General features: G+C 45.9%; 2 protein-coding genes and 2 long non-coding RNA genes across 6 annotated transcripts; 2 read left to right on the top strand and 2 right to left on the bottom strand.

Annotated features, from left to right (window-relative positions):
- Positions 1-31,849: 31,849 nt before the first annotated feature.
- On the bottom strand, positions 31,850-56,466 carry LOC122556781 (programmed cell death protein 4-like). 3 transcript variants are annotated; one of them, XM_043703946.2, is made up of 11 exons: positions 56,230-56,465; positions 49,689-49,940; positions 47,346-47,443; positions 45,377-45,490; positions 43,945-44,166; positions 41,790-41,887; positions 40,120-40,231; positions 38,726-38,833; positions 38,198-38,308; positions 36,645-36,784; positions 31,850-32,366 (listed from the first exon to the last, which is right to left on the bottom strand). In XM_043703946.2, exons 1-11 carry the CDS (start codon positions 56,255-56,257, stop codon positions 32,306-32,308), a joined length of 1,344 nt encoding a protein of 447 aa, XP_043559881.2. In that variant the 5' UTR covers positions 56,258-56,465; the 3' UTR covers positions 31,850-32,305. The 3 variants fall into 3 exon arrangements, with proteins under 3 accessions (XP_043559881.2, XP_043559882.2, XP_043559883.2); XM_043703947.2 differs by having other exon boundaries at positions 49,689-49,937; XM_043703948.2 differs by lacking the exon at positions 38,726-38,833 and having other exon boundaries at positions 56,230-56,466.
- A 10,554-nt stretch (positions 56,467-67,020) lies between these two features.
- On the top strand, positions 67,021-69,861 carry LOC148147582 (uncharacterized). The gene is made up of 3 exons (XR_015759681.1): positions 67,021-67,107; positions 68,757-69,052; positions 69,705-69,861. It is a non-coding gene; the product is annotated as an uncharacterized LOC148147582 (long non-coding RNA).
- Positions 69,862-76,018: 6,157 nt separating this feature from the next.
- Positions 76,019-131,772, bottom strand: lman2 (lectin, mannose-binding 2). Its single transcript, XM_043703951.2, has 8 exons — positions 131,434-131,772; positions 109,444-109,562; positions 105,477-105,594; positions 95,758-95,837; positions 91,024-91,185; positions 85,806-85,920; positions 84,477-84,596; positions 76,019-77,854 (listed from the first exon to the last, which is right to left on the bottom strand). Exons 1-8 carry the CDS (start codon positions 131,627-131,629, stop codon positions 77,694-77,696), a joined length of 1,071 nt encoding a protein of 356 aa, XP_043559886.2. The 5' UTR covers positions 131,630-131,772; the 3' UTR covers positions 76,019-77,693.
- Positions 131,773-131,837: 65 nt separating this feature from the next.
- On the top strand, positions 131,838-142,745 carry LOC148147581 (uncharacterized). The gene is made up of 3 exons (XR_015759820.1): positions 131,838-131,967; positions 141,834-142,053; positions 142,529-142,745. It is a non-coding gene; the product is annotated as an uncharacterized LOC148147581 (long non-coding RNA).
- The last annotated feature ends 1,434 nt before the right edge of the window (positions 142,746-144,179 follow it).

Here is a 144,179-nt window from a genome sequence, read left to right as displayed (position 1 = left end):
CCCCAATGCAAACTCTACTCCCTAACCATTCATCTATGCTGCAAACTCTACTCCCTCACCATTCATCCCCCACTGAAAACTCTACTCCCTCACCATTCATCCCCCACTGAAAACCCCACTCCCTTACCCTTGATCTCAACTGAAAAGTCTATCCTTAGCCATTCATCCCCCACTGCAAACTCTACTCCCTAACCATTCATCTATGCTGCAAAGTCTACTCCCTCACCATTCATCCCCCAGTGCAAACTCTACTCCCTCACCATTCATCCCCCAGTGCAAACTCTACTCCCTCACCATTCATCCCCCACTGCAAACTCGACTCCCTTACCATTAATCCCCAATGCAAACTCTACTCCCTAACCCTTGATCTCAAATGAAATCTCTACTCCCTCACCATTCATCCCCCAGTGCAATCTCTACTCCCTCACCATTCATCCCCACTGCAAACTCGACTCCCGAACCATTAATCCCCAATGCAAACTCTACTCCTTAACCCTTGATCTCAACTGAAAACTCTACTCCCTCACCATTCATCCCTCACTGCAAACTCTACTCCCTAATCATTCATCCCCAATGCAAACTCTACTCCATAACCATTCATCCCTCACTGCAAACTCTACTCCCTAATCATTCATCCCCAATGCAAACTCTACTCCATAACCATTGATCCCCACTTCAAACTCCAGTCCCAAAACATTCATCTCCACTGCAAACTCTACTCCCTCACCATTCATCCCCAATGCAAACTCCACTCCCTAACCATTCATGCCCAATGCCAACTCCACTCCCTAACTATTAATCTCCGCTGCAAACTCTGCTCCCTAACCATTCATCCCAACTGTAAACTCTATTCCTCAACCATTGATCTCCACTGCAAACTCCACTCCCTAACCATTGATCCCCACTTCAAACTCTCCTCCCTAACCATTCATCCCTACTGCAAACTCCAGTCCCAAAACATTCATCTCCACTGCAAGCTCCACTCCCTAACCATTGATCCCCACTTCAAACTCTCCTCCCTCATCATTCATCCCCAATGCAAACTCCACTCCCGAACCATTTATCCCCACTGCAAACTCCACTCCCTCACCATTCATACCCAATGCAAACTCCACTCCCTAACCATTCATCCCCAATGCAAACTCCACTCCCTAACCGTTCATCCCCACTGCAAACTCCACTTCCTAACCATTCATCCCCACTGCAAACTCCATTTCCTAACCGTTCATCCCCACTGCAAACTCCACTCCCTCACCATTCATCGCCACTGCAAACTCCACTCCCTCACCATTCATCCCCACTGCAAACCCCACTTCCTAACCATTCATCCCCACTGCAAACTCCACTCCCTAACCATTCATCCCCACTGCAAACTCCACTCCCTAACTATTCATCCCCAATGCAAACTCCACTCCCTAACCATTCATCCCCACTGCAAACTCCACTCCCTAACCATTCATCCCCACTGCAAACTCCACTCCCTAACTATTCATCCCCAATGCAAACTCCACTCCCTAACCATTCAGCCCCAATGCAAACTCCACTCCCTAACAATTCATCCCCAATGCAAACTTCACTCCCTAACCATTCATCCCCAATGCAAACTCCACTCCCTAACCATTCATCCCCAATGCAAACTCCACTCCCTAACCATTCATCCCCAATGCAAACTCCACTCCCTAACCATTCATCCCCAATGCAAACTCCACTTCCTTACCATTCATCCCCAATGCAAACTCTACTCCCTCACCATTCATCCCCAATGCAAACTCTACTCCCTAACCATTCATCCCCAATGCAAACTCCACTCCCTAACCATTCATCCCCAATGCAAACTCCACTCCCTCACCATTCATCGCCACTGCAAACTCCACTCCCTCACCATTCATCCCCAATGCAAACTCCACTCCCTAACCATTCATCCCCAATGCAAACTCCACTCCCTAACCATTCATCCCCAATGCAAACTCCACTCCCTAACCATTCATCCCTACTGCAAACTCCACTCCTTAACCATTCATCCCCAATGCAAACTCCACTCCCTAACCATTCATCCCCAATGCAAACTCCACTCCCTAACCATTCATCCCCAATGCAAACTCCACTCCCTAACCATTCATCCCCAATGCAAACTCCACTCCCTAACCATTCATCCCCACTGCAAACTCCACTCCCTAACCATTCATCCCCAATGCAAACTCCACTCCCTAACCATTCATCCCTACTGCAAACTCCACTCCTTAACCATTCATCCCCAATGCAAACTCCACTCCCTAACCATTCATCCCCAATGCAAACTCCACTCCCTAACCATTCATCCCCAATGCAAACTCCACTCCCTAACCATTCATCCCCAATGCAAACTCCACTCCCTAACCATTCATCCCCACTGCAAACTCCACTCCCTAACCATTCATCCCCAATGCAAACTCCACTCCCTAACCATTCATCCCCACTGCAAACTCCACTCCCTAACCATTCATCCCCAATGCAAACTCCACTCCCTAACCATTCATCCCTACTGCAAACTCCACTCCTTAACCATTCATCCCCAATGCAAACTCCACTCCCTAACCATTCATCCCCAATGCAAACTCCACTCCCTAACCATTCATCCCCAATGCAAACTCTACTCCCTAACCCTTGATCTCAAATGAAATCTCTACTCCCTCACCATTCATCCCCCAGTGCAATCTCTACTCCCTCACCATTCATCCCCACTGCAAACTCGACTCCCGAACCATTAATCCCCAATGCAAACTCTACTCCTTAACCCTTGATCTCAACTGAAAACTCTACTCCCTCACCATTCATCCCTCACTGCAAACTCTACTCCCTAATCATTCATCCCCAATGCAAACTCTACTCCATAACCATTCATCCCTCACTGCAAACTCTACTCCCTAATCATTCATCCCCAATGCAAACTCTACTCCATAACCATTGATCCCCACTTCAAACTCCAGTCCCAAAACATTCATCTCCACTGCAAACTCTACTCCCTCACCATTCATCCCCAATGCAAACTCCACTCCCTAACCATTCATGCCCAATGCCAACTCCACTCCCTAACTATTAATCTCCGCTGCAAACTCTGCTCCCTAACCATTCATCCCAACTGTAAACTCTATTCCTCAACCATTGATCTCCACTGCAAACTCCACTCCCTAACCATTGATCCCCACTTCAAACTCTCCTCCCTAACCATTCATCCCTACTGCAAACTCCAGTCCCAAAACATTCATCTCCACTGCAAGCTCCACTCCCTAACCATTGATCCCCACTTCAAACTCTCCTCCCTCATCATTCATCCCCAATGCAAACTCCACTCCCGAACCATTTATCCCCACTGCAAACTCCACTCCCTCACCATTCATACCCAATGCAAACTCCACTCCCTAACCATTCATCCCCAATGCAAACTCCACTCCCTAACCGTTCATCCCCACTGCAAACTCCACTTCCTAACCATTCATCCCCACTGCAAACTCCATTTCCTAACCGTTCATCCCCACTGCAAACTCCACTCCCTCACCATTCATCGCCACTGCAAACTCCACTCCCTCACCATTCATCCCCACTGCAAACCCCACTTCCTAACCATTCATCCCCACTGCAAACTCCACTCCCTAACCATTCATCCCCACTGCAAACTCCACTCCCTAACTATTCATCCCCAATGCAAACTCCACTCCCTAACCATTCATCCCCACTGCAAACTCCACTCCCTAACCATTCATCCCCACTGCAAACTCCACTCCCTAACTATTCATCCCCAATGCAAACTCCACTCCCTAACCATTCAGCCCCAATGCAAACTCCACTCCCTAACCATTCATCCCCAATGCAAACTTCACTCCCTAACCATTCATCCCCAATGCAAACTCCACTCCCTAACCATTCATCCCCAATGCAAACTCCACTCCCTAACCATTCATCCCCAATGCAAACTCCACTCCCTAACCATTCATCCCCAATGCAAACTCCACTTCCTTACCATTCATCCCCAATGCAAACTCTACTCCCTCACCATTCATCCCCAATGCAAACTCTACTCCCTAACCATTCATCCCCAATGCAAACTCCACTCCCTAACCATTCATCCCCAATGCAAACTCCACTCCCTCACCATTCATCGCCACTGCAAACTCCACTCCCTCACCATTCATCCCCAATGCAAACTCCACTCCCTAACCATTCATCCCCAATGCAAACTCCACTCCCTAACCATTCATCCCCAATGCAAACTCCACTCCCTAACCATTCATCCCTACTGCAAACTCCACTCCTTAACCATTCATCCCCAATGCAAACTCCACTCCCTAACCATTCATCCCCAATGCAAACTCCACTCCCTAACCATTCATCCCCAATGCAAACTCCACTCCCTAACCATTCATCCCCAATGCAAACTCCACTCCCTAACCATCATCCCCACTGCAAACTCCACTCCCTAACCATTCATCCCCAATGCAAACTCCACTCCCTAACCATTCATCCCTACTGCAAACTCCACTCCTTAACCATTCATCCCCAATGCAAACTCCACTCCCTAACCATTCATCCCCAATGCAAACTCCACTCCCTAACCATTCATCCCCAATGCAAACTCCACTCCCTAACCATTCATCCCCAATGCAAACTCCACTCCCTAACCATTCATCCCCACTGCAAACTCCACTCCCTAACCATTCATCCCCAATGCAAACTCCACTCCCTAACCATTCATCCCCAATGCAAACTCCACTCCCTAACCATTCATCCCCACTGCAAACTCTACTCCCTAACCATTCATCCCCACTGCAAACCCCACTCACTAACCCTTGATCTCAGCTGAAAACTCTACTCCCTCACCATTCATCCCCCACTGCAAACTCTACTCCCTAACCATTCATCCCCAATGCAAACTCCACTCCCTAACCATTCATCCCCCACTGCAAACTCTACTCCCTAACCATTCATCCCCACTGCAAACCCCACTCCCTAACCCTTGATCTCAGCTGAAAACTCTACTCCCTCACCATTCATCCCCCACTGCAAACTCTACTCCCTAACCATTCATCCCCACTGCAAACCCCACTCCCTAACCTTTGATCTCAACTGAAAACTCTACTCCATAGCCATTCATCCCCCAATGCAAACTCCAGTCCCAAAAAATTCATCCCCAATGCAAACTCTACTCCTCAACCCTTGATTTCAGCTGAAAACTCTACTCCCTAACCATTCATCTCCACTGCAAATACTACTTCCTCACCATTCATCCCCACTGCAAACTCCACTCCCGAAACATTCATCCCCACTGCAAACTCCACTCCCGAAACATTCATCCCCACTGCAAACTCCACTCTCTAACCATTCATCTCCACTCCAAACACTACTCCCTCACCATTCGTCCCCCACTGCAAACTCTACTCCCTCACCATTCATCCCTCAAAGCTAACTCTACTCCCTCACCATTCATCCTGCACTGCAAACTTTACTCCCTGACCATCGATCCCCACTGCAAACTGCTAACCATTCACACCCCACTGCAAACTGCTCCTTCACCATTCATCCCCACTGCAAACTCCACTCCCTCACCATTCATCCCCACTGCAAACTCCACTCCCTAACCCTTGATCTCAGCTGAAAACTCTACTCCCTCACCATTCATCCCCCACTGCAAACTCTCCTCCCTCACCTTTCTTCCCCGAATGCAAACTCTGCTCCCTAACCATTCATCCCAAAAGCAAATTCTACTCCCTAATCCTTGATCTCAGCTGAAAACTCTACTCCCTAACAATTCATCTCCGCTGCAAACTACTCCATAGCCATTCATCCCCCAATGCAAACTCTACTCCCTCACCATTCATCCCCCAGTGAAAACTCTACTCCCTCACCATTCATCCCCCACTGAAAACCCCACTCCCTTTCCCTTGATCTCAACTGAAAAGTCTACTCCCTCGCCATTCATCCCCCAATGCAAACTCTACTCCCTAATCATTCATCTATGCTGCAAACTCTACTCCCTCACCATTCATCTCCCAATGCAAACTCTACTCCCTGGAGAAAGTGAGGTCTGCAGATGCTGGAGATCAAAGTTGAAACTTTATTGCTGGAACAGCACAGCAGGTCAGGCAGCATCCAGGGAACAGGAGATTCGACGTTTCGGGCACAGGCCCTTCTTCAGGGCTCTACTCCCTCACCATTCATCCCCCACTGCAAACTCGACTCCCTAACCATTAATCCCCAATGCAAACTCTACTCCCTAACCCTTGATCTCAAATGAAATCTCTACTCACGAATCATTCATCCCCACTGCAAACTCTACTCCCTAACCCTTGATCTCAAATGAAATCTCTACTCACGAATCATTCATCCCCACTGCAAACTCTACTCCCTCACCATTCATCCACACTGCAAACTCCACTACCAAACCCTTGATCTCAACTGCAAACTCTACTCCATCACCATTCATCCCTCACTGCAAACTCTACTCCCTAATCATTCATCCCCAATGCAAACTCTACTCCATAACCATCGATCCCCACTTCAAACTCTACTTCCTAACCATTCATCCCCACTGCAAACTCTCCTCCCTAACTATTGATCTCCACTGCAAACTCTACTCAATAACCATTGATCCCCACTGCAAACTCTACTCCCGAACCATTCATCCCCATTGTAAACTCTACTCCCTAACTATTGCTCTCCACATCAAGCTCTACTCCCCAACCCTTGATCTTGACTCAAAACTCCACTCTTTAACCATTCATCCCCACTGCAATCTCTACTCCCTAACCATTCATTCCCACTGCAAACTCTACTCCCTAACCATTGATCCCCCACTGCAAACTCTACTCCCTCACCATTCGTCCCCAATGCAAACTCCACTTCCTAACCATCCATCCCCTCTGCAAACTCCACTCCCTAACCTTTGATCTCAACTGAAAACTCTACTCCGTAGCCATTCATCCCCCAATGCAAACTCTACTCCCTAACCATTGATCCCCATTTCAAACTCTTCTCTCTAACCATTCATCCCCAATGCAAACTCTACTCCCCAACCTTTGAGCTCAGCTGAAAACTCTACTCCCTCACCATTCATCCCCCACTGCAAACTCTACTCCCTAATCATTCATCCCCAATGCAAACTCTACTCCCTAGCCCTTAATATCAACTGAAAACTCTACTCCCTCACCATTCATCCCGCACTGCTAACTCTACTCCCTAACCATTGATCCCCACTGCAAACTCCACTCCCTAACCATTCATCCCCATTGTAAACTCTACTCCCTAACCATTGATCTCCACTTCAAGCCCTACTCCCTAACAATTCATCCCCAATGCAAACTCCACTCCCTAACCATTCATCCCCACTGCAAACTCCACTTCCTAACCATTCATCCCCACTGCAAACTCCACTTCCTAACCATTCATCCCCACTGCAAACTCTACTCCCTAACCATTCATCTATGCTGCAAACTCTACTCCCTCACCATTCATCCCCCAGTGCAAACTCTACTCCCTCACCATTCATCCCCCACTGCAAACTCGACTCCCTAACCATTAATCCCCACTGCAAACTCCACTCCCTAATCCTTGATCTCAACTGAAAACACTACTCCCTAACCGTTCATCCCCACTGCAAACTCCACTTCCTAACCATTCATCCCCACTGCAAATTCCACTCCCTCACCTTTGATCTCGACTGAAAACTCTACTCCATAGCCATTCATCCCCCAATGCAAACTCCAGTCCCAAAACATTCATCCCCGATGCAAACTCTACTCCTCAACCCTTGATTTCAACTGAAAACTCTACTCCCTAACCATTCATCTCCACTGCAAACTCCACTCCCTAAACATTCATCCCCACTGCAAACTCCACTCCCTAACCATTCATCTCCACTCCAAACACTACTCCCTCACCATTCGTCCCCCACTGCAAACTCTACTCCCTCACCATTCATCCCTCAAAGCTAACTCTACTCCCTCATCATTCATCCTGCACTGCAAACTTTACTCCCTGACCATTGATCCCCACTGCAAACTGCTCCTTCACCATTCATACCCAATGCAAACTCCACTCCCTCACCATTCATCCCCACTGCAAACTCTACTCCCTAACCCTTGATCTCAGCTGAAAACTCTACTCCCTCACCATTCATCCCCCACTGCAAACTCTACTCCCTCACCTTTCTTCCCCAATGCAAACTCTACTCCCTAACCATTCATCCCCAATGCAAACTCTACTCCCTAACCATTTATCCCCAATGCAAACTCTACTCCCTAACCCTTGATCTCAGCTGAAAACTCTACACCCCAACAATTCATCTCCGCTGCAAACTACTCCATAGCCATTCATCCCGCAATGCAAACTCTACTCCCTCACCATTCATCCCCCACTGAAAACTCTACTCCCTCACCATTCATCCCCCACTGAAAACCCCACTCCCTTACCCTTGATCTCAACTGAAAAGTCTATCCTTAGCCATTCATCCCCCAATGCAAACTCTACTCCCTCACCATTCATCCCCCAGTGCAAACTCTACTCCCTCATCATTCATCCCCCAGTGCAAACTCTACTCCCTCACCATTCATCCCCCACTGCAAACTCTACTCCCGAACCATTCATCCCCATTGTAAACTCTACTCCCTAACTATTGCTCTCCACATCAAGCTCTACTCCCCAACCCTTGATCTTGACTCAAAACTCCACTCTTTAACCATTCATCCCCACTGCAATCTCTACTCCCTAACCATTCATTCCCACTGCAAACTCTACTCCCTAACCATTGATCCCCCACTGCAAACTCTACTCCCTCACCATTCGTCCCCAATGCAAACTCCACTTCCTAACCATCCATCCCCTCTGCAAACTCCACTCCCTAACCTTTGATCTCAACTGAAAACTCTACTCCGTAGCCATTCATCCCCCAATGCAAACTCTACTCCCTAACCATTGATCCCCATTTCAAACTCTTCTCTCTAACCATTCATCCCCAATGCAAACTCTACTCCCCAACCTTTGAGCTCAGCTGAAAACTCTACTCCCTCACCATTCATCCCCCACTGCAAACTCTACTCCCTAATCATTCATCCCCAATGCAAACTCTACTCCCTAGCCCTTAATATCAACTGAAAACTCTACTCCCTCACCATTCATCCCGCACTGCTAACTCTACTCCCTAACCATTGATCCCCACTGCAAACTCCACTCCCTAACCATTCATCCCCATTGTAAACTCTACTCCCTAACCATTGATCTCCACTTCAAGCCCTACTCCCTAACAATTCATCCCCAATGCAAACTCCACTCCCTAACCATTCATCACCACTGCAAACTCCACTTCCTAACCATTCATCCCCACTGCAAACTCCACTTCCTAACCATTCATCCCCACTGCAAACTCTACTCCCTAACCATTCATCTATGCTGCAAACTCTACTCCCTCACCATTCATCCCCCAGTGCAAACTCTACTCCCTCACCATTCATCCCCCACTGCAAACTCGACTCCCTAACCATTAATCCCCACTGCAAACTCCACTCCCTAATCCTTGATCTCAACTGAAAACACTACTCCCTAACCGTTCATCCCCACTGCAAACTCCACTTCCTAACCATTCATCCCCACTGCAAATTCCACTCCCTCACCTTTGATCTCGACTGAAAACTCTACTCCATAGCCATTCATCCCCCAATGCAAACTCCAGTCCCAAAACATTCATCCCCGATGCAAACTCTACTCCTCAACCCTTGATTTCAACTGAAAACTCTACTCCCTAACCATTCATCTCCACTGCAAACTCCACTCCCTAAACATTCATCCCCACTGCAAACTCCACTCCCTAACCATTCATCTCCACTCCAAACACTACTCCCTCACCATTCGTCCCCCACTGCAAACTCTACTCCCTCACCATTCATCCCTCAAAGCTAACTCTACTCCCTCATCATTCATCCTGCACTGCAAACTTTACTCCCTGACCATTGATCCCCACTGCAAACTGCTCCTTCACCATTCATACCCAATGCAAACTCCACTCCCTCACCATTCATCCCCACTGCAAACTCTACTCCCTAACCCTTGATCTCAGCTGAAAACTCTACTCCCTCACCATTCATCCCCCACTGCAAACTCTACTCCCTCACCTTTCTTCCCCAATGCAAACTCTACTCCCTAACCATTCATCCCCAATGCAAACTCTACTCCCTAACCATTCATCCCCAATGCAAACTCTACTCCCTAACCCTTGATCTCAGCTGAAAACTCTACACCCCAACAATTCATCTCCGCTGCAAACTACTCCATAGCCATTCATCCCGCAATGCAAACTCTACTCCCTCACCATTCATCCCCCACTGAAAACTCTACTCCCTCACCATTCATCCCCCACTGAAAACCCCACTCCCTTACCCTTGATCTCAACTGAAAAGTCTATCCTTAGCCATTCATCCCCCAATGCAAACTCTACTCCCTCACCATTCATCCCCCAGTGCAAACTCTACTCCCTCATCATTCATCCCCCAGTGCAAACTCTACTCCCTCACCATTCATCCCCCACTGCAAACTCTACTCCCGAACCATTCATCCCCATTGTAAACTCTACTCCCTAACTATTGCTCTCCACATCAAGCTCTACTCCCCAACCCTTGATCTTGACTCAAAACTCCACTCTTTAACCATTCATCCCCACTGCAATCTCTACTCCCTAACCATTCATTCCCACTGCAAACTCTACTCCCTAACCATTGATCCCCCACTGCAAACTCTACTCCCTCACCATTCGTCCCCAATGCAAACTCCACTTCCTAACCATCCATCCCCTCTGCAAACTCCACTCCCTAACCTTTGATCTCAACTGAAAACTCTACTCCGTAGCCATTCATCCCCCAATGCAAACTCTACTCCCTAACCATTGATCCCCATTTCAAACTCTTCTCTCTAACCATTCATCCCCAATGCAAACTCTACTCCCCAACCTTTGAGCTCAGCTGAAAACTCTACTCCCTCACCATTCATCCCCCACTGCAAACTCTACTCCCTAATCATTCATCCCCAATGCAAACTCTACTCCCTAGCCCTTAATATCAACTGAAAACTCTACTCCCTCACCATTCATCCCGCACTGCTAACTCTACTCCCTAACCATTGATCCCCACTGCAAACTCCACTCCCTAACCATTCATCCCCATTGTAAACTCTACTCCCTAACCATTGATCTCCACTTCAAGCCCTACTCCCTAACAATTCATCCCCAATGCAAACTCCACTCCCTAACCATTCATCACCACTGCAAACTCCACTTCCTAACCATTCATCCCCACTGCAAACTCCACTTCCTAACCATTCATCCCCACTGCAAACTCTACTCCCTAACCATTCATCTATGCTGCAAACTCTACTCCCTCACCATTCATCCCCCAGTGCAAACTCTACTCCCTCACCATTCATCCCCCACTGCAAACTCGACTCCCTAACCATTAATCCCCACTGCAAACTCCACTCCCTAATCCTTGATCTCAACTGAAAACACTACTCCCTAACCGTTCATCCCCACTGCAAACTCCACTTCCTAACCATTCATCCCCACTGCAAATTCCACTCCCTCACCTTTGATCTCGACTGAAAACTCTACTCCATAGCCATTCATCCCCCAATGCAAACTCCAGTCCCAAAACATTCATCCCCGATGCAAACTCTACTCCTCAACCCTTGATTTCAACTGAAAACTCTACTCCCTAACCATTCATCTCCACTGCAAACTCCACTCCCTAAACATTCATCCCCACTGCAAACTCCACTCCCTAACCATTCATCTCCACTCCAAACACTACTCCCTCACCATTCGTCCCCCACTGCAAACTCTACTCCCTCACCATTCATCCCTCAAAGCTAACTCTACTCCCTCACCATTCATCCTGCACTGCAAACTTTACTCCCTGACCATTGATCCCCACTGCAAACTGCTCCTTCACCATTCATACCCAATGCAAACTCCACTCCCTCACCATTCATCCCCACTGCAAACTCTACTCCCTAACCCTTGATCTCAGCTGAAAACTCTACTCCCTCACCATTCATCCCCCACTGCAAACTCTACTCCCTCACCTTTCTCCCCCAATGCAAACTCTACTCCCTAACCATTCATCCCCAATGCAAACTCTACTCCCTAACCATTCATCCCCAATGCAAACTCTACTCCCTAACCCTTGATCTCAGCTGAAAACTCTACACCCCAACAATTCATCTCCGCTGCAAACTACTCCATAGCCATTCATCCCGCAATGCAAACTCTACTCCCTCACCATTCATCCCCCACTGAAAACTCTACTCCCTCACCATTCATCCCCCACTGAAAACCCCACTCCCTTACCCTTGATCTCAACTGAAAAGTCTATCCTTAGCCATTCATCCCCCAATGCAAACTCTACTCCCTCACCATTCATCCCCCAGTGCAAACTCTACTCCCTCATCATTCATCCCCCAGTGCAAACTCTACTCCCTCACCATTCATCCCCCACTGCAAACTCTACTCCCGAACCATTCATCCCCATTGTAAACTCTACTCCCTAACTATTGCTCTCCACATCAAGCTCTACTCCCCAACCCTTGATCTTGACTCAAAACTCCACTCTTTAACCATTCATCCCCACTGCAATCTCTACTCCCTAACCATTCATTCCCACTGCAAACTCTACTCCCTAACCATTGATCCCCCACTGCAAACTCTACTCCCTCACCATTCGTCCCCAATGCAAACTCCACTTCCTAACCATCCATCCCCTCTGCAAACTCCACTCCCTAACCTTTGATCTCAACTGAAAACTCTACTCCCTAGCCATTCATCCCCCAATGCAAACTCTACTCCCTAACCATTGATCCCCATTTCAAACTCTTCTCTCTAACCATTCATCCCCAATGCAAACTCTACTCCCCAACCTTTGAGCTCAGCTGAAAACTCTACTCCCTCACCATTCATCCCCCACTGCAAACTCTACTCCCTAATCATTCATCCCCAATGCAAACTCTACTCCCTAGCCCTTAATATCAACTGAAAACTCTACTCCCTCACCATTCATCCCGCACTGCTAACTCTACTCCCTAACCATTGATCCCCACTGCAAACTCCACTCCCTAACCATTCATCCCCATTGTAAACTCTACTCCCTAACCATTGATCTCCACTTCAAGCCCTACTCCCTAACAATTCATCCCCAATGCAAACTCCACTCCCTAACCATTCATCACCACTGCAAACTCCACTTCCTAACCATTCATCCCCACTGCAAACTCCACTTCCTAACCATTCATCCCCACTGCAAACTCTACTCCCTAACCATTCATCTATGCTGCAAACTCTACTCCCTCACCATTCATCCCCCAGTGCAAACTCTACTCCCTCACCATTCATCCCCCACTGCAAACTCGACTCCCTAACCATTAATCCCCACTGCAAACTCCACTCCCTAATCCTTGATCTCAACTGAAAACACTACTCCCTAACCGTTCATCCCCACTGCAAACTCCACTTCCTAACCATTCATCCCCACTGCAAATTCCACTCCCTCACCTTTGATCTCGACTGAAAACTCTACTCCATAGCCATTCATCCCCCAATGCAAACTCCAGTCCCAAAACATTCATCCCCGATGCAAACTCTACTCCTCAACCCTTGATTTCAACTGAAAACTCTACTCCCTAACCATTCATCTCCACTGCAAACTCCACTCCCTAAACATTCATCCCCACTGCAAACTCCACTCCCTAACCATTCATCTCCACTCCAAACACTACTCCCTCACCATTCGTCCCCCACTGCAAACTCTACTCCCTCACCATTCATCCCTCAAAGCTAACTCTACTCCCTCATCATTCATCCTGCACTGCAAACTTTACTCCCTGACCATTGATCCCCACTGCAAACTGCTCCTTCACCATTCATACCCAATGCAAACTCCACTCCCTCACCATTCATCCCCACTGCAAACTCTACTCCCTAACCCTTGATCTCAGCTGAAAACTCTACTCCCTCACCATTCATCCCCCACTGCAAACTCTACTCCCTCACCTTTCTTCCCCAATGCAAACTCTACTCCCTAACCATTCATCCCCAATGCAAACTCTACTCCCTAACCATTCATCCCCAATGCAAACTCTACTCCCTAACCCTTGATCTCAGCTGAAAACTCTACACCCCAACAATTCATCTCCGCTGCAAACTACTCCATAGCCATTCATCCCGCAATGCAAACTCTACTCCCTCACCATTCATCCCCCACTGAAAACTCTACTCCCTCACCATTCATCCCCCACTGAAAACCCCACTCCCTTACCCTTGATCTCAACTGAAAAGTCTATCCTTAGCCATTCATCCCCCAATGCAAACTCTACTCCCTCACCATTCATCCCCCAGTGCAAACTCTACTCCCTCATCATTCATCCCCCAGTGCAAACTCTACTCCCTCACCATTCATCCCCCACTGCAAACTCTACTCCCGAACCATTCATCCCCATTGTAAACTCTACTCCCTAACTATTGCTCTCCACATCAAGCTCTACTCCCCAACCCTTGATCTTGACTCAAAACTCCACTCTTTAACCATTCATCCCCACTGCAATCTCTACTCCCTAACCATTCATTCCCACTGCAAACTCTACTCCCTAACCATTGATCCCCCACTGCAAACTCTACTCCCTCACCATTCGTCCCCAATGCAAACTCCACTTCCTAACCATCCATCCCCTCTGCAAACTCCACTCCCTAACCTTTGATCTCAACTGAAAACTCTACTCCGTAGCCATTCATCCCCCAATGCAAACTCTACTCCCTAACCATTGATCCCCATTTCAAACTCTTCTCTCTAACCATTCATCCCCAATGCAAACTCTACTCCCCAACCTTTGAGCTCAGCTGAAAACTCTACTCCCTCACCATTCATCCCCCACTGCAAACTCTACTCCCTAATCATTCATCCCCAATGCAAACTCTACTCCCTAGCCCTTAATATCAACTGAAAACTCTACTCCCTCACCATTCATCCCGCACTGCTAACTCTACTCCCTAACCATTGATCCCCACTGCAAACTCCACTCCCTAACCATTCATCCCCATTGTAAACTCTACTCCCTAACCATTGATCTCCACTTCAAGCCCTACTCCCTAACAATTCATCCCCAATGCAAACTCCACTCCCTAACCATTCATCACCACTGCAAACTCCACTTCCTAACCATTCATCCCCACTGCAAACTCCACTTCCTAACCATTCATCCCCACTGCAAACTCTACTCCCTAACCATTCATCTATGCTGCAAACTCTACTCCCTCACCATTCATCCCCCAGTGCAAACTCTACTCCCTCACCATTCATCCCCCACTGCAAACTCGACTCCCTAACCATTAATCCCCACTGCAAACTCCACTCCCTAATCCTTGATCTCAACTGAAAACACTACTCCCTAACCGTTCATCCCCACTGCAAACTCCACTTCCTAACCATTCATCCCCACTGCAAATTCCACTCCCTCACCTTTGATCTCGACTGAAAACTCTACTCCATAGCCATTCATCCCCCAATGCAAACTCCAGTCCCAAAACATTCATCCCCGATGCAAACTCTACTCCTCAACCCTTGATTTCAACTGAAAACTCTACTCCCTAACCATTCATCTCCACTGCAAACTCCACTCCCTAAACATTCATCCCCACTGCAAACTCCACTCCCTAACCATTCATCTCCACTCCAAACACTACTCCCTCACCATTCGTCCCCCACTGCAAACTCTACTCCCTCACCATTCATCCCTCAAAGCTAACTCTACTCCCTCACCATTCATCCTGCACTGCAAACTTTACTCCCTGACCATTGATCCCCACTGCAAACTGCTCCTTCACCATTCATACCCAATGCAAACTCCACTCCCTCACCATTCATCCCCACTGCAAACTCTACTCCCTAACCCTTGATCTCAGCTGAAAACTCTACTCCCTCACCATTCATCCCCCACTGCAAACTCTACTCCCTCACCTTTCTCCCCCAATGCAAACTCTACTCCCTAACCATTCATCCCCAATGCAAACTCTACTCCCTAACCATTCATCCCCAATGCAAACTCTACTCCCTAACCCTTGATCTCAGCTGAAAACTCTACACCCCAACAATTCATCTCCGCTGCAAACTACTCCATAGCCATTCATCCCGCAATGCAAACTCTACTCCCTCACCATTCATCCCCCACTGAAAACTCTACTCCCTCACCATTCATCCCCCACTGAAAACCTCACTCCCTTACCCTTGATCTCAACTGAAAAGTCTATCCTTAGCCATTCATCCCCCAATGCAAACTCTACTCCCTCACCATTCATCCCCCAGTGCAAACTCTACTCCCTCATCATTCATCCCCCAGTGCAAACTCTACTCCCTAACCATTAATCCCCAACGCAAACTCTACTCCCTAACCCTTGATCTCAACTGAAAACTCTACTCCCTCACCATTCATCCCTCACTGCAAACTCTACTCCCTAATCATTCATCCCCAATCCAAACTCTACTCCATAACCATTGATCCCCACTTCAAACTCTACTTCCTAACCATTCATCCCCACTGCAAACTCTACTCCCTAACTATTGATCTCCACTGCAAACTCTACTCAATAACCATTGATCCCCACTGCAAACTCCACTCCCTAACTATTCATCCCCATTGTAAACTCTACTCCCTAACTAATGCTCTCCACTGCAAACTCTACTCCCTCACCATTGATCCCCAATTCAAGCTCCACTCCCCAACCCTTGATCTTGACTCAAAACTCCACTCTTTAACCATTCATCCCCACTGCAATCTCTACTCCCTAACCATTGATCCCCACTGCAAACTCGACTCCCGAACCATTGATCCCCACTTCAAACTCTACTCCCGAGCCATTCATCCCCACTGCAAACTCAACTCCCTAACCATTCATTCCCACTGCAAACTCCACTCCATAACCATTAATCTCCGCTGCAAACTCTACTCTCTAACCATTCATCCCCCACTGCAAACTCTACTCCCTCACCATTCGTCCCCAATGCAAACTCCACTTCCTAACCATTTAGCCGCACTGCAAACTCCACTCCCTAACCTTTGATCTCAACTGAAAACTCTACTCCGTAGCCATTCATCCCCCAATGCAAACTCTACTCCCTAACCATTGATCCCCATTTCAAACTCTTCTCTCTAACCATTCATCCCCAATGCAAACTCTACTCCCCAACCTTTGAGCTCAGCTGAAAACTCGACTCCCTCACCATTCATCCCCCACTGCAAACTCCACTCTCTAACCATTCATCACCACTGTAAACACTACTCCCCAACCCTTGATCACAACTGAAAACTCCACTCCCTAACCATTCACCCCCACTGCAATCTCTACTCCCTCACCATTCATCCCCCACTGCAAACACTACTCCCTAACCATTCATCCCCCAATGCAAACTCCACTCCCTAACCATTCATCACCCACTGCAAACTCTACTCCCTAAACATTCATCCCACACTGCAAACTGCTCTCTAACCATTCATCCCCACTGCAAACTCTATTCCCTCACCATTGATCACCCACTGCAAACTCTACTCCCTAAACATTCATCCCACGCTGAAAACTTCTCTCTAACCATTCATCCCCCAATGCAAACTCCACTCCCTAACCATTCATCACCCACTGCAAACTCTACTCCCTAAACATTCATCCCACACTGAAAACTTCTCCCTAACCATTCATCCCCCAATGCAAACTCCACTCCCTAACCATTCATCACCCACTGCAAACTCTACTCCCCAAACATTCATCCCACACTGCAAACTGCTCTCTAACCATTCATCCCCACTGCAAACTCTATTCCCTCACCATTGATCACCCACTGCAAACTCTACTCCCTAACCATTCATCCCACACTGAAAACTTCTCTCTAACCATTCATCCCCCACTGCAAACTCTACTCCCTAACCATTCATCCCCACTGCAAACTCTACTCCCCAACCCTTGATCTCGACTGAAAACTTACTCCATAACCATTCATCTCTGCTGCAAACTCTCCTCCCTACCCATTCATCCCCACTGCAAACTCTACTCCCCAACCCTTGATCTCGACTGAAAACTTACTCCATAACCATTCATCTCTGCTGCAAACTCTCCTCCCTACCCATTCATCCCCACTGCAAACTCTACTCCCTCACCATTCATCCCCACTGCAAACTCCACTCCCAACCATTGACCTGCACTGCAAACTCTACAACCTAACCTTTGATCTCCAAGGAAAACTCCACTCCCTAATCCTTGATCTCCATTGCAAACCCTACTCCCCTAACATTTGATGCCAATCGCCCTCCCTGGTCACTGTCTCAGTTTGAAGGAGATCGCTTACACTCACGGTGAAGTTCAGTCATGAGTCGAGCTGCTCCCACATTCTCTGCGTCGCCCACCTCTGCTCTGTAAGGTTGCCCGTTTTTGCCCTGCTCTTAACTGCCGCTGAAGACATCATCTATGCCTTTATCACCTTTCTGTTTGGCAATCCCATTGCTCTCAATGGCATTTCTATCTTGCAATCTCCAGAAATTTGATGTCGTCCCTGTCTCCAATACTCACATCTTAACTCCCACCAAGACCCGCTGACCCATCACCATTACTTTCATGGATCTGCCTCCAAATATTTCCATTTTAGAATGATCATTTTCAAGTCTAACCTTGTCTGTGTTTTGAGTCCTCTCCATCTCTGTACCTCTTCCAGCCTGAAAACATTCTATCCCCCAGGGATTCAGTTAATGTCTGATCCCAGTTTGCAGTGTATTCCTTCCTGCTTGCCTCCACTCCCCCCGTCCCCCGCCGCCCACCCCCCATCATTGGCAACCATGCCATCAACTGTTGAGGGCTTTAACTCTCATGATCTCTCTCTGTGCATACCCTTTCAATGTTTGGTTTTTGTTAACAGGGGGATTGAGTTTAAAAGCCAGGAGGTTATGCTGCAGCTCTATAGAGCCCTTGGTTAGACTACACTTGGAATATTGTGTTCAGTTCTGGTCACCTCATTATAGGAACAATGTGGAAGCTTCAGAGAGGATGCAGAGGAAATTTACCAGAATGGTGCCTGGCCTGGAGGGCATGTCTTATGAAGAAAGATTGAGGGAGCTAGGACTTTTCTAATTGGAGTGAAAAAGGATGAGAGGTGACTTGTTAGAGGTGTACAAGATGATGAGGCATAGATAGTGTGGATAGACAAAAACTGTTTCACAGGGCAGAAATGGCTCCAACAAGGAGCATAATTTCAAACTGATGAGAGAAGCCTAGTAATGGGAGATAAGGAAATAGCTGGAGAACTTAATAAGTACTTTGCATCAGTCTTCACAGTAGAAGACTTAAGTAATATCCCAACAATTAAAGGGAGTCAGGGGGCTGAGTTGAGTATGCCATTACAAAAGAGAAAGTGCTAGAAAACCTAAAAGGTCTTAAAATTGATAAATCTCCTGGCCCCGATGGGCTACATCCTAGAGTTCTGAGGGAGGTGGCTGAGGAAATAGCGGAGGCGTTGGTTGAGACCTTTCAAAAGTCACTGGAGTCAGGGAAAGTCCCAAATGTTTGGAAGATCGCTGTTGTAACCCCATTGTTCAAGAAAGGATCAAGACAAAAGATGGAAAATTATGGGCCAATTAGCCTAACCTCAGTTGTTGGTAAAATTCTAGAATCCATCGTTAAGGATGTTTCTAAATTCTTGGAAGAGCAGGGTCGGATTAGAACAAGTCAACATGGATTTAGTAAGGGGAGGCCGTGCCTGACAAGCCTGTTGGAATTCTTTGAAAAGGTGACAAGTAGGTTAGATGAGGGAAACGCAGTGGATGTGGTCTATCAAAAGGCCTTTGATTAGGTGCTGAGCAAGGTGAGGGCCCATGGTGTTCGAGGTGAGCTACTGGTATGGATTGAGGATTGGCTGTCTGACAGAAGGCAGAGAGTTGGGATAAAAGGTTCTTTTTCGGAATGGCAGCTGGTGACAAGCGGTGTCCGGTAGGGTTCAGTGTTGGGGCCGCAGCTGTTCACTTTATATATTAATGATCTGGATGAAGGGACTGGGGGTATTCTAGCGAAGTTTGCCGATGATACGAAGTTAGATGGACAGGCAGGTAGTACTGAGGAAGTGGGGAGGCTGCAGAAGGATCTAGACAGTTTGGGAGAGTGGTCCAGGAAATGGCTGATGGAATTCAATGTGAGCAAATGCGAGGTCTTGCACTTTGGAAAAAAGAATACAGGCATGGACTACTTTCTAAACGGTGAGAAAATTCATAAAGCCAAAGTACAAAGGGATCTGGGAGTGATAGTCGAGGATTCTCTAAAAGTAAACATGCAGGTTGAGTCCGTGATTAAGAAAGCGAATGCAATGTTGTCATTTATCTCAAGAGGGTTGGAATATAAAAGCAGCGATGTGCTACTGAGACTTTATAAAGCTCTGGTTAGGCCCCATTTGGAGTACTGTGTCCAGTTTTGGTCCCCACACCTCAGGAGGGACATACTAGCACTGGAGCGTGTCCAGCGGAGATTCACACGGATGATCCCTGGAATGGTAGGTCTAACATACGAGGAACGGCTGAGGATCCTGGGATTGTAATCATTGGAGTTTAGAAGATTAAGGGGAGATCTAATAGAAACTTACAAGATAATACATGGCTTGGAAAGGGTGGACGCTAGGAAATTGTTTCCGTTAGATGAGGACACTAGGCCCCGTGGACACAGCCTTAGAATTAGAGGGGGTAAATTCAGAACAGAAATGCGGAGACATTTCTTCAGCCAGAGAGTGGTGGGCCTGTGGAATTCATTGCCGCAGAGTGCAGTGGAGGCTAAATGTCTGCAAGACAGAGATTGATAAATTCTTGATGTCACAAGGAATTAAGGGCTACGGGGAGAATGCGGGTAAGTGGAGTTGAAATGCCCATCAGCCATGAATAAATGGCGGAGTGGACTCGATGGGCCGAATGGCCTTACTTCCACTCCTATGTCTTATGGTCTTATGGTCTTATAATTTTAAGGTGATTGGAGGAAGGTTTAGGGGAGATGTCAGAGGAAGATTCTTCACACAGAGTGGTGGATGCATTGAATGCACTGCCAGCAGTGGTGCTAGAGTCAAATACATTAGGGACATTTAAGCAACTCTTGAACAGGCACTGGCAGATAGTACAATGAAGGTTAGTTTGATCTTAGAGTAGGATAAAAGGTCGGCACAACATGGAGGCCCAAAGGGCCCATACTGTGCTAAAAAAAAGTCCTGTCTTAAAACACAACACTTTGATTAAGCTCTCAGTCACTCAGTCCAAATCCTGCTGTGGCTCAGAGGGTGGTGTTGCTGATTCGGAGTCAGCTGCTCATGTGCTCAATCTGCCTCCAGGAAACATATGACAGCACACACTGTGCTGCTCTGTTGGAGGTGACACCATCCTGGAGGAGATGCTAAATCAAGCGTTCCCCACACAGATGTAAAAGATCCCACTGCATTATTTGAAGAGGAACAGAGAAGTTTCCTGGTGACCTAATAATATTTTAACCAACAATCAGCATCACCGAAACAGATTATCTGGTCAATACCATCTTGCTGATTAGCTGTAAAGTGCTTTGGGATATGTTGAGTTTATAAAAGAATCACAAAATATAAATAGTTAGCCCCTAATGTTAGGTCTTTGTGAAACACACATTTATTGTCACAGAGGTCAAAGCTATCTGATCAACTGCCTCAATTTGTCCCCCCAGACCAACCCCCTACTCTCACCCTGATCTTTTCCTTGCTGGTCACTAATTGAATCTGTGCCCTGTCTCTGAGCTCAACTTGTCCATGACACCAACTGCATGCTCCCCCGACCCTATTCTCACAAAACTGATGACCACATGTTCCTAATATTAGCTGATATTGTTGGCTTCTGTTCTTTGAAAATCATAGAATCCCTACAGCATGGAAGTGGCCACTCGGCCCATCCAGTCCATGCCGACTCACTGACGAGCATCCCACACAGACCCACCCCCTTCCTTATTCCTGTAACCTTGCATTTCCCATGGCTAATCCATCTAGCTTACTCATCCCTGGAAACTGCGGACAATCCACCTAACCCACATATCTTTGGAGGAAACATAACACGGGGAGAATGTACAAACTCCACACAGTCGCCCAAGGATGGAATAGAACCCAGGTCCCTGGTGCTGTGAGGCAGTAGTGCTAACCACTGAACCACACAAAGATTAGCCAATATTGTTAGCTTCTGTCCCCTTTAAATGTAGCATTGGGAATCCAAATCTCACCTGCACAATGTTTGCAAACCACTGGCCTCATCTCCAAGCTCCCTTTCTTCTCCAAAGTCCTCAAACATTGTCACTGTCCAATTTGTCATGACCAGACTCTGCATAAAGTTCTCAAATTCATAGCAGCTTCAGAGGAGATAGCTCAAACTGTTAAACGTCCAAGTGAAGATGATGAAATGCTTCCCTTTTTTTATTCACTCACTGCCTCACTGCAACAAGGTTGATTTAAAAAGGATCCCTTCCCTTCTCCCAGGCTCAATGAACAATTATTTTAAAAGAAACCAACTGAAACAAAATGGGTGAGTTTATTAATTACTAAATATGAGAAATGTTAGTAATACAGCACACATACAAAGCTTAAGATCAGAGTCCAAAAAGTGTGATGCTAGAAAAGCACAGCTGGTCAGGCAGCATCTGAGGAGCAGGAGGGTCGACATTTCGAGCATAAGTTCTTCATTAGGAATTCCTGACAAAGTGCTTATGCTCGAAATGTCGACCCCCCCCTCCTCGGATGCTGCCTGACCGGTTGTGCTTTTCCAGCGCCAAACCTTTTGACACATACATATAGATTAGAGATAAGAGATCAGTCCAAAAGGATAAAAGTTAAATAAACAGACACACGGATCAGTCCTTTTTTTAACAAGGAGTGGATAGTTGAAAGTTGTGGCTGTTGCATTGGAGATTACCAGTAATATTGATGTATGTATCTGAACTGATGGTTTTTGAGATTCCTGATTGAGGTTCCTATGTCCTGATTTAGCTTTTCTTAAAATTGGATTGCAGTACTACAGTGAGTTCAGGTGTTTACCTGCAACATGGGAGTAAATGGAGGATACTTCTTTGACAGTGAACTTTATGGCATACCAATGCTTAAAGCAAGGTTGGTACACGTGAGCATTCAGTCTCACCAGTACACATCAGTATTCAGTATTTTTAACCCCTGCCTTTCAAAAGGGAAAAACGCAAATATGTCAATAGTTTGTGACATAATGCAGAGGGATTGGGTGGCTTGCTGTTAAGTGGAGCTCATCAGCCTCTCATTATCTTCGTAGCCACAACAGAACACAGTCCAATCTGTCTGAGTTTCTTTAACAATTGAGCTGTTACTTTCCATTTACTGTATGTCAGTCCAGCCACTTGATTTTCATCCACAGCCAGATCCATTCTATTTCATTACAAAGAGGTGAATATATGAAACAACAGACATGCACACATATTTATTCTCTTAATGGTGGTCAATATTATCTTTTTAGTTCTAACCATTCTCTTTAATTTCTGTAGAAGGCATCTGCAATTACAAAAGATGAAGTCAAATAGGATCCACGGTGAGCTGGTAAGATGGTTACAGAAGTGGCTTAGTCATTGAGGACCCAAAGTAGTTAGTGGTGAATGGGTATTGTTCTGACTGAAGGGATCTGTGAGTGGGCATCCCACAGGGATCAGTGCTGAGACCCTTGTTGTTTGTAATATATATATGTAAATGATTTGGAGGAAAATGTAGGTGGCCTGATTGGTAAGTTTATGGAGGGCACAAAGATTGGTGGAGGTGTGGACAGTGAGGAGGACTGACAGAGGATACAGCAGGATATACATTGGCTGGAGACTTGGATGGAGAAATGGCAAATGGAGTTTAATCCAGACAAATGCAAGGCGATGCATTTTGGAAGATCTAATGCAGGCAGGAAGTATCCAGTAAATGGTAGAACCCTTAGCAGCATCAACATGCACAGGGATCACGGTTCCCTGCAAGTGGCAACACAAGTGGATGAGGTGGTCAAGAAGTCATATGACACGCTTACCTTCATTGGTCAGACCAGAGAGTATAAAAATCGGCAAGTCACATTGCAGCACTGTAGAACTTTAGCTCGCCCACGTTTGGAATATTGTGGACAGAAATCAGAGTTAACATTTTGGGTTGAGTAATCCTCTGAAGAAGGGTCACTTGACCTGAAACGTTAACTCTGATTTCTCTGCATGGATGTTGTCAGACACATTGAGCTTTTCCAGCAATTTCGGGTTTTGTTTCCAATTTATTGCAGTTTTCATTTGGAATATTGTGTACAGTTCTGGTCACCACAATACCAGAAAGATGTGGAGGCTTTGGAGAGGGTACAGAAACAGTTTACTGTTTACTGGTTTGGAAGGTTTTAGCTATGAGGAGAGATTGGACAAATTTGGTTTGTTTTTACTTGAAAGTTGAAGGATGAGGAGAGACGTGATAGAGATTTACAAAATTATGAGAGGCATGGATAGAATGAATAGTCAGAGTCTTTTTTTCCAGAGTAGACAAGGCATCTGGATGGATATATGAATAGGAAGGGTTTTTGAGGGATATCGACCAAGTGCTGGCAAATGCGACTAGATTAAGTTAGGATATCTGGTTGGCATGGACGAGTTGGACCAAAGGGTCTGTTTCCGTGCTGTACATCTCTATGACTAGGAGATGAAAGTTTAAGGTAAAAGGGGTTACGTTTAAAGGAGATGAGAGGTTTTTCTTAGAGACAGAGGTTGCAAAGTGCCTGGAATGTGCTGCCAGAGAAGGTGGTGTAGGCAGACATTACAGCAATATTCAAGAGGCATCCTGACAGATATACGAACAGGCAGCGAACAGTGTGATACAGACTTGAGCAAAAGGTTTTTAGTTTAGACAGACATCATGTGTCAGCACAGGTTTGGTGGGCCAAAAGGCCTTGTTCCTGTGATTGTTCCCTCCTGTGCCATAAGTCTGTTGTCTACAACACACCCGTCAAGTCCCCTGGGATGTTACCGGTACCAGTTTCCTCTGAGGCTTGTAAAGTTTGACCTGTTCAGGTACCCAGGAGGGAAATATATTGCTCTCTGTGGAACCCAGCCTATCCCTTACGCCTCCCCCCACCCCAGTCCCAGTCACCATCTGCACACATTGCTATCACCCTTGCACTTCTATTGGCCGTGCACACTGGAACAGATTGCGGGGCAAAGTGAGACACACGCCGGATCACAGGGATATACTCTGTCCCTGGGGTTGAATCCACAGAGGGCTGCGGCTCAGTGGGATTTAGCGGCTCACACTAACCTGGGTACTCCTGATCCAGAGACAGGGGAGCTCCAGCTCCGGCTGCTGAGTGGGCTAAAGGAACTGAACCAATAAGGAAGTATAAGGTTAGACTGACAAAAGAAGGGGAGGGGTAACTAAGAGTGTCCGCGAGTAGCAAAGGAAGTGGGATAGGACCCGAGGAATGCAGAGATGGGAAAAAGGAAGAGAGATTATGAGAGTAGCTAACAGAGGGAAGATTAACAGAAAATAGTGAGTTGACAACTTCAAAGAGGCATGTTGAAAGTAATAAGGTGTGACAGGGAGAGCAACAAAGTGAGAGAGGAATAAGAGGAGTTACAAAAGAAGAGTAACTCAAAGTGAGAACTAAAAGGTTGAGGAACAAAGAAAGAGAAATTGAGTAACCAACCTGACTCAAAACGAGAGTAATATGTGGCCGAGTGACAGTCTAAGAACAGCAGAGTATAAGAGTAACAAAACGAGAATAACAAAATTGGTCAAGTGCCAGTAACAAGGCAAAAGTAACAGTGCAGGAAATTATTTATAATATACATTTGGTTCCTTGATAGTTCATTGAATTGTATCCATCAAGAGGATGAGATAATGTACAGGGACTAAGAGTGGATTTATTAACCAACATTTAAAACTAAAGGCTAAACCGCCATAGTTCTACAAGACAATGGGCTGCTGTCTCATTAGAAAGAGACAACTGGTGGTTGTTTAATCCAAGGGCTATCCCACCTCAGGTGCGGGAAGAGGTTGAGAAAGAGAGACCTGCATAATAACCTCAGCCTGTGCAGGAATTGAATCCATGCTGTTGGCAGTTCCTTGCATCATAGACCAGCTCAGCCAAGTGAGCTAACTGACCCCTGATTTAATATATCAATAAAAGAATAGCCATAATTAGAGGGGTTAAACTATTTACATGTCCTAATTAGTCACCCACTGATTTAGGTTGTGCATGGGGCAGCGTGGTGGCTCAGTGGTTAGCGCTGCTGCCTCACAGCACCAGGGACCTGGGTTCAATTCCCACCTCAGGAGTTTGCACATTCTCCCTGAGTCTGGGTGGGTTTCCTCTGGGTGCTCTGGTTTCCTCCCACAATCCAAAGATGTGCAGGCCAGTTGAATTGGCTATGCTAAATTGCCCCTAGTGCTAGGTGCATTAGTCAGGGGTAAATATAGGGTAGGGGTCTGGGTGGGTTACTCTTCAGAGGGTCAGTGTGGACTTGTTGGGCCAAATGGCCTGTTTCCATACTGTAGGACTTGTGCATGTTATCAAGTTAATATTGATAAGCTCAAAAATCACACAAAACTAGGTTATTGCCCAACAGGTTTATTTGAGAGCACTGCTTCTTCATCAGGTGTTAGAGAGGAAGACCCTAGACACAGAATTAATAAGGAAAAGATCAAAAGGGTCATACAATTCATGCAAACGAATTGAACACTTTAAGATGGCTCTTAAATCTTTAATCAGAATGGAGGTGCAGATATTGATTGATTAATCTGCAAATCACAGAACCTTTTTCAAGTCACTGCACTGAGACAACTTAAGGTGTTATTACTATAAAGGAGGAAACCCATTGGTCTGTAACCTGGTGTCATGTGATTTTTGACCTTGTCCAATCTCATTCAACATCATTAGTATGGATTGGCTCAGGATTTCTGGTCACACATTGTAAATGTGTGTGTGAATTGGGCTGGGTTACATTGATTCCATCTACTGCAATAAAAAGGATGGCCACTTAGTACTGAGAGGAGGAGACTGGGCCTCGCTGCCACGGAACGCTCCGAGTAGTTGGACCGTTCCATATCACCTGTCCTTTGTGGAGAAATTTATGAAGAAAAAACACCTTTGACCACAAGTCCATCAGGAAGTGGTCAGCACGTAGTGTCCTTGAGACCCTTCTGGAAATGGAGAGGGCGGATCCTATCGAGCTGTTCCCTGAGCAGACTGTCAAAGCCATTTGGCAGAATGCCTCATCGCCAGAACTTTCCAACAAGCACCAAGACATGGCTTGGCTGGTGGTGAGAAGGGCTCTGCCTGTGAGATCCTTTATGCACGCCCGGACTCTCAGCCGCACCGCGCGCTGCCCTCGAAGCGGCTGCGGGGGGGGACGAGACTGTCACACACCTCCTTCTGGAATGTGCCTACGCAGAAGAAGTCTGGAGAGGAATGCAGTGGTGTTTGTCGAGGTTCTTCCCGAGCAGCGCCGTGACGCGGGACTCCGTGCTCTACGGTCTGTTCCCCGGGATGCACACTGTGACAAACATCAACTGTGCCTGGAGGATCATCAACTCGGTGAAGGACGCTCTCTGGGCGGTCCGAAACCTGTTGATCTTCCAGCTGAAGGAATGGACCCCGACTGAGTGTTGCAGACTGGCACATTCCAAGATCCAGGACTACGTGTTGAGGGACACGCTGAAGCTTGGGGCAGCTGCCGCCAAGGCGCGGTGGGGAAAGACGTCTGCCTGCCAAAGAACAGGGGCCCACCCAGTCATTTGGGCTCCTCTGACGCTTCAGCAGAAGAGCTGGATAGTCAATGTACAAACTTGTATATGGGAAAAATAAATTTCGATGTCTGTATGTACAGCAATGTAATGTGTGCACAAGAATGTCATGACCAATTGTAAAGAGATCCAAATAATTTTATGAATAAGGTTTTTTTAAAAAATAAAAAAAAGTTTCTCCAGTCAGGAGATTGAGGACCTTTGAAATTCTTTGTCCCACTGGCCAGTGAATGTCATTGGTGAATATATATATTTTTTTAATTTTATCTTTTTTATATATAACTGCATAGCAGCTGGTATCCCATCACCCATTATGGGTGGCACGGTGGCACAGTGGTTAGCACTGCTGCCTCACAGTGCTGGAGACCTGGGTTCAATTCCCGCCTCAGGCGACTGACTGTGTGGAGTTTGCACGTTCTCCCCGTGTCTGCGTGGGTTTCCTCCGGGTGCTCCGGTTTCCTCCCACAGTCCAAAGATGTGCAGGTCAGGTGAATTGGCCAGGCTAAATTGCCCGTAGTGTTAGGTGTAGGGGTAAATGTAGGGGTATGGGTGGGTTGCGCTTCGGCGGGTCGGTGTGGACTTGTTGGGCCGAAGGGCCTGTTTCCACACTGTAATGTAATCTAAATAAAGTAATGTGATCTAATCAAGTCACCCTTTATTTATTTGTGCATAGTATTCTGGCTGTAGCCCAGCCATCTCAGGGTCAGTCCCCTGAACTGAGGAGCTAATCATCTCCTGCTTCTATTTGTTTTTTTCCCTTTTTCTTTATCCCCACACTATTGCCTAACTGCGGTGGTGCTTATATTTTCATTTGGTGAATATATTCAAGGCAGCGCTGAATGTAACCATAAAGCATAGGGAATTAAGGAAGGTGGGATGGTGGTAAAGGAGGAACAGGTGTCTTCAAGGGGTCTGCTCCTACTCTTTTTTTTATTACTAATCTTTGAGTTTTACTGCTCAGTGGGTTTGACTGTACTGTAGATGTAAAGAGCTTGTGAGCAGAAAAAATATATCAAACGCTCATTGTCTAAGTTATAAACTGATTGTTAAAGCTTACTGCTAGTTATGGCTAGATCTTTGGAATCAGTCACTTGAATGCTAACGCAGATCTCTTACCATACAATATCTTAATAGAATCCCTACAATGTAGAAAAAGGCCCTTCAGCCCTACAAGACCCTCCAAAGAGTAACCCACCTGGACCCATTCCCCCACCCTGTTACTCAACATTTCCCCCAACTAAATGTGCCTAACCTGCACATCTTTGGATTGTGGGAGGAAACCAGCGCACCTGGAGGAAACCCACGCAGATACGGAGAGAATGTGCAAACTCTACACAGACAGTCGCCAGAGTCCCTGGAACTGTGAGGCAGCAGTGCTAACCACTGAGCCACCATGCCGCATCTTGGCCTGAGAGATCTTGTGATGCAGTAAGTAGCATTTCGCCTCTGACCCAGAAACTCCAGGTTCACAACCATCAGGTCCTGGACTGTGACCGTGCCTTCAAAGATGCAATCAAACAAGTTGAGTATCAGTCTCTAACAAGCCAGGGACAGACAGTAATACTGGCAGTGATTTTAGGTCAACAGTGTATTGGAAAGACAGTTGATGTCTCTACCATTATGATCCATAACTCCGAACAAAATGCCTGTAAAAGAGCAAGTTGCCACAGTAACTCAGACTCAATGAATTGTGGTGACACTACCAACACCATCTAGTCTATGTGTAATCTCCAGGCAACTTGCATGGGGCACAGTGCAAGCAGGCAGACAGAAGTGGTATCCTTGGGGACAATTTCAAACAGGGAGAAGGTGAGGACTGCAGATGCTGGAGATCAGAGTCAAGAGTGTGGCACTGGAAAAGCACAGCAGGTCAGGCAGCATCCAAGGAGCAGGAGAATCGATGTTTCGGACATACCCCTTCATCAGGAATTCCTGTGGCACAAGCCATGCAATCTCACAAGCCTGCTCCATCATTCAATAACATAAACTTCAAAATCTACTTTACTCTCCTGCATTATCCCCATACCCCTTAGAAGCTAGAATGCTATTGATTTTAGCTTTATCTATATACAACAATACAAAGAAAAATCTGTGTTATCAGTGCAGGTGGTGAAAAAAACTGGGGAAACAGTTCAATACAATTTGATTAGATTCTTCTCTTACTTTCCAAGATATTCTGTTCTTCAGTCTCCATTCTCTAGATTCTTTCACTTCTTTGCAGTAGGCACAGGGTGATTGGTACACTAATTACAAAGACTTGTGGTTATTGGTTAAAGGCATCAGCTTATAGCAACTGGTGAGAGGGAAAACAGGCTTTCTGCAGGCTTCTGTCATTTTTCACTACACAGCGATACACACTGAGAACCCTGCTCCTTTCCCCATATTGTTTACATTCACAAGCTGTTCAGCTCCCCAGGAACCAGAGAAACGATGACTTTAGGCATCCACAATTGCACAAACCAATCAGCTACCAATCTCACTCTGTAGATGCACCAATGCTATGCCATCTTGCAAAGCAACAGTGTTAACACAACTCACAATGAGTTCAAATAACTTACTTTTAGAAGTGCAGCAATTGCTCCACAATCCTTGGTCTTAAAGGGGGCCTCTTACAACATGACTTCCCTATCCTAAACAAATAGGCACAGATGAGATCACAAAAAAAAACCTTTTATCTCACCAAGGAGTCACAAAATAGAGAAAGATGGTCCTATGATTAACTGGCATCCAAGGGAAGTTAGACATGGATCATACATCTCTTAAACCAATTAGAAATAAGCCTTGGTTCAACGAGGCCAATCAGAATATAACAACAATGATCACACTGTGTGTTGTGGCTTGGAGAGTTAATATGAAGCAGGTCTCAGTGACCAATGTGTGCACTAAACTGCTGTCCGTTTAGAAACTGAAAACCCCAGATGTATGGGAGAGACACCAAAGGTCAACTCCACACCCTGAGGTAAACTGGAAAACAAAGGCTGTTGTAAAGTCATTGCCCTGCTTTGTTACGTATTACTTTTTAAGTTCAGTAAAGTTTCCTGAGTTGCCTCATCAGACTGCAGGAATAATAAATCTCAAACAAATCGCTGAGAAAGGGATCAGCGTAAACTTTAATCTAAATGATGAATGGATTATTTTGCTTTTTTAAATTAAAAAATGTCAGCATAATTTCTAAGATGCATTCGAAACACTGCAGCAGAAAGTCCCTGATGACACTTTACTGCTGAGTCGAGGGAATGCTGGATTATACAAAGGTGGTGTCTTTCCCATCTTGGGATTCCAACGCATAAGTTTAAAACAAATCATTTATCCTATACCATCATTGTGATTATCTATGCATTATTATTTGACTGTTGAAAGAACTTTACTGAGCAAAACAGATTCCACATTTCCCACAGCATTAACTGTACTCCAAAAATACTTTGTTGACTGTCGAACACTTTAGCATATCCTGAGGTCACAAAAGGCCGTGTGTGTGTTAACCCACCCCGACCATGGGCACAGGGCGTGCGTAAATAACCCACCCCGACCCCGGGCATAGGGCGTGCGTAAATAACCCACCCCGACCCTAACCCACCCCGACCCCGGGCACAGGGCGTGCGTAAATAACCCACCCCGACCCCGGGCACAGGGCGTGCGTAAATAACCCACCCCGACCCTAACCCACCCCAACCATGGGCACAGGGCGTGCGTGTTAACCCACCCCGACCCCGGGCACAGGGCGTGCGTAAATAACCCACCCCGACCCCGGGCACAGGGCGTGCGTAAATAACCCACCCCGACCCCGGGCACAGGGCGTGCGTGTTAACCCACCCCGACCCCGGGCACAGGGCGTGCGTAAATAACCCACCCCGACCCCGGGCACAGGGCGTGCGTGTTAACCCACCCCGACCCCAGGCACAGGGTGTTCCTGCTAACCCACCCTGACCCTGAACACAGCCTCGGTCAGCCTGTGTGTCAATTCACCTTTGGGCCCATGGTTGTTTGGATTATTAAAGATCAAACTTGAGTAGTGAAATGTAACACTTTATTGTCAAGAGGTCATAAAAGATTATAAAATGCCCCAAACTGCAATTACACAGCTGACCTTTGTATATGGCAACATGCTCAAAATAAAACAAAATCCTTAAAAAAAGGTCTAACTTTACATGACGCTCATTCCTGACGGGAAACACTTCAACGTCTCACATTCCACTGACCTCGGTTCTATATTCTGTCCTTGAGTATCGACTGCCCAAGACCTGTGCTCAGATCAGCACAGCCAAGCTCAGAAGCACATTTTTAGCAGGTTTGCCATTATTAAAACAATGAAAGGAAGGCATCCCAATTAACCGGAATCTTTCTGCCTGCTCATTCTTTGCCTTCTCTTTTTATTCTGTGGAACCCAGATGCGACTCTTGCTGCACCTCAGATATAGATACCCTACACTTTGCTGAGGTGCACCCATACTGACTTCTAGGTGCCTCTTACTGGTCAACCTGCATGACACAGTTACTCCCGTCCTCATTCACAGCGGGCTTGGCTTCTCTGGAGGTGGGTGACAGAAAGAAAACCACAATTACCAAACAGAAACACCGGGCATAGAAAATAAACAAACACTCAAGCCGAATCTCTAGATTCTGGAGTGATATTATGATAGGTAGCTAATATCCATAGATAGCAAATATCACACAATATTTAAAAAGAGGCCAAGAAAGAAGTCATGGAATTATGGACCTGACAGCATTACATCAATAGTAGGAAAAAAGGTTAGAATCTATCGTAGAGGATGGAATAAATAAAGACTTTGATGATGATCCGATTGGGCGTGGATTTACAAACGGGAAATCATGTTTGGTGAGTTTGTTTGTAAAGTCTTCAAAAAACTAAGTTGATAAAGGAAAGTCGATGGACTTACTATAGGTACATTTTCAGAAGGTTTTTGATAAAGTCTGTTACAGGAGGATGGTTAGAAAGATTAAAGCACATGGAAGTGGAGATGATATGCTGGCTTGGATTAAAGATTGGCTATCACAGAATACAGAGAAGGAATAAATGAACCATTCTTGGGTTCGCAGATTGTGGGGTACTGCAAGGATCAGCACTCTGGCCCCAGTGGTTCACAATATATATCAATGATTTGCACACGGAAACTAAATATAGGATTTATCAATTTGTAAATGATACAAAGCTAAGAAGGAATGTGTGTTGTGAGGAAGATGCAAAGAAATTTCAGGGGGATTTGAACAGGCTTAATGAATAGGCAAGAATATTAGAGATGGGATATTAACATGAAAAATTAGAATTATCCACTTTGATATGAGAAACAGATGTGCAGAGTATTTCTTAAATGGTATAAAGTCGGAAAGTATAGATGTACAATGGCACCTAGGTTATTGTAGAGACATCACTAAAGGTTAGCATTCAGGTGCAACAATTTATTAGCAAGGCTAATGGAATGTTAGTCTTTATTAAATAGGATTTGACTACAATTGAAGCAATTGTATAGGAGCTTGATTAGACTGCACGTGGAGTACAGTGTGCAGTTTTGGTCCCTTTAATTCAGGAAAGATATTAATCACCAGAGAGGAAGTGCAACAATAGGTTACCAGACTTGTTCTCGGGATGGTGGAACTGTTCAATGATGAGGCATTGAGAAAAGTGGTCTTCCCCTCTCCAGTTACAAAGAATGAGAGGTGATCTCATTGAAACCGAGAAAATACTTAAAAGGGATATCCAGCTAAGATGGTTCCCCCCCATGGTGGAGCTGAGAACTAAGGGCCACGACTTAAAAATCAAGGGGATGCTACTTGAGTGCAAAATAAGGAAAACTTATTTTACTCAGAGGATTGTTAACCTTTAGAATTCTGTACCACAGATGGTTGTGGAGGCTTAGTCTTTGAGTCTGATTAATATAGAGATTGGTACATTTCTGCTTAACAGTGGTGTACATAGTTATAGGGTAAAAGGCATTGTAGCATTCAATCAGCCATGTGAATCGTGGGGCAGGTTCAATGGGCTGAATGGCCTTCCTGTTTCTTTGTTCTAAAATAGTATTCTGCAATAAGAACAACTTTATAGATACTACTTGGAATTCAGAAAGGACCACAGAAATTTAAAATTAAACAAATCAGACATTAGTACTTATCTGGCATCTACTTAAATCGGTTCTATTTGTCTCAATTATACAATGTTTTAGTGAGGTCTACATTCTCACTACTCTCTGGCTAAAGAAATTTCTCCTTAAGTTTTAATTGGACTTATTCACAACTATCTTAAAAGCACAATCTGTAGCATTGAGCTCTCCCACAAATGGATACACCTTCTGTATATTCATCTTAAAAAGTCTGTCAATGTTTTAAGGATCTCTCAACTCAGCCTTTTGTTTTTAAACAGAAAGACTACCAGAGTATTCAACCTCTCCTGACAATCATAATTTGTTAATCTTAGTAATTCTTGTCAAACTTTTTATGGCACTTTGTCCAGATGAACAACAGCAGCTCCAAGTGCAATTCTCTGAACGGTTTCTGCAGGTTTCCATTCCACCACAAGGGGCCACCTCCACAAGTCATGGCTAGAAGGCAGGCAATAAACTGATGGGCAACTTCATAAAAAACATAAAGTCAGAGTTGTATAGTAAAGAAAGGCCCTTTGGCCCATCAATTCTGCACCAGTGAAAAACAACCACTTGTCTTGGATGCTCTGGTTGCTAAAACCCTCGTTCATGATGTTGTCAACAATAGACCAGACTCTCCAGCCCAGCTCCCACTGTCCAATCTTTTGTGAAATTTAGTCCATCCAAATCTCTGCTGCCTACATTCTAACTCACACCAAGTTTCATCCACCTGCCACATCCATGGTCACCGACCTAAACCGGCTCCCAATCTGACAATGTCCCCAAATCATAATTCTCACCTTGGTGTTCAAATCCCTCAGCGGTCACCTAAGTGCTGTCACCTCCTCCAGCCCTCAATCCTTCTTACCTCTGCACCCTCCAATTCTACCTCCTTTTCTCACCAGGTGTCTATACATTGTAGTCCCTGTTCACGCCCTCCACACTCCTTGAACTCCTTTGAGCTTGCTCTTGTCACCAAACCTGATAACTGCTGATTATGAATCCAAGCTGTTGTTTATGCCATAACACATGTTAATATGGAGGACAACGGATTATGAACTGTAAATGTTCAGATCCCAATGTCATTGACAGGAGAGGTGACTACAAAGGTTTGGGATGGAACCCACGATGTTGTCCTTAGCAAACTAACCTTCTGAAGGTACAGTGCCTAGACTTGAATGCATTATCTAAAGCATAACTTCCACCCGTTTGTGTCCAGAGTCAGGAAATTTAAAGGGGAACATATACTATAAGCTCCCCCTTTTCTTTCGGTGTCTGCTCAGGAGTTTCCTGATCCATGCACCAGGCCTCAAAACCTCTTAGTTCCTCATCAGTCCCTGGGTACACCTGCTAGCTCCAACAGTGAAAACAAACAGGTGGACTAGTAAAACTGGCTCATTCTGTTCTTTGTATTACAGAGAGAAGCACTGGAAGAGGGACTGGAAGTTTATTAAGTCAAAAATCAAATAGGAAACTGCTGTTAGTTTTTCTCCACTTGAGCCCTGACTTGCTTAAACCAATTGTACAGTAGTCCCACCGTACCGTGGGGATACATTCCAACACCGAACTCGGAAGCCCAAAACCGCAGATAGTCGTGAACCCATTCATTTCAATGGAAAAACGTATCTTCCAGGCAGTCTCCTGGTCCCTGGTTCTGGAATGTTCCCTGCCATATGTTCGGGCCACAGTAAGCCGAGTGTAACTGAAACTGCGGAAACCGATCCGCGGTAGCATGGTGGTGCAGTGGTCAGCACTGCTGCCTCACAGCGGCAGGGACCCGGGTTCGATTCCAGCCTCGGGCCACTTTCTGTGTGGTGTCTGCACATTCTCCCCGTGTCTGTGTGGGTTTCCTTTGGCTGCTCTGGTTTCCTCCCACAATCCAAAGATGTACAGGCCTGGTGAATTGGCCACACTAAATTGCTCGTAGTGTTCAGGGATGTGTAGGTTAGGTAAATATAGAGTGATGGGTTTGGGTGGGAGACTCTTCGGAGGGTCGGTGTGGACTTGTTGGGCTGAAAGGCCTGTTTCCATACTGTAGGGATTCTAAGGATACTACAGTCGGCCTGTACTAAAGCCAAGTTTAGGATCCTGGAGCTTTTGTTTTATGGAATGTGACCATCCCCAAGTATTTATTTCCCATCCCTAGTTGCCCTTGAGGGGGGGTAGTGGACTCCTCCTTGAACCACTGCACTGCAGTCCATGTACTGTTAGGGAGAGAATTCCAGGATTCTGACCCAGTGACAGTGAAGGAATGGCATATATTTCCAATTTCAGGCTGGTGAGGGGCTTGGAGGAGAACGTGCAGGTCGTGGCATTCCCAGGTAATGTTACCTTTGTTTTTTTTAAATAGTAGGGTTTGTAAGATGCTGTTGAAGGAGCCTCGGTAAACTTCTGCTGTGCATCGTGTAGATGGTACACACTGCAGCTATTGAGCATCAAGGGTGGAGGGAGTGGATGTTTAAGGTGCCAAATAAATGCACTGATCACTCCTGGAGGGTGTCAAGCTTCTTGTGTTGTTAGAACTGCACTCATCCAGGCGGGTGGGGGTATTCCTGATGTCAGCCTTTTAGTTGCTGGACAAATCAGGAGGCGAGTTACTCACTGCAAAGTTTCCACCTTCCACTTTCCTTGGCTCAGACACACCCTGCAATGGTATTACATTTCTGAAGTGCCAGCTTTCTCCTTAACAAGTTCAATGTTTCATATCCTACCGTGTTGGGCACTGATCCTGGAGTGCTTTGGTGATGACCCCTTGTTGGTGACAATGGTTCACAAAACTTTTCAGAGTGCTGTAAGAGTTTGGTGCATCTAGACTGATATCTGGCATAGCAGTAAACACCCGCTTGAATCCCTGTGGAGGGAAAAGGGAGGGGGAGAGAGGCAGATGGCATCTTAGTAAGTCACGGATAAAAAGAGTTGCATTTAAATATATACATCACCTCAGGACATTCCAAAGCACTTTACAGCCACTGAGGTACTTTTTGAAGTCACTGTTGCAACATGAAAAGAACAGCAGACAATTTGTGCAAAGCAAGATCCCACAAGCATGATCCCATTATAATAGTGACCAGATCATCAGTGTTGGGAGTGCTGCTTCAGGGTTAGGTGTCACGCACAGGACACCAAGGAGAACACCCATGCTGCTCTTAGCATTGATGAAAAGGCAGATCTAGCTTTCGTTTAATATTGTATCCAAAAGACAGCATCCCTGAGAAGGAGGCAGTGGGAGCAAGAGGCTGCATCATTCTAAAATGGAATGTTCTTCCTTCTCTACAGAGTTTTATTCCACACACCCCCCCCCACCCTCCCAGTCAGATTAATGAGACGGATCATAACTTTGGGGAAAATGTCACTCAGCTTGTCCAACAATTTAATCTAGCTGAGGTTATCACCTGGGATTACAGACAGGAACACAAAGGATCATAGGGAGAAACTCAAAAAAATTGCTAAAATGATCAATAATTATCCCTCCAACCTCAACATTCCAATGTCTTAACACATGATTGTCAAAATCAGGCTCTGAAAGCCAGCAAATGATTGTTTGAGAGAAAAGACTCCGAATTGTGGAGCACATTTCACACTCTGCTTGTCTTTAGGAATTCTCAGCTGTGCCTCTCGTAATGGTGTGATTAATGTATGAGCAGTATTCAAAGTTCAGAAGAGCTAGCGAGAATCACCATGGACTGACAGAATGGCCGTTGACAGAGAAGGATAAAATGTGATTGTTAAAATAAATAAAAGGGGAGCAGAGGAGGGTTTTTTTTTTATAAATTGTGATGGTTTGGAAGATAAAAAGGATGATGGCAGCAGATTCAGCAGTAATTTTCAAAACTGGACTTATCCAGACTGAACCGAACTTGATAAATACTTGAAAAGGAAAAATTTGCCAAGTTGTGGAGCACTAATTGTAACTCTGGTTCAGTCATGGATAAGGTCATCAGGCCAGCTGTAGCTGTCTGGAGCAAAGAGAATTCAGTTAAAAATCACATAACATCAGGTTATAATCCAACAGGTTTATTCAGAAGTACTAGCTTTCGGAGTGTTGCTCCTTCATCAGGTGGCTACCTGACAAAGCAGTGCTCCACAAGCTTGTTCTTTCAAGTAAACCTGTTGGACTATAATCTGGTGTTGTGTGATTTTTAAAATTTTGTCCAACACCGGCACCTCCACATCAGAGAATTCAGATAATGTTTGAACAGCCCTTTGATTTTTCATTGACTTTGCTTTCAGTGTCCTTCCCCTGTGGCAGATTCAGCAAACTCACCCGGTTCATTTGGTCAAGAGTTACAAAGCCAGACTCCCAGAAACACTTCAAGAGTTTTACGATCAGGTCAGAGACGTTGCTGCTGGTGGACTCAAGAACCATCACTACAGCCTGCAGAGCAGAGTATTAGAGGTTAACAATGTTATGCTGAAGTGGGGACAACGCAGAAGGAGCAGGACTGAGGTGGTGGCATGGAAGGATACAGAGATGTTATTGAAGGGCAGGAATGATACAGAGATACAGGTGGATAACGCCTGGCAGATGACAACATACTGTAGATATGGAAAAATGCTGGAAATGCTCAGCAGGCCAGGCAGAATCTGCAAAGAAAATAAAAAAGAAGAGTATTATTCAGGTCAATGGTCTTTCCACAAGTACTGCCTCAGCTACTGTTTAGTGCATGGCCTCTCTTTATTTCAGATTTCCAGTAATCGCGCACCTTGCTTTTATGGGGACTACAGCAGAGACGGCGGTGAATGTGCATCAGATGAAGAGACAGAGGAGAGTTGATGATCTGGTGAGACATACCTCATAGACGAGCTCGTGGTGAAAGTGGGGAACCTCCAGGTTCTGCAGACAGAGCTCGGCTTCAGCACAGTCTGTGGACAGCAGATATTCCTTCAGTAACAGGGTCATCTGGTGAACAGTATGAAGGATTAATGCTGCTCCAGCTCCTTAACACCAGAGCAGAACTTCCATCAGACACTCCATTCCCCAGCAAAGGAATACTTGCACTTATGTAGCACCTTTCACAACCTCAGCCCAGCAAAGTATTTCATAGTCAATGAAGCACTTCATCTGGCATGTGGTCACTACTGTGACGTTGAGAACATCATTGCCAATTTGTGCACAGCAAGATCCCACAACATCACCTTCACAGCTGGAACATGACAAGTCCTTGTGTGACTCAAGATGCGGCTGTACAGGATGTTGGTGAGGCCACGTTTACAATACCGCATGCAATTCTGGTTGAAAATGTGTTGCTGGAAAAGCGCAGCAGGTCAGGCAGCATCCAAGGAGCAGGAGAGTGGATGTTTCGGGCATGAGCCCTTCTTCAGGAATGAGGAAAGGTGTGCCAAGCAGGCTAAGATAAAAGGGAGGGAGGAGGGACTTGGGGGAGGGGCGTTGGAAATGCGATAGGTGGAAGGAAGTCAAGGTGAGGGTGATAGGCCGGAGTGGGGGTGGGGGCGGAGAGGTCAGGAAGGAGATTGCAGGTTAGGAAGGCGGTGCTGAGTTCGAGGGTTGTGACTGAGACAAGGTGTTTGAGGGAATTCTGGTTGCTCTTCTACGGGAAGGATGATATTAAACTCGAGACGGTGCAGAAAAGATTTACAAAGCTGTTGCTGGGACTGGAGGGTTTGAGCTATAGGGAGAAACTAACTAGGTTGCGGCTCTACTCCCCGGAGCATTGGAGGCTGAGGGGTGACCTTATAGAGGTTTATAAAATCATGACAGGGACCGATAGAGTGAATAGCCAAGGTCTTTTTCCCCTGGGGTGGGGGAGTCCAAAACTAGAGGGCATAGGTTTAGGATGCGAGGGGGAAAATATAAAAAGGACCAGAGGAGTAAGTTTTTAAACGCAGAGGTTGGTGCTTGCATGGACCGAGCTGCCAAAGGAGTTGGTGGAGGCTGGTACAATTACAACAACATTTAAAAGGCATCTGGATGGGTACATGAATAGGAAGAGTTTAGAGGGCCAAGTGCTGGCAAATGGGACGAGGTCAGATTGGGACACCCAGGGCGCGGATGTGTTGGACTGACGGGTCTGTTTCTATGCTGTACATCTCTATAACTAACCCCACACAACACCCAGGCCCAGACCAAATGCCCCGCATCCACTACGGAACTCCATTGACCAACCCCCCCCCCCCCCCCCACCCACCAGCCTCCAGCTCCTGGTCCCTCCATGATCCCTGTCTCACCTCCTTAACAAGCTGCTTGACAGGTCTCAGGCCACCTCCGACCCCCCAGACATTGTCCAGCCGCACTCCTCGGTTCATGCTGAGCAGCACCGTGGCCTTGTCCAGTGACACGCTGAAGAGAAAGAGGAACACAAAAGCTCAGTGGGGTCACTGCTAACCTTCCAATCCACCACAGGTCCCCCACCTCCAGTTTTAGCAGAGACTTGTCACTGTCCACTGGCTTTTCACAATCTGTGCAAATGGATCCCTCAAATACCTTTGTTCCTCAACCATCCCGAAGGAGGACAATGTTAACAAATCGCTGTTAAACTGAACAAATGGAACCAACTCAGTTCTGAACTCCATGTCCTCAACAGGATGCAGAAGCACGGATGGACAGAGAAGGCAAAAAATATATTTGCAATAATGCAACTAGAACAGAGGTACTGTGATAAGCTCAAAAAAAGAGTAGACAGAGGGAAAGTCAAAGGGCTTAACAGAATAGACAGAGAAGGGTGGCACGGTGGCTCAGCGGTTAGCACTGCTGCCTCACAGCACCAGGGACCCGGGTCTGATTCCCACCTCCGGCGACTGTGGAGTTTGCACATTCTCCCAGTGTGTGCGTGGGTTTCCTCCGGGTGCTCCGGTTTCCCCTCACAGTCCAAAGATGTGGCAGTTTAGGTGAATTGGCCATGTTAAATTGCCCATAGTGTTCAGATTAGTGTTCTAAGTTCGATACATTAGTCAGGGAAATGTAGGATAATAGGGAGGATGGGTGAGTTGGCCTCCGGAACATCGGTGTGGACTTGTTTGGCCGAAGGGCTTGTTTCCACACTGTAATGAAAATAAGAGATCGCACATTTAAATCAGTGACAAAGAGAAAATTTTTCTCAAAACACCCCAAGTGTTTAGAATTCTCTTTCATAGACAGCAGTGGAGGCTGGATCAGGAAATCTATTATGCAAATTGATAAGGGATCAAGGATTACTGAATCAGGCAGGAAAGTGGTGTTAAGGTCACTTTAACTCAACCATTATCTTATTGAAGGGTGAGAGCAGGCTGGATAGGCCTAGGTGTACACCTGCTTCTCTTTCTTATGTTTGTCGTTCTAAGTTAATGTTTGAATTGCAGTATAATTCATCAAGGGATATGGGCCAGGCGCTGGCAGGTGGGACTAGACTGGGTTGGGATATCTGGTCGGCATGGATGGGTTGGACCGAAGGGCCTGTTTCCATGCTGTATGTCTCTATGACTCTATGACTCTAATTACCTATGTTCCAGGATATTCTAACTCCTAGAACTGCACCATGAAATTTAAAGTCTGACTTAATTCAATTGGGATGTCACCATGTTAGCAGTCACTCAAGTGTAGGGATGATGTGATTGAACTTTCTACGAGACTCCTCTCCAGATGCAGTAAGGAGAAAGGTTGGCGACTTTTCCAACTCTCAGCTGACTCAAAGTAAATGATCCCGGCCATGGGATTGGGAATGAGACAGTCACTCTGATACAGAAAAGGAGGGAGTGGAGGAGAGGATGGAGAATAACATCTCTATATGTGCTGTACTTAAGCATGCTTCCTCCAGAACAGCACCTTTGGGAAAGACAAGAACAGAAAGAGAGACCCGCTGTCAGCAGATAATTTAGTATCAAGGTCTTGCAGATACATGCACTGGCCTGTCTGTGCTTACCGAGCCTGCTCACAGTCAACCTTCCCCTTGTAGCTGTCCAGGAAACCGGTGGGTAAGACATGGTCAGCCATGGCACGAGCTATAAACTGGCCCAACATCTGCACACAAACACATCAACCAGGAGAGACACAATGAAGGGAAAGCTTCGAAACAGGCCTTGCCATTTGAACTTACACCGATACACAGTCCTAAGTTAGAACCCACTGTGTCACCATGGCTACATACTCATATGAAATTGTGTTCCCCCACCCAGTGTCTTGTCACCATTTTGAGAGGTGACAAGACACCTTACCTACACAATGCCCTTCCTCCGAAGTTGCCTTTGAGGCTGCTTCCAATTGGCAAACAAAGCAAGTTACCCTCAATAATGTCAGCAAAATATGTGCTGCATCAGGATTCGTGTGCCATTTGATTTTAGGCCAGTGTAGTTTCTCTTCCAAAGGTTGGGCACGCACATGGGAGAAACTGAGCAAGATGAAGTCATCCTCACAGGACATCCTCAGCTACCTTCGATCAGAATTTGATAGGGCGCTGTACCTCTCAGAGCATGGTTTTGATCCTAGTGCCAACTGGATTACAAGGAGCACAGACCAGACTTGGTTAAGCCCAGAAGATTTTCAGACCCACCAAATATGTCAATTCCATTTTCATTGGAATGCTTCTGTGACACTAATCAGAAGTTTCACAATCATTAATACGAAAGCCATAAATCAAAGATGCTGGAGATCATCATCTTTTGACTCAAGTACGTTGCTGTCAAACTTCATATGGAATTCAATGTCATTATGGTTACTTTTTCCCAGATGTTTTACTGTGAGATTATGAACTAACCCCACCTCATTATACATACAACTTCTTCCCATTTGGTTACTCAACATATTGTCATGAAAACATTCTACAAACTAATCTACTTTACGATCTTTACTCATGATTAATAAGTTTGCAGATGGCCCAAAGAGTGGTCAGGGGCTTGACAGTGATGGGGAAGATGTAAATGGATTGGTTTGATGGGCAGATCAGTCGCAGATGGAACTTAACCCATATGTGAAGTGATGCACTTTGAAAAATGGAACAAGACAAGGGAACACTCAATGAATGGCAGGCCACTAGGAAGAACAGAAGGACCTTAGGAAGTTTGTCCACGATTCCTGAAGGTGGCAGAGTCAAAAAGTGTGGTGCTGGAAAACCACAGCAGGTCAGGCAGCATCTGAGGAGCAGGAGAATCAATGTTTGAGCATAAGCCCTTCATCAGGAATGGGCAGGACAGGTTAACAGGATGTTCAAGGTGGTGTACAGGACACTTGCTTTTACCAGCTGAGGCACAGATTATAAGAGCAAGGAAATTACATTGGAGAAGTACAGATCTTTAGTTCACCCACAGCTGGAGTACCGTGTGCAGTTCTGGTCACCACACGATACGAAGGACGCGTTTGCAATGGAAGAGGCGCAAAGGATGGAGCAATTCAGCTATGAAGGGAGGCTAGAAAAGCTCAGGCTGATTTCTTTGGAGCAGAGAAGATTGATTGAGGTGTATGGACAGGGTACATAAACGCAGTTGTTCCCAATCACAGGATCAAGCACAAGGGGGGCATAATTCTAAAACGAAAGGCAGGTGGTTTAGAGGAGATGAGAGGAAATGCTTTTTCACCCAGTGGGTGGTGGGAATTTGGAACTCATAGTTGGAGAGGTTTGTACAGGCAGAAACCCTCACAACATTGAGGTAGTATTTAGATATGTACTTGCACTGCCAGAGCTATGAGACAATGCTGGAAAAATTGGTTAAGAATAGTCAGGTTTTAGTTTCAGACTGGTGCAGAGTTCATGGGTTGAAAGATCCTTTTCTATGGACTCAAAGACCTTCTCCCTTTCTACACAGAATTCCTGCTCGCTCTAAAATCCCATTCACTCCAAATTCCTGACTTCAGTACACCATTTATAAAGCACTCATGTTTTATAAATATCCTCCATGTTTCGCCATGGCCAGCAGTCTCCTTCACCGTGTTCCACGGTACAGAGTACAGTGGTAGCACTATCCCTCTAGACAACCCCATGTGTAGAACGTCCACCAATTTGAACCCACAGCTGCATGTGGCAAAGGAGAGTGCACCACGTTCCTTGTGAGGTTAGAGAGAGAGGAACAGTCTTTCCCACGTACCTGCGGAGCCTCAGGTGTGTCGAGGACCAGGTCTGGCAGGTCACCCAGCAGCTGGTCGAAAGCGGAGGCCACGTCTTCGACAGACATCCGCTTGCCCGTCAGGTCGGCCAGGAGGCGAGAGATCAGCTCCCGGTGGCTTGCCTTGCCCTCCAGCGCCATGCTGACGCACAGGAACGGGAGCTTGCTCCTCTTACTGCCAAGGTTCAACTGAGCCAGGAGGGTCTGCAAAACAGCGGAACAGAGGCAGTCAATTCCTCACGTGGACTGATAGCAAACAGGCTGTGCCCATCCCCACAGTGCCACCACGCGCCCATCTGCATTTTTGCCTGTCAGGAGCATGACCTGACTTTATGCAATTTTCTTTAACCTGTGTCCCACTGAAAATGTTAGGTGAGTTATTTGGGAAGGGTGGGGGGGGGGGGGGGGGGGGGGGGTGCAAAGTAGGTGAGAGAGAAAGAAACTGGATGTGTGACTGAATTACCACAACTTGCATTGGTATAATGCTTTTAAAATGCAGTAAAGCATCAAGGCCCTTGTCAGGTGTAACACCAACAAAATTTGACACTAAACCACAGAGGGAGATATTAGGACAGGTAACCGAAGGTTTAGGTTTCAAGGATCAATTTAAAGCAATGAAGAGAGTCAGAGAGGAGAGACTATCAGAGGGAATTCCAGAGCTCAGGGTCTAAGCAAATGAAGGTACGACTTCACAAATTTACTGCCATGAAGGCGTGGCTCTAATTTCCAGACTATGCCCCTTTGTCCTCAGCTCCCCAGTCAGCATAAATTTCTCTTTATCTATCCTTTTTGTATCTTCAAGTATACCTTGACCAAATCGCTTCTCGGCCTTCAAATGTCCCAGGAATAACAATATTGATCTTGTCCCACAAAGGCAATTCTTCAAGTTCAGACATCACTCTGGTAAATAATCACTGCATTCACTCCAAAGCCACAATGTCTGTCAGAAAGTGTAGGGTCTGGCATTGCTCACAGTAACTCTGGAAGTGGTCTGAGTCAGGCTTTGTATAGCCAAAGCGAGGCCTTCAAATTTCACTTTTGAGTTCTGTACATATAAAGGCCAGAATTTTTAGCTTTTGTAATTGGCTTACATCACTTTATTGACCTACATAGCCACCCCAAGCCTTTCTGAAGAGATTCAGTGAACTACCATTGCTAGTTTATATTTTACCATTTAAAAAGGACATTTTTTAAAATAAAAGACCAAAGTTGAGCTCTACATTAAAATCCATTTGCTACTGTGTGTTTGTGAAGAAATAAAAAGAGTGGAGAGGGAAAATAAAAAGAGGGAAGAGACAAACAGCCTGAGAAAAAGAAAAGCGAGGGAGACAAAGAGATAAACGAAAAGATAGGAAGTTAGAAAAAGTAAGACAGGGAGAATAAGATATGGGATAGCGACGGGAATCTTACTTACAGCAACCTCTTTTGTGTCACCATGTTGAAAGTATTCCTGGATAATTGGAGTCACCGCTTTTTCAAACTCACGATCATCCAGTTCAGGAACAACTGTTTGGTAAACAGTCTCACCCTACAACAACACAAACAGTTATTTCCAGACCTGCAGTGCCTCAACTCACTCGCATGCCAAACAGGGAAACTACCTAACAGAAGGAATGTTAAAATAGAAGGAAGATTATTCATCCTTTTCAGCCTTGACCTGCTTGTAAATCATAATTAGGGTTTTCTGTACCTCAATTTCTATTCTCTGATCTTTGCTCTACCATATCTGGTGATACAAACAAAGATCTATTTTGTTCAGTCTTGAATACTTCACTCGGAATCCACAGCCTTTCACAGGCAAGGGTTTTCTGTATATTGAGAGAAAAAGTGCTTTGTGATTCCATTCAGAAATGACCTAGCTCTGATATTAAGACTGCACTCACTTGTTCTGTTCAAGGGCAGGTACACTTAGACTATTAAACAGGATGAGCTAAAATCAAGAATAACATTTATTTAGCACTTCTTAGGCCGGCTGGACACCTTAAAGCATTTCACAGCCAATGAAGCATTTTTTCGGAGAGGGGTCAATGCTGTAATACAGAAACTTGGAGGACAGCAAGATTCCCACTAACAGCCATCAGCAGATTATCTGCACTCCTTCCCAATGTTGATTGACAGATAAATATTGTCCAGGATATTGGGATAACTTGCCAGCTGCTCTTCAAAATATCACTTGAAATACTTTACATCACTCAGATAGTTAGAGAGAGATTCAGGATAACATTTCAGCCAAAAGCAAAGCCCTCCTATTTGTTCTCAAGCTCAGATGTTGGACTTGTAACTCAGGCAAGTGCATGACCAACTGAGTCACAGCCGACAGCAGACATGGGGGTTATATAGCATTATATAATATTAAATTGGATTGTTTGGTGGAATAACTCTAGAAAGATGGGGGATGGCTCAAAGAGACTAGCATTTGTCAAGGTAGATTGTGAAGTAGGAACATTGGTTGCTAGTGGAAATAGAGAAATATTTTTTTACGATAGATTGGAAGAGATAACTATACCAAATAAATACGCAACAAGCAGCAAATGATCTAACTGGTAGTTTATTATCATGTCACGTGTCCTCTGAAATGAAGATAAGCTCAAAGTGCAACTCTTCAATTTACTTTTTCTGAATTTACTGAGAAACCATCCTTGCTTTTCACCTGGAGTAAGACAAATTCCTACCTGAAGACATTACCTCACAGACACTGCATGTAAATAGTCAAACAGTATTTCATTATCCCATTGACTTAGATTAATAAAGTACTAACCAGATATTTTCAATATACCCTTGTTATCAAACTATTACAAACAATTTATGAAATTGTTCCATATCCTTTACCTCTCCTCAGAAGGGCAACAGGCATTTATGAGACATCCCTACAATATTTTCAAACATGGAAATTGGTATAAATAGCAATAATTCTCACAGCACCAGGGACCTGGGTTCATTTCCAGCCTCAGGTGACTATGTAAACTTCACAGACATTCTCCCAGTGTCTGCGTGGATTTCCTCCCAGTACTCCGGTTTCCTCCCACAGTCCAAAGATGTGCAGGTTAGGTGAATTGGCCATGCTAAATTGCCAATAGCGTTCCGGGATGTGTAGGTTCGGGGAAATGTAAAGTAATAGAGTAAGGGAATGGGTCTGGATGGGATACTCTTCGGAGGGTCGGTGTAGACTTGTTGGGCCAAATGGCCTGTTTCCACACTGTAGGGATTCTATGATGATTCTAAGAATATGCCAAATGTAGTGGTGATGTATAACAACATTGACTTTCTGTACAATGTTCTGAAGCCCCCCACCAGAGAAGTGCGTTTCTCAGAATATCTATGCAGTCCTTTTAACATTGTAAAGGCCACTTGACTGTGTAAATTTGAGACCAAACCAAGAATACCTGTTTATCATCATCATAGTTGGGATCATGGATGTCCGGCTGCTCCACATCGTACACCTGAACTGCAGCACCCCAGACACCTTTACCGCCAGCACCTCCTTCAACACACAAAATCTGCATCAGATCAATCCTCATAATCACGGAAAGCAAGCTGTGCCACTGCCTTAATACCGTGAGAATGACAGAGAGTAAGAATATGGCACAGAAATGGGCTCCATGACTCAACCGTGCCTACCTCAGCATTTATGTTCCCTTATTATCCTCCATCTTAAGCTTATATTCCTTTCACCCTCAGACACTTACATTTTTCTTTTGCTTAAATATATTTTTCATAGACTTTACTGAAGATTTTAAAAACATTTCCCTTCATTTGCCAAAATTGTCATCTATTTTATTCTCAGGCCCGCCAATTGACTTTTCTCCAAATTATTAACTCAGATCTTTATCAGTCTCATGTCCTTCTCGATTACTATCCTAATCAACGTTGTGTTATGGTCACTACACCCTAAATTGTTCTCCTTCTTGCACTTCTTATTTGTATTGGTTTGTTCCTATTAACAGATCCAACAGCAAAACACTTCTTGCAGGCTTTCCTAAACACCAGTTAAAGAACAAATTCATTGCCGGGACTCCATCCCCTTAATCCCTTCCAGCCAATTATATTAGGTGTAGTTGAAATCCTCCATGTGCTTTTTAACCATCTCCCTATTTTGCCTTATTCTTCCATCACCTTCCACAGTTCAAATGACCTGTAGACTAGAACAATTAGTGTGATTAATTATTTTGTTATAATTTTGTCTTTATTAACAAAGGATTGTAGTTCTGTCTTGCCAATAGCTGCACCACTTTTTAAATATGACTGGTATCCCCAATAAATACAGCTACTCCAGCCCTCCTCCTCTGCTAGACTGCAATGTTTAATTCGCAATCCTGATTTTTCTGTGGTCATGATTCAGTGACGAGAAAGTAAGGACTGCAGATGCTGGAGATCAGAGTGTGGCGCTGGAAAAGCACAGCAGGTCAGGCAGCATCTGAGGCGCAGGAGAATCGATACTTCGGGCTTAACATTTTCTGATGAAGGCTTTATGCCTGAACCGTTGGTTCTCCTGCTCCTCGGATGCTGCCTGACCTGCTGTGCTTTTCCATGATTCAATGACCCCTGACAGATCTATTTCCTCACAATGTGATATTGCCACCAACTCCTGTTTTATTGCAGGTACGGTGTGTACTTTTGATCACAATAACAACACATTTTTAATAGTAGTTTCTTTCACTTTATTTTTGACCATCTTAATGGCACTGTTGGTCTCCAAGTCTATTTATTTGGTGAAATTCATGTCCTCCATAGGCATCATCCATCCTAATCTAAAAAGTTCACTCCGTCACTATAATTCATCCTGCTTTATGTAAACATTGAGGCTTCAGGAAGGGGAAGAATAGCCCCCTCTGGTGGTTCTCTGAGCAGGTGCACCTGACTGTAAGTAAGTTTGAGGCAGTAATGTTCTTAGGGCTGGGTCAGAGATGCTAATACTCTCCGGCTTAGCCTGGCCTTTCCCAGAACTAAAGACAAACGTTTGTGGGAGAAGGGTGTGTTTGCCTTTCCTATTCCTCTCTGGCCAGTACATTCTTGGGGGTGAGTCTGGACTCTGGGTTCAATGCTAGAAAATGGGAGCAGCATGAATAGATAGTTGTTTTTGACTGGCACAGACTCAATGGGCCAAAAAGTCTTTTTCCATGCTGTACACCTCTATGACCCTGGCACATATCCACTCTAATAAAACCACAGAATGGGCAGAGGAGTTTCTCAGACTCAGTGCATTGCGGCAACCATCAAAAGCAATTGATGCATTGAATGACTGATGGTGGTAGTTTGGGGGCTAGACAATAGGAGGTGTCAGGTCAGGAGGGAAATATCCCGGAAAATTATCCCACCGGAGATGGCAACCCAGGCACTGATGAGACTTGACTTATTGCAGTATGACTCACTGTATTTGGGGAGGGGGGAGACCGAATCAGAATCCGTCACTGCACTGGTTAGAAGGAAGCCAATATTGAAATAGTTACAAATCCCACATTAATATTGGTTACTGACACATGACTTTTGAGGAGAATCCTTTTAAAGGGCCCCTCAAAGCAAGTCCATTCCACCATATGAATCCACGTCCATTATCCTTGTGTCCCCCATTGGGTTCCATACTCCAGCAAGGTCATTGAGGTCTCAGAGAGAATATACCTCAGAGTCTGTCTGATAAGGGGAAATGGAAATCTGAAGACAGACTTACAATCACCCAAGTTTTAACAGCAAGCCGCCTCGCCCAATGCTGCCTGAATTTTCCCACTTACCTTTCTTCGGAAGCCCCCGGCCTTTCCCAGACCGTGATTTCTTGTCTCCCATTTTGCCTTTAGTGCCAGGGGCCTCGATACTGTCGGAGAAGGACTCATGGCTGGAGTCAGAGTCACGTGACGAGCTCTTCCTTAGCTTCCTCTTGGCCTTAGCACTAAGTCGTGCTTTGTGCAACTCCTCCTCCCGGGAGACTAGAACCCCAGCTCTCGCAGCTTCATTCCCATCCTCAGTCTGAATACATTCGGCAGCTGCTGAAAACAACAGTAACTTGCATTTATGTAGCATCTTTAACATGACAAACATGGTGCACTGGAATACTATCAAACAGAGTGGTCGTCAGCCAAAGGAGACATTAGAAGAGGTGACAAATATCTGACCTCAGATGTGTTTGAAGTAATATCTTTAAAAATTACTGTTTTTATCGTAACTTTCACAATCTCAAGATATCTCACTGTGTTTTACGGCAAATTAAGTATTTATAAAGTGTCTAGATTAGAGTGAAGCTGGAAAAGCACAGCAGGTCTGGCAACATCCAAGGAGCAGGAAAATCAACATTTCGGGCAAAAGCCCTTCATACCACACTTTACGTATTTATAAAGTGTGGTTACTGTTATAATCTTAGCAACCAATTTGCACATAGTAAGCTCCCACAACAGCAATACGGTAGTGACCAGAGAATCTGTTCCTGCAACGCTGGTTCAGGCCATCGAAGGTGATACCTAAACTTGTGGATGTAGGTTTGCTCACTGAGCTAGAAAAGCTTCTAGCTCAGTGAGCAAATGTACATCCAGAACCTACAAACCTTGTCAAAACTCGTTAACCTAAACTTGTCTTCACAACATTGCCACAGGATCTTTTACACCTTGAGAAGAAAGTCTCAGATGAACCTCTCACCCAAATGGCAACACCTTTGTCAGTGCAGCATTCCCTCGGTACTGTAGTGGAGCACTGTAGATTTTGTTGCTCGTGTCTCTAGAGTGGGATTTGGGGATTCAGTGGCTGAAGAAGAACTCAAGATTCTGAGGCAACAGATTAAGGTCCCTGACTGACAGATCACAGTGGCAGCAAGTCCCCTTCCTACATCCTGTCATCTCCCCCCTCTGCAGCGCATGTTGAGTTTGCCAATCTCCTGCTGACAGGATCTAAAAAATTGACCTCAGTGTTAATTTAAAATGAGTTGGAAACGCCTCCAGCAGGTACAGTCCAGAGGGACCCCAATCAGCACATTTTAAAGATATACAATTTACGTGACTCTCCTCAGCCAGCACAAAAACAAAAACAAGGTGGATTAGGTCTCTAAGACCATCAAGACTGCTCAGCCACTCAACATAAACTGGCCTGCCTAAACTCTACCTTCATTATCCCCAGATACCTCAATTCACTTTGATTCTTCAACATTATAAATCTCTATACATACAATTCACAGCCATCTGTGACTTAAGTTTTTTTTAAAAAGTGTAATTTAGTAAATAAAGCACCAGTTTGCACACAGCAAACAGCAATAGGATAACGACAGATACTCAGGTTTTAAATAATGTTGAAGAATGAACAATAGTCAGTGCACATGGGAAAATGCCCTGGTCTACTTCTAATGGTGACTGGGGGCCTTTACAATCACCTGGTCAAAAAAGGCGTTTAATATCAGAGTCAAAAGCATTGTAGTACCTCACATTCTATTAGAATCTGTCAGCAATTTCTCACATCTTTGGAGTGGGAACCAGATAAGTTCAAAAAAGTATTCAACATATATCTTGCTCCCACTGTCGGATAAGGAGTGTTTCCATGTGCTTTACAGACAGAGTATAAGACAGGGACTATAACACTGTTCAAGAAGGAATTTGAGGAATTCTTCAAAAGCCTAGAGCAAAAAAGCAAGATTGAGAAGGAGAATTCTACAGGGCTGATGTCAGCCACCAAGTTGAGGTTGAAAACTCCACACTGCAGCACCAGAGAAAGCTGCCTTTCTGGATTAAATTCCCAGGTCAGACAGCTGCAAATTCCCATCCACTCCCCTTCCAGTAGCCAACCCTCTCCTTCCACATCCACACAAGAGCAATTGGCACACTTATCGCACGAGCACCTGACTCTGGCAGATTTGTCAAATCACGAGAACAAAACAAACAGCCATTAACTTTAAAGTCAATGTAATTTGTGCAAAGTGTTGGAGACTGTTTTGATATGATAAATTGCTATCCAAATAATGTTACAGTCCAGAGGAGGGACAGGCGAGGGGGAGGGGTGTGCATTCAATTGAGCTTCAGCCATTTTAACAAGTTTCGGAAACCACTGGGACCAGAGGGCAAAATCTCAGAATACGGAGCCACAATTTAAGATCGAGATGAAGTATTTTTTCTCTTCGACAGTCATGAATCTGTGGAATTCTTCACCACAGAGGGCTGTTGAGGTTGGGTCATTAAGTGTATTCAAAGTTGGGAAAGACAGATTTTTAATGAGTAAGGGAGTCAAAGGTTATGGGGATAAGGCAGGAAAATGGAGTTGAGGATCATCAGATTAGCCATGATCTCAATGAATGATGGAATAAATTTGATTGGCTGAATAGCCTACTTCGGCCCCTATGTCTTATGGTCTTACAAGGTTCCTTCCTCCATTTATTATCAACTGTATTGTCTATCTATTGCAAGAATGAAGTGAGTCTGCGCCTCATTCATAGCATTCCCTAGCTCTAGGTCAGAAGGTGCAAGACCCAAAGCCTCAAGCCTCAATCTAGACAGTCCTGGCAGTGAAGATCAGCGTTCTGGCTTGATTTCTGGATTGGCATCTGGCAGAAGATGTGTCGTTGAAGTCTGGCTACAGCACCCCCACCCGCTGTTCTGAGATTGTGGAGATCTATTAAACCATCTCTTCAACTGCCCTGTTTCCCTCCCTTCTTGGACAGAGGTATGGAGGTTTGACATCATAGTCTGTCAAACAGCCTGCAAATCCTTCCACTGTTCACTGAGGGTGAAGTGAGGGGATACACAACTGATAAAATTGGGGCAAGAACTCTGTGTATTTGGGAAGAGAATGGATCATGTTTGGTTTATCTTCAAAGACTGATAATGGCCCTTTACAAAACAAGAATTTAAACAAATTCTTTTCACCACCAACACCCACACCTCCATATACGTTGTGAAAAACAAAAAGATATGCATTGATATTGTATTGTTCACAACCTTAAAGTCCCACAGCAAAGCATCTAAAGAGGTAGTTTGGCACTGACTTTTCAGAAAAGAGACAGCACTGCTCAACAAAAAAAAAAGGGAGTGATTGGTGAGGGCTGGGTGGTAGATCTTGTTTGTATGGACTTTAGCAAGGCCTTTAACAAGGTCCCTCATGCCAGGCTGACACAAAAAGTGAAGTTGCATGGATGAGCTGTTAAATTGGATACAGAACTGGCTTAGTCATAGAAGACAGAGAGTAGCCCTGCATGGGTGTTTTTCAGACTTGAGATCGAGGTACGGCATCAATTAGTAGGGCCCATAGATTTAAGGTAAAAGAGAGCAAGTTTAAAAGGTGATGTAAAAGCAAGTTTTTTTTAAATACTTGGGGAGGTAAGTGCCTGGAATGTGCTACTGGTGAAGGAGGTGGACACAATAGCAACATTCATGTGATAACTGAGACTGCCTCTTTCCACCTCCAACACATCTCCCTACTACACCCTTCTCAGATCATCCATGCTTTTGTTGTCCAACATGTTCTTTACTGAGTTCCCACATTCCTGTGAACTGGGAATGGGTTTAGCTCAGTTGGCCAGACAGCTGGTTCATGGACAGCATACTGCATTGGTTCAATTCCCACACCGGCTGAGGTTACCACGAAGGACTGTCCTTCACGCCTCAAGGGGAGAGGTTGAGATGACCTTCAGATCAAACCACCACCGGTCATTTCTAATAAGAGAGTAGCCCAATGGCAATTTCACCTGTCCCAAAACTAAGCTGCTTGTCTCTATGGTGCATAATAAATCCCACATGCCTTTCACTCCAGTATTTGCAGGCATATATTGCCTCCTGATGTGTTGATTTTTAAATTCTCAATCCTGTTTCGTGAGCTTGCCCCTCATCTTCAGAATTTCTTCAGGTCTTACAACCCTCTGCAGAATCTATACTGCACCCAAGAAGCCCCTTGGGGAATTTTATTACATTATACATGGTACATAAACATCAGGTGGTGATGGTGGGAGGTTGCAGAGATACAGAGGGGTGACCCCATGCATGAATGGGCACACAGTTGTAAATTTTAAAATCAAGGCATTGGTGACTGGAAGTCAGTGTCAGTTAATGAGTACTGGGTTGCTAGGTGAGCAAGTTAGGACAAACTCAAGTTCATGGTTGACACAATGGTGCTCTCATGATGTGCCCACTGTACACACTGGACAATTACTATGAATCCTATAATGTATGCACAGGGAATAGTAAAGAGGAACTCACATGCAAACTGCAAAATAATCTCTCAATATAAATAACTAAATTGTGATATATGGATAGTGGCTGCATTTAAAATTCACCTCACTGTGAAATCTGCTAGCAGCGATCATTAGGCAAAATGGCTGTTCCTGCTGAGTCACTCATTGGTGTCCACTTCTCTTCAAATACCTCCATTGGTCTAGCATAGAAACAGGCCAGGAGTTTCTTTACTCCAACTCAGGATGTGGGCATTACTGGGGAGGCCAGCATTTGTTGCATGCCCCTAATTTCCCTTGACCTGAGTGGGCCATTTACATGTTGCTGGATTAGTGGTGCTGGAAGAGCACAGCAATTCAGGCAGCATCCGACAAGCAGCAAAATCGACGTTTCGGGCAAAAGCCCTTCATCAGGAATAAAGGCAGAGAGCCTGAAGCATGGAGAGATAAGCTAGAGGAGGGTGGGGGTGGGGAGAGAGTAGCATAGAGTACAATAGGTGAGTCGGGGAGGAGATGAAGGTGATAGGTCAGGGAGGAGAGGGTGGAGTGGATAGGTGGAAAAGGAGCTAGGCAGGTTGGACAAGTCAAGGGGACAGTGCGGAGCTGGAAGTTTGAAACTAGGATGAGGTGGGGGAAGGGGAAAATGAGGAAGCTGTTGAAGTCCACATTGATGCCCTGGGGTTGAAGTGTTCCGAGGCGGAAGATGAGGCGTTCTTCCTCCAGGCGTCTGGTGGTGAGGGAGCGGCGGTGAAGGAGGCCCAGGACCTCCATGTCCTCGGCAGAGTGGGAGGGGGAGTTGAAATGTTGGGCCACGGGGCGGTGTGGTTGATTGGTGCGGGTGTCTCGGAGATGTTCCCTAAAGCGCTCTGCTAGGAGGCGTCCAGTCTCCCCAATGTAGAGGAGACCGCATCGGGAGAAACGGATACAATAAATGCTGAGAGTCTGGAGTCACATGTCGGCCAGACCAGCTGAGGACAGCAGATTTCAGTGAACCAGATGAGGTTTTACAACAATTGAGAATCGATTCATGGTTACCATGCCTGAGATGATCTTCGTAACTTCACTTTTGTTAACTGGTCATGAACAGAGGCTAGCTTTCGATTCCAGACATTTTTTAAAAATCAACTTGTTCAGACATGACACACCTCTGGAGCAGGGTGGGACTTTAATCTGGGGCCCCTGGCTCAGAGGTAGTGGCCCTACCACTGCCAAAGAAGAATCCCTAAAATATTTGCAAAGAGTTTCTAGAATCTTATTACTTTCAGTTAAGTTTCACCAGCTGCTGTGAGCTTGTGTACCCAGATCATTAACCTGGAGCTCGGCACCATCTGAGGGGTCACCATCTCCCCTCTCTGCCAAAAGGGAACCATATACACAGTTATTTGCCAAGCCCCTCGCACTTTACATTATCGATATTCTGAATCAGTAAACACTACTCAAGAGGTGATAATTTGTAACAGATTAACCTCTCTCTCTCTTTCTATGCCGGAAATAACCAGCACTGGTCTGACACACAAATTGACAGGGGAAAGGACAGCCAAGTGTTTGACAGCCGGAGGTGGCAACACTGATCTTAATATTCTCTGTTCCTTTGCTAAAACCATCAGTAACCAAATGACTGAGGCAGGGAATCCCAAATATCCCGTCACCGTTCCAAGGATCCTCCCTCATATACAGCCGAATGAATATCCGTTCAGTACTTACTTTCAAATTACCGGAGTAAATGTCACACCGCGGCTCACGTCTTGACAGAACTGTTGAAGGTTGACGATTTTACACAAACCTTAATATACCTCCGAGCCAGGGGCTCATTGCGCGGTCTGCAGCAACAACACATACTCTCGAAGGCTGCTGTGCCCTCGCTAACTTTCAAGACCCACACCTTTCAACACAAGGACGGAAAGCAGTAGCTCCTCACTGTCAGGAGCTGTAAACACTGAAGCAAGAGACAGACTGAATGAGGAGGGAGAGGAGAGGGGAGGGGGGGAAACAGCATTCTCAACACCCCTCCAACTCAAGCCAAATGCTTACTATTGAAATCCCCAGCGTTTTCTCTGCTTTAGAAACATTCTTCCCTCCCTTTATTTTACCAAATGTACTGCCCACCCCTGAATTTCCATTTCTGCAGAATTCCTTCTTACCCAAATACTGTTTCTCCTCAGACGCCATTGGCTCCTCCAGTCTGCTTTTAAATCCCTGTCTCCAGGCTCCAAATTGCAAAAAAAAAACCAATCAGGAACCACGCTCAGTCTGGTCTCTGCTTTATTTCACTGAATCTTTCCAGTTGGTCACTTTCAGTTCTCCTTTCCGCCTCCACCTAACTTTGTTTTCCTCCCCCTCCCGTCAACTTTCAAAATAGTGGGAGACTCCAAAACCTGTCCCAAACTCTTCCCCAGTAACTTTTCGAATCACATGACCGTCCAAGGTCCGATCCCGATTGGCTCACTTTGTGGGGGCGGGGGCTGAATATTTGAAATCACAAATGTTTGCTTGCTGATTTTTTTTTTAAACATATGGTTTGTATTGCCTGTGCAAACCAGCCCCAAGAGGCGAACAGTAGCGTTCAGGGTGAAACCCGCAGACACAACACTGGGGCTCGGCAGTCAGTTTCCTGCAAGTTTGGAACCAGTGCATGTGTCTCTTTGGAGCAAGTTGCAGAGAATTTTAACAACTCCACACGAGATTTCTTCCCTTCCCTTTACTTCATCTCACCCTTCTCACTTGGAAACTCCGCCTGCATAAAAATGAATACATTGTTGGCTTCAACTGCATCTTGTACCATCCCCATTCTATTGGTAAAGATATTTCTCCTGAGGTCGCTATTGGTGACTTAGATTTGCAGTTAAAAGTCACATAACACCATGTTATTGTCCAACAGGTTTATTTGGAAGCACTAGCTTTCGATTGATTAGATTAGATTCCCTACAGTGTGGAAACAGGCCCTCCGGCCCAACAAGTCCACACCGACCCTCCGAAGAGTAACCCACCCAGACCCATTTCCCTCTGACTAATGCACCTAACGCTATGGGCAATTTAACATGGCCTATTCACCTGACCTGCACATCTTTGGACTGTGGGAAGAAACCGGAGCATCCGGAGGAAACCCATGCAGACACGGGGAGAATATGCAAACTTCACACAGTCGCCCGAGACCAGATGTGAACCTGGGACCCTGGTGCTGTGAGGTGTCACAACCACCTGATGAAGGAGCGTCGCTCCGAAAGCTAGTGCTTCCAATTAAACCTGTTGGACTATAATCTGGTGTTGTGTGATTTTTAACTTTGTACACCCCCGTCCATCTCCAAATCATGACTAGATTTACACTGTTTGTCTTACGCTATTTTATCAGCGAAAGCATTATCTTTAAACCTACCATGAAGTTTAAAAGATCTTATATCAACGCAGCATTTCTGACTCTTTCCTGGAGAAAAAGACTCACAATCTGCTCTGCCTTGTCCTCCTATTTTTGGCATTGTCCTTTCACATCCTTTCCAGAGAGATGGGATGTGGAGGCCAATTTGAGCCGTTTTGACTTTGATGACATGAAGCTCAGTGACCAGCAGAGATAGGTTATTTCCACAAGGTTGGCCTGTGAAAAGCATGGCAGCAAACCACAAATAAACCAGTTAAGTTCAAATACTGAACTGCATTTAGCAGATGCAAATCGCTGAAGGCAAGCAATTGCTTCCTCACTTGCTGTTGAATGTATAACCGTTAGGAACCATAATTATTCATGTTGAGTGAATTAGCTCACTGCTCCATGTTGGAATAAAAATGAAGAATTGTTCACCTCCCTTCCCAGCCCTGAGGTCTCAGATTATCAGTTAAAATGTGTTCATGATCTTTTCATCATCTTTGCACTATCATTGTTTAACTGCCCACCATCCTCCAAGACCAAAATGTCTGTCCTGTTCTGGCCACTTGAACAAGTTAGATTTTAATTGCTCCATTTTAGAGAATCATGCCTTCAGCTGTCAAGGCACAGTTTGTAATACTCTCCATAAAGCATTCAGCGTCTGTCTTCCTGTGTGACAGTCTGGAAACTTAATATCTCCTTATCTGTTTCAGAGGCAAACTTTATACGGAAAATGCTCCTGTGAAGCCCTTTGGGGTGTCATATAAATGCAAGCTGCTGATATTGTTCTGGCTGGTTGCCTGGCTACTGCATTCCATGCACAGAATATTTATCGGCAGATCAAAGCAGTACAGAGAAAAGAGCATAGGAGCAAATTACTCCAGAGTTTTCAGCTGGTAGGCTAGTCTGTAAAAGGCTCAATTGGCTGAATGGCTGGTTTGTGATGCAGGGTGGCACCAACTGTGTGGGTTCACTTCCAACACCGACTGAGGTTACTCTGAGGGGCTCTCCTTCTCCACCTCTCCCCTTGCCTGAGGATCTCACAGTTTAAACCATCACTAATGGTCTCTCTCTCCCTCTCTAATGTGAGCAGCCCCACATACTGGTGGGACTATGGCAACTTTATCTTTTACCTATAAAAATCAAATTTTCAGAAACACTGCAATGGAAACACATCGAGAAATCTGTCAGCAAAGTTTCAGATATACTTATTACCCCTTTTGCTTCAACTACACTCAAAACCATCTAGACCAGGCATGTTGGAGGTGCATTGTGCCAATGATTTCATTGAAAAGGAAAACATTCTTGTCGTGATTTGGAGATGCCGGTGTTGGACTGGGGTGTACAAAGTTAATAATCACACAACACCAGGTTACAGTCCAACAGGTTTAATTGGAACCACTAGCTTTCGGAGCACTGTTTCTCCATCAGGTGGTTGTAGAGTGTAAGATTGTAAGACACAGAATTTATAGCAAAAAATTACAGTGTGATGCAACTGAAATTATATATTGAAAAAGATCTGGTTTACTTGTTAAGTCTGTCATCTTTTAGAATGACTATGTAAATCCCACAACATTTTTTTAAGTTACATTCTCAAGTGAACTTGAACAATAGGTGCATGTTGGCCTAGATAATGCATTGAAGGTGTGAGGTGACCTGAGTGAGGCTGTCTGTGCCCCAATGTTCAGACTGATTATATTTCTAAAAAAGGGATTTACAGAATCTTACATGGATTCATGCAATTTTTGAGTAAAATAAAATGTAATGCTGCAAATACAAATTCACCCCACAAACTTATATCTGTGTGTATGTATGTGGATAGGTGTGTGTGTGTGTGTGCCGGGGATATGAGTATCTGAGAGCGAGTGTGTGTATGTGTGTGACTCCACTGCACTACAAACACACACACACACACGCGATGGAACCGACGAAGTACCAGGCCATGCATTCAGACCATGCGCAGATCAACTGGCAGAGGTCTTCTTGAACATCTTCAACCTCTCCCTGCAGCAGGCCACTGTCCCTGCCTGTTCCAAGAGGGCCAACATCATCCTTGTGCATAAGAAGGCTCATGCTGCGTGTCTCAATGACAACCACCCAGTGGCCCTAACTTCGATGGTCATGAAGTATTTTGAAAGGCTGGTCATGACACTAATCAACTCCAGCCTCCCCATTACCCTTGACCCACTCCAATTTGCCTACCAGACCAACAGATTCACGTCAGATGCCATATCACTTGCCCTTCACTCCTCCCTAGAACATCTTGATACTAAGAACAGCTACGTAAGAATCCTACTCATTGACTACAGTTCAGCCTTCAACATTATTATCCCCTCAAGACTGATTACTAAACTTAGTGATCTCGGACTAAGCCCCACTCTCTGCAACTGGATCCTCAGTTTCCTGACCCACAGGCCACAATCAGTGAAGATTGGGGACAATATTTCGTCCTCACTAACCCTCAACTCTGAAGCCCCTCACGGATGCGTACTCAGCCCACTAGTGTTCTCACTGTATACCCATGACTGCGTTGCCAAATACCAGACGAATGCCATTTACAAGTTTGCTGATGACACCACAATAGTCGGTCAAATCTCAGATGCGACAAAACAGACTACAGACGGGAGGTGAAAGAATGGTGCACTGAGAACAACCTAGCTCTCAATGCCAGCAAAACCAAGGAACTCATTATTGACTTTCAGTGGGATGTTACCCATTCCCCCCTACACATAAACAGCACAGAGGTGAACTGAGTGGAGAGTGTCAAGCTCCTGGGAGTGGTCACCCTCAACAAGCCACCTTGGACTCTTCACGTGGACGCTCAACAATGTCTCTTCTTCCTCAGGCAGCTGAGGAAATTTGGCATGACGGTGAATACCCTTGCCAACTTTTATAGGTGCGCCATCAAGAGCATTCTGTCTGGATGTATCACTACCTGGTATGGCAACTGTACCATTCAAGACCAGAGACGGTTACAAAGAGTGGTGAACTCAGCCTGGACAATCACAAAGGCCAACCTCCCGTCTATAGAATATATCTACCAGGCTCACTGTCAAGGAAAGGCCGCCAGCATTCTCAAAGATCCATCCCACCCTGGCAATGTTTTTCCACAACCTCTACCATCGAGGAGAAGGTACAGAAGCTTGAACACACGCACCAGCCGGTTTCGCAACAGTTTCTACCCTACTGTTGTTAGAATACTGAATGGACTCACAAACTCTAACGTTTGCCAGTACCTGTGTTTTTGTTTTTGCCACTGTTTATCGATTATTTACTTATCAATGCTACTGAACTATGTGATCGGCCCGTATTGCTCACACACACACACACACACACACACACTCTCTCACAGACACTCATGACCCCACCACACACACACACACACACCCACATGCACACACACACAAATAAGTTTGTGGGGTGAATTTGTACTTGCAGAAGTATATTTTGGTTTGCTCAAAAACTGCATGAATCCATGTAAATCTTTTTTTTAGAAATAGAATCAGTCTGAACATAGAAGCACAGACAGCCTCACACAGGGCACCTCACACCTTCAATGTGTTATCTAGGCCGACATGCACCTATTGTAAAGTTCACTTGAGAATGTAACTTTTAAAAAATGTTGTAGGATTTACATAGTCATTCTAAAAGATGAGCAACTTAACAAACAATCCAGATTTTTTTCAATATACAATTTCAGTTGCATCACACTGTAATTTTTTGCTATAAATTCCTATTAGGGTGAAAGGGAAGGCTGGTAGGTATAGGGAATGCTGGATGACTAAAGAAATTGAAGGTTTGGTTAAGAAAAAGAAGGAAGCATATGTCGGGCATAGACAGGATAGATCGAGTGAATCCTTAGAGGAGTAATAACGAAGTAGGAGTATACTTAAGAGGGAAATCAGGAAGGCACAAAGGGGACATGAGATAGTTTTGGCAAATAGAATTAATGAGAATCCAAAGGATTTTTACAAATACATTAAGGGCAAAAGGGTAACTAGGGAGAGAATAGGACCCCTCAAAGATAAGCAAGGCGGCCTTTGTGTGGAGCTACAGAAAATGGGGGAGATACTAAACGAGTATTTTGCAACAGTATTTACTGTGGAAAAGGATATGGCAGATATAGACTGTAGGGAAATAGATGGTGACATCTTGAAAAATGTCCATATTACAGAGGAGGAAGTGCTGGATGTCTTGAAACACATAAAGCTGGATAAATCCCCAGGACCTGATCAGGTGTACCCTAGATCTCTGTGGGAAGCTGGGGAAATGATTGCTGGGCCTCTTGCTGAGATATTTGTATCATCGATAGTCACAGGTGAGGTGCCGGAAGACTGGAGGTTGGCAAATGTGGTGCCGCTGTTTAAGAGGGTGGTAAGGACAAGTCAGGGAACTATAGACCAGTGAGCCTGATGTCAGTGGTGGGCAAGTTGTTGGAGGAAACCATGAGGGACAGGATGTACATGTATTTGGAAAGGTAAGAACTGATTTGCGATAGTCAACATGGCTTTGAGCGTGGGAAATCATGTCTCACAAACTTGATTGAGTTTTTTGAAGAAGTAACAAAGGAGATTGATGAGGGCAGAGCAGTAGATGTGATCTATATGGACTTCAGTAAGGCGTTCGACAAGCTTCCCCGTGGGAGACTGATTAGCAAGGTTAGATCTCATGGAATACAGGGAGAACTAGCCATTTGGATACAGAACTGGCTCAAAGGTAGAAGACAGAGGGTAGTGGTGGAGGGTAGCTTTTCAGACTGGAGGCCTGTGACCAGTGGAGTGCCAAAAGAATTGGTGCTGGGTCCACTCATTTTTGTCATTTATATAAATGATTTGGATGTGAGCATAAGAGGTATAGTTAATAAGTTTGCAGATGACATCAAAATTGGAGGTGTAGTGGACAGTGAAGAAGATTACCTCAGATTACAACAGGATCTTGATCAGATGGGCCAATGGGCTGAGAAGTGGCAGATGGAGTTTAATTCAGATAAATGCAAGGTGCTGCATTTTGGGAAAGCAAATTTTAGCAGGACTTATACACTTAATGGTAAGGTCCTAAGGAGTGTTGCTGAACAAAGAGACCTTGGAGTGCAGATTCATAGCTCCTTGAAAGTGGAGTTGCAGGTAGATAGGATAGTAAAGAAGGCATTTGGTATGCTTTCCTTTATTGGTCAGAGTATTGAGTACAGGAGTTGGGAGGTCATGTTGCAGCTGTACAGGACGTTGGTTAGGCCACTGTTGAAATATTGCCTGCATTTCTGATCTCTTTCCTATCGGAAAGATGTTGAGAAATTTGAAAGGGTTTAGAAGAGATTTATAAGGATGTTGCCAGGGTTGGAGGATTTGAGCTACAGGGAGAGGCTGAACAGGCTGGGGCTGTTTTCCCTGGAGTGTCAGAGGCTGAGAGGTAACCTTATAGAGGATTACAAAATTATGAGGGGCATGGATAGGATATATAGACAAAGTCTTTTCCCTGGGGTGGGGGATCCAGAACTAGAGGGCAAAGGTTTAGAGTGAGAGGGGAAAGATATAAAAGAGACCTAAGGGACAACCTTTCACGCAGAGGGTGGTATGTGTATGGAATGAGCTGCCAGAGGAAGTGGTACATTGCAACATTTAAAAGGCATTTGGATGGGTATATGAATAAGAAGGGTTTGGAGGGATTTGGGCCGGGTGCTAGCAGGTGGGACTAGATTGGGTTGGGAAATCTGGTCAGAATGGACGGGTTGGACCGAAGGGCCTGTCTCTGTGCTGTACGTCTCTCAGACCCTAAGACTCTGTGTCTTACGCTCTTATTCTCCACAACCACCTGATGAAGGAGCAACACTCCAAAAGCTGGTGCTTCCAAATAAACCTTTTGGACTATAACCTGGTGTTGCATGATTTTAAATTTTTTTTTTGAGTGCTCTAATTTTTTGTTCAGAAACATGTCCACTGAACTAATTTTCTGGCATTGTTTTCAACTTGTACAAAACTGACTCTCACAAAGCTAATCAAGCTGCTGCAGCTCCACCCCAAGATTTTAAACTCAACAACTTTTCATCTATCTCCCAAAGTATTTACTGGGCAACGTAAGTCACTATGTGTCAAAGTAAGTCATTGCAAAATATTTAGAACATTTGTAAACTGAGATAAGGCACATGTAATATTAAATCCACAGGAACACTTTTAAATGTGTATTTTCTAATCCAATGTTACAAGTTGAACTATTCAGTATTAAGTAAATGAAGATAGCTTTACAAAGATGCAAACAAATCTGTTGAAAGTAGTATGTTTCCAGGGTTGTGTATCTATTGAATGACTCATCTGCTAAATTTCCAAAGTATTCAATGAATGTAGATAGGAAAAAGTGAGGACTGCAGACACTGGAGATCAGAGTTGAACACTGTGGTGCTGGAAAAGCACAGCCGGTCAGGCAGCATCCAAGGAGCAGGAGAGTCGATATTTCGAGCATAAGCTCATCATTAGGAATGAAGGGGTGGCCCAATGGGGCTAAGAGATAAATGAGAGGGGGTGAATTTGGGGGGCAAGGCAGCTGAGAATGCGATAGGTAGATGAAGGTGGGGGTGGAGCAGATACAGACAGAGTTGCAAAAACAGCCAGGATGAAAAAGTACAATGAGGCTTGCCGAATCAGTTCACTCACTAATGTCCCTGACTGGTTCCAAGGCAGCATCAAGCAGTTCCTTAAAACGATTGCAGTCTGTTGTGGCTGTACAGGACATTGGTTGGGCCACTTTTCAAATACTACATTCAATTTTGGTCTCCCTGCCACAGGAAAGATGTTGTTAAACTTAAAAGGGTTCAGAAAAGATTTACAAAGATGTTGCCAGAGTTGGATGTTTTGAGCTAAAGGGCATGGCTGAATAGGATGGGGGTATTTTCCCTGGAACATCAGAGGCTTACAAGATAGTGAGGGGCATGGTTAGGGTGAATAGCCAATGTCTTTTGCTCAGGGTAGAAGCATAACTAGAGGGCATAGGTTTAAGGTGAGAGGGGAAAGATTTAAAAGGGACCTCAAGGATAACTTTTTCACACAGATGGTGGGTGTATGAAATGAGCTACCAGAGGAAGTGGTAAAGACTGGTACAATTGCAACATTTAAAAGCATCTGAAAGGGTACATGAGTATGAAGGATTTAGAGAGATGTGGGCCAATTGCTGGCAAGTGGGACTAGATTGGGTTAGGATATCTGGTCAGCATGGGCGAGTTGGATCGAAGAGTCTGTTTCCATGCTGTACATCTCTATGACTCTGTCTCAACTATCCCACCCAGGGGACAAATGTTGATCATTCTGTGAAGAATGTGCTGAAATCTGACCCAACCTAAATTTACCTTCCATTAGCTTAAACACTGCATTAAAAAAGCTGAAGATTTTCACTGTTCCTGATAACTGATTTTTGTGATGCCATACTCAAGCTTTGTTCTCCACATCTCCTTCTAATAATTGAATATCCTCCTGATAGCACCGATGAAACCCAGTAAGTGCACACACTCCATTTCTTTTCCCCAGCCATATATAAATTTTCAAGTACATCTCTGTGACTTGTCAACATCTGAAGTCAGGTGAAAAGTGGCTCATGTGATGCACCAGCAGTGATTGGTTGGAGGTTTTGCACTCCTTGATTTTGGGACAGTTTGCAATCCCTACTGCCTGAATTCTCGGAAGTTAGTGCCATATCTTCCCTGAATGCAGCAGTGTTTGCATTGTGTGCTCCCTGACCTCGAGAGTATTGGCACTATGTGGTTCACCTGAATTTTGGCTCAATGGCCAACTCTGCTGCTCTTGTGAAATAAATACTGCCGGAGATCACAGCTGGTCAGGCCGCATCCATGGAGAGAAAGCAAGGTAATGTTTTGACTCGAGCTGACTCTTCATCAGAGCTGACGTGAAATAAGGAGGGGGCTGCATTTATGCAAAGGTTGGGGGGTTGCTGTTGGAGTGCTGGGGGAGAAAGGATGTTGATAGTTCAGATTAAGTGATCGGAATGTGAGAATGGCAGAACAATGGTGTGTCTAACTGCCAGACTGGAAAGGACAGACGGGGAATGGGGGGAGGAGAGAGAGGACACAGTAACAGAGAATGTACAAGCAAAGCTAAAGGAAAGGCAAGGAATGAGTTCACAATCTGAAGGTGTTCCATAACCGTGGTTTCATGCCCACTGTGATTGACAGAGCCCTCAACCACGTCCGACCTATCACCTGTACTTCTGCCCTTGCCCCTTCCCATCATTCACAACAGCATCATCGGGTCTCCATTGTCCTCCCTTTTCATCCCACAACCTCTGCATTCAAAGGAACATTTTCTGCCATTTCAGAGAATTCGAGCAGAAAGCCACCACCAAAGACATCTTCCCCTCACTCTGCATTTCGCAGGAAAGGTTCCCCTCCAGGACACCCTGGTCCATTCCTCGACCACCAACACCACCTACACTGGCCCCCCCACCCACCACCCCTCCTTCCCACAGCGCCTTCCCATGTAACCACAGTAGATGAAACATCTGCCCCTTCACCTCTTCCCTGCTCACCATCCAAGGACCTAAACAGTCTTTCCAGGTGAAGCAGTATTTCACTTGCACCTCCTCTAAATCTTGTGTATTGTGTTCGCTGCACCTGATGTGGCTGACCCTGCATTGAAGACACCAAACGCAGACTGGGTGACCGCTTTGCAGAATATATGTTTTCTCTTTAAATTTTAAAATCCAGTCCATCCAGACCTTCCGTAGCCAGTCATTTTAACAGAACGTCCTGCTCGCATGCCCACATGTCTGTTCTCGGCATGCTGTAATGTCCCAGTGAATCACAGGGAAAACTGGATGAGCAACATCTCATCTTCAGACCGGGCACTTCACAACTTTCTGGGCTCAATATTCAGTTCAATGCCTTCAGATTGTAAACCTATTGCTTTCGGTTTTTTTTAGTTTGCTTGTTACATTCTCTGTCACCATGCCCTCTCTTCCCTCCCTGTTTTACCTTTCCACTCTGGCAGTTTGACACGTAATTGTTGCGCCACTCTCACATTCCGATCACTTAATCTGAACTGTCGACATCCTTTCTCCCCCAACAATCCCAACATCCCACTCCCACTTTTGCACAAATGCTGCTCCCTCCATAATTCACATCAGCTCAGATGAAGTGTCATCTAGACTCGAATCATTAGCTTGCTTTCTCTCCATGAATGCTGCCTGACCTTCTGTGATCTCCAGCATTTTTTATTTTCAGTTCAAATTCCAGCATCTGCAATAATTTGCTTCCACCCCTAATGTTGCTGTTCCTGAGACAGCAATACTTCAAATTCTGAGATAAATCTCTGTTCCCAACAACCAATCCTCCTTCCTCAGTGTTGTTTTTTTTTAATTGTAGGGTTGTGATCTCAAATAGGTAGCCCAAGGTAAGGTTTAAGTCGATGCAAAAAAGTATAAGGATATAAAGGATTTAATTGTCGTGAGTAATAGCTCAATTGACTGAGTGCAAGAGCGGAGTTTATTGACAGGCAGGCTAAAGGTTAACAGTTAGTGACTGTGTGCCTTATGTTTGTAAACTGTCAGCAGACTGAAAAGCAGCAAGACTCAAAACATATTCCTGCCATGTGAGAACTCCCATTTCAGTACGCTAAGACTGCAATCATAATCTCAGAAAAGGAGAAGAAAATCCAGGTTTAAACAGGTATTTAACTGAGGGATTAAAGAGGGGGAGCTTTATTGAGTTGGAGAGGGAGAAATGATTTCTACTGATTTGGTAACAAAAGAATTTAGATTTTAGATAAACAGGATAAGGCCTAGTGGAGAGGTGAGACATATGTCTTTTTAAATGCAGTAAATTGTTAGAATCTGAACTTCATTGTCTGAAAGAAGCTTAATGGTAGTAACTTTCAAAAGGAATTGGATAAAAATTTTAAAAAGAAAATGTGTCAGGTTATAGGGAAAGAGCAGGAGAGTGGATTGATTTTGGTAGCTCATTCAAAAAGTCAGCAGTGGCCTCTGATGGACATGTTTGTGTAGGTCATTCATATCTTGCCCCTCTGAGACCCTTTCTTCTACAGAAGTATGACTTTGACTTGGTGTTACTGATGAAGGGTTCCTGCCCAAAACGTCAATTTTCCTGCTGCTTGGATGCTGCCTGACCTGCTGTGCATTTCCAGCATCACTCTAATCTTGACTTTGATTTGGTGTTGTCTGCTATATGGCCTTTAATAATTAAAGCTGCAGTCATCACAATCTGCAGTGCTTCTGGGACTTTACAAAGCTCTAGTTAGGCCCCATTTAGAATACTGTGTCCAACACCTCAGGAAGGACATCCTGGCACTGGAGCATGTCCAGCGGAGATTCGCATGGATGATCCCTGGAATGGTAGGCCTAACATACAATGAAAGGCTGAGGATCCTGAGATTGTATTCATTAGAGTTTAGAAGGTTGAGGGAGATCTAATAGAAACTTACAAGATAATGCATGGCTTAGAAAGGGTGGACGCTGGGAATTTGTTTCCAGTAGGTGGGGAGACCAGGAACCGTGGACACAGCCTTAGAATTAGAGGGGGTCAATTTAGAACAGAAATGAGGACACATTTCTTCAGCCAGAGTGTGATGGGCCTGTGGAATTCATTGTCACGGAGCACAGTGAGGCCGGGATGTTAAATGTCTTCAAGGCAGAAATTGATAAATTCCTGATCTTTCAAGGAATTAATGACAATGGGGAGAGTGCGGGTAAGTGGAATTGAAATGCCCATCTGCCATGATTAAATGGTGGAATGCACTAGATGGGCCAAATGGCCTTACTTCCACTCCTATGTCTTATGGTCTATCACCCATCTCTGCAAAATAAACACTTAACTGCGCTGCTCCTGCAAACTACCATAAACATCAACACTTTCTTTTCTCTCAAGGACTTAAAATATTTTAAATCATCTAAATTTATTCCCAGAACACTCATCTGTCTCCACAATTTTACAAATATAGCTCCTTAAGTCACAAATCCTATGTGACTGTACTAAAGGGAAGCTATCCCTTCTCATCTTGCTCAACCTATCTGCCAACCTTGAGCAATGCTTCACTATCATGTGATTGGGTGGGATTGCATTCCCCTTGTACACAAAGAGCAATATAGCAGAAGCACAGGCCCTTCAGCCCACCAAGACTGCACCAACACGATGCCTTTATGAACTGAAACCTTTTGCCTGTACGCTGATAGTACCCCTCTATTCAGAACAAGGTGGCGGTGGAGTAAGGACTCCTGAGCTGGAGCTCCTGCACTCCGACAACTTTTCTTTCTTCTTTTCTTTCAGGTTTGTTTTAGTTTTTATTCTCTACTTACCTTCAGGAGGGTGTTCGGTAATGAAGACAGCAGCAGCAGGGGACCCAGAGCAGGGACTTTGGTGGTCGGCCACAAGGTGGTTGGTGTGTCTGGGCAGAAATCTGGCAGTCGGTGGCATTGTGGGAGCGGCTGGGAGCCCAGAGCAGCACTCTGATAGCCTGTGGCGAGGTGGCTAATGAACCCAGATGGCAGTCGATGGCTATACAGCTGCACGGAGGTTCAAGGAATCAACAGATCAAGCCCAGCATGGGACAAAGATCGAGCCATTGTGGGGATAGCCCATCATGGAACTGCAGGCCCATGTAATTTGGAATTTTTAACTTTATTTCTTATTTATTACTTTTCACTGTCATGAACTGTAACGCGAACTTCTATTTATTTATCTTTTTGCCTAAGTTTTGTACCTGGGTACCTTGCACCTAAGATAGCGCCAGAGAATGGCCATGATTTGGAGATGCCGGTGTTGGACTGGGGTGTACAAAGTTAAAAATCACACAACACCAGGTTATGGCCCAACAGGTTTAATTGGAAGCACTAGCTTTCGGAGCGCTGCTCCTTCATCAGGACTCTTCACAACCACCTGATGAAGGAGCGGTGCTCTGAAAGCTAGTGCTTCCAATTAAACCGGAGAATGGTAACACTGTAACTTTTCGCTGTATCCCGGTACTTGAGTACCCTTAATGAGTAAACCAAATTCTAATTCTATTCCTTGCCTATTCATATATCTGTCTAGATACCTCTAAGATGTTGCTATTGTATCCAACTCCACCACCTACTCTGACAGCACATTACAAGCACTTAACCACCCTGTTTAAAAATAAAACCTGCCTCTCACACTTCTCTTAAATGTTGCCCCTTTCACCTTAAACCTATGTCCCTGAGTAATTGACATTTCTACCCTGAGGACAAAGACTTTGACTATCCATTCCTCTCATAATTTTCTAAACTTCTCAGGTTGCCCCTCATCCTTCGATGTTCAAGTGAAAATAAACCTCAGTCCTGATGAAGAGCTTATGCCGGAAACATCGATTCTCCTGCTCCTCAGATCTGCCTGACCTGCTGTGAGCGCCAGACTCTTGACTCTGGAAACAAAGTTTGTCCAATATCTCAATTATATTTGTCAGTTATAATTTTTGTTGATTTAATTATAGCCAAGGGATGAATGCAATTGCATCGCCTCTTATCTCTGCACAGTTACCTCTAGTGGTCCCCTATTTCTCATTTATACACTGCCTCTAAGTGACATCACCCAAAAATACAGAATTAGGGATGACACATGGCTCTATCTCATGAATGATTGTCTTGAACCTTCTGCTGCTCCTAAATTCTTAAACTGCTTGTCCAACATTCAGTACTGGATAAGCATAAATTTCAATTATATGTCAGAAGACCAAAGTTACTGACAATGGTCTCTACCACAAATGGCATCCCTCAATCACCAATTCTAATTATTGAAAGCTGAACCAGATTGTGCACTTATTAAGACGGAGTAAGTGAGGTCTGCAGATGCTGGAGATCAGAGCTGGAAATGTGTTGCTGGAAAAGCGCAGCAGGTCAGGCAGCATCCAGGGAACAGGAGAATCGACGTTTCGGGCATAAGCCCTTCTTCAGGAATGAGGAAAGTTTGTCCAGCAGGCTAAGATAAAAGGTAGGGAGGAGGGACTTGGGGGAGGGGCGTCGGAAATGTGATAGGTGGAAAGAGGTCAAGGTGAGGGTGATAGGTCAGACTGGGGTGGGGGCGGAGAGGTCGGGAAGAAGATTGCAGGTTAGGAAGGCGGTGCTGAATTCGATGGGTTTGACTGAGACAGGGTGGGGGGAGGGGAAATGAGGAAACTGGTGAAATCCGAGTTCATCCCTTGTGGTTGGAGGGTTCCTAGGCGGAAGATGAGGCGTTCTTCCTCCAACCGTCGTTTTGTTGTGGTCTGACGATGGAGGAGTCCAAAGACCTGCATATCCTTGGTGGAGTGGGAGGGGGAATTGAAATGTTGAGCTACAGGGTGGTTGGGTTGGTTGGTCCGGGTGTCCCAGAGGTGTTCTCTGAAACGCTCCGCAAGTAGCCGGCCTGTCTCCCCAATATAGAGGAGGCCACATCGGGTGCAGAGGATGCAATAGATGATGTGTGTGGAGGTGCAGGTGAATCTGTGGCGGATATGGAAGTTTCCTTTGGGGCCTTGGAGGGAGGTGTGGGCGCAAGTCTTGCACCTCCTGCGGTTGCAGGGGAAGATGCCGGGAGTGGAGGTTGGGTTGGTGGGGGGTGTGGATCTGACGAGGGAGTCACGGAGGGAGTGGTCTTTACGGAATGCTGATAGGGGAGGGGAGGGAAATATATCCTTGGTGGTGGGGTCCGTTTGGAGGTAGCGGAAATGACGGCGGATGATGCGCTGTACATGGAGATTGGTGGGGTGGTAGGTGAGGACCAGTGGGGTTCTGTCCTGGTGGCGGTTGGAGGGGCGGGGTTCAAGGGCGGAGGAGCGGGAAGTGGAAGAGATGCGGTGGAGGGCATCGTCGACCACGTCGGGGGGGAAATTGCGGTCCTTGAAGAAGGAGGCCATCTGGGTTGTGCGTTTTTGGAACTGGTCCTCCTGGGAGCAGATGCGGCGGAGTCGAAGGAATTGGGAGAATGGGATGGCGTTTTTACAGGGGGCAGGATGGGAGGAGGTGTAGTCCAGGTAGCTGTGGGAGTCGGTCGGTTTGTAGTAGATGTCCGTGTTGATTCGGTCGCCTGAGGTAGAAATAGAAAGGTTGAGGAAGGGGAGGGAGGAATCTGAGACTGTCCAGGTGAATTTGAGGTCGGGGTGGAAGGTGTTGGTGAAGTGGATGAACTGTTCAACCTCCTCGTGGGAGCACGAGGCGGGGCCGATACAGTCATCGATGTAGCGGAGGAAATGGTGGGGGGTGGGGCCAGTGTAGTTGCGGAAGATGGATTGTTCCACATATCCTACGAAGGGGCAGGCATAGCTGGGGTCCATGCGGGTGCCCATGGCTACTCCTTTCGTTTGGAGGAAGTGGGAGGATTGGAAAGAGAAGTTGTTCAGAGTGAGGACCAGTTCAGTCAGTCGAAGGAGGGTGTCAGTGGAAGGGTACTGGTCGGTACGGCGGGAAAGAAAGAAGCGGAGGGCTTTGAGTCCTTCGTGATGGGGGATGGAGATGTACAGGGACTGGATGTCCATGGTGAAAATAAGGCGTTGGGGACCGGGGAAGCGAAAATCATGGAGCAGGTGGAGGGCATGGGTGGTGTCCCGAACGTAGGTGGGGAGTTCTTGGACTAAGGGGGACAGGACGGTGTCAAGGTATGCAGAGATGAGTTCGGTGGGGCAGGAGCAGGCGGAGACAATGGGTCGGCCGGGGCAGTCAGGTTTGTGGATTTTGGGCAGGAGGTAGAAGCGGGAGGTGCGGGGTTGTGGGACTATGAGGTTGGAGGCGGTGGATGGTAGATCCCCCGAGGTGATGAGGTTATGGACGGTCTGGGAGATGATGGTTTGGTGGTGGGGAGTGGGGTCATGGTCAAGGGGGCAGTAGGAGGAGGTATCTGCGAGCTGGCGTTTGGCCTCAGCGGTGTAGAGGTCGGTGCGCCAAACTACTACCGCGCCTCCCTTGTCTGCTGGTTTGATAGTGAGGTTGGGGTTGCAACGGAGTGAGTGGAGGGCTGCGCGTTCCGAGGGTGAGAGGTTGGAGTGGGTGAGAGGGGTGGGGGAGTTCAGGTGGCGGCTAATATCACGGCGGCAGTTGGCTATGAAGAGGTCGAGGGCAGGTAGGAGGCCAGCACGGGATGTCCAGGTGGATGGGGTGTGTTGGAGGCGGGAGAAGGGGTCGTCAGAGGGTGGGCGAGAGTCTTGGTTCAAGAAGTAGGCACGGAGGCGAAGGCGGCGGAAGAATTGTTCGATGTCACGCTGCGTGTTGAACTCATTAATCCGGGAGCGTAGGGGAATGAAGGTGAGGCCTCTGCTGAGGACTGATCTTTCATCCTCAGAGAGGGGTAGGTCTGGAGGGATAGTGAAAACACGGCAGGGCTGGGAGCTAGGACCTGGTGTGGGGCTGGTGCTGGGTGTGGGGGCGGGGTTAGGTCTAGGGGCGGGGACGGGGATCGGCGTGGGGCGGGGTTGGGCGTGGTGATGGCGATAGGCGAAGGGGCGGGGTTAGACGTGGTGACGGAAATAGGCGTGGGGGCGGGGTTAGGCATGCAGTCGGAGATCGGCGAAGGGGCGGGGTTAGGCGTGGTGACGGACCTCGCCGGGGGGGGCGGGGTTAGGCGTGGAGATCCGCGTGGGGGCGGAGACACATGCGGCATTGTGGCCCCCTGTAAAAACGCCATCCCATTCTTCCAATTCCTTCGACTCCGCCGCATCTGCTCCCAGGAGGACCAGTTCCAAAAACGCACAACCCAGATGGCCACCTTCTTCAAGGACCGCAATTTCCCCCCCCGACGTGGTCGACGATGCCCTCCACCGCATCTCTTCCACTTCCCGCTCCTCCGCCCTTGAACCCCGCCCCTCCAACCGCCACCAGGACAGAACCCCACTGGTCCTCACCTACCACCCCACCAATCTCCATGTACAGCGCATCCGCCGTCATTTCCGCTACCTCCAAACAGACCCCACCACCAAGGATATATTTCCCTCCCCTCCCCTATCAGCATTCCGTAAAGACCACTCCCTCCGCGACTCCCTCGTCAGCTCCACACCCCCCACCAACCCAACCTCCACTCCCAGCACCTTCCCCTGCAACCGCAGGAGGTGCAAGACTTGCGCCCACACCTCCCCTCTCACCTCCCTCCCAGGCCCCATAGGAAACTTCCATATCCGCCACAGATTCACCTGCACCTCCACACACATCATCTATTGCATCCTCTGCACCCGATGTGGCCTCCTCTATATTGGGGAGACAGGCCGGCTACTTGCGGAGCGTTTCAGAGAACACCTCTGGGACACCCGGACCAACCAACCCAACCACCCTGTAGCTCAACATTTCAATTCCCCCTCCCACTCCACCAAGGATATGCAGGTCTTTGGACTCCTCCATCGTCAGACCACAACAAAACGACGGTTGGAGGAAGAACGCCTCATCTTCCGCCTAGGAACCCTCCAACCACAAGGGATGAACTCGGATTTCACCAGTTTCCTCATTTCCCAACCTCTCCGCCCCCACCCCAGTCTGACCTATCACCCTCACCTTGACCTCTTTCCACCTATCACATTTCCGACGCCCCTCCCCCCTACCTTTTATCTTAGCCTGCTGGACAAACTTTCCTCATTCCTGAAGAAGGGCTTATGCCCGAAACGTCGATTCTCCTGTTCCCTGGATGCTGCCTGACCTGCTGCGCTTTTCCAGCAACACATTTCCAGCACTTATTAAGACTGCCCATTTCTACCTGTGAAACATCACCTGACTATGTGCCTGCACTACTGAAACCCCCAACTAGGTATTCACTCCCTTGAGACTTTACCAACACACTCCTGGTTGTCTCATATTCTATTCTCCATGGACTTTAAATCATGCAAACTCTGCTGTCCTTGTCTTAGCTTCCACCAAACCCTGCACTTCCATCATGCCTTTAGTTGCTCACCTACATTCTGTCCTGGTTAAACAATACTTCTATTAAAAATTTTGTCATTTTCAAATTCCTCCATGGGCACAGCCCTTCCACATTTATAATCTCCTCCTGTTCCTACAACCCTCAGTGATAGGCACTCCTCCACTAGCATCCTGAATGTCACAGATTTTAATTGCTTCTTAATTGTTTACCATGTTGTAGGTTAAGTGGACAGTGAAGGTGGTTACCTCTTGAATACAACGGGATCTTGATCAGATGGGCCAATGGGCTGAGGACTGGCAGATAGAGCTTAACTTAGATAAATGTGAGGCGCTGTATTTTGGAAAAGCAAATCAGAGCAGGACTAATGGTTAGGTCCTGGGGAATGTTGCTGAACAGAGACTTTAGGATGCAGGTTCATAGTTCCTTAAAGGTGGAATCACAGGTAGATAATTAGTAAAGGTGGCGTTTGGTATGCTTTCCTTTGCCAGTCAGAGCATCGAGTATAGGAGTTGGGAGGACATTTTGTGGTTGTACAGGACATTGGTTTGACCACTTTTGAAATATTGTGTGCAATTCTGGTCTCTCTACTATCGAAGGATGTTGTGGAACTTGATAGGGTTCAGAAAAAATCGAAAAGGATGTTGCCAGGTTTGGAGGATTTGAGCTACAGCAAGAGGCTGAACAGGCTGGGGCTGTTTTCACTGGGGCATCGGAGGCTGAGGGGTGACCTTATAGAGGTTTATAATATCATGAGGGGTAGGGTACATAGACAAAGTCTTTTCCCTGGGTTGGGCAGAGTCCAGAACTGGAGGGCATGGGTTTAGGATGAGTGGGGTAAAGATTTAAAAGGGACCTAAGGTGCAACTTTTTCACACAAGAGAGTGGTGAGTGTATGGAATGAGCTACCAGAGGAAGTAGTGGAGGCCGGTACAATTACAACATTTAAAATGCACCTGGATGAACAGAAAGGGCCAAGTGCTGGCAAATGGGACTAGATTAATTTAGGATATCTGGTCTGCATGGATGAGTTGGTCCAAAGATTTGCTTCCACACTGTACATCTAACACTCTGTCTTTAGCAATCAAGGTCCTAAGCTCTGGAATTGTCTCCCTAGAGCGCTGTGCATCTGTCTTTCTACTTTTAGGAGATAGCTTAAAATTCTTCTTTTTGATCGTGTTTTCGGTCATCTCACTTAAAGTTGCAACTAGGAGTCAAAGTCTGCTTCATAACAATAGCAAGCTTCATTTGAACCATACAGTGTCTAAAAGTGAATACAGCTTCCAATTTCTAAACAAAACATCAGCATAACACATGCTTCAGCTGAAATTAAAGTGCGAATATCGTGCAAAATTGTTATCAACATAGTGCAAAATCTCCCATTTTCTCTGCCTTCCATTGTCCCCCATTTTTGCAGTGATCTGTCCCTCAGCCCCCAGAGTGAGTAAGACTAGCAAGTGTCAGCAGATGCAGTTTGGAGGAATTGTAGCCTCCACGACCATGGATTTGTTCACCAGAGCTGGTGGCCAGCCATCAGGAACAGGAATCCCGGCTATGGATCCATTCGACATGTGAATATCATTTGAAGGCTGAGCTTATAGAACTTGGTGAAAAACAGCCAAGTGCCTTGGGCCTCCTAATCCTTTCTGTCCTTCATGCTCTCAAAAGGTAAGTTTATACATTTGGGATATAGCTTTGTGATGGAAATGAGGCAACATAAAAGGCACCACACAAAAGGCAGCTATAAATTATCGCTGTTTATTTCTATCAGTACCCACATTGTTCCTTACATTCCAGTTTACATTATTGTAACTATGTCACATGAATACAACTTGTGTCCTACCCCAACGATGGTTAACATCTTCAGATCCCATTCTTTAGAACCTTCTATCCACAGTCCAATTAGAAAAAGCAGTTGTGAACCACCTACCACTGAAGGAGCCATCGGGTTAAATGTAGAGGCAATAGAATAGTGCAAATTAAGAACATGTAATAGTTCTCGAAAAGCTGACCCAGTCACTGATGGCTGTCGACAAACAAAGCAGCTTGTATAGATCCATAAAAACCTGTCATTTTATATCCTTCAAACAGAGTTGTGTGATGAGCTAGGCTCCATATTTTCTTTTGGAACTGAGGAGATAGACTGAGGCTCACAGTGCACAACCTCACACTGAGACTAAACAAAGATGAGGTAAATCAGGAAGCAGTGGTTAGGTGATGCCAGCTTGGATTTTAAAGCCTAGCAATCATTTGGATGATGGCAGGAGGTGAGAGGTTCCACAGTTTTGAGGTCTTGGGCAAGGCAAGTGTAGGAGCTGATATGACGAGTTTCAATTAGAAGACAGTGACAAGCAGTAAAGAGGAATACTGGACAGAAGAACAGATGGAACTTTAATCTTCTAGATTTTTATTTAGAGGATCACTGACCAAAAGAAATGGGAGGGGAAGAGGAGCGAGAGAGAGCGAGAGAGAAAAGAAGGGAAGGAAAGAGAGGGAAAAAAATGGAGAGAGAGAGAGAAAAGTGAAGGGTAAAAACAAGAAAGAAAAAACAGGATATTTTCAAGAACAATGGTGCAGCCTCATGCACATCTCTCTCTCAACTGTGCCAGCAAATACATACACACTTCTCAAATCAGAAAGAAATTGCCGCATTGTCTAAAACCACAACCTCAGATCCACCCATTCAGCATCCTACAGATTGACAGATGTGGTTCACAAATGCCGACACAGCGTAAGAGGCAGCCTGCTTTCAATAGACAAATAAAGTTGAGCTGAAGTGAGGTGGAGAATGAATTTAAGCAAAGGTTAAAAACAAGTCTAATAAACTGCGTTAGTTGTCCTCCAAAGACTGGGTACAGCTTAGAGAGAGAGAGAGAGAGAGAGACTTATATGGGCTGGCACAGAGAAAAGAGACAGGCTGAGAATAGGAGTGCGAATGATAAAAGCCAAGAGGGAAACATGGTGCCATTGAAACATCCAACCACACAGTGTGAATGAAAACAGCAAGTACTTTGTGTGACTCAAACGTACTCCATCACACTGAAGCCTGTGCATTTGAAAACTGAAAGGGCTCCGTAGATAGAAGATCTAATTCAAACAGGCTCAATATCTTTAGTAAAAAGAATGCTTTCAAAATAACAAATTAATATGCATTTCAACAAATGTGTTTGTTTAAAAAAGGAAGCATGGCCCCTGTCTTGTACAAAGTGACAAGGGCAGGTAGCTGTGTGATATCCACTCACTCCCCCTCTTTATTCATCGTCATCACCAGCCCCCAGATCATCTCATAGAAATATATGAAAATATTTTTGATCTCTGTTTTCCTTTCTGGATATAAACACCTCGTGTTGTACAAACCATCTTGTAGAAAAAGAACGCTTCACATTGTAAAGGCCCACTGTGACGGTTTCCGTTCAGTAAAACCGCTTGTTGCGCTCTTGGCGTTTCTGGAAGACCACAGCGCCCACCATGCCACACACAACGATCCCGAGCAACGCGCAAAGGAGGAGCAGGAAGATTTTCCAGCCTGTCATGGGCCCACTCCGAAAATTTCCCGTTGGATCATCGATGTTATCTAGTAGACAAAGAAAAAAAGCAAAAACATTTTAGCAGTACTTTTGAATGCAGCGGTATGTTCAAGATCAGGCAATAATGGACACCTAGCTGAAGGAGGAGATACTGTGGTGAATAGAATGGGTGACCCATTTTCTGTAGCTTGAAAGGATGAGCCTCAACAAGACTGAGGAGGAGCAGGCAATGATCTTAATGGTAGAAGAAAACATAAATGTACCAATATCCAAAAGAAAAATAATGGTTAACTCTCTGGGTGAAGACCTACGTTCTGATGAAGGATCTTAAGACAAAGCATAAACTGTCATTGAACCATGGACTGGTATTGCACCAGGGAAGCCCAAAGTACATTGAGTCTGGGCTGACACTTAAGTCCCACTCTGACAAATCGTCCACTTTTACTATTCCTTTTATTCAGAAAGCTACTGTTGAACCAACAAGGAGAAAGTGAGGTCTGCAGATGCTGGAGATCAGAGCTGAAAGTGTGTTGCTGGAAAAGCGCAGCAGGTCAGGCAGCATCCAAGGAACAGGAGAATCGACGTTTCGGTTCCTGAAGAAGGGCTTATGCCCGAAACGTCGATTCTCCTGATCCTTGGATGCTGCCTGACCTGCTGCGCTTTTCCAGCAACACACTTTCAGTGTTAACCAACAGCCTATCAGTGTTTCAAATTCCAATTATTCACTGAATACAAAAGATTTTCCTCACTGAGATTTAAACTGCGTGTGAAAAGAACATTTACGCTAACCCTACGCAACTTTAGCTCTTCCATCAAATGTGGTCTCCGTCTTCCCCGCTTCAAGGAGAACAATCAACTTCTCCAGTCTGTGCACATACTTTCAGACACAGAATCATTTTAGTAATCCTCTTAAGTACCTTCCTCAAAGTCTTCACATCTTTCCCAAAGCATAGTGACCCCAGAATTTAACTCAATTCTTCGGCTGCAGAAAAACAGCTTTTTATTCTACGCCTCTATTTATAAAACCAAAGATTTGTATGCACTCATTACTCTGTCCTGACAGGAAATAGATGGCATGTTGGCCTTTAAAGCAAGGGCAATGAAATACAAGAATAAAATATCTCACTATAAATGATCAAGGGTTGGTCAAACTACATCTGAAATATGGAGACCAAAACTGGACACAATATTTAGGAGAAGTATACTTGTGTTAAAGGCAGTACAATGAAGATTCACTAGGTTGATCTCCAAGATGAAAGCACAGCCCTATGATGACAAACTGAATAAACAGAGTCTACGTTGTCCAGAGTTTAGAAGAATGAGCAATGATCTCATTGAAACCTATAAGATTCTGAAGGGGCTTTACTAGGTTGATGCTTCAAGATTGTTTCCCTGCCTGGGAATCTAGATTATGAGAGATGGTCTCAGGATGAGGGTTGATCATTTAGGATTGAGGTGAAGAGAATCTTCACTGAAAGGGTTGGCAGTCTTTGAAATTTTCTACTTCGGTCAATTGTGGATGCTCCATCATTTAAAGCTGGGGTAGACAGATTTTTGCTCTCTCAGGGAATCAAGTGAAATGGGGAGCAAGTGCGAAAGTGGATTTGAAATCAAAGATCAGCCACTATCATACTGAATGGCGGACAGGCTCAACAGGTTACGTATCTATAACTGACAACTTTTGTTTTCTTTGACATTAATGATGATTGGTACAGAAAAACCTGAGCTCTCTGTTCTTGCACTCCCTTTAAAATCAAATGTTTTGGGTTATAACATTACTCCTCAAATTTCCTGCCAAAAAGTACCATTTCCACACTTCACTGAATTTTATCTGTTGTGCCCTCTTGAAATTAATTACTTTCTTTTTCAGATGTTAAGTCGACCAATCCATGGACACATTAAAAGCATTTTGAGATTTTGGGACAACAACTTGTACTTATATAGCACCTTTTAATGGAGTGACATGTCACAAGATGCTTCAGAAGAGCAAACAAAAGCTGTCCAAAATCTTGTTCTAAGTTAAAAATTACACAAAACCAGGTTATAGTCCAACAGGTTTATTTGGAAGCACTAGCTTTCAGAGCTCTGCTCCTTCATCAGGTGGTTGTGGAGTATAATATCATAAGACACAGAATTTACAGCAAAAGTTTACAGTGTGATGTAACTGAAATTATATATTGAAAAAGGCCTGGGTTGTTTGTTAAGTCTCTCATCCTTTAGAATGAACGTGCTGGTTTCAGTTCTTTCATACGTAAATCGCAAAACATTTAAAAGTTACATTCTCAAGTGAACTTTAACAATTAGTGTCATGTCGGCCCAGATTGCACATTGAAGGCCTTCCAAAGATACACAAGGCCAACACACCAGGACGTCCCATCATATCAGGCAATGGGACCCTGTGAGAGAACCTCTCTGGCTATGTCGAAGGCATCTTGAAACCCATTGTACAGGGGACCTCCAGCTTCTGTCGTGACACTACAGATTTCCTACAGAAACTCAGCACCCAGAGAAAATCGAACATTCCTCATCACAATGGATGCTTCCGCACTCTACACCAGCACCCCCCAACAATGATGGCATTGCAGCAACAGCCTCAGTACTCAACACCAACAACTGCCAATCTCCGAGCACAATCCTACAACTCATCCGCTTTATCCTCGAGCACAACATTTTCACCTTTAACAACCAGTTCTTCATACAGACACACGGAACAACCATGGGGACAAATTTGCACTCCAATATGCCAAAATCTTCATCACAGGTTCGAACAAGACTTTTTCTCTACACAGGACCTCCAACCAACACTATACATCAGGCGCATTGACAACATTTCTTTCCTCTGGATCCATGGCGAGGAGTCATTGAAACAACTACACAGTGATATTGAGTTTCATCACATTATCAAACTTACCATGGACTACTCTCTATTATCTGTCTCATTCTTGGGCACATGCATCTCCATCAAGGATGGGCACCTCACCCACTGCAAACCCACAGATAATCTCACAGCACTACACTTCAGCTTCCACCCGAAACTTTAAAAACAGCCATCACCTATGGACAAGCCCTACACATACACTGGATCTGTTCAGATGAGGAGGAACTTGACAGGCATCTGGAAGTACTCAAAGATGCCCTCATAAGAACGGGGTAGGAATCTCAATTCATCAACCGCCAGTTTCAATGTGCCACAGCGAGAAACCGTAATGACCTCCTCAGGAGACAGGTACGAGCTGCAACTGACAGGGTACCCTTCGTTATCCAGTACTTCCAATGTTCTTCACAGCCTGCAACACATTATCACTGAGGATGAGCACCTCGCCACGACCTTCCCCACACCTCCACTTCTCACCTTTAAACAACCACTAAACCTCAAACAGATCATTGTTCGTAGCAAACTGCCCAGCTTTCAGGACAACACCATACAACCTTGTTACGGTGGACACTGCAAGACATGTCAGAGTGTCCACACGGATACGAGTGGGGACACTTCCCACCATGTAGGTGACAGGTACTCATGTGACTCAGCCAACGTTGGCTATCTCATACATTGCAGGCAAGGATGCCCTGAGGTATGGTACATTGGCAAGACCGAGCAGATGCTACGGCAACGGATGAATGGACACCGCACAACAATCAACAGACAGAAGTGTTCCCTCCTGGTCAGAGAGCACTTCAGTGGTCTAGGACATTCGACTTTGGACCTTCGGGTGACCGTCCTCCAAGACGGACCTTGGGACAGGCAACAACGAAAAATGGCAGAGCAGAGGCTGATAGCCAAGTTTGCTACCCATGGGGATGGCCTCAATTTCCAAATAAACCTGTTGGACTATAACCTGGCATTGAGAGATTTTTAACTAGGTTTATTTGGAAGTACTAGCTTTCAGAGCACTACTCCTTCAGTAGGTAACTGGTAGGGCAGAATCACAAGACACAGAATTTATAGCACAAGATCAGTGTCATGCAATGACATGATATATTGAACAAACTTAGATTGCTGTTAAATCTTTCATCTTTTAGAATGGATTGCAGGTTTCGATTCATTAATATGTAAATCCCAGAACTTCTTTCAAGTCACATTCCTGAGATAACTTAAGGTTTTGTAACAAAAAAGATGGCATCTCAGCTCAGACAATGCATTAAAGGTGTGAGCTTAGAGTCTGTGTATATCCCAATCTTGAGTCAGACTGGTTCTATTTCCAAAGTAGAAATTTATACAATGTCACATGGATTGACTGCCTGCAGATTGTGTGCTTTTTCAGCAAAATAGAATGTATCTGCAAATATAATTCTGTTATAGAACAATACTTGTTCTAAGTAGTAAGCTATCAGGAGAACCTTAAAGGAGAAGAGCCAGAGGGATTTAGGGAGACAATTCTAAAACTGGGATCTAAGCAACTGAGGGCATGATTATTGTATAGTGACAGGGATAATCAGGAGGCCAAATTCGAGGAATGCAGATATGTCAGAGGGCTGGAGGACGACACAGATATAGATGGGCATGGATACAAGAATGCGTGTAAGAATTTTAAATCAGAGATGTTGCTTGATGGAGAGCCAATGTAGGTCAATGAGCAGAGCTGCAGGGTGAACAGCACTCAGGGCCAATTAGGGTGGGAGCAGCAAATTTGCAAGAGATGCAAAGGTAGAAAGCTGGTGAGGGACCAATACTTTGGCTTAATTTGGAGGCAGCAAAGACATAGATAAGGATCTCAGCAGCAAATGAGGAACTGAGCCTGTGAAGATAGAGTTTCTTCATAGCTGCTTTGGCGATGGCCAGGAGGTTAAAATGGAAGTTTATCTTGTGGTCAATTCTAATCTCAAGGTTGTGAAAGCTTACATCAACTGCAAATGGTACATGGAGAGCAAGGCAGAGTCAGTGGTGGGGAAATGAATGACTTAAATTCTCCCAATATTACATAGGAGGAAATTCTGTACAACCAGGATATCAGACAATCAGTGTAAATCAAATTGTCAAGGTATTGGGAAATGTGGTGGTGATTAGATAGAGCTCAGCATTCAAATGTACATGTCAAATCCCACATGACACTTTCAAATGATGTCACCGAGGAATAGCACTAAATGAAGATTAGGAGTCAACCTACGATACATTATTGGAACACTGAAGGTAACGGTGCAGGTAAAGGAATAATTGAAGTAGGTCCTCTGGGATTACTGGACAAACAGGAATCAAACCAATTGAAGACAGTCCCACCCAGCTGAAAAATTGAGGAATATGCTGAGATCGACTGTGTTTAACACTGCATCCAAATCAAAAACGTGGAGGACAATAGCATGTCATTTGTCTTTGATATTTTATATTTCTAAACTCAGACATGACTTAATTCTCCAAAGAGGCTCTTAATATCTTATAGAAGGATATGGCGTGGAAAGAGTTCATTTCCGCCACCGGAATACAATCTTAGTTGAGCTACAAACAAAACAAATGCACATAAGGTATGATGAGGAGATAAAATGTACAAATCAGTGATAAAATCAGAGTCAGTGGAGAGGAAGCTGGACTCAACATTGTACTTCAACACCGTTCTGTTTCACTTTAAGAGGCCAGGAAATGAACAACTGAGGGTAGTCAAAGGAAACTATTGACATGTTGCAAATATCTGAGTACGTGAATTTTAAAATTTCCACCTCGGTCAGGTGCTAAACAATGCTATTTGTGACCGGGTAGTGCCAGATCAGCTAGTGGAAGCCAACTCAAAGGGCAAGGGAAGGAGTAGCTGGAGAGAGTGGATGAAATGAATGTCCATCTACACATGGACAAACTCATCCTTCATCATGCTACCTACAAGTTCCAAACTACGAGATAGTCAATGAATGAGAAACAGAAGTCAGTCCTGTATATGTCTCCAAACTATTAGTGGCAAGGGCTCCAACGATTGGCGACTGATGCTGATTTCCCAACTATTTTTTCCTTAAGAATGAGAAACATTCAGCTTCTGATCCTACTCTAGCCTCAGCTATGTTTTTTGTAAATGTTGCAGCAATACCACTGTCCAGTCCACCTTTGAATAAAAGTGACAAATTAATTCACAGTATTTCAGGCATTCATATATTACTTGGTCCTCCATTTGAGCTATTCCCCTCTTTCAACTTTTGTTCCAGGTTTTGTCTGTTTCGCCCTCCATTCTGTCAGCTTTCTTTAAAAAAAAAATTCTAAATCAGTTTAAAATCTAGGAAATGCACATCTAAAATCATGTCCAAGGCATACTGAGAGGAACTTTGGATCTTACTTAGGTACTCTCCTGGCTGTGCTAATCCATTTTTAATCATCCTCAGATATTTTTGCTCTCTCCCTCCCTCAACTTCCCAGTTTCTGGTGTCTAAGTGCCACGCCCTGTCAAATTTCCAACTTCAGCAGAGTCTGCATTAGATTCGACATGGCCGGAGGATCATTATCACAACAAATCTTCCTACTGTGGCAGCAACTTTAAGTCTGGGGGTGATCACAAAGGTGTCCAACTAATTAGTTAATTTGTTAAGGCAACACAAGGATGCACCCAAGGGAAGGCTAGTTAAGATGATCCTATTGGACCGAGAACCTGATTACACACTGTAAACGTATCAGAGGCCAATTCTCCTTTCACCATGTTATCTTTGGTTCGCTACCCTGTTCCCTCAGAGAGGAAACTAGCAAAACATTCCATCAACCTTTAGGAGATTTCAGAAAGCTGACGCTGGGCTCAATTTTTGTCCAGTCAATGTTTTCATCCTCCACTGTGTGCTCCACTGTCAGCTGGTAAAGTTTCATGGAGATAACATCATGGTTGTCTGAAAGAGAACGAACAATTCAATACCAAACTGCTTTGTACCAGCTGCTCAATCCTCTGTTTGCAATGAAGTCTAAATTAACTGGACAAGGAACACACAGCACAGGTAGAAGGGGAAAGCGAGAAGAGGATGAAGAGAAGGTAGGACAAATGGGATGAGAGGCTTCATTCGGCTGGGACATAGTGGAAGACCACAGGGGTGACAAGGGAGATGGAGGAAGTATAGAAAGCGGGGCACGGGGAAAAGAGTGGTAAGTGAAGGCAGTTGGGAACTAAGTTGGAACAGAGTAAGCAGCAATAAAACATTCTTTTACCCAAGTAATTTTGAGGTATAATCACTGTTGTAGAAAATGTGTCGGTCAGTTTGTACATAGTAAATACCTTGTGAGTTAAATGGCCAGTGCGTCCATTGTTTGAGATAAATATTGGTCTTGACTGGGTAAACTGTCCTGCCAGTCTTCAAAATGTCTTGTATCACCCTGAGAGGGCACTCGGAGCTTTGAGAAGATTGTACTCAGGTTGAGGTTCTAGATATAGGTTTGCTTGCTGATGTGGAAGGTTCGTTTTCAGACATTTCATCACCATACTAGGTAACATCTTCAGTGAGCCTCTGGATGAAGCACTGGTGGTGTAGCCCACTTTCTATTTATATGTTTGTATTTCCTTGGGTTGGTGACGTCATTTCCTGTTCTTTTTCTCAAGGGGTGGTTTCTCATGGGATTTGCTTGGATCCCATTTACCACCCGAGAAAAAGTACAAGAAATGACCTCATCATAGAAAATGACGTCACCAACCCAAGGAAACCCAAACACAAATAGAAAGCAGGCTACACCACCAGTGCTTCATCCAGAGGCTCATTGAAGATGTTACTTGTATGGTGATGAAATGTCTGAAAACGAACCTTCCAGCTCAGTGAGCAAATCTATATCCAGACACTCAGGACTTCAGTTTAATGTCTTATTGAAAGGCAGCACATCCAACAATGCCGAGCTTCCTCAGTATCAGGCTGGATTATCAGGCATGATTTCAAGCCCCCGGAGTGGGGTCTGCTGTTCAAGCCCCCGGAGTGGGGTCTGCTGTTCAAGCCCCCGGAGTGGGGTCTGCTGTTCAAGCCCCTGGAGTGGGGTCTGACCTGGAGGCAAAAGTGAGACCACTAATCAAGAGCAGTATGGGCCAATAAAGATAGGAAATCGGGGATGTTCTTTCCTACCTGATAGGTCTCCCGTGGCTGCAGATGCACCAAAGAAATAACCAGTAGGCAGTCTGACCCCACTGATATCGATGCACTCCTTCCATTCATTCTTGTCTTCAACATCTGTCATCACCTGAGAGAACAGGCAACAATACAGATATTACTGAGGAAATTTCAACTGTAATCCTCCATAATACCAGAACAGAATTTTAATTACACTTGGGGTTTTAATTAGTACCACAGGATCCAAGAACACTTTTCATCTTTTATTTTATTTTAATATTGCGATAACCACCTCCTCCTCTTCTTTTTATACACAACTTCTGGAGAACTTCTGGTTTCTTCCAAAAAGCAATAAGGCACAGTAATGCAGTCAATAGAACTGGTTCCTCTTCCTGTGCTCATTATGTTCAAGTGGCTTCCAAACCATTGTCTTCTCCACCTGTGCATAAGCCCCAGCCACAAAATTCCTGGGTGTTCCCCCTACAAGATTCAGCTGATGCAAATGAAAGTCTAAAGGCTCGAAGGAAAGATAGAGGATACAGAAAACAAGTTGAGTTTACTTTATCTTAGTAGGGCAGCAGAGCTGGCTCAATGAGTTGAATGGCCTTGAACATCAATATACTGAAAGCAAAAACTGTAGATGAGTATTTCAGGCACTGTCCTTTACAATGCAAATACATTCCAGCAGATATTACTAATAACCCTCAGGTTGGGTGGAAAAGCCATTGTTAAACCTGGGTCATGGTGGTTAATTGTTGTGTCCAGCCCTCACTGAGATTGACTAATTCTAAGTCAGAATTCCTAACTAGAATGTGACATTCAGTGCCTGGAGCACAGACTGTGATTACATTTGGATTGGGATTGAATCTGTTTTACATGGCTCAATGCATTATTTGATCCACTCAATCAAGCTGGCACTTTTGCTTTGCACTGAACATGTCGCTTCATGCATTCATGTAGAATCCACCTTTTGTCAGCCTTGAATCAGTGGCAGCAATCTTCCCTGGAGCCCAAGTGTGTTCACGCCCCACTCCAGAGACCCAAGTGTGTAATCTCCATTTCATGATGATGCACTGCTGTAGCAGATGCCATCTTTGATTGAGATTTACCCTCAGCCCTTGCGTGCCTTTTTAATGAATATGACAGATTCCATGGCAGAGAATTATTTTCCAGTGCCTTGATTAATATCTATATCTCAATTAAATCTATGAAACATGTTATATGGCCATTATAGAAATGCTACTTGATATCTATTCCTCATATTGACAGCAATTGGTAAGTCGACAGAAGGAGAACAGACCCTGAATTTTAGAGATGGAATAAGTGTACAGAAATGCCATACTTTGTTAAGGAGCTTTTGTCACACAGTATAGCCCACAACATGTATCAGATGAGCCACAAAGGCTTTTCAACCCATTGAGCGAGTTCTGCTGATTTGCTAAGACAGAGGAAACTCACTTATTTCCTGCATTCCCTGAAGTCTTCCCTCAGAGTCTGGTGGTTTTCCTTTGTGTCAGCTGCATCCTGTGGGAGAGGAACCCAGGGACTTTGACGCTAGAAAGTGTGCTCAGATGGATCCAGAGGAGGAGCTGCTGCTGATTTGGAAGCCACCCATTCAAAGTGAGCACAGGAGAAGAAGCCAATTCTATCAACTGCACTACTATGCCCTTATATCGTGTGGCAGAACCAAACATATCTACAGCCATGTGCAAGAGGAAGAAGAGAAGTAGGTGGTTAGCGAGAAACCGAGGAGAGGAGAGGAGAGTAGAGACAAATCAAGACAATACCCTTGCAATATTAAACCACTAGAATTAAACCATGAGACAGGTTTACACAACTGCTGGTCAATTAGAACTATTCAGTAGCAGAAGCAGAGTTTACTCAGCCCAATATTGGTGCACAGGTCCCATATGTCACTGTGCCAGCAGCGGTTCCTCACAACACAAACTGCCAATCTCAAAATGTTACAAGGGAGACACCACAGAGTAGAGCTGAAACTTTATTGCTGGAACAGCACAGCAGGTCAGGCAGCATCTAGGGAACAGAAGATTCGACGTTTCGGGCACATGCCCTTCTTCAGGAATGAGCAGAGAGTGTTCAGCAGGAGAAGATAAAAGGTAGGGAGGGACTTGGAGGAGGGGCGTTGGAAATGTGATAGGTGGAAAGAGGTCAAGGTGAGGGTGATAGGTCGGAGTAGGGTGGAGGCGGAGAGGTCAAGAAGAAGACTGCAGGTCAGGAAGGCGGTGCCGGGCTGGAGGGATTCGGCTGAGACAAGGTGGGGGGAGGGGGGATGAAGAAACTGGTGAAGTCCAAGTTCATCCCCTGTGGTTGGAGGGTTCCCAGTCGGAAGATAAGACGCTCCTCCTCCGACCGTCGCGTTGTTGTGGTTTGGCGGTGGATGAGTCCAATGACCTGCATATCCTCGGTGGAGTGGGAGGGGGAGTTGAAATGCTTTGCTACAGGGTGATTGGGTTGGTTCGTCCGGGTGGCCCAGAGGTGATTGGGTTGGTTCGTCCGGGTGGTATTAGACACCACAGAGTAGTCCAAGGTCCACGTGGAGAGAGGAAGGAAGGTGACACTCCTCAGAAAACAAATGCAAAAGATAACTGTCTGCCCAGTATTCCCCTCCAACCCAATAAAATTAATTCTCACTATTTTGAATAAAATATTTAGATGTCACCTCAGCTAAGTTTGTAGAATGATGCAAGGTGAAGGGGATATTCTGGGAAAAATTTCACATTCAGTTTAAAAGCACACAATCTTTATTAAAATAGTCTCATCCACCCGCAGGGAGCTTTTTGTCATTAGGGTGGGTTGATCATCTTGGGAATAAGCAGCAGGGGATGGAGAGATATAGAACAGTACAGCACAGTACAGGCCCTTCAGCCCTCTATGTTGCGCTGACCTGTGAAACCAATCCGAAAGCCCATCTAACCGACACTATTCCATTATCATCCATATGTTTATCCAATGGCTATTTAAATTCCCTTAAAGTTGGTGAGTCTACTACTGTTGCAGACAGGGTGTTCCACACCCCTCGTACTCTCCAAGTAAAGAACCTACCTCTGACATCTGTCCTATATCTATTAGCCCTCAATTTAAGGCTATGCCCCCTCATGCTAGCCATCACTATCCAAGGAAAAATGCTCTCACTGTCCACTCTATCTAATCCTCTAATTATCTTGTATGTCTCTAAGTCACCGGTTAACCTTCTTCTCTCTAATGAGAAGAGCCTAAAGTCCCTCAGCCTTTCTTCATAAGACCTTCCCTCTATACCAGGCCAGATCCTGGTAAATCTCCTCTGCATGCTTTCCAATGCTTACACATCCTTCCTATAATCCTTCCAGAAATGTACTCAATACTCGAAGTGTGGCCGCACCAAGGTTTTGCATAGGTGCAGACAGTTTACAATTTCCCCTCCTTTGTACTATCCAGCAATTCTCACTTGGGAACAAACACATATTTGCTTGATATCGACATTATCTCACTCTATAATGAGAGTACTTTCTTTGTTCTCCTTGTCTCAAATATCAAATACCCTCCAGAGATCATCAGTGAGATTCATAGCAACAGTCATTTGAAAGAAGTACTAGAGGTGTTGCCAAAGAGTCTTCTGTGAGGATGAGTCAGTTTGAGTATTGATACTAGGAAGTGGAGAGTTAACTCTTGGCACGAACAGAAGCCTGAGATCCAAATCTACTGAACTGAAATAAAAGCAAAATACTATGATTGCTGGAAAATCTGAAAAAAAAACCAAAGTGCTGCAGAACCTCAGGTCTGGCAACATCTATTAGCATTAGGGATGTAAGAAAAATGGAAGGTAGGAGTCATACTGTGCAGTTGTGGGACACAATATTGATTTCTAGAGGCTGCAAAGTACCAAAGTGGAAAAATGAGGTGTTATTCCTTCAGCTTGTGTTGAGCTTCATTGGAACAGTATAACACAGAGGATGGAAGTGTTAGGATGGGAGCAAGGTGATTTACTCAGATGGCAAGCAACCAAAAGATCATTCCTACCAACAGAGTCTGGAACTGGAGGGCATAGGTTTAGGGCAAGAGGGAAAAAATTTAAAAGATACTTGAGGGGCAACTTTTTCACACAGAGGGTGGCACATGTATGGAATGAGCTGCCAGAGGAAGTGGTGATGGCTGGTACAATTGCAGCATTTAAGAGACATCTGGATGGCCAAATGAATAGGAAGGGTTGAGGGGGATATGGGCCAGGTGCTGGCAAATGGGACTAGATTAGATTAGAATATCTGGTCGGCATGGATGAGTTGGACCGAAGGGTCTGTTTCTGTGCTGTACATCTCTATGACTCTGTGACCTTCTACAATTGCACGGGAAGGTGTCAGAGGGAAGTGAAGAGTGTTAGGAGTGATGGAGGAATGGACCCTGAAAATTAATTTACAAGGAGAATACACGGAGATTTACCAGAATGATGGCCGAGATGAGGGACCTCATTTATATGGAGAGATTGCTCTCTTTACAGCACAGAAGGTTAAGGGGAAATGTACAAGTTGCACAAAATGAAGGATTTCAATGCAGCAAATAGGAAGAGACAGCTTTCACAGTCAGTTGGTTCATGAACCAGAGTTCACAGATTTTAAATAATTGGCAACAGAAGAAAGGGAATATTAACTTTTATCTTAACGCGGAGAGTTATTAGATTCGATTCCCCGCAGTGTGGAAACAGGCCCTTTGGCCCAACAAGTCCACACCGACCCTCCGAAGAGTAACCCAACCAGAGCCATTTCCCTCTGACTAATGCACCTAACACAATGGGCAATTTAGCATGGCCAATTCACCTGGCCTGCATATATTTGGACTGTGGGAGGAAACTGAAGCATCCGGAGGAAACCCACGCAGACACAGGGAGAATGTGCAAACTCCACACAGACAGTCACCCAAGGCTGGAATTGAACCTGGGACCCTAGTGCTGTGATACAGCAGTGCTAACCACTGAGCCACTGTGCCGCCCCACTATGATTAGGATGCACTGCCTGAGAGGATAAAAGGAGCAGATCTGATCATTTTCAGAAATGCACTGGATATATAGCTGTAAATGAGAAATTTGTGGGCAGTGGGGAGAGGGACTGGGATTGGATAGCTCTTTCAAAAACCTAGCAAGGCATGGGGCCAAATGACCTTATATTGTACTGCATTATCGTACAGTGCGGTACCAATCAGCTCACTGGCAGTAAAATTCTCAGTTCTACTGTCTGTCACTTACCGTTAATCTGCCCCTGGAGTAACGAATTGCCAAATATGTGTCATGATCTACATTCCGGAGTTCTGCAGGGCATCCAGAAAGCTCAGAATTGCGTCCATCTTTGCTGTGGTCATAGGGAAGTGTCCCATTGTTGACCATTGCGGAGACATATGGAAACACCCGCTGCAGAGAAAGTGTCAGGAGATTTAAAGTAAACATCCACTTGCATCTATATAGTATTGCTAATTTAATCACGTCCCAATTTACGCACAGGGGCAATGCCAGCCAATATTTGACGTTAAGCCAAATGAAAAGATGTTAGGACAGGTAACAAGAAGTTTGGTAGGTTTTAAAAAGACTCTTCAAGGAGCGGAGAGCAGAGTAAGTGCACAAAGAGAGAGAAAGAAGAGGAGAGAGGGAGGGGGAGGCGGAGGGGGAGGGGGAGAGGGATTTTCTAAACATTCTAGTCAAATATTTTCCTTTTAGCATGCAGCTGTATCACACTTCAGTTAAATGCAATACTGGTCAAAATCAAAGTACTCATTACAAGGGGCATATTTTAAAATAAAGGAAAGAGGAATTTTATTATTACAAACAACAAAAAATCATAAACGTGACGAATACACAAATATAGGTATAAGTTCAAAATAGGGAAGAACGAACAGTACAAAGAAAGCATAAAGAACAGGCCATTAAAAGTTCTTAGAATCCTTTGGGTCAAGAGAGTTAAACTCAAGACCAAGGCTGTTTTGCTAATGCCTTGTATCTTCAGCAGGAGCAACATTTGCAGAATTCCCATGTTCTCAGTGAATGGATTGATTTGCTCTTTCACTGGGTGCTAACTTTCGTGGAATGGAGGCGGTAACAGGGGAATCAAGAGCAAGCCTTCTACATTCTGCTCTTATAAATCAAATTTCCGTCTGCATCCAAACGATGTACAATGGAACCTCGATTATCCGGCATTTGATTAACCAAATCTCTGTTTATCCAAACAAGATCGCAAGGTCCCAATGCTTGGCTAACAACGTTATCTGGCATTCAATTAACCGAATTAAATACTCCCGCCTGTGCCCTTCAGATAATCAAGGTTCCTCTATATTCCTTAAATACAGCTCACTAGTGTGTTCCCATATCTGGAGTCATTGTTTATGGTCAGGGCTCAGAATTAAGAAATTTAAAACCGAAGTCATCCCATACCGAAAGCCAAAATGGTCAATGAAAACAGGAAGGACAGATGAACAGGATTTGGTTCGAGTTGGGATGTGAACAGTGGAGATTTGGAGGAGCTCATATTTATGGAGGGTGGAAACCATGAGGCCAGAGAGGAGTTAAACACGTTGGAAGAATTGACTTCAGACTCATGCCACAAAACAATGATTATCAATTATCAAAACAATGGCATTAAAAAAATTAAGGCTGGGCATCTTTCAATAGATAAGAGAATACGGTGAACTGCTCTCTTATATAGGTCTTGAAAATGAGGAGAATTTGATAGCTTCTCTGGGTCTATCCTATTTCCACATGTGGGTGCCCAAATCAACAGCCAACAATACAAAGGGGTTTGTCACAAGTTAATCCAATACCCAAATTCAGGAGAAAAGCCTTCACCCAAAAAAAGAATCAGAACTTAGAACTAGCTACCATATAGTGTGACTAAGGCAAATAGTATAGAATCATTTAAGTGGAATGCCAGATAAAGGTGGAAGAAATGGAAAGATATGCCGATGTGGTTAGAGGAGAAATGATGAAAAGCATGGGTTCTCAAGAGGGGATCTACAACAAAATTTTAAAGGTGTCAGCCAAAAATAACTGAAGGCTGTGTCAAAGCAAAAATAGATGCAATATTAGATCAAGCCCCTAAGGTCAAGTGGTAACTGGGACATGCCAATCAAATAATGCCCTCCAATAAAGAATAAATCTGAACTGTAGTCTGAGGAGGGGGCAGGAAATTGTTAGTGGCTCAAAGCTTCATTGTTTCCCCTGTCACATGACAAGGTGTGCTAAATAAATCTCAATAATACTATCTCAATGTTTGAACTGCATTTTTGACTCCTCTTTTGTTCCACAACTTGCATATGAATTCATCTTGCCTAGCTCTTATTTATTTCAAAAGAGAATTTCAAAAAAGAACTGCAACAACTAGGAGATTCTAGCAATTGTGTTGTGTGAGCGTGACACTGTTCCATGAGTACAGAAGCTTAAGATAAAATGGATAAGTCAGGGCACTGTCAGGTTTTGTGGGAGAAACTCTGCACCCAGAACTTTGCAACACTATCGAGCGGAACCTGGTATCCATTATAAACGAATGAACTAATTTCTTAAATAAAAATTCCCGGATCGTGCATCATCAAAGAAGCTTCAGTTTAATCCTCCGACAAGACCTTCTATCATTGTCATGTGTCTCCAAGCAAGGAGACGCAAAAAAAGGGAACATCTAACTAAACTGATAGTGTGGAATATTCTGCAAATATTACAGTGCCAAAGTTATGGCAACCCATTCTATCACAATAATATAAAATATGGATTATTGAGTTTCAAATTCCATCAACCAATTTAATAATGGGAATTTCACAGACTGAAGTGTTTTCTTGGGACCAAAACTACTGACTTAAGATAACCACAGAAAGTACCTAGCGCCACAGAATGGTCAAGTTTAATGAAAGCAACATGGATTAGATAAGAAATAGCTAAACTGAAATTAACGATATTTCCAAAACTAGACAATCGCACCTCCAACACCCCAGGTTCGATTCCCAATTTTGTTTACACTGATTTGAGAACGCTCACACTTTAGAGCTGGAACATAAATTAACAAGCATTCTGGAGACAGAGAATACTAAAACAAGCAAATATTTCAAGGAGCTGATTTTGCAGAGCAACTGGAAAAAGACAGCTGGAATTGAGAACGTACAATGTAACTGCAACATTCTCTGCAGAGAAGGATCTCAGAACTCAACTAACCAACCATGGTCTCAGATTAAAACGCTATGCCTCAAGGACACTCGAAAGAACTTGAAACTGAATTCTAATATAAATGGCTTTTTGCGAGGTTTGTAGCTCAGGTTGAGGTTTAAGGTGTAGGTTTGCTCACTGAGCTATAGGTTTGATATCCAGACGTTTCATTACCTGGCTGTTGTCTCCTGCTTTCTATTTATATGTTTGACTGGATGGGGTTCCTGGGGTTTGTCGTGATGTCATTTCCTGTTCATTTTCTGAGGGGTTGATGGCGTTGTGGTTGGAGTGCCAGACCTCTAGGAATTCTCTGGCATGTCTTTGCTTAGCCTGTCCCAGGATAGATTTCGACTGGGACAACACATCTATCCTGGGACAGGCTAAGCAAAGACATGCCAGAGAATTCCGAGAGGCCTTGCACTCCAACCACAATGCCATAAACAAACACATAGATCTAGATACCATCTATCAACCCCTCAGAAAATGAACAGGAAATGACATCACCACAAACCCCAGGAAGCCCATCCAGGACAAACATATAAATAGAAAGCAGGAGACAACAGCTTCGCTTCACTTGGAGGTCGCCACTGATGATGTTACCTAGCCAGGTAATGAAACGTCTGGATATCAAACCTACAGCTCAGCCAGCAAACCTACACCCTAAATGGCGTTTTGCTCTGGACACCAATCCTTTTTAACTTGTGTGCGCGCATATGTGCATGCATAAGTCAGATTGCAAGTGTGTGGATCTGTCTGAAGGCCATATTGCTTGATGTTATGTCTTTACTATTGTCCTTGGTTTTAACAGATAATAAATTAGTTCTTTGTTAACCTTGATGAAGAAAATCTTGATTTTGGCACTTTACAGTTAGTAAGAAAATTAGTTAATTACATTTTAATTAGAGAAAACGTTATAGCTGCATGCTAAAAGAAATCTTTGTTAAGGAGGCTAATGATCTGTTCTCATCTGGCCACAGCAATTCAAAGGTCCAGCAGGTGTACAGATATCTTAATATGATTCCAGTCCCAAACAGTGGGACTGATCCTTAATTCATTCAAAAATATGAGAAAATATAGTTGGGAAGAAAAACTATGTTCATGAACAAGAGTTACCATGTAAAGATTATTCTACCTGAGTGAGACAATGCTTAGTTCCAGCAGGCCATCTCTATATTTCATTCCACAGAGATGTCTGCCAGTAGTTGAGGTATTGGTGGATGCACCCTCTGCTATTTATACTTGCTGTCACGATCAGAGTTGAGAATCAAGATTGTTGCAACGCTTTCGAGTGATTATATCCAGGTTAAGCATAAATGTACGATTCCAGGTAGATAAAATCATTAGATAGCAAAAGAGGTCATTCAATTTACTACGCTTGTCCTCACTTCTTGAATGGATTCCCCTGCTTCTCTTCCCATAGGTCAGTAAGTTTCCCTTTCAAGAATACATACAATTTCCATTTGAAAGACACTATTAAATATTCTTCCACCATCCTTTCAAGCAATGCATCCAGGTCATCATAACTCATGACCAATTAAAAATGTCTATTTCTCTCCCCTCTGGCTTACTTGTGAATTACTACAGTCTATCCAAAAATGTGAAATTCCTCATCACTTCGCCCAAAAGCCTGAACATTCTTTCTGAATTGTCCTGTCCATCTGGTGTCCATAATTAGACACACTATTCCCGGTGAGAACTAACCAATGGTTTATAAAGGTTTTGCATAACTTTTGTGAATCTAAGAGAACATGAATAAAGAGCAGCCACAGTATAAGTCAAGTCAGGGTATCAGCTGGCACTCACATCAGCACTCTCATCATTGGGGTACGTGTCTATAAACAGCCCTAAACCATGAAATTTATCTTTGCTTCCAAACACGGTGCCTGCAAATGAAAGAAAATAGAATAACATTAGTTTCACACCTTTATCACAAATGCCTTTATTATGAGTGTCTCTAAACTACTCATATTTGTTCCAAAACAGTTCATCCTGAAAAGGGAAGTTAAAATTGAAGGACAGAGAGGGCGCGAGAGGTAATAGAATAAGTGACTGAATTCATGGATAAGGTGCTTCACACCTTGACTATTTGTTTGATTTGTTCATGGAGAGGGGAGGATTTATGCAACAACTAGTTTACATAATTATGTCACAACAACCTAGGCAGTCAAGTGACTCAAGAGCACTCTGACCAGATCCACAAAACGAACAAAACAGCAGCTGAGGAATGTTTAAAAACAGACTGAGTGGCTTCCCAGAGCTCACTGAACAGCAGCTGGGACCAAGAACCTGCCTTCGTGAGGGTAGAAAAATAATCAACAATGTTTCTGCGCTCAATTACTCACTGCCCGCTTCAAACTACTGAGTGGAAATCCAGTGGTCAGATTATTTTGACAATGTTTTCTTTAGGTTGGCAGAGAAAAACAGGCAAAACTAATTAATATCAAAATCTGAAACACTGACTCTATACTCTTTATTTGGGCAAAGAAAATGTTTTGAGGAAGTGGAAGTGAGGGTAGCAAATTGACTGAACTAATCAAGATAAGCAGGAGTATAGATTCAGTAAATGCTATTTCTAATGTGATAAATAAATAATTGGAAGGTTGATTTAATTTCTTGTTTTAATCAACCCTGCCAGAGCAAACACTTCTTTTTCTTTTTTATTCATTTAGGAATGTGGGCATTGCTGGCAGGGCTACCATTTAATGCACATCCTGAATTGTTATTGAGGCGGTGGGGGTGAGCTGCTTTCTTGAACTACTGCACTCCATTTCGTATGGATCGGCCCACAATGCTGTTCATCAAAAAGTTCCAGGAGTTTAAACCAGAGACACTGAAAGAATGGCAATACGTTTTCAAGTTAGGATGGTAGTGGGCTTTGAGGAGAACTTGCAGATAGTGGTGCTTCCATTTCTCTGCTGCTCGTCTTTCCAGATAGTATTGTTGTGGATTGCCTATTCCTGTGCTGCAGCTGACAGATTACCGAAGTTACCTTTTGCCCAATCTGCTCATGTAGCATGTCCGATGAGACAACTCTCATTAGTCTGAACTCAAGGGTTAATTAGCTCCTTTTATGCAATTTCAGTATTCAACAACGTGCATTTATATTACATCTTCAATACAGTAAAAGGTTCCTACAAAGTGCTCAATTAAAACATAAGTAAATAAAATTTGACACCAATCGTCATAAATAGATTGTAGGGCACATGACCAGGAACTGAGAGTTAGGTTTCAAGGAGTGCCTTAAAGGAGGGAGGGAGGTAAGCTAGCAAAGAGAGATAGCCATACACAGCAGTAATTCCAGAGCTTAGGGTGTTGGTAACTGATAAGCTGCTGCTGATGAAGCAATTAAAATTAGGAATGTTGGGGGTGTGTAGATATCGGAGGTGATTTTTAGGCGACAAGGATTCAGAGATAGGGAGTGATGTGAAAACATTGAGTGATGTGAAAACAAACATGAGAACTTCAATATCAAGTTTCTTATCCAGGAGCCTATCTGGGAGCCAAGTACATTGGTGAGAACAGCACTGTTGGATGAATGGTACTTTGTATCAGTTTGGTACAGTGTGTTGAGTGAACTCAAGTTTGTGAAGGGTAAAAAATGAAATGGCAGCCAGAAGAGCAGTAGAATAGTTAAATCTAGAGATAAATTCAGACAAAAAGGCAGTATATCACATAAATAAGTATTTTACAGAAAGTTAAGTAGCCCAGAGCAAAACTTCAGTGGACTTTTAGGACTAAAAGGCAGCTTGTTAGAGTCCCCACTGGTTTTAAAATCTGGAACTTGAGTAGCATCTTAAACAACATAAAGCAACTCAGTGTCTATGACTGGTAAAGTTCCTAAAATGGGAACTTTTGGTTAAGGTTAAACTTCACTCTGCACAAATACAAACAAATTTGACACTCTAAAGTGTGATTAGCGCTGTTAAAAATCAATGAATTAAAATCGATAGAGAACATTATAATGTATGTCAAGTTAGTTACATTAAGATGACCGTTAAGAAACTACATGGACCACCTACAGCATGAATGCAGCACTCCACAACTATGTTGTCACCTTGCTATTCAAAGAAAAGAGAAAGTGAGGACTGCAGATGCTGGAGATCAGAGCTGAAAATGTGTTGCTGGAAAAGCGCAGCAGGTCAGGCAGAATCCAGGGAACAGGAGAATCGACGTTTCTGGCATAAGCCCTTCTTCCTGAAGAAGGGCTTATATTCAAAGAAAGGCTTTGGTTTATCAAAGGACAATTTTAATTCCAACGGTTCAGAAATTAAACATACTGTTCTGTTGTACTCAGTCAGTATCATAGAATCATTTAGCAAAGGAGGAAGACATTCGGCTCACAATTCCTGTGCAAGCTCTTTGAAACAGCTATCCAATTTATTCCATTCCCCTATTCTCTCTCCACGGCTCTGTCTCATTCTCCTTTTTTAAGTATCCTTTAGAAAGTTGAATCTGCTTCCATGGCCTTTTCATACATGCATTTCAGATTATAATAAATTTCTTGCTTTTCCCTCTTTTTACCAATGATAGCAAATTTACATCTTTTGACTGATGACCATGCTTTTGTACACAAATCGATAGCATTAAAGACTTTAAATGCTTCTCTTTAATCTCTTTGCTCTAGGGATTGCAACCCAGATTAAATATTTCAGTACTGGTACCATTTGAGGAAATCTCCTTTGCACCCTCTCTAAGACCTTGATATAGAGTATAGAAAGTACAGCTGAATGGAGAGGAAAGTGGCGCAGGGAATTTAGGACAAAAGAATCTTAATGCATTTGAAGAATTTGGTCACCAAGCATAGGAACCAGCAATATTGATATTCGCATATCTTTCAAGTGTGCTTGGGACAAAGCAATGGTGTGGGGAGGGACACAGTGTGTAGATCTTTGAAGTTGGCAGAAAATATTGACTGGGTAGTTGGCAAAAACAATAAGATTTTCAGCTTCATAAACAGAGTACTGAGTACAAAACCAGAGAAATTACACTGAACTTCTATAAACTGCGATTAAGCTACAAGCAGAATATTTCATAAAGTTCTGGGTGAAATTTTAGAATGGGTATTTTAAAAAGTCCTTAAGAAGGCACAGATTGATCAGAACGGTTCTGGGAACAAGGAATGTTGGCCACGAGATGAGGTTGGAGGGGCTGCGGCTGCTGTCCTTGGAGCAAAGGGGATTGAAATGAGATTTGATACAACTGTAAAAGGTTATGTCAGGTTTACAAAAACTGGGCAACGGGGGCTCTTGTGGTGCAATGGTAGTACCCCTAGCTCTGAGCCAGGAGCCCAGGTTCAAGTCCCAACTGCTCCAAAGATGTTGAATAACATCTCTAGTTTTTTAAGATCTTTTTTCTAATCAAACTATGCAACAAAAATGGTTTCCATCTGATGGTACAAAGACTGGAGACACAGATTTAAGGTTGTGGGCAAGAGGTGCAGGGGAATGACGGCATGTTTTTTATTTATCACTTATACGATGGTACAACCAGAGGCAGTGAGTTATTTCAAAAGGCAATTTTAAAAAATCATTCAGGGGACATGGGCATTGCTGGTTGTACCAGCATTTATTGCTTATTCCCAATAGCCCTTGAGAAGGCAGTGGTGAGCTGCCACCTTGAGCCATTGCAATACTTGGGCTAAGGAACACCCACAATGCTGGCAAGGAAGGAGTTCCGGGATTTTTACCCAGAGACAGTGATGAGCACTTAAAGGGAATAAACTTGTTGGGCATAGCACAGGGGAATGAATTGACTAGATTGTGCTGCATCCGTTCAAAAGTCTGGCACTAAAAATGAATAGTACATATTTCTGTTAGCATTTGCACAATCCTTTCTAAAATTTAACATAAATGCTTTGCTTTAGTAGTGCAATAATTCCAATACTGGCATAATGTATTTCACCATTGGTTATTTTATAAAGCTTACAAAGTTAGGTCAGCTGCCCAGTAAAAAGCATTACAAGGAGCATTACAATCCCCTCCTCATCCAACATCCACATTAAATCACAGCAAAAGTCACAGGCTTCAAGATCCTCGCTGTTATTCTCCTCCCCCTAACATGGAACCATGCCTTTTTTTGAAACAAAATGCGGCAAAGAAACTTACAGAGGGCAGGAAGGCCCAATGTGTTTTGCAACAAATTAAGTATATTTGAAGATTAATCGCTGACACAAGGTAAAAAATGCAGCAGCCAATTTGCGTGCAGGCAGGTCCCACAGGCAGTTTTAGAATGACAAGATAATCTTTTTCTTTGTAATACTGGTTGAAATGCATTACGGCAGAAGAAACAGGAACACGGGATTGTTTGGCCGGTTGAGCCTGCTCTGCCATTGAGCAAGACTGATCTTGGGCTTCAGATCCACTTTCCTACCCATTCCATAGCCACTAATTCTTTCAGATCAAAACTCTATCAACCATTATGTTGAATATACTCAATGACAAAGCATTCACAATGCTTTAGGGCAGATAATCTGAAAAATTTACAATTATCTCCATGAAGAAATTTCTCCTCCTCTCCTTAATAACCAACTTTTTTTTTTATTTGCAGGATGTGGGTATCACTGGCTAGAGCAGTATTTATTGTCCAGCAATAGTAGAGGGCTGTTAAGGGTCAACCACATTGCTTGGAGTCTGGCGTCACATACAGACCAGACCAGGTGAGGTCCTTCCCTCAAATGAGCCAGCTGGGTTTTTCTGATAACTGACAATGGTTTCACGGTCATCATTAGATTCTTAATTTAAGATTTTTATTGAATTGAAACTTCACCATTTGCCATGGTGAAATTTGAACCCATACCTATACCTCTGGCTGAAAAGTCTAGCGATAACACCATGAGGCCATCACCTGCCCCTTATCCTGAGATTGAGAGAGTCCGTGACTTAAAGAAACATCTAGAGTCTACCCGGTCAAGCCAAATCAGAATCTTATATGTTTTGCTGAAATCACCTCTCCTCATTTGTATAAAACCAAGATAATACACAATTTTCTCAGCTTCTCAATATCAGACAACCCTCTCACCTCAGGAATCAATGAATCTTTTTTATAACATATCAAAATCAAATATATAATTTCTTAAACTGGAACCCAAAACTAGACATAATACTCTATGGGTGGGTTCACCAAAGCCCAGCACAAGTGGAATGAGATTTCCATGTCTTTCCATATCTTGTCCACATGCCTTTTCCATCTGGAGTGCTTCCTTTATCTGGATGCTAACTTTGTCATGCTTGAATACTTGTATCAAATCTGAACATTCAACATTTAAAAGTTTCACGCCTTTTAAAAATCCTGTTTTCTTTATTCTTTTAACATCCCCACTTTATACTCCATTGGCCACCACATAGTCCACTCTCTCAAACTACCTTTATTCTTCGCAGTCTCTTTGTGCCCTCCTCACTGCTTTCACTCCCAACTAACTTTATAGTGTCAGCAAGGTTAGATATTTGACTTTTAGTCTCTTTGTCAAATCATTAACATAGACTTGTAAATATTGAGTCCCCAGGACTGAACACTTGTGGCACTTTACCAGACATGCCCAGTTTATCCCGACCGAAATTCCCTGGTTAAACTTGACACAGTATAATGTTGTTTCACTTTAACATAATTAATTAAAGAGACAATATTTATTTAACCTTGCAAACTTTGCTTGCCACAGACATCCTGTTCTGTGGCCTGCCTGCTCTCAAGATTATCTTCCTGTGCTTCCACTCTCACATTCAGTCCTGAATATTCCCCCTTGCATTCCACCAATTCATGCCCCTACTCTCCGACCCTCTCACGCAACAGCAAACTCAGACCAAAATCCAGGTCAATTGTTTTAAATCTGGGGAAAGGATGAGATTCACATTGTGATAGTCAAATCCACTTGCAAGACAATGTTCATTTGATCTCGCAATGCTGAAGGGATGTCCTTGTACTGACAAAAAAATATAGGGAGTCGGCTCCTCGATAGCTTGCCAGTCACAGCACACGCCCAGCAGGGGAGATTCTGGACTCGCCCTCTGATATAAGCCAGGTTAGCTCAGCTCAGCCATATTTCTGACCTACTCCCCAGTCTTTCTATCAAAAGTGAGCATAAACTGACACCTTGATACACATGAGTTAAACACACAGTGCATGCTACATCTCTGCAATGGTTAGCTGACTAATGGCACATTGGTTACCTTCCATAAAACATCCCTATTAAACTCTACTCCTGGAAAAGAGCAGAGGGCAGAAATTCGACAAGTAACTTTTTAAATAAAATGTGAATAGGATATACTGCAACAACTTGGTATGCCTCCTTGAGCAGCATATGCAAACTTGTGACTTTTACTATCTGGATTCTCAGTACTTTCCCAACGGGAACTTACCACCTAGAAATACAGTCAGAAAGCACACCAGAAACACCATAGCCTACAAGTCTAGAGATCTAGGTTGATGTTCTGAGACATGGGATCAAGAGCCTAATTCACAATTAATGGAGTTCAAATTTAAATCGGGAATCTGGCATTATGGAGTGTTTTCGGCAGTAGTGACCATGTGGCTGTCGGTCGCTGTAGAGACCCCTCTGGTTCACTGGTATCCTTTAGAAAAGAACATTCTAAGCCAGTCTCTACACAGAAATCAAAGAGAAGCCAAATGGCTTTCCATCTGGTATCAGACTAGGCACTGAAAACGTCAGCGACACACCCCGATCTGTCAATCCTGCAGTCAGTATGAGTCGGATTGTTGTGTGCCAAAATTGGGAGTGGTCCCACAGAACAGTCAAGCAACAGTCTATTATTAGAGTAAGGTATTATGTCCCAGACACTACTACGGGTCGTTCTGTTGTAACATGCATTTCATCAACATTAATTCGCTGTAATGTGAGTGATGAATTGGGGATGCTGTTTCTAAAGTGCTAACTTTAGTATGCAGTCAGGAGGGCTTTGCCCTGGGAGTCCTCAACATTAACTCTGGACACCATGAAATCTTATGACGTTGCCTCGTCCACATTTAAGGCAATCTCCTGATTACTTCATACCACTTCAAGAACAAGGGACAAATTAGTGTATGAAATGATTTGCAAGAAGCATGGAGGGTTGATGAGAGCACAAGCAGTATTCTGGACGGAGGACTTCAATGTCCACCACCAAGAGTGGGTGAGAAGCACTACTACTGAACCAGCTGGTCAAGGCCTAAAGGACGTAACTGCTAGACTGGGTCTGCTTGCAAATGATCAAGGAAACTGCAGGAGGGAAAGCATTGTAATTGATCTCATCCTCGCCAAGCTATGTGCCACAGATGGATCTGTCTGTGGTGGTAAAAACAGTGTGCTGATGCCATTTGCAGCACTGATTTCATGTTCTGCGTAGAAGAAAAAAAAGTTAGCAGCAACATTCGTTATCAGTAGCAGCAGAATTTTATTCAAGTCCATTGTGTAATGTCAAGGCCCAGCACATTTCCCACTCTATCATTACTATCAAACCAGAGATTCAATTTCATGTAGAGGGTATGCCAGGATCATCAAGCATAAGTAACAGTAAGGAGATACTGTAGTACAATGGTAGCGTCACAGTGTCGTCAAACAGGCTAAATATCAATCTCTGCATACCTATGCAGTTGGGCCAGGCAATAAGAGACTGAAAGCTGCCTGCTCAGCCAGATCCATGTGGCAGTTGAAGTGTAACATCCTCCCCATATTAAAAGGGCCCATATGAAACTTCTTGCCAATGAGAAGGCATTATCCTTGTTCTGAAGGATGAGCACATCCCCTAAGTTCCCTGGCAAATCACACACCATCCTGCCCAGTATAGAATGGCAGATGAAGATGGCAACGCTGGCCTGGGAAGCAGCGAGGCCAAGCACATGACAAAGGAGAAGACTCCGGCGGCAGTGGCATCAACTCCAGGATGAGGTGGAACGGCTATACCCCATCCCAAGATTTCTTGTCGAACAGGTTCCAAGCTTAATGTGCTGGCCCAGACTTGGACGCTAAGTCAAGAGTCCAGGTCCACGGCTAGGCCCGGGAGCTTGACAGCGCAATCTCGCCCTGGGACATCCAATTTCTTACAGAGCAGCAGAACAAATTAACCCTTTAACATCTCACCAGCATAGCACCTTGCGGCACCAACAGTTTCTCCATTGGCAAGGTTGACTCAGCACAAACCCATGGCAGGGGTGTTGGAGGAGGCAGGTGGCAACTTTGTTCCAGCGGTGGCGATGTGATAAAGCATGGTTGCAGCAGCAGAGTCAGGTTAGCAGAAGGGACTCAAGGTATCAGGGTGGAGGAGCCCGGATCCAGGCCCATGGCTGAGCCAGAAACAGGAGCTGTTCCAAAGACTACCTTACTTTATTGAGACAAGACTATAAGCTGACTTTTATTGTTTTACTTTTCTGGCTTTATATTCTGCGTTTTGATTCATTTTCTGTATTTTAAGATGGCGCCAGAGAGCGGTCACACCATACAACGCTTTTTACTATGCATAATCAATACATGTCACAATAAATCAAACCAAAACATGGAAATATATCACATTGCAAATCATTTTTCCATTGTCAATAGCTCAATATGTTAGATCTTCCTATAAATAACAAAAGATATTTGTAATTCAAACAGAAATCACACAAGTGCCTAGTCAAGGGTAACAAGTGATGGGCAATAGATGATGGCTTTGTTAATGGTGTCCACATCTTAAGAATGAAAAAGGGAATTTCCACTGTAAGCCTGGATCTGTAAACATGAGAGATTGCCTTTTTTTTGGGCAGCATTTTAGATTACAATCTGTCCATCAGTGAAAAACCTGTTCCAAATGGCTTCACAACAGCGCACTATTTTGTAATGCATTTGCATTACTGAAACCACAGTAAGGGTTGGCACCAGTACTCAGGTACATATAAAATCAGCAAGGCAAGAACAATACCTTTGGAAAGGGACATAGCAGTTAACAGGCAAGTTGCAATTTTGCACGGAAGAATAGCAAACAAGGGGTTTGTGGGGTCAAATTCTACTTCAGAATCTAAAATGCAGGCTGATACTCCAATGTGGCCAAGATGGAATGAGATGTTAAATTGAAGTCCTCTTTGGAGGATTAAAAGGATTCTATTGCACAGTCTGACAAGACAAGATCATTCCAGTGTTTTGGTCAACATTTTACTCTCTCTTCCCAACCCCCTACAAACAGATTTTCTAGCAATTAGCATAAGCTGTCCAATAAATTGGTTGCTGCCTTTCCTACATTACAACAATAATAATTCAAGTAGTGAATTGGCTATGAAGCACTTTGGGATATCCTAGGATTGTGGAAGGTAGGCTAGGATTGTAAGTGCAGTCAAGCAGGATTGCTAATGCAAGTTTACTTCTCCCCTGATTTATATGGGATATGTCCTTCAATGAGCAAGCTCTAAAACTGAAAGGGCAACACAGTCTCCTACTAGCACAGTACTCGTTTACTATCCACTGTCCCTATTTTGGCGTTTGTTTCCAAACATACATATAAAGAGTTTGCTTCCGCGGTCTTTGACTTCTCAATCATGGGACAACCCAGGACATAATACTGTACCGGGGCTTAGTCGATCCTTCGTGTACCAAATAGCTAACCCATCACCATGAAGATTCTTTTTCCCAGTCCCGTGAACTTTGAACTGGACATGGAGCTCCCAGTCTTTCAAGTAGCATGGCTGCAAAAACAGAGACAACATTTGTTGAAGTCTTAAAGAAATAGCAATTATATTCAACATTAAATTTATTCAGAGTTCAAAAGATAACACTCAGCAGCCATGAATACAACAGAAGAATTCTGGAAGAGTCCACATATCAAACTTGCACTCAAATGGTTCTCTCAGGTGCTGTTCAGCTCCATTTCCTATTTGTTTTCTGATCTTCAACATTTTGTTTTTTTTTTGCAAGTTTATTAACTTTAATCTGAATCCAAACTAGAGACAATAAAAAGGAACAACGGTGCACGTATTCCCAGATTACTCGTCTTCCTTCTTATTCTGAAGATATTAATTAGTGTTGGGACTGGGGATCAAAATTTTAAAACAGCAATGGCATGAGCACCACCCCAGTGTGTCTCCAAAGTGACGTCTTGAACACAAAGTTGAGAGAATGAATGAACAAGAATATTTGCGTGTTGGAGAAGATCACATAGTTCAAGCCTCATTTTGTTCTTGAACATACATTTTGAACAGTTATCAGAAGATAATGAATATGATTTGGCAGCAGCGAGAATTTTCCCAAATAAAGTTTAGTCTCAGAACAGTACGAGTACAAATAAACTGAATCTCGTATCAAAGGAAACTCAAGTGTTGTCTTTCTTGACAAGGGCAAACTGGAAGCTTTTTGTTCTCCTGATCAAATTCCATGTTGAATTTTGCTTGACGACAGTTTAGTCTCAATTTAGGAAAGCAGGAGTTCAAATCCCAGTCTTGGACATGAGCATGTGAAGGAGGCAGATTACTGTGTCATGCTTAAGGAACACTACACAATTGCAGGGCTCAGCATTAAGACACTAACAGCCCAGCACCTGCCCTCAAGTCACAGTACAAATCTGTAATGCGTACTGGTCGGTCAGATTTTAACCATCAGTAAAAAAACTACAAAAAGGGAAAAAAAAAGTAAGAAAGCTAGCATGTAGTATTCAAAAAAGTCCAAAACCAGAGGACACTGGTTTAAACTGAGGGGGGGAAAAAAGATTTGAAAAGGAACCGAGAGGTACAGAGGGATCTGGAAGTGCTGGTACATGAATCTTAAATAGTTAGTATGCAAGTACAACAAGTTATTAGGAAGGCAAATGGAATGTTGCCATCTACTGCAACAGACATAGAAGTAGTAAGCTTTACTGAAGCTCTATGTGGCCTTGGCAATCAGGATTACAGTGTAAGAATTCTGCCTTATTTGAAAATTATACAATTACATTGAAAACAGTTCAGAGAAAGGCCAATCAAATCATTCCTGGACTGAGAGTATTATTGCACAAAGGAAAGACTGTTCAGGGCAAAGCCACAGCAATTGGAGTCTAGAAGAGTGCATTTATTTTATTGAGACATACAAGAAACTGAAGGGAGACAGAGAGAGGTAAAAAGGAGGAACAGTTTAAAACTGGGAGGAGAACAGTTCAAGAACAAGACACCCCCTTTACAATGGATGAGAATTTTTCTTTTAGAGGATTATTAGTTTGTGAAATTTTCTTTCTGGGCAAGAGTGAAGTGGAGGGTGTGCGTATATTAACCTGAAATTTGCTTGGTTAGCCAATATGAATCTAAATGAAATGAAATGAAATGAGGAACAGAAATATTGAGGCCTGATGATGACCTAATGACTAGAAATATCACTGGCTATAATGTATTGCTGAGTTTTGCTTAAGGAATGTGTACATGTGCATGCTTGTTTATATCGAGTGCTGTAAACTCAACAGCAACAAAATGAATTGTCACAGTAATGCTGGAAAGGTTGAAGTTCTATTTAAAACAGACAAATTGAATCCGATTTATTTTTCATTCATGCGATGTGGGTGTCACTGGCCAGCATTTATTGCCCATCCCTAATTGTCCAAGGGCATTGAAGAGTCAACCATTTTGATTTGGGATGGGAGGCACACGTAGGCCAGACCAGAGATAATCCTCTTGCGAGGGAGACAGAAACACACCCTAAACGAATAATTAATAAAACTAGCCATGGCAGATGACATATTTATGATGTTTGCCAGTAGCCAAACCGATCATTTGGTGGAAACAGGGCAGTGTAAAAGTTTGAATCCACAGCTTCTTTGTATGGAAATAGTACAAAGAAAGCTTACCTTAGAGCATAGTTAGCCAGCTCAAAGTCATCTGGTCAGCGGCAGAACAAGCTGATTATCTGTTTCAATCTGATCCTCGGACAAGTGCACATAAATGGGTTCACTTGAGATTGCAAGCATTGTATGGTGAAAGGTGTTTACAGTAGTTTGTGTAGTGTACTTTTCTTTACAAAAAGAACACTGTGTACCCCATTATCAGAAATGCCTTGGGTTATTAATATCCAGAGCAAACCTAGCGGACCAAGCAAAATGGGAACAAAGCCTGCAGCTGAGAGATAGATTTTCCATACACAATCGAGACAAGGTGGGTGGGGGGTGTGTGCGCGCGTGTGTTGGAGGTTGGGGGGGGGGGGGGGGTGGAGAGAGGTGGTGCAGACAATAAAGCAAGATACGACTACAATCAGATCAGCCGCAGTGCTACTGAATTTGATTTATGACTGTCATGTGAACGGAGGCACAGTGAAAGGTATTGCCTTACATGCGTTACAGGCAGATTGTACTATTCAAGTGCACCAGGGTAATAGTAGAATGGCAGAACAGGTGTGATGGGCTGAATAATTTTAATGCTCTAATTCTGCACTGAAGTCCATGTGTCTAAGTTGCTACAGCTACACCTCTGTGCCACTGAGGTCACAGATGTAAAATCCAACAACTGCCATCATTTCAGAATGGCTACTGATGAACACTTTCACAAAATAGACCAATAGAAATGCAGTGCACTATTGAAATGCTCCCAGCACAAGTGACAGACTGCAGGTACCCAGCTGTACATTGCTCTTGACACAATTCAAGTTCAGCAAGAGCTGCCATTTATCCATTACAATGAAGGTGATTCGGCTTTCCTTATTCTTAATGAATGAAGTATATCCACATCAAGGGAAAATTAAGAAGATAACATAAATTAAATAGGAATTTTGTCAAATGACACCAACGATGAAAATGCACAAATGTCAGGAAACACTGACAAAACTTGGGATTCTTGTCTCTATTTTGAAATAGAAAAACAGGCAAGGGATTCAAATCGGGTAGATGTAAAGAGGGATAGCGAGTCTTGAGAAGATCTGTATCTCAGATTAAGGTTATGGATGTAGGTTTGCTCACTGAGCTGGAATGTTCATTTTCAGACGTTTCGTCACCATACTAGGTAACATCTTCAGTGAGCCTCTGGACGAAGCACTGCTGACGATTCCTGCTTTCTATTTATATGTAAAGAGGGATTTCCACTTTTGGATAGCTCAATTCTAGAGGCTATTTGTATAAGGGAGTCACTTTAATCCTTTGTGGAATTCAAGAGAAATGTCTCTACCCTGACAGAGGCTTGAAAATGCTCCAAAGAATAAATAAAGAAAATAGCAATGTTGCATTTAATGGTGGGGCACATCTTGTTCCTTTCATGTACATGTTAAACATGCCAAATGAAGTGGGAGAAGGCCGTTATGGAGCTAAACATCAGCACAAACCTGTTTGGGCTGAATAGCAAGCTCGCGTGCTGTAAACTTATCTTAGTCGAGAGATAGAAGAAAACAAAATCAATGAGACTACATCACACAAGACTTTTGGGCAGTAAAAACGGTACTTGATTATAAAGGTGAATAACTGGCGGATTCGTGAAGCTAAGTGCTTAGCTCAGCTAAAGGAGGTACAGTATAATCATTTCACACCATTTAGAGTTGATCAGCAACCTCATGACTATACTGTACTCTTTACTAATACCACCCTCCACACTTACCACTCGATTCCAGATTGATCCACTTTTACTGCGCTCATCAGGTGTAAGGCGGACATAATGACCCGTCAACATGGTGCTCCCACTAAAATCCCACAGAGGCATTGAACTGGAGCCCACTCCTAAGGAAGAAGCAAAGAATATTAGATAGAGGAAAGAGCTTCACATAAGAAAGTGTCATTAATCTCCTGTAGTCCTGAACTAAATAAAGAGGAAAGTGGTCAAAGTTTGGGTTGAGGAGGCTTTACAAGATTGAGGAAGAGTGAATCCGTGAGATGAGCAGAGTGTGATTGAAGCCAGAGCCTCGGAAAGGTAATGGAGGCAGTGGGTACTGTGAAAATGAGAAAGGGCTGACAGTAAAAGAGAGAGATAAGGAAATAACAAAAAGAGGGGGAAAAAAGAAAAAAGGTAGAAAGATAGCAACAGAAAAAACTCCACATGCAGTAGAAGTCCATCCTTTAAAGACAGCTCTGCCAAGACTACCAATGCCTGGGTTGATTCCAGCAAACAGATTTCAACACGGGGTGTTAGAATTTATGATTCAAATGTTGGAACATGGAATGAAATCCAGCAGCAAAGCACCTGTAGAACAAAATGTTGTTACATCAATTCACTGGCACAAATTCTCCAGAGGCAAACATTCAAACCAACAACACTGCACACTTGTGTAAGGCTGTCCTGTCATCAAACTGTTCCCAGCAGACCTTGTAAACAGACCTCTAATTTTGGTTGGATGGGTTAAGAACGTGAAAAACATGAGCTGGAGTCAGTCATTTGGCCTCCTAGCCTCTCATTTTCAACAGCAACTCCATCTTTCCCCACTATAACTTTAATCCCTTGATTCCAGTATTACTCTGATGTCTATTGACCGGTGATCTTGAGGTAATCACCAGCCAAGGTAGAGAATTCCAAAGGTTCACAAACCTTCGAGTGAAGAAATTTCTACTCATCACAGTCTGATATGGCCAAAATGCTTATTCTGAAACTGTGACCCTGTAGATTCCCTGACCAGGGAATTTTCTGTCATGTCTCGAGAAAACATTATAGGTCTCAAATGAATCATGTCTTAGTCTTCTGAATTTGAGTTCATCTCGACCTTGACTACTTTCTCTTTTCAGAAGACAATCTTTTTATTCCAGATAATGAGGCTGGAGCTTAAGGATTTCCCTGTATCTCAGAAGGTGGCCTGCCACTCAAATTAGCCATTAGTTAATTGCTTACAAAATGCACAAGTGGTATGTTTCAATCATTCGGCATGTTCCTCACCACTTAAAATGTTCGTACTTATACTGGCAATCACCAATGTGAATTTCAATATTATTGGTCGGAGCTTCACAAGTTCAGATCGTCTTCCTCAAGACGACAATTCAGAATTGAACAGCCAGTGGGTTCAGAGATTTTATTCTTCTGCTGAGTGGACTGAACAATTCCTGTTACAGCAACATATACTAAAAACATACAGCTGCCATTTGAGCAGAATTACTTCCAGGTAAAGAATTTAGTTATTGATTTTTGAAAACAAACAGCTTGTACTCGGCGTGCCTATAAAAATTAAAGCCCGGCTAATAACATCTCTCATTCAGGTGGCCGAATACAGCAGATCCAAATTTTCTCCTCAAACTGTACTCGGAGATGTCAAATGCATTTCAGTGAATTGACCATTTTAGAGAATGGGGAATTCCCATTCTCCTCAAATCATTCGCTACAAACTGGAGTGACCATAGTTGATAATATTGCAAACAGTTGAAATCAGTTGGTTGCAATGTCAACAACTATGAGAGGGAGCCAGATCTCAGGCAACTTCAACCAGCTGGTCACAATCTTAAGAACTGAAAAAGTAACATCATTCCTTCAGGAGAGGCATGAGAGGAAGTGGAAAATGGATTTAAGTGTGATGCTAGAAACGACACCTTGTAACAGAGTTATTTTATAAAGTTATGAAATGGTTCAGTCAGATTGACAGAGCAAACATTTCAATTTATGGAGACTCTAAAACCAAGGAGTTATAAATATAAGATAAATGTGGATTCATCCAAAAAATGAAATTTTTTTTTGAGGACGTGGAATTTGCCAAAGGAAGTAGCTGAGATCATTTGCATAGATACATTTAAGCAGCTAAAAAAGGGCATGAAGGAGAAAGAAATAGAAGGCTATATTAAAAGCTTCTAATGAAACTGAGAGTCAAAAGATGCCAACATAAACAAACTGGTGTACGTGTCCTGTTCCTTGCTGCTGTCTATTCATTTCACCATTTACTACGCTCATTGTTAGCATAAACACACCTGCTGTGTGCAGTACAGTCAGGTCTCTGATAAGTGAGAGAACAGCTGTCTTGACAAAACAGAGGGAAGGGAAAGCAATAATTGTGAAATGGCCAGAAGCAACACTTGTGAAGAGGAAGGGACCAGTCCAAGTTACAGGCCAGGTGCATCCAATTCTCAATCATGCTTCTTTTTTGTTTGTCAAATAGCTTGGGGCAAGAGTGGCTTTAAATGGGGAAGCCCATCAAGTAAAGCTCCTATAGTCCTCAGTATTTGATGAACGCTGGAAAATGTGCGCAAATGCAATACTCTGGACATATGACCAACCTGGTCTTTGTGTGATCAGGAATGAAGCATGCTGTTAGGGGATAGTCCAAGCACAAGTATGCGTGAAGACAAAGATCGGAAATATTTTTCTGACAACGAATCATGCACACAGAAAACTACACAGTCACAAAGTCACTGCAGCGAGAGTGGCCAGACAACTCCAGCATTTATGGTCTGTCATGAAATGCAAACACATCCAGGTCACACCAAATGGTGAAATTGAAACTTGAGTTTTCCCTTTGTTTACCTTCTATTACCATCATGACTATAGCTTAAAGCATTTTTATTAAATCAACAAAGTGGGCTCAGCATTTCAGCAATTAATAAATAGTGGATATCGTACAAGTTGAAAGAAATAAATCAGGATTTCCCTTTCTGTCAGCCAATCATTTCATCCTCTAATATATCTGCTGGACGCTGTACAGACAGTACTCTGATGAGTTCATTAGCATGACTGCCCCAAAAGAAACAGAAAATATCAGCAAGACCAGCAGCGTACGAAGTATAACTGCAGCTAAAATACAACTTAAACTTCAGAATTCATCTTAATATAAAAACAGAATAGCATGAGTTATCTTCCAGTCTTGCTATCTTATTTCACCCAGATTGGGGTAACTAACCCCATGTCTTCTCCATCACCAAGACCTCTTACTTCATCCTTAAATTCTCAAACTCCACTTTAGCTCATCTGTTGCTGAAACCCTCACCCACTCCATTGTTACCTCTACAGTTGTCTACACCACTGTTTTCATAACAAGCTGGCAACTTTGCAACTTGAGCTCTCCCAAACATCCATTGCCTGTGTTCCAATCGTATGAAATCCCATTCACCTATCGCTGACCCACATTGGGTCCACCTGGAAAATCCACAATTTTAAAATCTCATCCTTGTTGTCAAATCCAACCATGTACTTGGTACTATCATACCACCTCAGGCACGAGGCTAGGCCTTCAGCTGCCTCAGCTCTCACAATGCCTCCTTAAATCTTTCTGTCTCACTCTTTCAAAATCTCTTTGTTCAAGATTTCAATTTCTTGTCTGAATGTCACCCTCCACAGTCATACCACATTTTATTTAATAAAGCTCTTGCTTAGCAGCTCAGGACATTAAAGGCTGTATCGAAATGCAAACTTGCTGTTAAGACTATTTCTGCTGGCAGGATGGTCATTTAAGGTTTAAGATAATTGCAAAAGAGGGGGAGGAAAGATGAAAAAATTATAATTTAGAAATCTCAGATCTACGGAATCACATTTTAACAGTAATGTTCAAAAGAAACTGGATAAATATTTGAAAACTAAAAATTTGTAGGGTGGTGGAGAAAGAAGAGATTTTGATGAACGAGGCTGGTCTTTCAGAGGTGTTACATGCAAAGCGCAAAATGGTCACCCTCCGTACTTTGCGATTCAATGAAAAACTTTGGCCCACTGCATCTGACAAATCTCCAACAAGTTAAAGGAATATCACAAGCCCAACAAATTCTGAAAAATCACCACCAGTTTAAGTCCTGAAATCAGCAAACTCACAAGACTTGCCTAGCCTGCTTATGAAGAAGAAAACCTTCAGCTAAAATAAAGGCAACAAATCAGGAGTCCAAAATTTGATTCCTTGTGAGCACTAAAATAATGAAATCTGGATCGGTTTCTGGCTGACAGAGGTCACCTTGGTTGATATGTTCTTGTAGAATAACAGAGATTAAGGAAAGAGGAGTCCACTGTTGTAGTTTTGATTGTCTAAGGGGGCCAGAGAGGAATTTCACATACAGTAAATTCTTCTATAACATGATGGTTGCATTTTTGTGCAACCCTGTTATAGAAAAATGTCGCTTTAGAACAAACGCATAAAGTGTTGGTGCTGTAATTGTGTTACAACTGACACACGTAAAACATTGCGCTGTAGAAATAGCCCCCCCAATTTGTCCAGCGCATTACAGCGAATTCATATTGACAAAACACACATTATAACAGAATGACCTGTACTAATTTTCTTGAACTGATCTGGATTTTGTTCATATATTTTTACACTGCTAACAGAGATCAGATGGCTTTCAAATGGCACCCGAAGTAGAGATACCATCCAGGGTAGCATGGTGGCTCAGCACAGCTGCCTCACAACGCCAGAATCCTGGGTTTGATTCCACCCTTGGACGACTGTCTCTGTGGAGTTTGTATATCCTCTCAGTGTCTGTGTGGGTTTCTCCAGGTACTTTGGTTTCTTCCAACAGTCCAAAGATGTGCAAGTTAGGTGGATTGGCCACGCTAATTTGCCCATAGTGTTCAGGGATGTGCAGGATGGTGAAATCTAGAGTTACAGGAATAGGGTTGGGGTGGGGGTCTGGGTGGGATGTCCTTCAAAGGGCAAATAGCCAGCTTCCACGCTATAGGGATTCGAAGATACTCTATGATATATTTCCCATGTTTACGCAGGACACATTGGATGGGCTAGTGGGTTTTTTTCCTGAGATGGTTTGCGTTTCTTTTTTTAAACTGTGCCTGTGCTTTTTGTCATCAAAAGCTGTAGCAAATTTGACATACTTATTAACATACCTTTGACATGATTTTAATTTGCAGACATTTTCAATCAATTCAAAATTAATCGTTGAAGATGTAACAAATTTAGCAAGTATTTAACTGATTTATCATCTAGTACCTAGGAGAAATTTCTTCACCCAGAGTGTGGTAAGTCCATGGAATTCTCTGCCATAGAAAGCAATTGAGACTTAGGGCAAATAGGATCAATGCATATAAGGAAAAAGCAGGAAGAGGGTACCAAGCTGGATGATCAACCATGAACATATTGAATGGCAGAGCAGGCCTGAAAGAGCTATTCGCCTACTCCTACTTTACCTATGAATGCAGGTGTAAACTACAGACAATTGGACTGCATCCAACATTAATAACATTGTAAATTAACATATGGCTAAAACTCTTAAGATCTTTCCAGTTCATTTAAGTTTGAGTCAATCATAAGGCAAAATAATTCTAATTTTTTTCACTAGCTGTACATGAGAAAGGAATACAAGAAAAATGATTGCATCTATACAGCTATGATGAATGGATGCTTCAAGAGTTTTATAGTAAAGAAATTACTTTTTTAAAAACTGAGGTCACTGTTGTAATGTAATATGCAATCCTGTTTTACTTCCATATTGCTTCCCTTTCAATTTTGTTCCCCCAATCCTTGGTTTCTCCCTAACACTCTGTAAATATATATTGTATAATTTTGTTTAATTTCTGCTGCAACTACCCTTCAAAGCAAACAGACATTGTGCGCAATGAAACACTATTTTTTTCATGGCATCATCCTTGTGTACTGCTGTCTGGTTTTAACTTAAATCACGAATCAACAGACCACAAAGTTAAGGAAAAAAGTGACAATGCTGGTTATATTGCACAAATGTTTGCACATCCAGTTTTTTCAACAAGCCAAATCCAAAAATACATCAATTAATACATGTCTTAATGCATCATTAAGACAACAAAATTAGAAAAAAAATCAAAATAGATAGACACATCTGTGAGAAATGGGGGACAGATAATATTAATCGACCCAAGCTTAGACAATAAAACTAAGCACCAGAGGACAGCATCCATGCATAGTTAAAAGAAACTGAGGAAGAGATAGCAGAGCCAATATGGATGAATAATGTTATTCCAATATTTAAAAAGCAAGATACAAAGTTAATAAAGTTCTTAACATAAATGGTAGGAAAGACATTTAATTTTTGACATCAATTTCCAGATGCTTTCTTATTTACATCTTAAAAATATAATAAAAGCAGTCCATATAGATTTCGAAAAGCAATGTCGTGCTTGATCAATCTCATTAAATTCTGCAGAGACGTTAAAGGATAGAAGGCTGATATAGTTTAATGTACGAGAGTTCATAAAAGCGTTTGTTCAGCTACTGTGAAAGTATCAATTGATTGAGTGAATCCTTAGAACAGTATAAAGAAAGTAGGAGTATACTTAAGAGGGAAATCAGGAGGGCAAAACGGGGACATGAGATAGCTTTGGCAAATAGAATTAAGGAGAATCCAAAGAGTTTTTACAAATATATTAAGGACAAAAGGGTAACTAGGGAGAGAATAGGGCCCCTCAAAGATCAGCAAGGCAGCCTTTGTGTGGAGCCACAGAAAATGGGGGAGATACTAAATGAACATTTTGCATCAGTATTTACTGTGGAAAAGGATGTGGAAGATATAGACTGTAGGGAAATAGATGGTGACATCTTGCAAAATGTCCAGATTACAGAGGAGGAAGTGCTGGATGTCTTGAAACGATTAAAAGTGGATAAATCCCCAGGACCTGATCAGGTGTACCCGAGAACTCTGTGGGAAGCTAGAGAAGTGATTGCTGGGCCTCTTGCTGAGATATCTGTATCATCGATAGTCACAGGTGAGGTGCCGGAAAACTGGAGGTTGGCAAACATGGTGCCACTGTTTAAGAAGGGCGATAAAGACAAGCCAGGGAACTATAGACCGGTGAGCCTTGGTGGTGGGCAAGTTGTTGGAGGGAATCCTGTACATGTATTTGGTAAGGCAAGGACTAATTCGGGATAGTCAACATGGCTTTGTGCGTGGGAAATCATGTCTCACAAACTTGATTGAGGTTTTTGAAGAAGCAACAAAGATGACTGATGAGGGCAGAGCAGTGGATGTGATCTATATGGACTTCAGTAAGGCGTTCGACAAGGTTCCCCATGGGAGACTGATTAACGAGTTAGATCTCATGGAATACAGGGAGAACTAGCCATTTGGATACAGAACTGGCTCAAAGGTAGAAGACAGAGGGTGGTGGTGGAGGGCTGTTTCTCAGACTGGAGGCCTGTGACCAGTGGAGTGCTACAAGGATCGGTGCTGGGCCCTCTACCTTCTGTCATTTACATAAATGATTTGGATGCGAGCATAAGAAGTACACTTAGTAAGTTTCAGATGACACCAAAATTGGAGGTGTAGTGGACAGCGAAGAGGGTTACCTCAGATTACAACAGGATCTGGACCAGATGGGCCAATGGGCTGAGAAGTGGCAGATGGAGTTTAATTCAGATAAATGCAAGGTGCTGCATTTTGGGAAAGCAAATCTCAGCAGGACTTATACACTTAATGGTAAGGTCCGAGGGAGTGTTGCTGAACAAAGAGACCTTGGAGTACAGGTTCATAGCTCCTTGAAAGTGGAGTCGCAGGTAGATAGGATAGTGAAGGCGGCGTTTGGTATGCTTTCCTTTATTGGTCAGCGTAGTGAGTACAGGAGTTGGGAGGTCACGTTGCGGCTGTACAGGATATTGGTTAGGTCACTGTTGGAATATTGCGTGCAATTCTGGTCTCCTTCCTATCGGAAAGATGTTGAGAAACTTGAAAGGGTTCAGAAAAAGATTTACAAGGATGTTGCCAGGGTTGGAGGATCTGAGCTACAGGGAGAGGCTGAACAGGCCGGGGCTGTTTTTCTTGGAGCGTCGGAGGCTGAGGGGTGACCTTATAGAGGTTTACAAAGTTATGAGGGGCATGGATAGGATATACAGACAAAGTCTTTTCCCTGGGGTCGGGGAGTCCAGAACTAGAGGGCCTAGGTTTAGAGTGAGAGGCAAAAGATATAAAAGAGACATAAGGGGCAACTTTTTCACGTAGAGGGTGGTACATGCATGGAATCAGCTGCCAGAGGATGTGGTGGAGGCTGGTACAATTGCAGCATTTAAGAGGCATTTGGATGTGTATATGAATAAGAAGGGTTTGGAGGGATATGGGCTGGGAGCTGGCAGGTGGGACTAGATTGGGTTGGGATATCTGGTCGGCAAAGGGTCTGTTTCCATGCTGTACATCTCTATGACTCTGCCTCTCTTTCTCAGAGTTGTCTTGGTATCATTTTGACTTCTTCCAAATCTTGTCGTCTTCATGATACATTAAGATATGCATTAATTGATGTATTTTTGGATTGGACATGTTACAAAAACTAGACGTGAAAACATTTGTACAACATCGCCAGCATTGCCACTTTGTGGCTTGATGTGGAGGTGCCAGTTTTGGACTGGGGTGGGCAAAGTTAAAAGCCATACAACACCAGGTTATAGTCCAGCAGGTTTATTTGGAAGCACTAGCTTTCAGAGCACTGCTCCTTCATTAGATAACTAGTGGGGCAGGATCATAAGACAGAATTTATAGCAAAAGATCACGGTATCATGCAATTAAAACGATAAATTGAATCAACTTATAATGCTGTTAAGTCCTTCATCTTTTAGGATGGATTGCAGGTTTCGGTTCATTAATATGGAAATCCCAGAACTTCTTTCAAGTCACAGTCTTGAGATAACTTAAAAGGTTTTATATTTGAAAAAAGTGACCTCTCAGCTCAGAGAATGTATTAAAAGGTGCGAGGTTAGAGTCTGTCTGTATCCCAACCTTGAGTCAGCCTGGTTCTATTTCCAAAGTGGGAATTTATAAAATGTTAAATGGATTGACTGCCTGCATTGACTGCCTACAGGTTGTGTGCTTTTTTCGCAAAAATAGAATGTATCTGCAAATACAATTCTATAAATGCAAATTCACCCCATGGACCTGTGTGTGCATGCACGTGAGGCAGAGTGTACGTGTGCATACATGAGAGCACGTGTTTGCACGGGTGATGGTTTATAAGCTTGTGAGAAACTAAGTGCGTGGTCGGTGTAAGCATGTGTTTCTGAGAGAGGGCGTGGGAGAGAGAGAGGGTCTGCATGAATATGTAAGAGCGTGTGAGAATGTGCATAAGAGTTTATAGGGCAGTGGAGTCACCTGTAGTGTGACATGAACCCACAGTCCCAGTTGAGGCCATCCTCATGGGTACCAAACTTGGTTATTAGCCTCTGCTCAGCCACTCTATGTTGTTGCATATCCTGAAGTCCACCTCGGAGGATGGTCACCCGAAGATCAGAGATCGAATCTCCCTGACCGCTGCAGCGTTCCCCGTCTGGGAGGGAACACCCGAGTCTGGCGATTGTTGCGTGGTGTCAATTCATCCGTTATCGGAGCATCTGCTTAGTCACACCAATGTACCATGCCTCGAATGGTACATTGTATCCTTGCCTGCAGCGTACGAGATAGGCAACATTGGCCGAGTCACAAGAGTACCTGCCCCGTTGCTGGGTGGTGTCCCCACGTGTAATGGTGGCATCCATGCCGACACTGACAAGTCTTCCTGTGGTTGCCATAACAGGATTGTAAGGTGTTGTAATCAATGTTATCCTGTAGGCTGAGCAGTTTGCTGCAGAACCTTCCCTATGCCTCCACTTCTCGCCATGAAACAACCACCAAATCTTAAACAGGCCATTGCTCGCAGCAAACTGTTCCAAATGTCGACATGGATAGCACCATTACACGCAGAGACACCACTCATCATATACACAGCAGGTACTCGTATGACTCGGCCAACGTTGTCTAACTCGTAGATTGCAGGCCTGCAGAGACCAAACAGACACTATGACAATGTGTGAATGGGCACCTTGCAACAATTGCCAGGCAAGGATGTTTCCTCCCAGTCAGGGAACGCTTCAGCAGTCAGGGATATTCGGCCTCGGATCTTCGGATGACCATCCTCCAAGGCGGACTTTGGGATATGCAATAATGCAGAGTGGCCAAGTAGAGGCCAAGGTCAACACCCAAGAGGATGGCCTCAACCGGGATCTTGGGTTCATTTCACACTACAGGTGACCCCACGACACTATACACAAAAGCATACATATACAAACTCACACAGACCCTCGGCACACACTCTCAGACACATGCACACACACACATTCACCCGCCACACTCTCTCTCAGGCATATATTCCATCACACTCATGCACAAACGCTAACAGTCATGTGCACACTCACATATTCCTGCAAATGTAAGTTTATGCATTTGCAGGTACAGAGGAATCTTGATTATCCGAACGATGTGTGCAGGCACTACACTGATCGATTACCCGAGTATTCAGTTAATTGATTCAATGCCTTTCCTCTGGGGCTCGAAGTTTTCTGTTAAGTCTGCTCCCCGTTCAGGAGACGAGGCAGCAGCACACCGTGCACAAGCCCCTGCCTCGCCCCCCCCAACCTCGCCCAACACCGCACCACCCACCCCCCCAACCTCGCCCAACACCGCACCACCCACCCGTCCAACACCGCACCATCCACCTGTCCCCGAACACCGTACCCGTCTGCCCCCACCCCGCCCTCCCCCTACCCCATCTAACACCACCTCCCTTCTCCCCAACCGCACCCCTACCCCTGCTCCCTCCTCCAGGGCAGCCAGACTAGACATCAACAAGACTGCTGCTGCTGCCATTTGGATAGTGAGTCTCCAAATAACTAACACACACAATGTTTTTCTGCAACTTTTTGACAGATTCCACCTTTATCCCATACAGGACAATGTTGGAGAGGTTATCTGGGGAAGCAGGGTTTAGGGTACACCCCTGTGTAGAACTCCAGGGAATGTGTGGGGACAGAGAGAGGGCAGGAGGTCAGTCATTTGGAGATGGTGCCTGCACTCCCATTGATGTCTCGGACTGTTCTCAGCAGCATTTCAGTAAGCCGAGTTCACTTTAACAAAAGATGTGATCACTGTTGGAAATACGTCTTTGATGTAATGTTTCTATCGGGACCTCGAGATCTCCTTCGGATAATCCGATATTCAGATAATTGATATTTGGATAATCGAGGTTCCTCTGTACATTATATTTTTGCTAAATCTGTAGGCAGTCAATGCAGGCATTTAATCTATGTAACATTTTATAAATTCCTACTTTGGAAAAAGAACCACTCTGATTCAAGATTGGGATACAGACAGACTCTGAACTCTCACCTTTTAATACATTCTGAGCTGAGAAGTCCGTTTTTTTAAAAACAAAATCTTAAGTTATCTCAAGACTGTGGCTTAAAAGAAACTGAGATTTACATATTCATGAACTGAAACCTGTAATCAATTCTAAAAGAAGAAAGTCTTAACAGCATTATAAGTTTGTTCAATATATCATTTTAATTGCATGACCTGCCATCTTTTGCTACAAATTCTGTCTTATGTTCCTGCCCCACTAGTTACCTGAAGAGGCAGTGCTCTGAAAGCTAGTACTTCCAAATAAACCTGCTGGAATATAACCTGGAGATCTGATTTTTAACTTTTTTCCTCAAACTTTGTGGTATGTTGGTTCATGTTAAAAACAGATAGCAGTATACCAGGACAGCACTATGAAAAAAGATAATGTCTCTGCACAAAATGTCTATTTGCTTTGAAGGACAGTTGTAACCGAAGTTAAATAAAATTACACAGTGTATATTTAGAGCATTATAGAGAAACTAAGGATCAAAATTGAAAGGGAACACGTGACTGAGGTCAGAATGTGTGTCAGAAGCAGAGAACAGAATGGAAGCAAGCTGACCAAATAAAAACTTAGCAGTGGTTACGTGTGCATTTGTGTTCAAGAAAGGTGAGAAGTGGTTTTCAACAGGGACTAATCCTGGAACCGCTGTGGAGTAACATTGCTATTTAAAAAAAGGGTTCAGAAAAGATTTACAAAAGATGTTGCCAGGGTTACAGGGTTTGAGATTATAGGGAGAGACTGAATAGGCTCGGGCTGTTTTGCCCTGGAGTGTCAGAGGCTGAGGGGTGACTTTATAAAGGTTTAATAAATCATGAGGGGCATGGATAGGATAAATAGTCAAAATCTTTTGCCTGGTCTGAGGGAGTCAAGAACTGGAGGGCAAAAGTTCAGACTGAAAGGGGAAAGATATAAAAGGAACCTCAGGGGCAGCTTTTTCAGAGGGTGGTGTCTGTATGGAAAAAGTTGCCAGAGGAAGTGGTAGAGGCTGGTACAATTGCAGCATTTAAAAGGCATCTGGATAGGCATACGAACAGGAAGAGTTTGGAGGAATAGGGGTCGAGTGCTGGCAAATGGGACAAGATTAGGTTAGGATATCTGGTCAGCATGGACGAGTTGGACCGTGGTCTGTTTCTGTGCTGTACATCTCTATGACTCTATAAAACATGAATAAAATTCAAAAGCACAGAAGGCTTTTAGGTTGAACGTTTAGGTTCCCTCCAATTCCCACAGCTGGGGTCACGGGTTGCAGAAAGTGACAAGGCCAGTTGTGATGGAACGGCATACAAATGGAAGGATCTCTCTTCTTCCCCCACTTTCTCCCCCACCTCCTCCTCCTCCTCCTCTCTCTCTCGCTCCCACTTCTCCCCCACCTCCCGGCCCTCCTCCTCCTCCTCCTCCTCCTCCTCCTCCTCCTCCTCGCTCTCTCTCTCTCTCTCTCTCTCTCTCTCTCTCTCTCTCTCTCGCTCGCTCCCGGTCCTCCTCCTCCTCTCTCGCTCCCGGACCTCCTCTCCCGCCCCTCCTCCTCTCTCTCGCTCCCACTTCTCCCCCACCTCCCGCCCCCCCTCCTCCTCCTCCTCTCTCTCGCTCCCACTTCTCCCCGACCTCTCGCCCCTCCTCCTCCTCCTCTCTCTCGCTCCCACTTCTCCCCGACCTCTCGCCCCTCCTCCTCCTCCTCTCTCTCACTCCCACTTCTCCCCCACCTCCCGCCCCTCCTCCTCCTCTCTCTCCCACTTCTCCCCCACCTCCCGCCCCCTCCTCCTCCTCCTCCTCTCCCTCCCGCCCCTCCTCCTCCTCCTCTCTCTCTCCCACCTCCTCCTCTCTCTCCCACCTCCTCCTCTCTCTCCCACCTCCTCCTCTCTCTCCCACTTCTCCCCCACCTCCCGCCCCTCCTCCTCCACCTCCCGCCCCTCCTCCTCTCTCCCCCTCCTCCTCCTCCTCCTCTCTCCCCCTCCTCCCCCACCTCCCGCCCCTCCTCCCCCACCTCCCGCCCCTCCTCCTCTCTCCCACTTCTCCCCCACCTCCCGCCCCCCCTCCTCCTCTCTCCCACGTCGCCCCCACCTCCCGCCCCTCCTCCTCCTCTCTCCCACGTCGCCCCCACCTCCCGCCCCTCCTCCCCTCCTCCTCTCTCTCCCACTTCCCCCCCACCTCCTGCCCCTCCTCTCCCACCTCCCGCCCCTCCTCCTCCTCCTCCTCCTCTCTCTCCCACTTCTCCCCCCTCCTCATCCTCCTCCTCCTCTCTCTCGCTCCCACCTCCCGCCCGTCCTCTTCCTCTCTCTCGCTCCCACCTCCCGCCCCTCCTCCTCCTCTCTCTCGCTCCCACCTCCCGCCCCTCCTCCTCCTCTCTCTCCCACCTCCCGCCCCTCCTCCTCCTCTCTCTCGCTCCCACCTCCCGCCCCTCCTCCTCCTCTCTCTCCCACCTCCCGCCCCTCCTCCTCCTCTCTCTCGCTCCCACCTCCTGCCCCTCCTCCTCCTCTCTCTCGCTCCCACTTCTCCCCCACCTCCCGCCCCTCCTCCTCCTCCCGCCCCTCCTCCTCCTCTCTCTCCCACTTCTCCTCCACCTCCCGCCCCTCCTCCTTCTCCACCTCCCGCCCCCCCTCCACCTCCCGCCCCTCCTCCACCTCCCGCCCCTCCTCCACCTCTCTCTCCCACTTCGCCCCCTCCTCCTCCTCCTGTCTCCCACTTCTCCCCCACCTCCCACCCCTCCTCCTCCTCCTCTCTCTCCCACTTCTCCCCCACCTCCCGCCCCTCCTCCTCCTCCTCCTCCTCTCTCTCCCACTTCTCCCCCACCTCCCGCCCCTCCTCCTATCTCTCCCACTTCTCCCCCACCTCCCACCCCTCCTCTCTCTCCCACTTCTCCCCCACCTCCCGCCCCTCCTCATCGTCCTCTCTCCCCCACTTCTCCCCCACCTCCCGCCCCTCCTCCTCCTCCTCCCTCTCCCCCCCACTTCTCCCCCACCTCCCGCCCCTCCTCCTCCTCCTCCCGCCCCTCCTCCTCCCCGCCCCTCCTCCTCCTCCTCCTCCCGCCCCTCCTCCTCCTCCTCCTCCTCCCTCTCCCACTTCTCCCCCTCCCCTCTCCCACTTCTCCCCCTCCCCTCTCCCACTTCTCCCCCTCCCCTCTCCCACTTCTCCCCCTCCCCTCTCCCACTTCTCCCCCTCCTCTCTCCCACTTCTCCCCCTCCTCTCTCCCACTTCTCCCCCTCCTCTCTCCCACTTCTCCCCCTCCTCTCTCCCACTTCTCCCCCTCCTCCCGCCCCTCCTCCTCCTCCTCCTCTCTCCCCCACCTCCCGCCCCTCCTCCTCTCTCTCCCCCACATCTCCCCCACCTCCCGCCCCTCCTCCTCCTCCTCTCTCTCCCCCACTTCTCCCCCACCTCCCGCCCCCCCCTCCTCTCTCTCCCCCACTTCTCCCCCACCTCCCGCCCCTCCTCCTCCTCCTCTCTCCCCCACTTCTCCCCCACCTCCCGCCCCTCCTCCTCCTCCTCCTCTCTCCCCCACTTCTCCCCCACCTCCCCCTCCTCCTCTCTCCCCCACTTCTCCCCCACCTCCCCCTCCTCCTCTCTCCCCCACTTCTCCCCAACCTCCCGCCCCTCCTCCTCCTCTCTCTCCCCCACTTCTCCCCCACCTCCCGCCCCTCCTCCTCCTCTCTCTCCCCCACTTCTCCCCCACCTCCCGCCCCTCCTCCTCCTCTCTCTCCCCCACCTCCCGCCCCTCCTCCTCCTCCACCTCCCGCCTCTCCTCCTCCTCCTCCTCTCTCTCCCACCTCCCACCCCTCCTCCTCCTCTCTCTCCCACTTCTCCCCAACCTCCCGCCCCTCCTCCTCCTCCTCTCTCTCCCCCACCTCCCGCCCCTCCTCCTCCTCCTCTCTCTCTCCCACTTCTCCCCCACCTCCCGCCCCCTCCTCCTCCATCTTCCGCCCCTCCTCCTCCTCCTCTCTCTCCCACCTCCTCCTCTCTCTCCCACCTCCTCCTCTCTCTCCCACCTCCTCCTCTCTCTCCCACTTCTCCCCCACCTCCCGCCCCTCCTCCTCCACCTCCCGCCCCTCCTCCTCTCTCCCCCTCCTCCTCCTCCTCCTCTCTCCCCCTCCTCCCCCACCTCCCGCCCCTCCTCCTCTCTCCCCCTCCTCCTCCTCCTCCTCTCTCCCCCTCCTCCCCCACCTCCCACCCCTCCTCCCGCCCCTCCTCCTCTCTCCCACTTCTCCCCCACCTCCCGCCCCTCCTCCTCCTCTCTCCCACGTCGCCCCCACCTCCCGCCCCTCCTCCTCCTCTCTCCCACGTCGCCCCCACCTCCCGCCCCTCCTCCTCCTCCTCTCTCTCTCCCACTTCTCCCCCACCTCCTGCCCCTCCTCCCCTCCTCCTCCTCTCTCTCCCACTTCCCCCCCACCTCCTGCCCCTCCTCTCCCACCTCCCGCCCCTCCTCCTCCTCCTCCTCTCTCTCCCACTTCTCCCCCCTCCTCATCCTCCTCCTCCTCTCTCTCGCTCCCACCTCCCGCCCCTCCTCCTCCTCTCTCTCGCTCCCACCTCCCGCCCCTCCTCCTCCTCTCTCTCGCTCCCACCTCCCGCCCCTCCTCCTCCTCTCTCTCGCTCCCACCTCCCGCCCCTCCTCCTCCTCTCTCTCGCTCCCACCTCCCGCCCCTCCTCCTCCTCTCTCTCGCTCCCACCTCCCGCCCCTCCTCCTCCTCTCTCTCGCTCCCACCTCCCGCCCCTCCTCCTCCTCTCTCTCGCTCCCACCTCCCGCCCCTCCTCCTCCTCTCTCTCGCTCCCACCTCCCGCCCCTCCTCCTCCTCTCTCTCGCTCCCACCTCCCGCCCCTCCTCCTCCTCTCTCTCGCTCCCACCTCCCGCCCCTCCTCCTCCTCTCTCTCGCTCCCACCTCCCGCCCCTCCTCCTCCTCTCTCTCGCTCCCACCTCCCGCCCCTCCTCCTCCTCTCTCTCGCTCCCACCTCCCGCCCCTCCTCCTCCTCTCTCTCGCTCCCACCTCCCGCCCCTCCTCCTCCTCTCTCTCCCACTTCCCCCCCACCTCCTGCCCCTCCTCTCCCACCTCCCGCCCCTCCTCCTCCTCCTCCTCTCTCTCCCACTTCTCCCCCCTCCTCATCCTCCTCCTCCTCTCTCTCGCTCCCACCTCCCGCCCCTCCTCCTCTCTCTCGCTCCCACCTCCCGCCCCTCCTCCTCCTCTCTCTCGCTCCCACCTCCCGCCCCTCCTCCTCCTCTCTCTCGCTCCCACCTCCCGCCCCTCCTCCTCCTCTCTCTCGCTCCCACCTCCTGCCCCCTCCTCCTCTCTCTCGCTCCCACCTCCTGCCCCCTCCTCCTCTCTCTCGCTCCCACCTCCTGCCCCTCCTCCTCCTCTCTCTCGCTTCCACCTCCCGCCCCTCCTCCTCCTCTCTCTTGCTCCCACCTCCTGCCCCTCCTCCTCCTCTCTCTCGCTCCCACTTCTCCCCCACCTCCCGCCCCTCCTCCTCCTCTCTCTCCCACTTCTCCTCCACCTCCCGCCCCTCCTCCTCCTCCACCTCCCGCCCCTCCTCCACCTCCCGCCCCTCCTCCACCTCTCTCTCCCACTTCGCCCCCTCCTCCTCCTCCTGTCTCCCACTTCTCCCCCACCTCCCGCCCCTCCTCCTCCTCCTCTCTCTCCCACTTCTCCCCCACCTCCCGCCCCTTCTCCTCCTCCTCCTCTCTCTCCCACTTCTCCCCCACCTCCCACCCCTCCTCCTCTCTCTCCCACTTCTCCCCCACCTCCCGCCCCTCCTCCTCCTCCTCCCTCTCCCCCCCACTTCTCCCCCACCTCCCGCCCCTCCTCCTCCTCCTCCACCTCCCGCCCCTCCTCCTCCTCCTCCTCCTCCCTCTCCCACTTCTCCCCCTCCCCTCTCCCACTTCTCCCCCTCCTCTCTCCCACTTCTCCCCCTCCTCTCTCCCACTTCTCCCCCTCCTCTCTCCCACTTCTCCCCCTCCTCTCTCCCACTTCTCCCCCTCCTCTCTCCCACTTCTCCCCCTCCTCTCTCCCACTTCTCCCCCTCCTCTCTCCCACTTCTCCCCCTCCTCTCTCCCACTTCTCCCCCTCCTCTCTCCCACTTCTCCCCCTCCTCTCTCCCACTTCTCCCCCTCCTCTCTCCCACTTCTCCCCCTCCTCTCTCCCACTTCTCCCCCTCCTCCCGCCCCTCCTCCTCCTCTCTCCCCCACCTCCCGCCCCTCCTCCTCTCTCTCCCCCACTTCTCCCCCACCTCCAGCCCCCCCTCCTCTCTCTCCCCCACTTCTCCCCCACCTCCCGCCCCTCCTCCTCCTCCTCTCTCCCCCACCTCCCGCCCCTCCTCCTCCTCCTCTCTCCCCCACTTCTCCCCCACCTCCCGCCCCTCCTCCTCCTCCTCCTCCTCTCTCCCCCACTTCTCCCCCACCTCCCGCCCCTCCTCCTCCTCCTCTCTCTCCCCCACTTCTCCCCCACCTCCCGCCCCTCCTCCTCCTCTCTCTCCCCCACTTCTCCCCCACCTCCCGCCCCTCCTCCTCCTCCTCTCTCTCCCCCACTTCTCCCCCACCTCCCGCCCCTCCTCCTCCTCCACCTCCCGCCTCTCCTCCTCCTCCTCTCTCTCCCACCTCCCGCCCCTCCTCCTCCTCTCTCTCCCACTTCTCCCCCACCTCCCGCCCCTCCTCCTCCTCCTCTCTCTCCACCTCCCGCCCCTCCTCCTCCTCCTCTCTCTCTCCCACTTCTCCCCCCCTCCCGCCCCTCCTCCTCCTCCTCTCTCTCCACCTCCCGCCCCTCTTCCTCCTCCTCTCTCTCCCACTTCTCCCCCACCTCCCGCCCCTCCTCCTCCTCCCCCCCACTTCTCCCCCACCTCCCGCCCCTCCTCCTCCTCGCCCCCACCTCCCGCCCCTCCTCCCGCCCCTCCTCCTTCTCCCGCCCCTCCTCCCGCCCCTCCTCCCGCCCCTCCTCCTTCTCCCCCCCACTTCTCCCCCACCTCCCGCCCCTCCTCCTCCTCCCCCGCCCCTCCTCCTCCTCCGCCCGCCCCTCCTCCTCCTCCCCCCCCACTTCTCCCCCACCTCCCGCCCCTCCTCCTCCTCCCCCCCACCTCCCGCCCCTCCTCCTCCTCCCCCCCACTTCTCCCCCACCTCCCGCCCCTCCTCCTCCTCCCCCCCACCTCCCGCCCCTCCTCCTTCTCCCCCCCACTTCTCCCCCTCCTCCCGCCCCTCCTCCTTCTCCCCCCCACTTCTCCCCCACCTCCCGCCCCTCCTCCTCCTCCCCTCCTCCTCCTCCTCTCTCCCACTTCTCCCCCTCCTCTCTCCCACTTCTCCCCCTCCTCTCTCCCACTTCTCCCCCTCCTCTCTCCCACTTCTCCCCCTCCTCTCTCCCACTTCTCCCCCTCCTCTCTCCCACTTCTCCCCCACCTCCCGCCCCTCCTCCTCCTCCCGCCCCTCCTCCTCCTCCTCCCGCCCCTCCTCCTCCTCCTCCCACCCCTCCTCCTCCACCTCCCGCCCCTCCTCCTCCCCCCTCTCCCCCACTTCCCGCCCCTCCTCCTCCTCCTCCTCTCCCACTTCTCCCGCCCCTCCTCCCCCACTTCTCCCGCCCCTCCTCCTCCACCTCCCGCCCCTCCTCCTCCTCCTCTCCCCCACTTCCCGCCCCTCCTCCCCTCCTCCTCCCGCCCCTCCTCCCCCCCACTTCCCACCCCTCCCCCTCCTCTCCCACTTCTCCCCCTCCTCCCGCCCCTCCTCCCCCACTTCTCCCGCCCCTCCTCCCCTTCTCCTCCCACCCCCTCCTCCCCCCCACTTCCCACCCCTCCTCCTCCTCTCCCACTTCTCCCCCTCCTCCTCCCCCTCCTCCCGCCACTCCTCCTCCTGCCCCTCCTCCTCCTCCTCCTCCTCCTCACCCCTCCTCCCCCCCACTTCCCGCCCCTCCTCCCCCCCACTTCCCACCCCTCCTCCTCCTCTCCCACTTCTCCCCCTCCTCCCCCCCACTTCCCACCCCTCCTCCTCCTCTCCCACTTCTCCCCCTCCTCCCGCCCCTCCCCCTCCTCCTCCCGCCCCTCCTCCCCCCCCTCCTCCTCCCCCCCCTCCTCCTCCCCCCCCTCCTCCTCCCCCCCTCCCCCTCCTCCTCCCTCCCCCCCCCCTCCTCCTCCCCCCCTCCTCCTCCCCCCCTCCCCCTCCTCCTCCCTCCCCTCCCCCCCCTCCTCCTCCCGCCCCTCCCCCCTCCTCCTCCCGCCCCTCCTCCTCCCGCCCCTCCCCTCCTCCTCCCCCCCTCCTCCCCCTCCTCCTCCCGCCCCTCCCCTCCTCCCCCCCCTCCCCCCTCCTCCCCCTCCTCCTCCCGCCCCTCCCCCCCTCCTCCTCCCCCCCTCCTCCTCCCCCCCTCCTCCTCCTCCCCCCCACCTCCTCCTCCTCCCCCCCACCTCCTCCTCCTCCCCCCCACCTCCTCCTCCTCCCCACCTCCTCCTCCTCCCCCCCACCTCCTCCTCCTCCCCCCCACCTCCTCCTCCTCCCCCCCTCCTCCTCCTCCTCCCCCCCTCCTCCTCCTCCCCCCCTCCTCCTCCTCCTCCCCCCCTCCTCCTCCTCCCCCCCTCCTCCTCCTCCTCCTCCCCCCCTCCTCCTCCTCCCCCTCCTCCTCCCGCCCCTCCCCCCCTCCTCCTCCCCCCCTCCTCCTCCTCCTCCTCCCCCCCTCCTCCTCCTCCTCCCCCTCCTCCTCCCGCCCCTCCCCCCCTCCTCCTCCCCCTCCTCCCGCCCCTCCCCCCTCCCCCCCTCCTCCTCCCCCTCCTCCCGCCCCTCCTCCCGCCCCTCCTCCCCCTCCTCCCGCCCCTCCTCCCGCCCCTCCCCCTCCTCCTCCCGCCCCTCCGCTCCTCCTCCCCCTCCTCCTCCTCCTCCCGCCCCTCCGCTCCTCCTCCTCCTCCTCCCCCCCGCCCCTCCCCCCCTCCTCCCCCCGCCCCTCCCCCCCCTCCTCCCCCCGCCCCTCCCCCCCTCCTCCCCCCGCCCCTCCTCCCCCCGCTCCCCCCGCCCCTCCCCCCCTCCTCCCCCCGCCCCTCCCCCCCCTCCTCCCCCCGCCCCTCCCCCCCTCCCCCCACCCCTCCCCCCTCCTCCCCCCGCCCCTCCCCCCCTCCGCTCCTCCTCCTGCCCCTCCTCCTCCTGCCCCTCCTCCTCCCGCCCCTCCTCCCCCTCCCGCCCCTCCCCCTCCTCCTCCTCCTGCCCCTCCTCCCCTCCCGCCCCTCCTCCCCTCCCGCCCCTCCTCCTCCCCTCCCGCCCCTCCTCCCCTCCCGCCCCTCCTCCTCCCCCCCCGCCCCTCCTCCTCCCCCTCCTCCTCCTGCCCCTCCTCCTCCTCCCCCTCCTCCCGCCCCTCCTCCCCCTCCTCCCGCCCCTCCTCCCCCCCCTCCTCCTCCCCCCCCCTCCTCCTCCTCCCGCCCCTCCTCCCCCCCCTCCTCCCTCCCCCTCCTCCTCCTCCCGCCCCCCCTCCCGTCCCTCCTCCTCCTCCCCCTCCTCCTCCCGCCCCTCCTCCCCCTCCTCTCTCGCCCACCTCCCCCTCCTCTCTCGCCCACCTCCCCCTCCTCTCTCGCCCACCTCCCCCTCCTCTCTCGCCCACCTCCCCCTCCTCTCTCGCCCACCTCCCCCTCCTCTCTCGCCCACCTCCCCCTCCTCTCTCGCCCACCTCCCCCTCCTCTCTCGCCCACCTCTCGCCCCTCCTCCTCCTCCTCCTCCCCCTCCTCTCTCGCCCACCTCTCGCCCCTCCTCCTCCTCCTCCTCTCTCTCCCACTTCTCCCCCACCTCCCGCCTCTCCTCGCCCCTCCTCTCGCCCCTCCTCTCGCCCCCCTCTCGCCCCTCCTCCTCCTCCCCTCCCACCTCTCGCCCCTCCTCCTCCTCCCTCTCCCACTTCTCCCTCCTCTCTCGCCCACCTCCCCCTCCTCTCTCGCCCACCTCCCCCTCCTCTCTCGCCCACCTCTCGCCCCTCCTCCTCCTCCTCCTCCTCTCTCTCCCACTTCTCCCACTTCTCCCCCACCTCCCGCCCCTCCTCGCCCACCTCTCGCCCCTCCTCCTCCTCCTCTCCCACCTCTCGCCCCTCCTCCTCCCACCTCTCGCCCCTCCTCCTCCTCCCTCTCCCACTTCTCCCCCACCTCCCGCCCCTCGTCCTCCTCCCGCCCCTCCTCCTCTTTCTCCCACGTCTCCCCCACCTCCCGCCCCTCCTCGTCCACCTCCCGCCCCTCCTCGTCCACCTCCCGCCCCTCCTCCTCTTTCTCCCACTTCTCCCCCACCTCCCGCCCCTCCTCCTCTTTCTCCCACTTCTCCCCCACCTCCCGCCCCTCCTCCTCCACCTCCCGCCCCTCCTCCTCTTTCTCCCACTTCTCCTCCTCCTCCTCCCCCTCTTCCTCCACCTCCCGCCCCTCCTTCTCTTTCTCCCACCCCACCTCCTCTCTCTTCCACTTCTCCCCCACCTCCCCTCCCCCGAATGACTGTCAGACCTCTCACGGAGTATTTCCTACTGCAAGGTGAGTGAAGATCTTTCTGAAAGTTTTCAACCATTTGGTCCTGATGGAGGGAAGGGAAGGGAAGGGAAGGGTGCGGCTGTGCATAACCCTCAGACCCCGGGCCCGGAGTGGGAGTCCCTCCCGTTGCCGTGCCCCTGCACTCACCCTGATACGGCTTCATCAGGCTGTGCTCCCGCTTCAGGTGCTCGCTGTTGCCGTCCGTCATGTCAGCGGCGGACGGCACCAGCCCGAGTCCGAGGTAGGGCAGGAAAAGCAGGACCCAACTGCTGAGTGCGGGCCGTGTCCGAGCCGGGATCCGCTCTCCCCGCCCGATCCAAGCGCCCAACACACCCGCCGCCATCTTCTCCGCACTCACTTCCGGTGGTGCTCCGTTTCCAGGGGCACCCCGGAACCAGGGATCCGGGCGGCGGGGGGGGGGGGAAAGCGGATTGTGGAACACACTTCCTCCCCAACCAGGGGCTTGGCAGCAGCCTCCGGACGCCGCCCGCTCGGCCTCGGAAGGGCACCCGGAAATGGTGACGCGCAGACTGAGGCCGCGCCCGCGCCCGCGCCGCTCTCGGTGTTTAGCGGGGCCCACCCGGAGGGCCCAATCGTGCTGCACACGGCGCACCCAATCAGCAAAGAGCAACTCAGGCTTCGCCCAGGACGTCAGCGTGTTGCCTGGTGCACAGGTCAAAGGTCGGTGTTCAAAGATACAGAAGGGAGTGTGCTGTTGTGGAGATATGGAAACCAGGTGCATGAGTAGGCCCAAGAGCCTGCACTCCCGTTCAATATGATCAGTAACCTCAGTATCCCATTCCCACCGTGCCCCTGGATCCCTTCCGCCACAAGGGTCGTCTCCAGCTCCCTCTTGACTGTATCTCATCAACTGGGTCAGAATTCAACAGCTTCATCCGAGTGAAGAGGTTTTTCCTCACCCCAGTCCTGGATGGCTTACTTCTTAGTCTGGAGTAGGGTGTCCATTTGTTCAGTGCATGGAACAGTGTGTCACTGTGCACAGCACAGCACTCATGTAGCAGTCTGTCAATATGTACGATATTGTACATGGTTTTAAAAAAAAGGCACCCAACACCAGGTTATAGTCCAACAAGTTTATTTATTTTTTCTTTTTAATGTTTTGCCCCTCACACTTCTGCCTATCCCCAGCACCCATGTTATGTACGTGCAGGTGTGCGACACAATGAAAGACAACAGGTGAACAAATCCTTATTCCACTTCCACCACCAGGAAGAAAGGAAACACCAGAGTGGCCAGTGACAAGCAATGCCCTTATCATCAAAGGGCAATGCTCCAACAGGTTTAATTGGAAGTACTATCTTTCAGAGCGCTGCTCCTTCATCACGTAGCTAGTGGGGCAGGATTGTAAGACAAAATTTATATCAAAAGATTACAGTGTCATGCAATTAAAATGTGATCTTGCCCCACTAGTTACCTGATGAAGGAGTAGTGCTGTGAAAGCTAGTACTTCTAAATAAATTTGTTGGACTATAACTCTGTGTTGTGTGATTTTTAACTTTGTCCACCCCAGTGCAACACCGCCACCTCCACATCACTGTACATGGAACAGTGTGTCATTATGTGCAGCAAAGTGTTCACGGAGTAGTCTGTCAATATGTACAGTGTGTCTGGAATAGTGTGTCCATGCATGCAGTGCACTGTTCATGGAGCAGTCTGTCAATATGTGCACTGTTTATGGAATAGTGTGTCCATGTGTGCAGTGCAGTGTAGATGGAGCAGTACATCAATGTGTACAAAACAGTGCACATGGATCAGTGTGTCAATGTATGTAATACTGTGTAGATGGAGCAGTGTGTCATTGTGTCCAGAATGGTGTACATGGAACACATTCCTGATGAAGAGTTTAGGCCCAAAATGTTGACTCTCCTGCTCCTCAGACACTGCCAGCACTGCACTTTTTGACTCTAGATTCTCCAGCATTTGCAGTATTCACTTTCTCCTACATGGAACAGTGTGTCAATGTGAACAACACTGTGGATATGAAACTGTGTGCCAGTGTGTACTACACAGTGGAGATGGATCAGTTTGTCAATATGTCCAGCATTGTGTCTGTGTGCACAACAGAGTTTACATGGAGCAGTGTCCCAATGTGTACAACACAGTTTATATGGAACAACTTGTTAATATGTAGCACACAGTTTTTACATGGATCTGTGTATCAATGTACACAACACTGTATATATTGATTGATTTATTGTTGTCACATACCGAGGTACAATTAAAATGTTGTTTTGCATGCTCTACTGGCAGATTGTACCACAAAATGCATTGGGGTAGCAGAACAGAGTGCAAAATACAATGTTAGAGCCACAGAGAGAGATTAGATTCCCTACAGTGTGGAAACAGGCCCTTCAGCCCAACCAGCCCTCTGAAGAGTAACCCACTCAGATCCATTTCCCTCTGACTAATGCACCTAACACTGGGCAATTTAGCATGGCCAATTCACCTAACCTACACATCTTTGTGACTGTGGGCAGAAACTGGAGCACCCAGAGGAAACCCACTTAGAAACAGGGAGAATGTGCAAACTCCATACAGACAGTCACCTGTGGCTGGAATCGAACCTGGAACCCTGGTGTTGTGAGGCAGCAGTGCTAACCACTGAGCCACCATGCCACCCTAACATCAGAAGTAACATTTGAGAGGTCCGTTCAAGAGTCTGAAAATAGCAGGGAAGAAGCTGTTTTTGAATCTATTAGTACATATATACAAACTTTCATATCTACTGGCCTACAAAAGAGGATGGAAGAAAGTATAATGAGAAGGGGAGGGTCTTTCATCTGCTGTTCCACGTGCACTGTGCCATGCACATTGACTCACTGTTCCATATAAGCTGTGTTGTACCCATTGATGCAGTGCTCCATGTACACTATGCAGTATACATTGACACGCTATTCCACGTACACTCCATTGTGCAAAAGTCCCCATTATCTAAATTACTGGACAAGACGCTGGACTTTTCTAACGCAGGGTATCTGAAATACAGGACAAAACCTTGAGTTCAGGCTGCAACAAATGCTCACAGAGCCAGAATAGTTTCTGTCTGGGACTATTGTTCACCAATTTAACCTCCCCTTTAAGGGAACAATCAACCAAACCTAACACTCTGGGCCAAAACTAACTTTTACACCTCAGGCAACCCAATGCAGACAGTATGGAGCCTCAGAGATACTGGATATTCAACTTCATTCAAAATACATTCACACACACTCTTAACTATCTCGAATCCAATTGACCTCAAAGAGAACATCAGAAACACAATGGCAACACATGTTTAAGAGAGAAAACAGGGCACACAGTCTGTATAACTACTAGCCCTGACCTTACCTCAACAACAAGCTTCTGCAGAAACAGCTCCCCCACAATAGATTCGGAACCAAGAACCGCAGAGGCCGAACAGAGAAGCTGAGTTAGGAAGCCAAACCAAAAGCATCATCGCAATAAAGGACATCCGAGAGGGGGGACGCCAACCAAGTGCTATCCGTAGCTGAAAATGTGTTGCTGGAAAAGCGCAGCAGGTCAGGCAGCATCCAGGGAACAGGAGAATCGACGTTTCGGGCATAAGTCCTTCTTCAGGAATGAGGAAAGTTTGTCCAGCAGGCTAAGATAAAAGGTAGGGGGGAGGGGCGTCGGAAATGTGATAGGTGGAAAGAGGTCAAGGTGAGGGTGATAGGTCAGACTGGGGTGGGGGCAAAGAGGTCAGGAAGAAGATTGCAGGTTAGGAAGGCGGTGCTTAATTCGATGGATTTGACTGAGACAAGGTGGGGGGAGGGGAAATGAGGAAACTGGTGAAATCCGAGTTCATCCCTTGTGGTTGGAGGGTTCCTAGGCGGAAGATGAGGCGCTCTTCCTCCAACCGTCGTGTTGTTGTGGTCTGGCGATGGAGGAGTCCAAAGACCTGCATATCCTTGGTGGAGTGGGAGGGGGAGTAAGTAAGTGCTATCCGTACAAGAGCTTCTAGACTTGGGCCTGTTCTGAACCAAGAGAGCCAACAGCATAAAGCTCAGCAACTGGATGCACTTTAAAACTGTGTTTTCCTCAGTGGTGAGCTGAAACTCCCGAGACCTCAAAGCTTTTCATTAGCTAACAGGGAGGGGAATGCAGGTGGTGATAGTGCAGGAACCCCAATTTAAAAATACTGATTAAGGTTTTCTGTGATTAAAACTGCTGTTTAGTTCTAACAGTCATGATGTGGAGGAGCCAGTGTTGGACTGGGGTAGACAAAGTTAAAAGTCACACAACACCAGGTTATAGTCCAACAAGTTTATTTGAAAGTACTAGCTTTCAGAGCGCTGCTCCTTCATCAGGTGAGTTCTAATTGTGTGAGTTCTAATAGTGTTTAACCTGTATTTGTTTTAAAGAATAGTATATTTAATTACTGCTCTCTATACAGTTCTGTCAATTTCACTGTTTATTATATTTACCTTTTATTTCTTGTATCATACTCATCTTTTGTAATTAATAAACACAGAGATTAATTTGCCCTGAAACACCTGTCTACTTCCTTCTTCATTTCACCTTCCTAAATAAGTCCAGTGTCAGAACCAGGGATCTGGGGGTGATTCGAACCACTTAAAACCAGCAAATTATTGACCGCAAATCAGAATCCTACACTGTGTTGTATTCATTGACACACAATTCCATGTATACTGTGTTGTTCACATTGATACGCTGTTCCCCGTACATTGTGTTGTTTACAAAGACAAACTGTTCCATGTTCGCTGTATTGTGGAAACAGACATGACATTCCATGCATGCTATGTTGGACTCATTGTCACACTATTCCATCTACACTGTGCTGTACACATTTGCACACTTGTGTGTATGCTGTGTTATGGACACAGGCATGATGTTCCATGTACGCTGTCTTGAACACATTGTAGGTGGAGCAGTGTGTCAATGTGTTGAACACAATAAGACACTGTTCCACTTTGGTATCTTGTACACATTGATACACTGCTCCATGTACATTGTACAGTTGATGCTGACACATTACTCCATGGACAATGCATTGTGCATATGGACTCGATGTCCCACATACAGAGTGTTGTACACATTGACACACTGCTATATGTGTTCCGTATTGTTCACGTCGGCATACTATCCATATACACTGTATTGTATACACTGACACACTGTATGTGAAGCGTGTGTCAATGTGTCCAACAATCTAGATGAAACAGTGTGTCAAATGTGTGCAACACAATGTACATGGAGCAATGTGTCAATGTGTACAACATAGTATCCATTGACACAGTGTACAAATTTTACAATACCATGTGAAGGAAACAATATACCAATGTGTATAACATGGTGTCCATGGAGCAGCATGTCAATGCATGTCAACAGTGTCCTTGGCACAGTCTGTCGATGTGTACAACAATGTCCATGGGTCTAGTGTCCAGCAGTATGCCATTGTGTACATAAAACAGTATGTCAGTGTCCATGAAGTGTTCATGGAACAAAAGTGTCAGTGTATACTGCATGATATACATTGGAAATTGTGAGTGTGTGTACAGCACAATATACATGGTTTAGTGTGAAAATATGTACAGTACAATGTACACAACTCAGTGTGTCAGTCTAACCAGTTCAATGTGCGTAGGGCGGTGTGAGAGGGTATACAGCACAATGTGGGAGTGTGCAGCACAGTGTCCATAGGTCAGTGTGTCAGTCTTTACAGCACAATATACATGGTACACTGTGTCAGTCTATACAGCATGATGTACATGGGACAATGTGGGAGTGCATACAGCAGAATGTACATGGGACAATGTGAGAGTGTGTACAGGACGATGTACTTGAGAGAGTGTGAATGTGAGAGCCAGAAATATTGATTCTCCTGCTCATCAGATGCTGCTTTTCCAGCACCACACTCTCGAGAGTGTGAGAGTATGTACAACACAATGTACACAGGATAATGTGGGAGTGTATGTAGCATGATGTGCATTGGACAGTGATTCTACCGATACAGTACAACACACATGGGCCAGTGTGTCAGTCTATACAGCATGACATACATGAGACAGTGTGGGAGTGTATACAGTATTATCTGGTGCTTATTTCCCCAAAGTTATTTGAGAATTATTTACTTTATAAATAGTTCAAATGATACAGAAGTGTATAATAGCACCAAATTGTAGAGATTAATTTAAGAAGGATTACCTGCTTTACGAATTGCATGGAATCTTTGCCCACCAATAGTAGGTTTACATCATGAGCCGTTGTTTTGTTTCTTGTTCTTAGTAACAACTCATTTTGGAGTATAAATGATCATTGTTGTAATCTCATATTTCCCAGTGAACCAGCACATACATCTACCAGCTCAGCAGTTGAATAATGAATCCTTGTCACTTGATTTGCTTTTTTTCTTGAATACATATCATTGGCTACCAATTGAGTTTGTTAATATCAATATGTTGAGTGAATATAGACTACACACCACAGTTCAACTGTAAACTAATGAATCAATTTATTTAACATTAAATGGGTAACTGAAATCTACTTTCTGCGAACAATATAATCATAACTAATGGCATTCTTGAAATGTTGAATCTGCAAAACATAGATTTTGCATTACCCACACCATAAAGAGCACTGCACTTCAACATAAAACTGAAAACACAGTCCTGATTTCTTATGTGATTAAATATGATCACAAAGCACCTGATTAGCTTTGCGCCACTAACTGAATGACTGTTGGCAAGAATATCGCCCAGATAAAATCCTTTGAAATATGTCAGAACACAGGACAGTATGCACTTCCGTTTTGCCATAAGGTCACAAACATTAAATGATACTAGACTGCTGAGTACATACAGCATTTCAGTATTTTCTTCAGATTTGAGGCATCCACATTATTTGTTCATCGGAGCAGATGAAATCACCTTTGTTCAACCATAAAAAAGCCACAGATGCATATGATATCAAATATCACGTCACAAATATCTCTGTAGATTTTATTTTAATTCTTTAACCAGCTGGTTAAAGTTGGTAGAAGATGATGAACTACCACTTGTAGCTCTAGAAGGGTTTCACAAATGCAATCATGCTTAGGAAATTTGCGTTTGGAATTTTCACACAGGCAGGCCAAACACTTAACATACATATACCCTACAGAGAGGGAATTACAGTAAGTCACAGAATAAATAAATAAATTTGGCTACTTTAATACATCATTCTTTAAAGGTCCTTGATCAATACCTTGAAGCTGTAACTGAAGGTTACAGAATTTCAGAGAATAGTTGGAGGTTAATTCCTATCACACAAAGTGGAAAGTGTAGATTCCTTGTTTGCAACAGTATTTATTCAACTGTTTCAATTTACCTCCATTAAGTTAAAAATTAAACTCCCCAGCCAAAGAAACAAAGATTGACTTGTGAGTTCCACCAAGATCTACTTTACCTAACCACATGTATAAATGTACAATATACTGTCAAACTTAGGTTCTGTGAAATCTGGTTATGGATTTAACCTTACATTCTGTGTGCATTACCTGGGCTAGCTTCCCTGTATTGTACAGAGGGAATTGAATGGATGTGATTGGATTACTGTTTTTTGGATAAGCTACTTAACCAAGGCACCGTCTATACTCACAGTTGGCTAGAAATTAAAGAATCTATGGAATAATTTGAAGAACACCAATGAATTGCCCTTCAACAAATTCTGGTGATAGAGTCATAGAGATGTACAGCATGGAAACAGACCCTTCGGTCCAACCCGTCCATGCCGACCAGATATCCCAACCCAATCTTGTCCCACCTGCCAGCACCCGGCCTATATCCCTCCAAACCTTTCCTATTCATATACCCATCCAAACGCCTCTTAAATGTTGCAATTGTACCAACCTCCACCACTTCCTCTGGCAGCTCATTCCATACACGTACCACCCTCTGCGTGAAAAAGTTGCCCCTTAGGTCTCTTTTATATCTTTCCCCTCTCACCCTAAACCTATGCCCCCTAGTTCTGGACTCCCTGACCCCAGGGAAAAGACTTTGCCTATTTACCCTATTCATGCCCCTCATGATTTCATAGACCGCTATAAGGTTACCCCTCAGCCTCCGACGCTCCAGGGAAAACAGCCCCAGCCTGTTCAACCTCTCCCTATAGCTCAAATCATTTGTGTCATTTAGCCCTCAGTTACTGTTGGGCATTATCTCATTTTTGTTTCTAGGATCTTGCTGAGTTAAAGTTGACTACCCTGTTTTCCTGCATTACAATAGTAGATTATCCTTCAAAAGTGTTTAATCGGCTGTGAACTATTTTGGGAGATTTCAATATTGTGAAAGATGCTATGTTAATGTGAAGTCTTTCTTTCTGCAAGTAATTAATTGTTTGTGTACAAGTTTTCGAGTCATACAGCATGGAAACAGACACTTTCAACCAACTTGTCCTTGCCATCCACTCCTAAACTGAACTTGTCCCATTTGCTTGTGTTTGCCCCATATCCTTCTTTCCTATCCATGCACCTCTACAAATGTCTTTTAAGTGTTGTAACTGTACTCGCCTCTACCACTTCCTCTGGCAGCTCATTCCATATACACACATTGCCCTCTGTCTAAAAAGTTGTCTGTCAGGCCCCTTTTAAATCTATCCCCTCACACCTTAAACCTATGCCTTCTAGTTTTGGACTCCCTTACCTTTGGGAAAAGACTTTGGCTATTCACTTTATCGATACCCCTCATAATTTTATAAACCTCTATTTGGTCACTCCTCAGCGTCCTACGTTCCAGGGAAAAAAGTCCCAGCCTATCCAGCCCTCCTCATAACTCAAATCTTCCAGACTCAATAACATTCTTGTAAATCTTTCTTGCACTCTTTCCAGTATGATAACATTCTTCTATAGCAGGGCAACCAGAATTGTGTGTAGTACTCCAAATGTGGCCTCGCCAATGTTTTGTACAGCTGTAACATGATGTCCCAACTCCTAATATTAGTGCTCTGAATAATGAAGGCAAGCATGCAAGACACCTTCTTCACCACCCTATCTACTTGTGACACCACTCTTAAGGAACTACGTACCTGCACCATGACTCTACCATTAATAGAATAGAAATTGTCCCATCGGGCAGACGCAGTATGGGTTCATGAATGGCAGGTAATGTTTAACTAATTTGCTAGAATTATTTGAGGATATTACGAGTGTGGTGGACAATGGGGAACTGGTGGATGTGGTCTATCTGGATTTTCAGAAAGCATTTAATAAGGTGCCTCACAAAAGGCTGCTGCATAAGATAAAGATGCACGGTGTTACAGGTAATGTATTAGCATGGATAGACGATTAGTTAACTAACAGAAAGCAAAGCGTGGGGATAAATGTGTGTTTTTCTGTTTGATGATCTGTGGGTAGTGGTGTGCCTTAGGGATCAGTGTTGGGACCGCAATTATTTATGATTGTAGTGTATCAAAGTTTGCAGTTGACACAAAGATGAGTGGTGGACTAAAGTGTGCAGAGGACACTGGAAGTTTGCAGAGGAATACAAGATAAATAAGGTGAGTGGACAAGGGTCTGGCAGATGGAGTACAATATGCTGCTGTGCAGAGGGATCTGGGTGTCCTTGTGCATGAATCACCAAAAGTTGGTTTGCAGGTGCAGCAGGTGCAAGGAGGCAAATGGAATATTGTCCTTCATTGCTAGTGGGATGGAGTTTAAAAATAAGGAGGTTATGTGCAGCTGCATAGAGTGATGGTGAGGCCACACCTGGAGTAATGTGTACAGTTTTGGTCTCCTTACTTGAGAAAGGATGTACTGGCACTAGAGGGGGTGCAGCCGAGGTTCACTAGATTGCTTCTGGAGTTTGGAGGATTGGCTTATGCCGGAAGATTGAATAGACTGTGACTATACTCATTGGAATTTAGAAGAACGAGGGAAATCTTATGGAAACTTATAAAATTATGAAGGGAATAGATAAGATAGAATCAGGGGTGTTGTTTCCACTGGTCCGTGAAATAAAACTAGGAGGCATAGCCTCAAAATTAGGGGGAGCAGGTTTAGGACCGAGTTGAAGAGGAACGTCTTCACCCAAAGGATTGTGAATCTGTGGAATTCCCTGCCCCGTGAAGCAGTTGAGGTTATCTCATTGAGTGTTTTTAAGACAATGATAGATTTTTGAACAGTAAAGGAATTAAGGTTTAGAGTGAGCGGGAAGATAAGTGGGACTGAGTCCATGAGAAGAACAACCATAATCTTACTGAATGTCGGGGCAGTTTTGTGGGGCCAGATGGTCTACTCCTGCTTTTTCTTATGTTCTATATTCTTATCAACTGTGTAAGTCCTGCCTGGTTTATGTTGCCAAAATGTAACACCTTGTATTTATCCAAATTAAAGAGCATCTGCCATTCCTCAGCCCACTGGCTCAGTTGATCAAGATACCTTAAATAACTTTCTTCACTTCTGGTAAGATGTCTTCTGAACCTAGGGCTCATCTGCTCCATCCATTTTACTTTTCATTTTGTTTCTTTTTTTCTCTCTCTCTTCTCTTGTTTCTTTTTCTCTTTTATTTTCTTTTACTTATCTCTTGGTGAAGAGCTTGGTTGTGATGACTGCATTGGCGGTGGGCCCAGCAAGTGCGGACTCATTGTAGCAACATCGTAAGTGAGTTCCAGTTCCCGGCAGCTTCTGTTGAGGCAGCCCCAGTGCCGGCTCAACATCCCATTCATCTGCTTTTGGCGTCTTTGGGTGAGGAAGGAGGTTCCAGGAGGCTGCCGCCATTCCTCGTGGCTACTTTGGCAGTGGCTACAGACAAGGTGGGTCTGGCCCTGGGATTTCAATGGCCCAGGTTTTCCTTGCGGCTTCTGCAGCATCTTTGCGATGGCATTGTTTGTCTCCTCTGGCCTGAGATTCTTTTAGGCAGCTTCGGCGGTGGCCTGGCATTTCATTTGGTGGCTTGGGTAGCTGTTTTTAATCGACATCAGTCTGGGACTGCTCATGGCAGCTCCAGTCAGTCTGTGACTCCATCTGGCACTTACTTCGTGGTGGGTCCATCCTCGGATTCCGATGGGGTTGGGGGGGGGGGGGTGGGGGTCGATTCCTCGAGCCCAGAGCCGTGAATTGGACTCAGTGGACTTTGTCTGAAATGTTGTTTGTACATTTTTTTTGGTTTGTTATATTATTCTGAATTTTTTATTTCTTTAGTTTTCTCATTTATTACTGTGATTTTGTACTTTTGAATTTCTGTAATGCTGGAGTTTTTGCTTTTTTATTTTTCTCTTTTTTCTGAAGAATTTGTACTCAAGAATCTGTACTGAGGTACCTATCTACCTAAGATGGCACCGTAAGTGACAATTTGTAAATTTTTCACTGTACTCATGTCAGTACGTGACAATAAAGCTAATTCAATTCAATTCACTGGCCACTGTACTGCCAACTTTGCTGTCATCCACAAACTCATTAACCAGGTCTCATATATTCTCATCCAAATCATGTATATAAATGACGGATAACAGTGGACCCAGCACCAATCCTTGCGGCACACAGCTATTCACAGGCCTCCAGTCTAAATAACAGCCCTCCATCACCACCCTCTGTCTCCTACCGTCAAGCCAATTTAGTATCCAATTGGTTAGCTGTCCCTGGATCCTTTGTGATCTAACCTTAATAAACAGTCTACCATATAGAACCTTGTCGAAGGCATTGCTAAAGTCCATGTTGACAATGTCTACTGCTCTGCCTTCATCTATTTTCTTGGTCACCTCTTCAAATAACTCAATCAAATTTGTGAGAAACAATTTCCCACGCATTAAGTTATGCTGCCTATCCCTAATCAGTCCTTGCCTTTCCAAATACATATAGATCCTGTATCTCTGAATCCCATCACTGATGTCAGGCTCAGCAGTATGGACATCCCTGACTTTGTCTTGCAGCTTTTCTTAACTATTAGCCACCTTCCGGTCTTCCAGCACCTCACTCGTGGTTGTCGATGATACAAATTGCCACCAGGATACATAAACATCAACTGGCCACCAAAAGACACGACCCACGATCACTAGTTTCTGTACATACAGACAAAGAAGGACACCACTTTGACTAGGACAACACACACACCTAGGACAGGCAAAACAAAGACATGAGAATTCTTAGAGGCATGGCATTCTAACCAGAACTCCATCTAAAAACACATAAATTTAGATCCTATCTACCTTCCCTCAAAAAAAGAATCGGAAATGACATCATCCATCTTAAGAAACTGCGACCTATGAATAGCAAGGCGGGACATACCACCAGCACTTCACCTGAGGCTCTCACTGATGATGTTACCTAGTATAGTGACGAAATGTCTGAAAACAAACCTTCAAGCTCAGCAAGCTAACTTACAGACTTACAAATACCTCTGCTAGGGCCCTGCAACATCTTCCCTGGCTTCCCACTGTGTCGTGGGATTCACCTGATCAGGTCTCAGGGATTAATCTACCTTTACAGGTTTGAAGATCTCCAGAACCTCCTCTTCTATAATATGGATTCTTTTCAAGACATCATCCCAAGTTCCCGAACTTCCATGTGTTTCTCCACCAGGGCGGCACGGTGGCTCAGTGGTTAGCACTGTTACCTCATAGTGCCAGGGACACGGGTTCGATTCCCACCTCGGGTGACTGTCTGTGTGGAGTTTGCATGTTCTTCCCGTGTCTTTATGGGTTTCTTCTGGGTGCTCTGGTTTCCTGCCACAATCCAAAGACCAGCAGGTCAGGTGAATTGGCCATGCTAAATTGTCCATAGTGATAGGTGCATTAATCAGGGGTAAATAAAGGGTAGGAGGGTGTGGACTTGTTGGGACTTGTAGGGCCTATTTCCATACTGTAGGGATTCTAATCTTTTAATAAATACTGATGCAAAATACTGCTTTAGGATCTCACCTGATTCCTGTGGTTCAACAAAC

The sequence above is a fragment of the Chiloscyllium plagiosum genome, unplaced genomic scaffold (genome assembly GCF_037043375.1).
Source record: "Chiloscyllium plagiosum isolate Xiang-an unplaced genomic scaffold, Cpla_swu_hap1 HiC_scaffold_16, whole genome shotgun sequence".
Classification (NCBI taxonomy): Eukaryota; Metazoa; Chordata; class Chondrichthyes; order Orectolobiformes; family Hemiscylliidae; genus Chiloscyllium; species Chiloscyllium plagiosum.
The sequence above is the reverse complement of the archived record's forward strand: the minus strand, read 5'-3'. Positions and strand labels throughout refer to the sequence as shown.

Excerpts from the sequence above, each read along its gene's own strand:
- LOC122556781 (XM_043703946.2), bottom strand. The coding sequence starts at position 56,257 with ATGGCGTCTGAGGAGAAACAGTATTTGG. Across the intron at positions 45,491-47,345 it reads ACTATGATGATGATAAACAG|GGTGAGACTGTTTACCAAAC; the intron begins GTATTCTTGGTT and ends GTGTTGTTGTAG. Across the intron at positions 32,367-36,644 it reads CAGGATCAGTGCCCAACACG|AGAAGCCAAGCCCGCTGTGA; the intron begins GTAGGATATGAA and ends ACCCACCTCCAG.
- lman2 (XM_043703951.2), bottom strand. The coding sequence starts at position 131,629 with ATGGCGGCGGGTGTGTTGGGCGCTTGGATCGGGCGGGGAGAGCGGATC. Across the intron at positions 109,563-131,433 it reads CCTGATGAAGCCGTATCAGG|GAGTGGGCTCCAGTTCAATG; the intron begins GTGAGTGCAGGG and ends CTTCTTCCTTAG. Across the intron at positions 105,595-109,443 it reads GATCAATCTGGAATCGAGTG|CCATGCTACTTGAAAGACTG; the intron begins GTAAGTGTGGAG and ends CTGTTTTTGCAG.